This window comes from Dromaius novaehollandiae, chromosome 2 (assembly GCF_036370855.1).
Source record: "Dromaius novaehollandiae isolate bDroNov1 chromosome 2, bDroNov1.hap1, whole genome shotgun sequence".
Classification (NCBI taxonomy): Eukaryota; Metazoa; Chordata; class Aves; order Casuariiformes; family Dromaiidae; genus Dromaius; species Dromaius novaehollandiae.
In genome coordinates, this window is record NC_088099.1 from 106,561,170 (window position 1) to 106,705,348 (window position 144,179).

The window sequence follows — 144,179 nt, forward strand, 5'->3', positions numbered from 1 at the left end:
GTGCAGATCATTAATCACACATAGCTTACATTTTATGATTCGTGTATCCTTCATTACCAACTTTCCTCTTGCTCGCTCCCCCCCCCCCGCCCCTTTTCTTTATTCCAAGGGTTTTGCTAAAAAGCGCTGGAAATGGCAGAGTTTAAAGACTTCTCTCCCCCCCCCCCCCCCCGCTTTTTTTTTTTCTTCTTTCTGCAAACGGAGCTGCAGTAGCTTCTGTCGCAAGTGCAAGCAGGCGCGGGAGGGGAGCAGGCGGAGCCCGGCCGGGCGGCGGCGGGGGGGTCGGGGCGCCCCGGGCCGCCACCCCGCTGCTAGGGCCCGCAGCCCTCCAGGGCGTCGAGATAACAGCGACCCTCCCTCCCCAAAAGTCCTCCGAGTCAATTCTACGTCATCGCACATTACTAGACAAAGAAAGAAGGGGGGGGGGGGGGGGAAGGCCTCCACACCCTTGATGTCTAGTACCAAGCTTTAGCAGATTAAATTAGGGTTTCCAGCCATAGACCAAACATATTCCAATCGCCTATGGCACACATATTTGGCGTGATTAAACTGAGCTTCGCAAACACACAGGAAAATAAGAATTTAACTTTAAAGACATAGAAGCTTTTTCTTTCTTTCTTTTTTTTTCAGCCATATGGCAGATTGATTTGTTCGGAGGTCTTTCAACTTCCCCAGTGTGGCTGTTGAACAGTATTACTCTTTGATCTTGATTGAGGGCTTTAATGTTGTTGTTTCTGCGCATTTCAATACATCCATAAATATTTTACCAGTGGAATTTGCAAAAAAAAAGAGAGAGAAAAGTTTCCAATAGACATGCATCTGGGGCAACTCCAGCGCGTACCTCTCGCAGCGAAGGTAAGTGGGAGCGGGGGGCAGCGAGCGGCCGGAGCGCAACTTGGCGTGGCCCCGCGGCCCTGCGCGCGTGTGCGCGGCCGCCCCGGCGCTGCCGCCTCGCGTGGGGCTGCTCCGGGGGGCGGCGCGGTGGGAGCCGCCCCCCCCGCCCCCCCGCGCCGCAGGCCAACTTCGTGCCGCCGAGACAATAGTGGGCAGCGCGCGCTCCGCACCGGCCAGACCATTGCGGCCGCCGGGGGACGCGCGGCGGCCGCGGCGGCGCGGGCGGGGCGCGGGGCGCGGCGCGGGCGGGGGCGGGCGCGGGCGCGGGGCGCGGCGGGGCCGCGGGCCGCCCCCGGCCGCGCCAGTGGAGCCGCTCGGCGGATCATGTGCAGCACGCTGCCGATCGCATGCGGCGCATGGTTTCACCTTCAGGTTGCTGGTTGCCTCGGCGCGTCCCTCCCCAAACGGTGCCGGCGGCGGCGGCGGAGGTGAGGCCGGGGGGGTCGGCCCCGTGGGGCGGGGGCCGCGCGGCGCCCGTGGGAAAAACTTCGCGGTGGCGAGTCTCGGGCGACCTGCCCCCGGTCATCGGAGCGGCCCCAAAATGGTAACTTTGCGCTGCTTCGCGCGGAGGAGAGCGTTTTTACTGCAGTGGCGGTGCTGTTGGGGGGATTTATGGGCTCTGCGAGTCTTTTGGCTTTGTACACTTCGTCAAAGGCGAGAGGGGGGGACACGCTGTATTAATCCATTAAGAAACAAAGAGCAAATTGGCTTACTTTAAAGTAAAATGCTTTGGCTAATGAAGGTGGGTGATGGGTCTTCAAGCCTTCGAGCCCCGAGTAGCCACTTAAATTATTAAGTGGGTTTTTTTTCTCTGATAGTATTGATTGAGCGTGTGCATGAAATGACTGGTGCCTAGTATGTGTATGTGTTTTCCCCTTGTTTTTTAGTTACTCTCCTATCAGTTGCAGGCACATAACTGAATGATCCACATTAAAGAAGTACACTTTATTAAAGGAAGTTGGGGGTGGGTGGCTAGAGAAAACAGTTCTTTTTGTATAGACAGTGAGAAGGGCTTGAAGGACAATGTCTCGGTAGCAGTTATTTCCAGGAGAGGAAAATAGCCCATTTGATGCGGGTGGGGTGGGGAGAGAGGGAGGGAGTTTAATGTATATGTTAAAAAAGAAGGGAGGGGGGCTAAGGGAGGGGGGAGAGAGAGAGAAAAGAAGAATAGAAATAATGCAGTTCCAGACATTTTGTGCTATAAAAGCTTTCCTCCTCCTCCTCGTCTTTCCTCCCTCCCCCCGCTACTATCTTCAGTGATAATTAGCATACCGTCTAGTTGCGATCGTAATGTGAATAAAGTACTTGGACAAGTTGAGGAAAGTTTGTACGGGTATAAGCGAACAAGGTGGGGTATTAAAGTAGGCAGTACGTGTGTGGAGGCTTGTGGAGAATGACAGTCAGCCGTTGTTTTTGCTCTAAAACCAGCTAACCTCTGCAATTAACTACTGTAGACAAACCCTGTATTTTAAGCTCAAAAGTGTTGGTTAGGAGTCAGCACCATTTATTACGAGCGTTAATAAGCTCCCAGCAGTAGACAAGTATCTTCTGGGGAATGTGCATTGTGTGCCCATAGCTTATTCATTACGTTACGTGTGTAGATAAGGAGGATTTGGGCACTAGACGTGCAAATATAGATTTACTGAGACTACTTTCTAAACATTAATTCTGGTCTTTATTTAATCCAGATGTACGATTCCCCTCCCCCCCAACCCACATTTGCTGCCTTATTGTTGGTTTACATTTTCTGAAAAGGCGACTGGTGTAACCTGTGGAATTTGAAATGCAAATAAAAGCCTGTGGGAGTTGAGGCAGAACAAATCAGCATTTATAAAGTGGAAAAGATTTAATGTCTTTGAAACCGTTGCGAGATTTTTTTTATAAGAACCGAATCGTGACGTCAAGTCGTTTGGGAAATATTTTTTTTTTTAATGTCTGAAACGCGGGTATGTGAAGTGCTTACAGGAAAAACAGATTACAAGATTAACATCTGTTAACATGATCGTTTATCTCCAGCCAAAAATAGGTCAGTCCTTTCTTAAGGAAACACGATTGCTGGGCGCATGATTAAATAATGAAATTAGGCTGATGAGTTCATACATTAGATGCTGCCGCCGTGCGTTATTGTCTGACCCGGGACAAAAATAAGTAATTCGGGGACCGTCGGAGATCAGCGTAAGGTCAAAGTCCCTTTTTTGGGGAGAGGCGCAACTCTCCCGCCTCCCCCTCCGCTTCTCTTCCTCCTCCTCCCCCCCGCGAGGTGCTCCCCATCTCCTCCCCCTGCGGCTCGCCCCGCGGCCCGGCCGCGCTTCCCCGTCGGGGAGGCCACCTCCTTCCGTGCGAAGTTTCCGCGGCGGGGCGCGGTGCGGCGGCACGGGTGGAGGCGGAGGGACGGCGCGGGGGGGGCACACGGGACGGGACACGGCGCGGGGCCCCCGCCCCGCGGGGGCGGCCCTAGCCACCGGCGCCCGCCCCGTCGGGGCGGCCCCCGCCCGCCCCCCTGCGCGGGGGGGCGCGCGGCCACCGCGTGTGAAGCCGGTTCGTGTGTGTGTGCGCGGGGGGGGCACGCCGAAACCCCCGCGCTATGCGCATCCTCTGTCCGGCGCTGCTGCGTGCCGCCCTTCGCGGTTTCGCTGTAAATGGCTTTCTTTCTCTTTTTTCTTTTTCTTTTTTTTTGAAGTGACTGCAAAAGTGCCCTTCTGAAAATCGCCTTGGGCTACCGATTTTGAGGTGGATTGATTCATTTCAGTGCATCTCCAAAATTCTGGGGCCTCCTAGGATAGGAGCAGGGGGCAAGCCGATGGCACGTCCGACTTTTGTCTGCTCGCCACTTAAAATGTAGTTGGGCGCAAATCCTCCCTTTTAAACCTCCGCACCTGCTGGAATAGAAGTGCTGCTGACCAACGGGCTCTGAATCCTGTGAATAATGGTCATTTTTGAACTGCACAATGGGCACATTGACTGGAGGAGCGCCCGTCATGAACGTTTTGTGCTCAGCTTGACCACCACCCGCCTTCGCTCCGATGGGATGCCCCAACCCGGCCTGCCCCGCGGCGGGGCCTGGGCTGCAGCCGAGCGCTTCCTCACGGTGTGGGCACCTGGGCGCTTCGCAGGTCGCTGCTGCCCGTGTTTATTTTGGAGAGCGGCTGTGTGCCACAGAGGCCGGGCAGCTACATGGCACCTTTTTTTCTTCTGTGACAACTGCCTGTTTTGCTTTGGGCTGGCTTCTCTGTAGTCTCGGAGAGGTCCCAGAAGTCTACTCAGTGAAGATCCTCGGTGCTTTGGCACGATGCCATGGACTTTATTTCATGCTTGTTGCACTAAATGAGTTAACAGCGAAAGGGTTTTTCATTAACTCGGCTTGGCAACCATATATTTGGTTGCCGCCCCGCTCCCCCCCAAAGAAGAGCATGATTTTAAGCAGAAACTCAACAGCAAAAACATGGGTTGCTTTTGGGGGTCCACTTTTCCTAGCTCTCCTGTCGGGTTTCCTTTGTGCCCCCCCTCCTGCTGTGGGGCAGGGGGTAATAGAAGAGAGCTTTATTGGGGCGGGGGAGCGGCACCGAGGAGCCCCATGTCGCCCACAGGGGACCAAGGTGGGATGCTGGCCCTGAGGGCGGGCAGCGACCTGCAGGTGCTTTCCTGCCCCCGAGGGGAGGCGGGACGGGTGGGGTGTGTTGTGGTGTGTAGTATGTGTTGTGTGTGTGCGTGCGGGGCCGGGGCTTGCACCTGGGCCGGCCCCGAGGGAGGGAGGAGTTTGGCAGCCGCCGCACAGGCCGGGGCGGCGATCCGCGGCCGCGCAGCGCCGCTCCGCGGGGCCCCTCCCGCCCCCCCCCGCACCGCGGCTCGTGGCCGCCGGTGGTGACGGCCGGGCGTGGCGGAGCCCGAAATAGCTGCATTTAAAGCGCTTTAGGGGCAGCACCGGGGCTGGGCCGGCCGCTGCGGGGGGCGGAGGTGCTGGCCCAGCAGACGGGCGCCGCAGAAGTTGCGCTGTTATAGCGAGGTAAGGCGGGCGTAAGGCTGCTTGGGTTAGCGGCGGGGAAAAGTAGTGTCTTCTGTGAGCATTGTTGCTTTGTTTTCTGTCAACATGTCCTTCAGCGGTGTCAAAACAAAACCTGAAATAAGCTATCCTGCTATGCCGGTGCGTGCGTACCTGAGCGTGCTTCGCCAGGCGCTGGGGAGAGATGGGCAGCGGTGGTTTTCTGAGCTTTTCCCCCGGTGAAACGGGAAGGCGAAGTTGTGTGGGAGCACCTGTGGTGTAATTAGTGTTGCGGTTCAAGGAGACATCTTCAGTTTCACAAGAGTAACTGCCATAGCCATCTTGAATAAGCTGCGTATAATAAAGCGATTTGCGTGGAGAGCTGCTCTGCTGTGTGTTACTGTCATCGCGTGCACCTTTACTGATTGGGGAGGTCAGGTATCTTTCGGTTATCTCTAATGATTCTTTCCTGGTGTTAATTTTCAAGACTTTAGTTCCTACAGTTCCCAGTGATGTAGAAGTGATATCTGGTTAGCTGAGAAGTGCTACCTGGCCTGTGTGAATAATAGGGCATTATAACCCCTTCTCTAAACTATTAGTTTAATATGCAAAGATAATGCTTACAAAAAAAGGAAAAGAGAAAATTAAGTATCGTTAGGAATAACATCATCTTAAAACAATGAGTGATGTAATGGAAGGATATCCAACGCATATAGAGAGGGGAGTGGTATTTGTTAGCATGGCTTCTGTCTAAGCTTAGTGTGACCTTCCAAAATGCTGTACACGATAAAATATGCATCAAGAGCTGCATGCAGTCCCTTTATAAATATGGACGACTGTTTCTCAGTACATCATAGAAAAGAAAATAGTTTACATCACTAACATGAAAGCTACCTATTGTTGTGTGCAAGTGAGCTCAGTAACACCGCAGCTGGCTGGAATGGAGCAGTAGCAGCGACATTTATCTTTTATAGATTAAAGTTTTCCTGTGACGGTGACTAATGTCTTTGCTTTAAAAATTAGGTTCATCATATGTTTTTATAGATGGCCATAGTATCGTGCTGTCACCAAGATTTAATAATACCAATTATCAGTACAAAAGTACTCGCTGAAGAGGTGAAAATGATTGTGCCATCATTCCAAATCTCTGCCTATTTAGCTGCCTTTAAGTGCAGTCATCCTTCCTTTTAGCAAAGAAAGGTATTTATGTGTTAACATTTTACAGATCTGCCTCAAAAGCAGGGAAGTTTGCTTCAGTTGACTGCAAAATGGGAACCTTTCAACATGTTCCTTAATGTGGGAGCTTGCATAGCTAATACCATGGGGGACAGCGTGGAAGAGTGTAACTAGCTGAATGGTGTAGTTGCTAACTCTTGTAAACTGCGGGTAGTCTATTTATTTGGATTTTTTGTGAAGGTCTCGACTTGGTGACTTCAGCTGAGTTAACTGGTGTATAGCCACCAGTGATCTCGACTGGTGAGTTTTAGACTGAGATCCCTTCTACTGACGGAGGGGTCTATATTTAGCATGCTTATAAAAGGTCTAATCCCAAACCAGGCAGTAATAACTTTGAAAGACCTCACTTCTGTAAAGACTTAAATTCATGCTTGGCCAAGTACTTCCAGGACTTTTTGGGAACACACGCAGTATGTAAAATGGGCAACTGCATAAGCCTTTGTGAGACCAGTGGCAAAGTTTGTAGATGCCTACTCTTAACAGGAAAACTGTGTTTGACCGTGTTGTTTCTTAAAGTCTTCAACATAGAAAGCTGAAATACAAAGTGATTACATTTTGCAGGAAGGAACTAGTCCGAGCTTGCAAATTTTGCTTGTGAAATATGCCAGTTTAAGTTTTTGAGACACAAGTATGAATTTGTAGATGTGTACCTTCTAGGCCTGAATAGACATTAGATTTCTGCACAGAAACAAAACTTAAGGAAATGAACTACTGTTTTTCATAATTGTGCAGTGCTCCTCAGTTGGGTAAAAGGGTATACAGCCTTCCCATAGATCAACTTGTTGCTTGTGAACACCATGTTGTCCCCTAATAAACAGGCTCGTTGTTCCCATTGACTTTCCCAGGAGGTACATGAGGGTATCTCAGGGTGGAATTACGGCCTCTGTATCTGAATAGCAGAGACTGAAATCCTTAAGAATATTGATAGTTTAGCAGCTAAAGCTTACTTCAGTGTTATTCTTTGTTTTTTTTTCTGAAGCCATAAACTTCATCCAGATAATTAATCACTGCATGGCAAAAACAGCAGAAAGCCACGTTTATTTGATTAGATATCTGCAATATAAATATTTGAACCTTAGAGCAACATTGCGTTTTCAAAGCAGACATCTTACATGCTGCAAATGTTTATATAATTCAGTGCTAGGATAAAGCTGTTATGACTCAATCACTTAAGGCAAAATTCTGTTTTTTCAGTTACCCACTGTAACTGCACAGTAACTCAGTGGGCATCATCAATACAGTATTTGGGAGTTACAATGACATAACAAAGAGTAACATTTTTTGTTTGTAATTCTGACATTAAAAGTAAGTGACAGTTCCTTTCCTTTTCCAGCAAAAGTGATTTTAGTAAATTCTATGTTAGCAAGTCTGCATTAAAACACGCTAGTGGATTATGGTCCAGGTAGTTAACATTGCCATTGCTTTCATTAGGATGATGACTTCAGTGCAAATGTTTACTTTCATTACCTGTTAGTCAGCAAATGTTCCCTCTCCTGATCTGCTGAACCTGCTTTGCTATTTGAAGCCACTGAGCTTTTTTTGTGGTGACAATTACTCAACACTGATTATTCATTTTTTGATATTGTTTACTTCTTAGTTATCTGCAGAGCCCCATCAACATTGTTACACATTTCATGTTAGCAGTTTCTCTTTACATTCCAGAAGCTGTATTACGGCAACACTTCATATGCAAACAGACTCGGGGTATTAGGCATATGTTTGGAGATTAAATCAGTGCGTGGATGGACAATACGCATATCTCTTAAGTTGCTGCCAAACTATTTATTGCCTAATAAGTTCTAGCAGGTATTTTATAGCAGTAGCGCTTAACTGCTATAAGATAATTAGTTTGTTTACTGCCTCTCAGTTGTGAGCTAACATCTTGAATACTGTGTGTTGCACAGGGATACTGGGAAAGTAGCTATTTACATGATGATAAAGTCACATGTTTAGGTTTGTTACTGAAGTCAATGTTGCAAACTGTTTAAAATCCTACAGCATGAATGAACAGAGACTTTAACTGTGGACTCAAAATTACTTACATTCTTATGACTATTTAAAATCCATTTTTTGCTAACCTTTTATTAAAATAAGTGCTTATTGAAAAGACTCGTGTCAGCAGAGTATCATATAGTTAACACTTGTTCAACAAAATCCATGTTTTATTATGGACTGGTATAGAAACCATAGGCAAGATGTTGCTGTTGTACAAGCAGCATAAAGCCAAGGTAACTTCAGTAGAGTTGCTCTGAATTTACAGGGCTGTATGTGGGGTGGAATTTAGCGCATGGCACTTAGCTCCTAATTAAAGCTTATAGTATTACATGAGTAATCAGGCACTCCAAAAAAGTTTCTTCTTTGTTCTTTCCATTTTCTTGCCATCTTGCTGTATGGTGTTGGACCTTGTCTACCCATGTTATGACTGTTGTATTTATGTCTCAAAAGAAATGTTTTCCAGCAGTATACTCCAAATTGCAAAGTAGGATAATTTTGTGGCTCCCCAAATTTTTAAGGACAGTTTCTAAAATGATCTAGCTTTTAATCTTTGTTTCAAAGTAAAATAGAAACTACAAAGCATATGTAATTACAATTTGTAGCTATTTTTAGAATCCTGACATGTTTAGTTTATAGTATAATGATAAAAACAAATACTCTGCAGAGAGGGACAGTCAGTTTCCAAACCAACAACATTTGCTCCAGCTATTCTGAATTTATGTCATGTATGTTTGCTTTGGTTCGTTCGTTCTTTTTTTTTTTTTTTTTTTTTTTTTGGTTGGGAGTCTAATGAAACTGTGTTTCATGACATTACTAGAGGGGGTGCAGAAAAAACGAGACCTCTGCGTCAGGCAGTTCCGGCTGCAATGTTTGCTGCAAATCAGATCATATGTCAGCGAGTTTTAATGTCCTCCAAACACACATATGCTTTTCTTCTTAAATGGGTAAACGAAGGGAAGAACAGTGAGTTGGCTTGTTGTTTTTACACTGTATGGAAATGCTCATGTTTCCTTGCTGCACTGATAAAGCTGCCTTAGTAGTAATTTTATTCTTCGCTTCTTTAGAAGATGGTGAGCACTGAAGTGGTGTTAGTTTTCAGGAAATACTGAGAGGGAGACTGATGGAAACTGAGGTGTTCACGAGTGTTTTGGTCCCTATTGCTGCTTAGCTTTAAAATAATCACACTTACTTCTTGAAAACAGGCTTGCGAAAGAAATTTTTATGTTCTTTGTTTTTAAAAAGGGTAACGTGTGTTCGCTCACCATGTGGTAGCATTTAACCCCTATTGTATGAACTGACAACGAGTCACATTTAAGCTCTGATTTATTTAGTGTTTCAAAATGTACTTTTTCAGACATCTAGTACAATAAATGATGCATTTAAGGTTGTGCAATGTTACCGTGTCTTTAGCTGTTTTGCCTCATTGTTACAGAGATACCAGGTTCATGAGTAAGCAATTTTTTTCCCTTCTCAAATAGTTTCCTTAAGAAATAGGTCAGCTCCGAATGTTGAAATGATTTTGTGGGAAGAGTTATGAACAACAGCCAGGGACACGAAAAGTCATAAAGAGTTGCGGGACGAGGTGTTACGATCTCTGCTGGCTGAAACTGGAGCTGCTCCTTTGATGGTTGAGGATGTGCTTGGAGAGACTTTTTTTTCTTTTTTCACTTCCCAGTGTTGTCACAGGCTCTGCATATTTTAATTGGTGTATTCTGGCTTCCCTTGAAGTAGACTGTGAGGCATGTGTATTGGTGAGCTGGTACTAGTATTAGCAGCCACAAGTATGATAAAACCATGAATCAGGTCGCCCAAGGATTGACTTCTTTTATTTTCCCTTAGGTTTTTGAGCCCTTAGGACTTGTATTTTTAGGCTTTTTTCCCCACTTTGCAATGGTAAGTATGCATATTTGGGATTTCTTGGTTTCGGGAGATGGAGCTTTAATCAGAAGTCCCGAGATCTGCAGTACGTTGGAAGAGTTAGCTCCATACAGTGCATTGTGTGAGAAGTTCCAGCAGTCGGTGGCAGTCCTTGGTGAGATACCAGTTGCTCACCATCTGTCTCGTATCAGCCTGTCTTTTTACTTTGGAACAGCAAAATATTCCAGCAAAGCTATTCAGATGTTAAGTGTCTGTAACTGTGCTTCTTAAAAACTGCTTAGCTCCTAATTTCAGTGTGATATTTGAATACTGATTTGTAACAATTGGAAAAGGCAAATGTTATGATTTATAGAAGTCGAAAGGAACAGTAGACACCACCCTTCCAACATTAAATACATTTTTTCCTCCAGTGTGTAGCTGCTTAGCTGAAATCAAAGGTCTGCCCTCCAGATTGTTACGCTGTCACATTGATATATCCTTGAATAAACTACCAGTCTTATGTGCTTTCACATCAGCTCCTTTGCAGTGTTCTGTATATAACTGAACCTGTAGTTGATTAACAGAATACTTTCTTGACAATGTATTTAATGGCTGTATGAATGCTTATTTTAAGACCATTTTAGAGAATTGTGTTCATCAATTCTGAGAAAAGCTATAAGAAAACTATAAATAAATACTTTAATTAGATTTGGTCTGTCTACCTTCCTTCACCACTCTCCAATGAATTTTACCTCTGTAATGAAAGCTATGATATTCAATGCATAATTTATATTAATAGTGATACTTTGAGAATGTTATAATGCCAGTTTGAGAAAACTTTAAAATTATTGTTGATAACCCTGGTCCTCTTAAATTCAAACTGATCTTAGTAGAGAGAATCATGGCTGTAAGTGGTATGATGAAATAATTTACTACCTCTTTTTGTGGCAAGCATATTGGAGAGTTCATGTTATCATGAATGGTACATACCAGGTGTCATATGACTTGCCAGACACGCGGCTTCACTTCTGAATGACTTCTTCCAATTAGAAAGTAATGGCTTTAAAGGGATTGACCGAGTAATTGGAGTCTCTCACTTCTCCGTGCCAGGAAGTATATATTTGCAAATGTTATTTATTTAGCTAGTTTTTTTTTTTTTTAAATGAGTTGCAAATTTGCAGGTAAATCTTGGGTAAATTTAGAGGAAAAAATACTATGTGGAAGTTATGGGATTAATGGTTTAGCAGTAGGGATTAAAAATAGTCTCAGCAAATTACCCTGTTGATACAGAAGCCAGAATCTGTTAATGGGGTTACAAGCAGATTGGTTTATCAGTCATTTATTTTCTGGGTTGATTAGGGATCATAGGTTGCCTTATATTTGTACCATGAAAGTAAGTAGTGCAAAAGGCTAGGATTGCTAATATTTCACAGTTTGAAGTTTCACATACCTAAAAGAAAGGTATCTGTAGCTCAAGCATCCAGAGCTCAAAACTGTCTTCTAGGCAAACCTCTTCTCCCAGATTTTAATGTTGTGAAGTGGATGTCTAAGGGGCCAGGGCATTGTAAAGGCATGGCATGGCTTGGCTTGTAAATGGTCTGAAAAATGGAGCAAAGGCGATAGCGCAATCCATAAAATTCATGCAGGCCACCTAAGTGCTTATTTAAATGCCTGTTGCTGAATTGTTTGCTCTTGTGTCTCTTACTGTTTCAGTGAAGACCTTAGTGCATTTTTTTTAATCACAGTAATATAGGTGATGTGGGAGGGAGAGGCATGATTGTGGGAGGTTTAAGAAAGTTGTGGCTGCTTGGTGGTGACCACTGCCCTTCTTTATCGCGGTGTAGAAGGGGGATTAGTCCCCTGATACGAGAGACACGTTCCGCGGAGGCCCCCTTAGGCGAAGCGGGGGCTGCAGTATGTGATAGACGGATGGCTTTTGTGTGTCGTATTTAATCTGCAAATGAACTCTCTTCGTATGTTCCCCCATGTAACAAAATCTTTTAATTGCCGTCTATGTATTGCAGGTCACGTGTTTGTCTCTAAGTAAGTTGGGCATAGCCTCGCAAACCCGAGCTTTCCCTCCACGTTTTCCTAGAAGATGAGAGCCGTGAAGGAGTCCTTTAGACATTTTTCTTATCTGCTGCTATCTAACACAGGAGACGCCGTTGCTTTCACATCCTTTGCTACCTTGTGCTGGTGTACAGCTTGAGATAACCTACTGATATTTATTGGCTTTTCTATACTTTCCAAGTGAAATGCAATGAAATGGTAGATGAGGAAGATTTCTGTAACTTTTTAGCTAGATCTAGAGCAGTGGGAAAAGATGGGTGGAGAGCCTCGTAACTATTTTCACTTGCTTGGCTCTGATGGAAAATGAGGAGGAGACCAAGAAGTGTAAGAAGGGAAGTGCTGACCCAGTTTGAAAGGGGAATGGAAGATACTAGTTAAATGGGTAGTCCACAGGGCACTGGCCGGTCTGGTAGTCTGAGAAAAGGGTAAAGAAATGGGCTCCTTGAGATGTAAGAAATTAAGCTAATTCCTTACCCTTTTAAAGCCTATCTCCTTTCTCCCTTTGCAAAAAGCTTGTGAAAGCCTCCTGCGGGCTCTGAGACTGGTGTCCTGGGGTCAAGGCTTGCATCACCAGAGGGCAGAGAAAGATAAATGGTTATCCTCTTAACACTGCTCTTTTGGGTACAGCGTGCGAGTTTTGCAGTTCCCGGGGATGGAAGACGAAGCAGAGCATAATGAATGGCGGTAAAAGATGAGCTGCTTTGAGCAGGCTGGGGCAATGGTAGGAAGATGAAGTTCATCTAGTTTGGTTCGAGTCCGCTCTTTCTCAGGGCATTAATGTAGATGTACTTTCCCTTAAACTAAACTCTGTTTAACTTTTAAGAATAAAGGATGAAATGGTCAGAAGTGTGAGTCTGATAGCTAAGAGGATGCTAGACATGAAGCAGATTGTTGTTGTTCTTACAAATTGGTTTTATTCTGCTTTGCTGAGTGTATTTTGCTCTTTGGAGAATACAGCCGTATGTAGAATGCTGAAATCTCATTTTCACATTCTAATATCCAAAATGAAATTTCCAGGTGTGTCACAATAATTATACTTTCCCTGTAATCTTTAAAAAGGAAAATATTTGTATAGGTTTTGGGTGTATATGGATGTGGGAAAAAATATAAACAATTTTAAAGAGGAGCCATAAAAATACTCTTTAAACAGTCACCCTTGCTTTGCTTTCATGCCTTTAGAGTCTGATGTATTTTAACTGATATAACTTGAAGTTTTCTCCTGTAGGCTTACAGCCACTCTGAGAACTTTGCTGATGAATAGATCACCTTTTGTGTAACTGCACCCACAAGGCTACCCCTTGCGTTTGGGGTAGCGGAGCGGTGCCAAGAGTAGTTAGTTGACTCGTAAAGTCCTCTCAGCTGTTTTACAACTGGCATCAGCGTCGGTCTCCATAGAGGCAGTGAAGAGCTGCTGTGGGTAGCAGCCAGTGTGAAAGCTAGAGAAGAGGAAAACGCAGAAAATGAGCAGGCTATGAGGAGCTGAACACTACTTTAAAGGGAAGCAGGATGTAAAAAGACCACCCAGAGATAATGGGGAAAAAATATGTGTTTGAGGAGGATTCATGGATGTCCAGAAAGACTCCTGTAGCACAGAGAACAGGTTTCCTCTGTACCTAGAGACACTTGGTTTCTGTAGGTGGGTGTCTTTGGTGGTTCTTTTCATCTGAAGTCACCATGACAGGAATCTGTCTAAGGTAGTAGAAGTTGTGTTGCTCTTTTTATGGTGGTGTTTTTTCTTCATGAGCAGCAAGGCCAAGGTGGCAGCTGTGGAGCCCTTCAGTCTCTGTGCACAGTGTAGAGTTACAGGATTTCACTGCTGGGGATGGCTTAAAATGGTCTAACTAACATCTTCATTTTTATTTCCCATGGTGCAGTCCTTCCTCGTTCTCTTGTCCATCCCTGCAGCAGCACAAGAAGGACTTGGAGAATGTTAAGAGCTGTGTAGGAGCGGGATGGGGAGATATCTGGTGTTTGTATAGTGCCTAGCGCTGCATAAGACTGTTCCATCAGCAAGGGTCCTGTGAAAAATTTCAGTACAAAAAATGGTAGGGGGAGTAAGAAGAGGAGATATGAAGCAGGAGGAGAAGGGGTGGGCTGAGCATATGTTTATGCCTGTGTGAAATAATGCAAAGGCTTTTTGTGTAGTTACTTTAAGGACCTTAACACTTGGATCCCACTACACAAATCATGCAGTTTATCATAGATCCTTTTCCTGCCTCTCTGTCCTCCATATCTGCTTTACTATGTGATCACTGTTTCCTGGCCGCTGTGCGCTTCTGAACATGATACAGTGTCAACAGTTAAAACCTGAATGTGGCGGAGACTTGACGTGACTGGGTAGATGTGGCATGTTTAACATATGAGTTTTTGGAGGAGGAGTATGAAGTGGAGCAGGTTTGCATTAAGGAAGGAAGTGGGAATGATCACAGTGTTGCAAGGGCACTATGAGAAGAATGGAGCTGTGCTGAAAACCCGGGGTGTTGGCAGAGGAGGGTCAGAGGATGGCACGTGGTCTGGTAACAGTCACCTAAGGCAGATTAATTTTTAGCACTGGCAACAAACTTCCTTAGAAAAGGGAACAAATTCTTATGAATGGATAGAGTTTGTTAGAACTATCTAGATTTGTGGAAGATGTGTATCACCAAACCCAGACATTCAGAAAAAAAAAAAAATATATATATATAATGAGGAAGTGTCTTGTTCACACCTGTCTTTGCTGTGAATACTCATGCATCTGTCCTGAAAGTGCATTGTTTGCACATGGCTTTTACCATCACTACCTTAACTCTGATCAAAACTACAAAAGATTGGAAGAAGAAACTACTGCATGTCCTCGTTACATCTCCTTAACAGTGCTTCAAACATTAAGCTGTTACTTTCTTTTAAAAGATGACAAACCGTTGTTCCTGGCAAGTTCTTTGTAAAACTAATCAGTTTGTTTTAGTAACAGTCATCTTATAAACCAAACCACAACCTGAAGATCAGGTAAAGGTGCGTGGGAGCACACCAGGCATCTGCTTTTATTTGACACAAACTCAGCGGTTTAGACTTGCAAAAGACTATAATTATATAGTCTTGATAAATCATAACTGTTGTCATATGGTGGCACCCAGTAGCAACAATTATCTAGTTCTGTTGTTCTGGGTGGTGTGCAAACACCCAGAACCAGTCCTGGCCTTGATTGTATCTTCTGTCTGTGCATATGGTTATATGGATTAATTAATGGGTCATTAAAATTCTTCAAAGCATATCTGCCGTCAAGCTAAATGCTAATAAATGTCTGTTAATTATCATAACCCTCTTTGCAATAACAAGTTATCACAATTACATTTACTGCATGCTTTACGGGAGAAGAGGGAAGCCAACTTCAGCATTTGATCCTCAGCTGGCATTTGACTGTGTAGCTACAACACTTGGCAGAAAGTTGGCAACAGCCTTTCTGGTACCGAGTGCTCTGTGTGTGTGCTTGCACTGTGGAAATGCTTTCTGCTCTCCCAGGGGCTGGTCTGAGTCTGTGCGGGGAGCATGGGCTCCATCCAGGCTGTCGGTGGCTCCTGGGATGCAGCGTCATGTGGGGTGCTGCTCTGCGCTTCCTCTGCGGGAGCTCAGGTGCTTGTCTAATGCTAGCACATCTGTGTTGTCCAGGGAATTAACCTACTAATTACCTGGAAAAATCAAGGCAGTTCATGTGTAGGCTGTCCCTCAGGCATCTTTCACAGAGAGGGTGTAAAGTCTGACAGTGAAAAGTCACGGGAGAGACAGGAGCAACTGGGAAGAAGGTTTGCCTTGTGGGGCAGCATGGAGGTATTTGTATGAGTGTGGTGCTCGCTAGGTGGTAAGGCATTACCCATGCAGTTTTCCTTCAGTGCAAAGATGTTCTGCCTTTTCAAATGCCAATGAGGACTTTTTGGTTTTCATAATGTATTAGTAAGAGCTGTATGGTGTAGTTAATATGCACAGATGCAAAACTCACTTTTATGTGTTTTCTGAGCAATGCAGGTGTCAGTAAAGTAGTGCCATATCCTGTGGACACTTAAATGTTTTTGTAATTTCTACTATGCGCTGGTCAGAATATGATAGAAGTTGCATTGCTTTAGGAACTTGTATCATTTTGAATGCAGAGACTAATTCTTGCTCAATTACTTTGAATTTTATTGGTGTTTCTCCACTGAGTTCAGTCACGTTAATTTAAATTTGCATCGGCGTATGCGAGGCCAGAGGTTAGCATTCAGTGTGCTAAATATGCACTGTGGCGTATGAAGTGTAGCAAGATGGAAAGAAAACCAGCTAACTGAAGGAGAGATGTTAATGAAATATATCCTGTGCCTCTGCATACTTTGTTTCAACCCTTGCACTCCCAGAGTCAAGTTTAGTCCTGGTATAGGTAGGACTCCCTCCAGGTCACAGAATGGGGTCATTTATCTCACTTTCTGAGATTACATTTCTCTGTAATCTGTACTGCCATGTAGGTTGGTGATGAATTCATTGCTTTTACATCGTGGTACAACTCTTGTGCATGTACACGCACACACTCTCCTACAAAATGTAATCTTCAAAGCCCTCACCGAATAATCCTTACTGACATTGGTGAGCACTTACCACTCACCTGAGGAGTCTTGCTGACTTCAGAGACACTTTCTCTGGAGTTCACCAGTGTTAGCAGTGGTGGCCCAGTGTGGCCCCGTAGGGTGGTACCACTGCTCAGTAATCAAATGCTTGGTATTCCCTGCACACAAAAGAAAGTGTATGTATTGCCAGGCCATGACTTGAAAATGTCAAATTGCTCTTTTCACTTCTGTTACTGATGTTGGCAATCTGTTTAAAACTGAACAAGCAAGCATATTGCCTATAACATCGCAGGTAAAAATGTCTGTTTGGTGGTGTGTAATCACTTTGAATGCTTTATATGACAGTGCACTGTAATGCATTTTTTGTCCCCTTGCTTCCTTTATGGATCAAATTCTCCTTGATAATATGCTGTCGCCACCCACTAATGTGGAGATTTCAGGGGTGCAAGTCTGGTCAAGTTGCTCCACTCTGTATGCAGGACAAATAAGCACAAATTCTGTGAATATATTTTATTTAAAATACAAGTAAGTTGTTAAGAGAAAAATGGTATGTGTCTTGAAATTCATGTTTAGGTACCAGGGAAATCAAGACAATGTTGTCCTTGTGACATCTTCAGGCAGATGCAGAGATTCTGTGTATTTTTCTAGTAGCTTGAATATGACAGAAGCATGCCTTGTTAGATATCGTTAAAGGAATGGACTTGCTCGATGGAATAGCAGTAAGCATACAATACAGTTAATGCCAAAGGCAAGAATGCAATTTAATAGTGACTTAAGAACCCTGCAGTTGTTCAGTATTTCTGCTTCTCCTGCCTCGATAAAGAAGAAAAGATTTTCCCTTTTTTACTGCCTCCAGTTTTGCAGGACTAACCTGTTTGTAGTCCTCTATAGTGCTGAGGTTATATATTAGCAAACTTCATAATAGTAATCTGTGCAAATCTGTGTTCATTTTTTGTAATGTAAGCATGGTAGTATACGCCTCTACACATGAGAAAAATGTCACATTTATTGGATACGTGGTGCTGGCAAGAGCCAGAGTGTACCCTAAGGCATCTTTACATTGCCAGTTGGGATCTGAGCTTTTACACAAGTAAATTTTACTGTCCAGGTTAAAAGCCAAATTTGTTGAACCAAATTAATCTCTGGTTCATTTCCAGTGTTGGCAGAGTTTAACCAGGGACAAATGTAGCTGTTTTGTTAAACTTTAAAGGATGTTATTGATTTGATATTTTTAAACTAATATTAAAGTGAGCTTGAAATTCAATAGGTTTTCAAGTTTTTGTATGGGATTGCCATGCTCCCATTGTTAAAATGGATCCAACTTTTTTTTTTTTTCAAATGAACACGCTTGCCATGAGTACAAAGCTTGTAATTTAATGCTTGTCCTTAATCTCGCGAGCTGATCCATATAGGCAGATGCCAGTGGCCACTTGGAAACCTATTGTACTGACTGCAAAATTTGCTCATGTGGGTCAGTCTGTACAATCAGGAGTTTAGTTTCAGAGGCAATGAACAATTCACTATTTCCTGATTTTAGAGTTCAAATATTTGCTTTGTTTATTCAAGAGAGGAAACTGCTTCTCTTTTGGGTGTTTACAACTGATGAAAAAACAAGTAATTTACATTAAATAGCAGGAGAAACAGCTTCTGTGTTTGCTGCACAGAACTGCTGTATTTCTGGATCAGCATAATCCATCCATTAGTTTATGTATTCAGAGTCCTCCTGGAAGTGTCGCAAATCCACAGTGTCCCTGAGTGATAGATTTAGTACTTGAAGCTCAGATTTCGTTTTCGTATCTATAAAGTGCCCGACTTCTTACAGCTCCCTACTGGCTGTATTTTTCAAGAAGCTCAGGAGCTCAGTATTATTCCCAATGTCAGCTGTAATTTATGCTCAGTCGGAAGAGCAGCCCAAATGATAGCATTGCGCTTTATCCAAAGGGACACTGTCAACTTCAACATGGCACCGGCCTGAATGTTTTTTGCCTGTCCAACTTAAAAGCATAGTTACGTATACAACGCGATAGCAATGTACAGGCAGCTGCACATCTAGGGGCCCAGCTCTTAACCAACATTTCCACCTGGAAACCTGCAGGCTAGCAAAGAGCGTCTGCAGTGACTACCCAACCAGGAACTTAAGTAGCGGCAGTGGGGGCTTTTGTTGTGAATTTTTCTCAAAAGCAGTGAGGAAAAGGTGAAAGAAGGTTTAGGAAAGATAAAATGCTGATTTGGGTAGATGAAACAATGATTTAAATAAACATGCCACTAACCTTAGGTGCGATCTCTCTCGGTTACCCCAGGTGCCCCAGCAGGGTGGCACAAGCGGTGAAGCACGGAAGCGCTGGTTGCAGTCAGGCTGGCCGGAGCTCTCTTCCTTGGTTGCCTTGCCCCCACCCCTACACAGATGTCTTTCAGCCAGATATTTCCCTCCTGCTTTTCTTGTAGGAAGCATTTTTTTGACACTTCTTGCTTGTGTGCGCTTTCAGGGGATTGGTGGTGTCACTGCAGAAATGACTCTTGTTCCCTGGTGTGCGGTAGGAAGACTCAGAGGGAAACAAGTCAGTGAGAATTATTTATTAAAAATTAACTAACTCTTCTTCCTAAAAACATATCAGAGAATGATGTGTCACTGTTAGTTTTAAATACAGGACAAATGTAGTTTAGAAAGTTTGAGGCGAAGGAACTCATATTAGCAAGTTTGAAAGGTTTAGACTAGTCCAAAATGGTGTTTTAACATTTTCAAAACAGTGTTCACTGCAGTGCCCAGTACACCCAAGCCTCCCTACTTTTTCGTAGACTGGCAGTGTCACATATTTGCATGGTCTCAGTGGAAACATAAAAACACTAAGCTCATAAGCAAGATGGATGGGTTCACTAGATCACATTTTCAATATCTAGAGGCACATATGAACATGGAAGCTTTCCCATTGCACGAAAGAAAAGCTTTCTGGTGTTGAAAGCAAAGTTCAGACTCCAAGGTCATCTTCAGAGAGTAATAAATACACCCTCTTGCTCAGCCAAAAGTAGTGTGTATGTGGTGGTGGCATTTTTTTTTCCAGTATCCAGTTGAGCACAGAAAAGGCACCCTACCATGACTGTTGGTGACAGATCTCCATAACAGAAATCTTGGTCCTGGTCTGTTCCTCAGCCTGATGTACACTTTTTTTAAGGAAAGGGTTGCACGGGTTGCTGTGAAGTGGTGTAGTTGATACTAGGAGAGTTCTTTTCTAGTCCCTGTGTTTTGTTTCTTTTGTGGTTGTGACACTGATACCTGTGAAGACAAGGTCTGCCGAGAGGTTTTGTTAGCGCGCTAGATGTCCTGTATGACTTTGTAAGGGCAAGGAAGAAAGGATTTAGTTAGGATGTAGCAGCTGGCAAGCATGCTCTTAAATGTGGTATGGGCAAGGCTATATAATTACCAAGGTACAGCTGGATTTACTTGTCCTATGCTTAGTTACTCTTTCTGTGGTTTCTGACACTGTGAGCCTAGTGGCACTAACAGGTGAGGGGTCCTGTAGTAGTTACTAGTATATCATGGCAAAGGCATGTTTGAGTTAATTCATAGAGTTTGTTATCTTAGTGATGTAATAATCTGGAGAGGTATTACAGTTATTATAGAAACAGCAACAAAAAGTTTGCATACTGCTTCAGATTAACAAGATCTGTCTATTAAGGCAGGGGATTAAAATTTAAACATTCTGTATTTATACAGAATCCCTTATACTGGTAAAGATCCCTTATACTGATGTGTGTAGTTTATACAAACTTTAGGGTTGTTTTCCTTAATTAGTTAAAAAAAAAAACTATTAGCAGCCACCTGAGAATTTGGTTTTATTTTTTTAAACATATAAGATCACATTATTTTTTCCTCTGTGTATAGGATGTAACCATTGCAGTGGTACCAACTGAAATGAAAGCATCATTTGGTTTATGCTGACTCCACTGCCTGGAAGATATTTGAAGTGATTCAAAATAGTGTATTTCTGTGCAGCTTGTCATTAAATTGTGCTTGTTGCTCAAGTGTCTAATGCTGTAGTTTGCATTCCTCATCCATCCTTCCAAGCCCTGTGGGTCAGGCTTCCTGAGAGCAACCGAATGCATTATGAAATACCCGCTTCCCCCACGTTGTCTTGTCTCAGCTCATCACGGCAGTGATGGGCGTCCCGTGGAAGGCAGTGTCGTGGTAGAGAAGCAGCGAAGACCACGGTGGCGTGAAGCTCCTTGAACACAGTAGCACCCAGAAAGCAGGGCAGGTGATACAGCTGCAGCTCAGTTCAGCTAGAAGTGTTGAGACATTTTTGTTTGAGTTGGGGAATGCTTTGAAGTCTTCTGGTGGAAAGACTGCCTCCTCTCCCCTGGTCTTCGCTTTCAGGTGGGTAGGTTTTGCTACCTACACTTTACAAGAAGTGTAGGTTTAGCTACCACTTTACAAGAAGAAAATACTTCCTGTGGAAAACAGAAATTGTATTTAGAAACCTGTGTCTTGGTTTCTCCATTCTGAATCTTTGTTTTCTTTCAGAAGGACAGGCTTGATGTAACTGTTTTGTTCTGCTCATGAAGTTTAAAAGAGATTAAAATACTTAACTAATTATGTTGGCAAGCAGAGACAATCTTAGAAAGTTGGGAGGTGGCAAAGGAGAAGGTACAAGTATCTTCAGGTAACCCAGCTACAATAGTAGTACAGTGACGTTTAGGATCTTTTAACGTTTTTCCTTCAAAACTTTGGCAGAAATTTCAGTTCAGCTGTTGAATGACATGACTGTTGCCCCAGTTGCAATGTCTGAATCACTGTGGGAAAACCCCTGAATTATCTGTTTGTTGACACCATCTTACTGCTCTCAGGTACTGACATACATGTTTTTTCCAGTTTTGTCCTAAATGTGCGCAGCTGCCTTGTCTTACCGTCTTAGCAAGTGGAGCTGAGTTAAAGCCAGGCTTTTTTCTGCGCTTCTGACCCAGGGCGTGCTTCCTTGATTAATGCTGGTGTTTCCTGTCCTCAACAGAGAGAAATAAATCTCTTAATGTCCAACACTGCCATTTTAATCTTCAGTTAGAATTTTCTGCAACCCCCTACCTACCTTAGGCTTGCAAAAATTGCTATCTCAGTGGCTTTTATCAGGTTTTCTTCTTTTGTTTCTGTTCTTTAGCATGAGGTATTTGAAACTTGTTGCTGTTTGCATTTTTTAACTTGAAATTTCAGTCACTGAATGAAACTTCTGTTGTTCGTATAATTTGTAAGGAAAGTAATAACAGCATCATGTTTCTGAGTATTCTTGTTATGCCTGCTAGGAAACTTTAAGGAAATACATAGAGTTGTCATGAATCTTAAGAAACAGAGTCTGGTTCTTGGAAAGAGAGGCTTGGATAGCTGATGAAATCACAGCCTTTGGGTACTGTGGAGAAGTGAATCGAAGTCATTATGACATTATGGAAGAGAGAGCTTGATCTGCCAAATTGTCAACTTTTGATGGACACGGTATCTAGTGACATGTTGTTACGTGAAAGCCAGCCAGCTTCTCTTTCTGTCAGCACGGTGTTTATACTGCCAACTGATTGCTATGCATTCAAACTATTGCGAATGGAAAAGCTGCTGATCAATACGATAAACAGGCAATTTGTGTTTGGTGATTATCAAGCTTGTATTGATCTGTCTTTCAGTTATAGGTGTGTTACATTGGGAAATAAGTGATTGAAAGGGCTGTAGTATTGATAAGAGATAATTCTTCCAAATTAAAACACAAATGTTTAATACTTAATAGCTTGCAAGATACAAACAGTTTTCTGTTAACTTTCCAGTCTTTGTTTCATTTGGGAGCTGACTCAGTAACACCCTAAAATTGAGGAGAAGAAAATCAATATGAGTATCAGGGAGTGGGTTTTTTTGTTTGGTGTGATTTTTTTGTTTGTTTAACACAGCCCAAAATGAAGAGCCCAAAGAAGTGATTTTATAACACTGCTATGAGTATATGCCTCCAAAACCGAGTCTAGACACAGGTTCTGAAGGTGGAGATACAGCAAAAATAAAGAAAACACTTGAAAGGACAAACACTGACATTATGCAAGATAGCAGATGAGAAATGATTCAATAATGGTTACAAGCATTCATACAAGGAAAAAAAACCACATTTCCACTTAATAGTATTGATTCTACATTTGAAAAATGAACTGCAGCTTATTGCATCCAAACTGTAGAGAACACCCTCTACAGATACAGGGAAAAGTATGATGTGGAGGGTTTCGATATGTGCAACAAGACAACAAAGTATAGGAAGGATTAAAGGACTTCTTACGTCAAGTCATTCTTTATTTAATGCTTGTTGAGAAGGCACTGACATCTCATAGTGTTGGTTGAATATATGTGGAGGGTTAAGAATATTTCTGCCATTGCATTCACTGTATGAGTATTGTCTGTTAAAAAGAAGATCAAAGCTCCAGATGCCTGTTGGCATCCTTTCATATGATTCTCTGAAAAGGAGTGTGTTTTTTCTTTTACTGCGTCATAACTTCTAGTTTTGTGTGTGATAGTTTACCTTCTCTGGAACAATGCACAAATTACTTAAACAAAAGCTGTAAAATCTGGATGGCCTAAGTGCAGATTCCTACATTTACAGTCCTGTGCCCTGGTATTAAGTATTCCCATATTCAGAAGAGCTGAGTACTTAGAAATCCCATTGCAGGCAACGGAACTGCAGTAATAAGCACTTTGAAAACCAAGCTCTCCTCATTAGGCACTTAAATATGATGGTTTATAGAGATACCTGAGACTTGAAAAGTGTTCATCTAAATTAGTAACCTAGTTAATGTCTCCAAAGCCAATTAACAATTAGAAAAATATTTGCCCATCAATTTAAAAAATTCCTCTTTAAAGAATTTTAAATATTGTGGGTTTTTGCTTAGAGCAGATGAGTAAAATTTGATACAGTGTTTTAACGTGCTGCCTTTTGAAAGAAATTGTGAAGTTGCATACTGAAATCTCTGATTTCACTTTTTGTTAAACTCATGTGACGTGATTCCATGAACATTTAATACATGCATATGAGTAGCTTCGAAAATATGAGCAGCCCCACTGGACTTAATCGGATTATTTTTATGTGTGAAGTTACTCAGTTGCATAAGTGTTTGCAGAATTGAGGCTCATATAAAGTTTCAGTTAATGACTGAAGTTTCTTTTTGTTCACTTCTTAATAACTTATTTTAAAATATCTGGAAGGCCTATGTTTACAGCCCAGCCCAGCTTCTGCATTCAGTTTCAAAAAGGAAAATCGTTTTAGGTCATCTTTTGTTTCTGTAGAAGGAAAAACAGTAATGTGGAAATAGAATGGATTTTGGCTTTATACATGTTTCATCCTTGGTACAATGGATACATTCATAAATGTTTAGTAAGATTATTTTGTTAGTTTTCTCTCATTGTGAAAAATGCTGTTTTCCTGAAAAATAGCAACACAAAAGCCTTAATTTAGAGTTATAGTTATGAAATGCTGACTTTACCATCCAGAGCAGTTTAATTGTTTTATGTGGAATGAGGAGACAGATCAGGCTTTCTCTCATGCAGAGCACTTTAGTACACTATAATTTATGTGCATCACTTATTTTTATTCAGGCGGTACACAATAAAACATGTGGAAATGTTTTGACTACATCTTTTTGGAAAATGCATTCATAAAATAGCAGTTTTAAATGCATCCCATAATACTGCCATTCAGTATGGACAAACTGTGGATCTCAGAAAATTATAGATTTCCTCAGACAATCTAAAATATTTAATTGTTATTAAATTTTAAACAGGATGAACTATGCATCCATTTAAATAGCCTTTCTGGGTAATACCTGGAAGTTTAACGGTTTCGGACACTTTTTGGCTTGCTCTGCAGACAAAATGGGGCATTTTCTAAGTAGCAATTAAAGCTTACTGAATACGGATTCGTTACACTGTGAGAGGTAGACAGAAACATATTTTCTTCAAAAACTCACTCTGCAGTATCTTTCTCCCTCTCTCTTCCTGCCTCCCCCCCCTCCTGCCCCCCCCCAAGAGATTTTTCCTGTCTAGGTGTGCATTGTTGTTTGCTTATCGCTACACTATCTGGTTACTCTTTATACAAAAAAAAATCAAATGAGATGACATGTAAGAGCACAGCCAAAGTTTTCGGAGGAATCTTTAAAATTAGGTGCCTAACTCTCTTTGGCTACTTTGAAATTTTCAATTTACACTTCACTCTGTCTATCTGAATACCTATTTTGTGCCTGTGTGTATAAATACATAAAATTTACTGTATTATAAAACTGATTTAATATCTCTGTAGCATTATAGGTAGGCAGCTGAGGAAGGGCTGCTTTAGATTCAAGTTAAAGTTAAATTTTGTTTTACTAACGCTTTGCGTTTTAACTTACATTCAAAACTAATATTACGCATAACAGTTTATGATGTTGGAATAGCGTCTGAATAAAAAGGTCAGATTGGCTCACAAATTACATAGGAAGCAAGAGAGGTGCCCTCATGTGGCTGGGAATAAGAGTGAGCTGACTTCTCAAAGACATCTGCTCCATGGATCTCCCTTGGCAAGGTGTTATCAAGGTAAAACATTACAACTCAGGGTAATTTATGAAGTGGTTAGGACATGTGCTTCATGGCATAAGAGGGCAAATAAAAGCATCAAGTTAGGAAAACACCTTCTTAAGGAAAGAAGCTGTTGCCTACCTTTGAGTTATTTTGCATCTTCTAAACTTAGGGCCATTCGTCTGGTCTCTTGTCGCTGTTCTTATGTTTAAGTGATACGCTGCTTTTAGACATCTTTTTTTTTCCTATGAACCACTGCTCTAGCTTTTTTCCTATGAACCACTGCTCTAGCTGCTCAGATTTTAAGACCACATGATTGTGCATACTCCGTTATCTTAGTACCCAGTATAAACAGTGTACATCAAAAAATAGCTTTTAATTCAAATCAAGTTTGTTTAAAAATATTAGTGCAGCAGCTACACTCTAGCTCAGCTGGTGTAAAGCCAGGGGGTGCTTGCGACACCACTGAAACTGTGTGGAGGTATATGACAGTCGCTGCTGGTGACCCGGCAGCATTTGCACTTGATTAATTTCAGTCTTACAAATTAGGAACAAACACTGTAGTATTAGGAAAGCAACAAAACTTTGCTCTGCAACTTATATCTCATATGCTTCATAGAAGAAGAGCTTTATTAAATCAGCAAGTGCTTCCAGATCTTCTCCAGAAAGACCGAATCCAAGTTTTTTTCCTCAGTGATGAAACATGAGAACATTAGAAGTAGGCAGATTTGCTGCGTTTTGCTTCTCCATTCACAGAAAAGCTGAATTCAGTACTAGCAAGCCAGTTTCCCCTTTCAATTGCTTGATTTGTTAAAATGGGTGTTTGTTGCTCAGAACTGGAACTCAGATGAGGCAAACCCAACTATTTCCCTCTGACCTTGACATCTGTTTGCTTTTCTTGGCCAGCTGAAAAGATGTTAGAACGAATTTGATGGTAAGACACTAATAGAATAATTAAAACCTTGTACATGAACGTGTACTTTATCAGTTGTTGGCTGCGTTTCTTTAGGTAAGTGATTCAATAAAAATAATTATAACACTCCCGAGAAATCTTCCTGCGGGTGCTAGAATTGATGGGTAAAGAACTGTGATTTTGTGTGTGTTTGTATTTGATCATTGTGGAGAATCTCTCCGGAAAGATCTTATTGTGCCGAATGAATGAGACCAACTTTTGGCTTCTGTCTTTGTTCTCTCTTGTTTGGTAACGTACTTTAAATGAGAAGTGCCTTCAATGCCTGGCAGCTGCATTTCTTCCTTTAGGGCTTTCACCAGTGGAGAACAGTAATAACAATGTGGAGATAACTTAATTATAAAATGCATAGATGTTGTTTCACTTATTTGAGCAATAGGCTGGAGACATGGGAATATGAATCAGTGAAGCCATAAACATTCTTTTAATAAAGAAGCATTTACAAATGAAATGGCTTTTAATTTCAGTATTTCTGCACTGTGCTAAAGATACCTTGTGGTTTTTATGCCTTCGAGTTTAGTGTGCTTATATCACAAAAGGATATTGTACTGGCTTAAATATTTTTGGTTTGCAAATACCTTATAAGGAAATGTAAGGTGATACAAACTGTTCTTTCAGTTGTGCCTTCAATTAAGTTAATGTATACAGAAGCATAGCTCATTTTAGGCTTGTAAATAATACTAATTTAATAAAATGAATATGAGATATGAGTTTTCTCTCAAGAAGTCACAGACTGCAGTAAAAACTGAGCTGGTATATAAATTGATTCTTCTGCAATACAGATAGTTTTAGCATAGTATCACATAGCCTAGTAACAGTTTGGTATTGACATAACTCACTGCCTTAATTAGCTGCTAACACATAGGTGTGGCAGTAAAGCGCATAAAACTTACAAACAGTTCTCAGAATTTGCATGTGTTGTTTTCATTTGCAGTGTTAATACGGATGACAAACATTATTAATTTATGATAATTAAAGTGCAGATCTATAATTTTATGTCATCTCTACAGTTTGTTTTACTTTAGATTCCAGGAAACATTATAAATTCTGAAAAAGCTGTAAAGAGAGGTTACTGAAAACAATTGGAGATTTAAATTAGAAAGTCTTTAAAATATTTACTGGTTATGTTACTCAGATATTTACATATATTTCATGATTTCTAAGTATGTTATTTTGAAGACTTGTATAGATACTCAGGAGAAATACTTTAAAATTTCTATTCAAATAGATGTTGACACTAGATGGGTCCTATTCTTTTTAATGATTTCAAGTTATTCAGTTAAATTAGACCTTGTTGCACTGATACGAATCTGGTCATTACTCCTTTGTGGCAGGATTTCCCTTACAGTTTGCCTTCATTAACAGCTACCAAGTGACTCCTAGAAAATAATTAAAATTTCTTGGTGTTTGTAATATGATGGCTGTATTGTTGCCGGAAAGTGAAATCAAATTGCTTATGTTAGCCACAGCATCTCTACGGATGAATCTCGCTATATCAAACTGAGAAACTGTTGGCCTTAGAGTGAAAGCTCTGAAGACATGTGCATGTGTGTGTAAATACACTAATTAATCTCCTGTGTTTCTTCATAGTAGTACACTATTCACTTCAGAAATTTAATGGTGTTTGGGTATTGAAGCCATTTATAACTTCAGATAACTTTAAGTTCTGTTGCTTAAGCAAGCCAAGTTCTTGTGATTAAATAGGTACATTTTTTCACTTGTTATCCCTCTCTCCCCTTGCAGCTATAAGGCATTTTGCTTTAATTTGAAACTGAGGTTCATTTGATGGAAGCACAACTGCTGTGTTTCCAAGTTCATCCTCTGGGTTTGCAATAACGAAGCAGTGTCCCCTGCAAGCCTTGTGATAGCAAGCTGCCATACAGAAAGAGCCCACGTAGCATTGCAGTAGGAAGACACGCGTATGTTGTTTTAGAGCTGTTCTGGGTAACCACTACTATTTAACTTCCTCAGTTTGAAAGTTGTATTTGTCAGCTTTTCTGCACGCTGTTGACCTCTCATATATGTTCATATAAAGGAACAGCATCAAGCCAACTTTATCTCAACTAGGTGTGTTCGCGTGGCTTTGCCAAAGATGCCCCCTGCGTGCTTGGTAGCTGTGGTGCTTGCTGTTTTGCAGCTCGCTGTTAAAGATAAGGCTTGCTTGAAATTCTCCGGTCACACGTAATAACAACTCCCTGCCCTTAAACCAGAAGCGACTGTGCTACAAGAGCTGACACAGAGACCCACAACCTTGTCTTCTACAGCAGCAGATAGCTTAAGATTTGGTATTAACAGTCATGATCAGAGAAGAGTGTCTGAACCGGGCCGGGCTGGAGGTTCACGCTCTCTTGCGTCCTCTTTCCGACAGCGCTCAGTAGTGGATGCTCAGGGAAGAGCATGAGAGACAAGACAAGCGCTGCGTGGTAACTCCTCTTGGGATGCTCTCCCACCTTTGGCCAGTTTGCAGCGAAGGGGTCGGCTGAGGGGTTCGCGGTGGCTTCCCGAGTTAGAGGTTATGGCTGCATCTTTGGTTTCTTAGCCCTGGATGGACTTTTCTTTCATTTATTTGTCCACTTGCTGTTGAGCTTTGTTTGAATCAACTAGGTCGTGTTGAAGCCCTAAGCAAATAGAGCATTTTCTTGCAATTTTGGGCGCCTTGTTTTCCAGCTGATCTGCAGAAAGCAGACTCAGTCTGGGTTTAGAAAAGAAGCCTTGCATTTTCATGGTGCAAAACAGAAACAATTCTCAATATGTAAGGAAAATAAAATGGCTGCCTCATACTTAAAAATGAAGGGCTGACATCTCCTTTCTCATGCTGGTTTAAATGTGTAGTGGCTCCATTGAAATCAGTGCAGTAAATCTGGATTCACACCCATGTGACTCACATTAGAATTTGACTCATAGTTTGTAACAAAAAAAGTTTTGAGTGTGCCTAAATCGCCAGCTTACAGGAGCTTTCTCCTCTAGCCCTGCAATGAGAGATCCTCATGGAATAAAAGAGCTATATAAAACAATCATAAATGGGTTCCCGAAGAATAGTAATAGTTCCCTCATGCAGGAAGTATTGTGTTGTGCTAAGGTCACCTCTTGTATCAGCCCCTGCATAGAGAATTTTCCAGGCACGTTTCTATGAGAAAATGGGTGCAGGTGGGAAATTGCTGCTTCTTCAGCTGCAGACCTGTAGTAACCTTGCTGTCGCCAGCAGCCGTTGGGGAGCTAGAGGAGCTGCTGAACTGCCCAGATACCACTTCAGGGGCCAGACTGGCCTCTGGCGGCCCAGGCATCCAGGAAGCACAAAGGTAGGAGCATAAAATTGCCCCTCATTAGTCCTTCTGGTTTGTAGTCTCCAGCATATGGGGAAACCTCATTTCATGAATCTGAAGTTGGTAATTTGCTAGAGATGGTGATACAGATCCTTGTCCAGGCCTTTATTTTCTGCCGTTGTTGGTGAGTCGCAGTGGGTTGGCCTGCTGACTTCTCTTTTACAGGATGCCAGGTAATTTGGGTCAAAACAACCCTAGTCTTTCCTCTTACTGGTTTTGGTAGCAGTACTGGTTAGCAGATACTGCAGCTGCCTTTAGCTGCTGTTTCCAAGATGGGCCAATTTTGCAAGTGCCAGACCGACTGAGACACGGTGGGCTTGTCTGCTCCATCATCACTGTACTGAGCACTTAACAGAGTAGAAGAGGCAATTGTCTTAGTCTTAGGGTATTATCACTATCTGTTCTAATTTTATCCAGGGCTGTAGTTTACTAGAAACATTCTGGCAGAAGATCAAGGTATTTTTAGCACCATTCAAGACTTGGCCACATTTGTGCCACATTTGCACCACACGGCACCTGGAAGATATGACAAAAGGGCCCGTGTCCTTCAGGAGAGGTAGCTGGGGCCTGGGAGGGTATCCTGGGGCATTTAAAATAGCACTATGATTGGGTTGATCTTGATTATACAAGCTCATCAAGTGAAGATGCTTCTAACATTTTATTTTATCGTTAGCTTTCTTAATTCTGTTAAATCTAGTTGAAACCATTAAGGAGAGTATTTACAAACCCAGATCTCTAATGTTCAGTACCTAAATCAAGCTTTTTACAAACAAAAAAAAGTAGTTTGATTTTTTTTTTGGCGTTTTTCTTTTTTGAACACATGTAAATCACACAAAGTAAGTGGAGGGAATATATGTTCTGTACTTCTGACATCCACCTAATGCATGTGTGGAGGGATTATTCTGTTCCCCTGCATTAGACACTAACAGGCAAGCTGCCTTAGCCTTCTGAGAAAGCTGTGTTACAGGTGGAGTGGAGGAGTAAAGGAATACCACATCTACTCACTTAAGTTACGGTGTTTCCGCTTACGATTTTATCAAAGAAGATAAGGATTGTTTCTCTAGATCTCCCTTTCCCCCCACCTCTTCTGTTTTTGCAGTCTAGTGATTGCAAAACAAAAGGTAAGTGCCTAGGCTTTGTGGTTGTTGGAAGAAGCATGAGACCCTACTGAGTGCCCTGTAAAAGCTCAAAGGCAAATAAAAGAATCCACAACTATGTTATGTTTAAAAAACTCTCCTGAGCCTTTAGCTATCTCATGCTTGAGTGCTTGACTCATGAGTTTTAGTGTTCTGAGTCCTCAGTACTATAATCATCATCTTTATTATGCTTTGTGTGCAGATTTTAAACATACCTGCTGTTGGATGGTGTTTTCAAGTGACATCCTGAACTTACTAATCAATTGAATTAAACACATGTGGGAAGTTCATGAGGTGCTAGAAAGTCTATCAGTAGAAAAGCATGATGGAATGAGGAATAATAGTTAGCATTTCATAGTGAAGCTGTATTTTAAGAGTGTGACATTGAATGGAATTATTCTGCTTGATTATAAGCCCAATACAATACATGTTTCCATGGAAAAAAAAGCTTCTAATGACTAGAAAATAAATGATTATAGATACAGTACTGTATTTGTGAACCCAGACACAGTAATAATAATCTCATGTATGCTCTTCTTCAAGAATGTGTTTTTTACCACCAGTCTAGTTTTGAGACTGATTTTTATATGGCAGAGTTTTTGTAGCAAGGAAATCTTCTTTTCGGTCTGTAAGCAATGACTTTGATGAAAGTACCCGTTACTTAAGGAAGTAAATATAGACGTGCTTATCTAAACCTGCTTTAGAAAAAAAACCCAGATCCTCTAAAGTATTAGCAAATATTGTAGCTGACTGTTGTAAACTTGCCAAAATTAGATTACACCTGCCAAAAAATGTGTTTTTAGGCAGGCATTTTCAGTTAGTTTTGCTTGATACTACTGAAGTAGAAATTTCTTCATTTCAGCATAGCTTGCACCTTTTTATTTATATGCTCTATGCTTAGCACTGTCAGTAAAGTAGTCATGGAGTGCTAAGGATAATATATAGTTATAAATAGTTTATTTTGATAGTAAGAAGCGTCAAGTAACTGATGCAAGCAGTCATTTAGATACAGAGCAAGTATATAATACTATGCTATTAGGTCATGATTATTTAGAACCCTCCAAGGTGTACAAGTGTATTGAAAAGGAATAGGTTAGTCATAAATGGGTGGCACACAGAAAAGTGAAAGCTGTAAGATGCGTAGTAAAAAATACAAGAATGGTCCTTACATACGCGGCTAAGACAAACTGCGTTTGTGTGTTAGGAATAGAATCCCAAAACATCCCATAATGAATCAGTCATGCAGTAATCCATGCTTATTTGTTGTGTAACAGGTTTAAGGATTTAGCTGTGTGGCTTGAATTCTACTCTCAGAATTAGAGAGTCACAGTTATATTGTGCTTCTGCGGTGGAAAATCTACTTGCTTAAGTGATGCCCTAAAGAGCAAAGAAGTATTTGTATTTGCAGAAATGTACAATGTGTGATACAAAGCAACATGCACATGCTGGAGTAAAGTTAGTTTGGAAGGCCTTTAATTCAAAGCTATATTCCCAGGGATAGAATGAGACTAATCCCTGTAAAAAGAGTACAACAGTTATGTGAGACTCACCACTAGAAATCTTATACTTTAATTTCATGTTCTGCATAGTCATCTTTTTCCCAGTTGCTTGTGAATTGAAAGAAGTGGAGAGAAATTTGTATCTTTTGGTGGCATGGTGGCACTTGTTGTTATTCTTGCTTGATTATTATTAATATCCTGTAAATGGGTAAAACTGTCTAGAAACATGTGTTTCAGAAAAATGGCGACCGATGTTTCAGAAAGGCAGTGGCATGGGAGGTTTCAGCTCCTAGAGGAAGCTGGTTAGAGTGAGCACCACTTGTTTCACTTCAGTTAGGGTTCCTTAGGAGATCCAGAGAAAAGCTGTGAAGTTTGTCTGAGACAACCATGTGAGCATGGAGGAAAGAACTGAGATTAGTGATATTTGATTAGTGCTTTGTTCATTCCTTTACTATCTAATGATCCTTTTGGTTCAATAAGAGATGAATTCTGTGTAGGCAAAAGAGGGGATTAGTTTACTTTTGGGGGCTACTGGAAAAGAGTCTTTGTTTTTTCAACTTCAGGCTTTCCTATTGATGAAAAGAGGAACTTTGACTCTTTGAGAAGTTGAAGCTTGACTTTATAATGATAATTTGCCCATAGAAATTATTCGAAGTCAGAACATTTGGCACTGTATAAAAGGTTTCAGGTTCCTGCCTTGAGGAATGTATATCCCAATTAAAGCATAGCAATATGTGATAGATTTCATTTTGGAAGATAATTTTTAATTGTTTATGGCAGAAAAATTATGGGGATGAATATAATAAAATAATGAAAAATGGTTCTAAATGCATCATTAAAATGCAAGGACATAAATGGGAAAAACTATGCAAAAGATGTATGAGGGAGAGTGAATCACTGACTGCACAAAGAGAATACGATGGAATTGTAGAAGTCCTTGAAGGAGAAGAATGACACTTGAACCTAACATGCAAGACATTTGACCTGGATGTTGGCATCCTTTGATTTTTGGGAGAGCATGATGCTGTTAGCAGTGGGGTTTTTGAATAGACCAGAGGGGAACAAGTTATGAGCTTGGCTGCCGGAGATGATGCTGTAGTAACTGAAGACAGAAATTCCTAATGAATGAGCAAGTCTTTGAGGGAAGGGGGCAGAATGGGCTAGAAGAATTGCAGAGGCCGTAGGGATTCAGAAGCAGAAGATGGAACAATTTGGTGGTGAACTGGGGACATGACAACGCAGTATGGTGCTGAGCAGTAATAGTGGAAGAACAAAGAAGAGATGCCTAATTAGTTTTTCATACTGATTCTGAAATGGCTGGCAGCGCATTAGATGTGGAGTAGTACTTACAGAGAGGGGTTTCTAAAGGGAAGAAAGGAGGAGAAGAGGAAGAAAGCTGTGTGCAGGGAGGCCCTGACTCCAGAAGCACTTAAGCGTGTGTGGAAATGGCTTTGTGAATGGGAAGCTGGTGAGCAGGGATCGAAGCCATGCAGGCAAGGGAGAGCCCAAATGGCAGAATTAGTCATGAAGGGCCCAAACAGGTTTGAGAGGGAGAAGGAGGTGAAAGTGCTTGTGGAAGAAGCAGAAGAGTTTAGGGGAACTGACAAAGCAGAATTGCAAAAGCAGATGGTGAAGAGTGAGCAGAAAGGAAGGGATAAGCTGGGAAAAGTGGCCTTTGCATGATATCAGTGGGATAGGAACGGCTCTGGGAAAGCAGCTGAGTGCTGGGGATGCAGAAAGGATTTCACAGCCAGGCCAGGTAAGCGGTGTGCACGGATAACGCGAGCTGGGAGGCGATGTGGATGACGAAGGTGGGGTGGAGCACGTAGGTAAGTGGAATTAAGGTCAGTGCCAAAGAAGTCTTGTGTGTGCGAGTGAGATGGAAAAGGTTATATACCACAATGGACGATTAAGTGAAGCATATATAGTAATAATATTATCTTGAATTCTTCTATTGCAAAGAGCAGTTGAGAACAGAGAGTGTTTGTTGTATATATGCTACATAGCCACATTTCTTTGAAAGGATAATTAAAGTCTAACTATGATATTTAGTGATGCAAACAAATTTATGTTCTTTGTGCGTCTTAGGGTGTGTGCAATTCATATTTATTTTACCAGTTAATAGATCTGTCTTGGAAGTTGTAGTTGTAGTATATGGAAAAATAAACAAACCAGCAACAACCTATGCAGTAGACGTTTTTTTTACTTTCAGGCTTGCTTCCTTTCAGTGATAATTTCAGGATTGTTTTTGTTTTGTTTGGTTGGATTTTTTTTTTTTTCTGACAGTTGCTTGGTATTTGTCACTGAGGCTGTGCAAGAGTTCCTAAGTGTGAGTGGGGGGTGGGTTTTGTTCCTTTGCTTTTTCCTGATCTTAGTGCAGTGCTCTACCTTCTTGTTCCCATTGCTGTAGCAAAAGCCAGAAAGGCCAAAAATGAGCTCAGGGATGGTTTGGGGATTGGACATCCTACTGAGGCCTTTTTCTTTCATTTGGCTGGAGTAGAGGATGTGACACAGAATTATTACTGCAGTTGGGTAAGTCTCTGGCTTTCTTTGGATATCTGGGGAAATGACATGTACACAGTACATAAGAGATTGGCGCAATAGATTCAAAGTCTTTGATTGCATAGTAAGGAAGGGGAAGTACCTATGCCTATTTACATAAGGGAAGTGGAGTTGTTCTAAAAAAGGTTGTCGAGGTTTATCATGTGATGTCTGTGATGTCTCAACCTGCAAAAATTTGAAGCGTGCCTTCCCTTGTGCCATAACAACAGCAGAGTTAATAGAGTGGTAACATGTGCCTCTGCTGATGGAGGCCCTCTTTGTCTCTCTGAGAGATACGTTGCAGTGGTGCTCCCCATAGGCAGTTCAGCACTTCATACCAGAGTAAGGCAGACCAACTGACAGCTGAAAGATTCGGTTTTAAGTTCAGTTTCTCTTCTCTTGGCTGGGAGCTTTGAAATCCGGAGAGTCATCTTGTGCTTTGTATTCATTTCATATATATGGCCATTGCTTTCTTCTCTTTTGTGTTTAAAAAAAAAAAAAGGGAGGGGGCGGGGGGAGAGAGGGAGAAGGGGTAAGTCAGCTTATGCTTTATGGTACCGTTGCTTTTGTTAGGCTATAACCTGTTTGCTTTCCTTTGCTGACAGTGACAGACCAGTGCAAGGTTCAGTATACTTCACAGCTGGATTTATCACATACACGATGGAAGTAGCTTTTAGTGATGAGAACTATAGAAAACTCTCAAATGAATTAATTGAGTAATGAAACAACATCAGGCATCTTCTGGTCTTCAAAACTGCTGGTGAATTTACAAACTTGTGATCCCTCATTTAAACTACTAAAGATCATCTGTCTTATTACCATGTATAAGACAAACTCCTCATCACAAGTTTTGCCTGTGGATTAAGTGATCTTTGAGGGTACTCTGTATTATTAGCAATAAAGAGGTCAAATCAAAAAGTTTCTGAGGCACTGGATATCTACAGCTTTGCATTCAGCACTGCGCTCTCCTAGTCTGGGACTCGTGTCATGTAGCCAAAGCTGTGTGCGGTTCAGAGTGCTGTGAGTCCTAGTTTGCAGTTGATGTAAACTTCAGCTTGCAGGGTTTCGGGCCTCTCTGAAGTGCGCAGAAACTAGCTGTGTTCTGCTGTGGGCATAGTCTGGATGCTTGACATTCAGAAATGTTGCAGAGAATGGAAAAACTGTGATTGAAAGTCGTAATTACCTGCTTAAGTTCTTAAACGTTTAAGAAATCTTCTTAAAATAGACGTAGTCCATTCCGTTTTGTGCTTTGCAAAAGCTTACCGTAAAATACTTGCGGGAAAAAAAGAACCAACCAACCAACCAAAACAAGAGCAACAACAAAACTGAAAGTGAGTTTTTGGTGGTGTGTGATTTGTGAGCAGATTTTGTGTTGCTTTTCTGTGCTAAATAGTGCTGCCTCAGAAGGTAATGTTTAACAGGATGTTTTCATGGCTTACTGCATCTAATCATGTCTCCTTGTATTCCAGGGCACAGTTCTTGTCTCTGCCTCTCCCTCTTTTTCTTCTTTCTTTCTTTCTTCTTTATTTTTTTAATGGGATCTTTTAAAAATGGAACTTTGAAAAGAGACAGTGAAGTTAGCCCCACAATTCTTTTGTGATACTGTGTAGAGAAATTAAGCAAACAGCTTGCCAGTTGCTGGTGTTACTTCAGAAATTGTTTTTATTACGCTAAGGCTTTAATAGTTAATCAAACAGTACTGCTGTAATTCCAAATCTGTTAACAGGTTAGCGCTTGGCAACACTTATAAGGTAATGAATTTACTATAGCAATTTGAGTAGTAGGATGTATTAAGAGAAACCAGCTTATTACTTTGAATTTCTTAATTCTCCACACAACTTATTTCATAGCAGCATACCCTAGGAATAATCTGTCTTCTGTTGACCTGCTGTACACATGACTGTAGCTAGTACATTTGCTTTGTATTAAACGCATAGCTACTTGCATTCAAGATCTACTGCAGGTAAGTTAATACAGTGCTGTATATATGTACTAAGGCGTTGGAGTTCGTTCCTCATTGCTGTAATGATTGGTTGTGACAGGGAGGAATTTGGGCAGTTAATGACAATGTTGCTTCATGTAACTTAAGCTGGGGTGGGAAAGCAGCAATTCAAAATGCTCATTTTAATTATGCACATGTTTTTCGCCCATTCAAATCTTGATTGACAGAGCACAAAAGCATTCCAGTTTTAGCTAATGGTATAACTTCTCAGTTGATACAGACTGATATCATGGCACTACATGCACTTACAGCAGCTGAGGATGTGGTTTGTGTGTAGTGTGCATTGATAAAGGTAGATGAGAGAGGGATCAAGAAAGTGCGTGTGTGTGCGTGCACGCATGTGTACTGAGCTGCAGCATTTTATGCCAGCTGAGGATCCAATTTCTGTTTTTCTGTAGTTAATGTGAAAATCATAACAGTAAATATTCTTTTGTCGTGACACTGCACATAAAAACTTTTTTTTTAATTTAAAGGTAAAAGTTGAACAGAGCATAACGGAGCATATTGGCAGGAAAGTATCCTGCCTGTGCAGTTTAAAATCAGCCTCCGTGCTGCAGATTCAAAATGGCCATGTTACAAGTCCCTGTAAATTGGTTTGCAGTGGAAACCCTAACAAGATCATTAACTATAAAAGCACTCTTGGATGCTGGGAAAATACTGTGCTATACATATATATATGCATCTCCATAGACATGCATGAATGGACACCATCAATGCCATCGATTTGAATAAGGAAGTAATATACAGTATTGTTGGGACTTTGCTTGTTTTTGGAAATGAGTTATTTTTATTTTGATACTATCAGAATTGTGGACATCTCTTCCACTTTTGATTTTTAGTGCTTGAAAATATTAAGACAGTAAAGTAATTCACTTGTGGGGGTGTGGCAAAACAGAAAAACACACTACTGTTAAAGTGAAGTAGAATGGAGTCTTTTTTTCTGAAGGATTTTTTTGAATCTAGAATGATGTTTATATTCAGAATTAGCAATGGTATTTACAGCATGTCAAAATAAGTGCTTTTGACTTTGCAACATATATCATTAATGACCCTAGGAAAAAAAAAATCACATCTGCACTAGTTCAGTTCTTGGCTTTTCTAGGGCTGATCAATAATCACATTGTGTATTCCTCTCCTCCCTGCCCCCCGTGAGGTCAACTTTAACTACCAGTCTTTATATTTCAGAAAAAGGACATAGACTGCATTATGCATTAATAATATTGGTCTTGGTGTTTCTTTTGGATCTAATTTACTGCAATCCCATCAAAAATCAGAAACACTTTTTCTTAAATACTTTGTTGTTTTTCAGGAGACCCTTTTCCCTCTTCTGCTTTAGGGTGCTGTATTGAGAGTTTGAGACAGGAATTTGACTGTGGATGCTGAACTTTTGCTATGGTTTTGCTATATAAATGGATCCTCTATTGTATTGTAGAATGTGAAAGTAACAATGGGAGAAGACAATTTCAGGGCTTCTTGTCTGGATGATAGCCCAGCTGCTGCAGTGAAGTCCAGTTAGGGTTGACCAGTCACATTTGGACAGTTACTTCTAATTAAAAGTTCTTATTTATGTTACATTAGAAAATAGTTTGACAAAACCTTAGATATTTGAATGAAGTTCATTTTCTCCTCCTTGCCTTGCAAGATTGTTGCTTTTTTATTTTGTCCTGCAGCCAGAATAAGTAGTCTTGAAAGAATCTTGCCTTTAAAATAAGCTTTTTATTTTGGACTATAATATAGCGGTCTCTAGTAACTGCCTTAAAATAAAGGGTTATTGTGGGTAGTTCTGTCAGTGTTACATATCACCACTAGCTTAAATCTTGTGATGGTGGCATTTTGTGACTTCTGTGTTGTTTTTTTTCTATGAAAGTACTACTGATACTGGTTCCCTTTTGTTCATTTCTTCATATTAGAGTGGAAATGTAGTTTGTTCATAATGGATTATTGATTGGTCTGAGAACAGCAGAAGCCCCAAGGCCTTGTCATCAATGGTACTTACTTTCCCAATAGTGAATGCATCACTTCATGCAGTCATTCGCGACCCAAGTCTGTAGAATATAAGCCTGTAATTGTTAATCTAGTACAGAACAGTTTTTAGGGAGAGGAACTCTTCATTGTCATTATGGGATTTTCCCCCTCAATTTGTTCAAAGAATAGTCCCTTTGTTTCGGCAGCGAGATAAAGCTTGTCCTGGATGTTAATGATTTATTTTAATTCGTTGCTTATAATACTACAGTGTAACTAATAAAGTACATTTCTTTGTCTCCCAGAACACAAACATGCACAGTATACTAAAACACAAAATATGTACTGAGTGGGTGACAGCTTCGTGTTTCTCAACATACCCTGTAGCAGTGCAAAAGAATATTCCCCCCCCCCCCCCCCAACTTCTTCTTTAGGAAGCACAGAAAACTGGGTTATGGACGTTTCTATTGTTCTGCTGACTTTCTGTTTTGAGAGATACCACCTCACTGCAGATACCTACCTCAAGCTTTTCCAGCCTTAGTGTTCTTATCTTTATTCCTATATATTCTTTCCCCTGCGAAGGGTGTGGTGGTGGTTCAGAAAGGCCTGACTTTGCTTTCACAGCCCTTGCTGTCTGTCTGAAGCCTGCTGCAAAATGTCATTAGATCCTGGAGGGAGAAAGACACAAAAAACATATGATGTAGTCAGAGGAGCTCAAAATAATATTTCAGTGTTCAGACTGCAAACTTTTCAAAGGGGAACAGCTTCCTCAGCTGCAGGGGAAAGCTGGTTTAAAGTTTTTTGGTTTCTTTTTTCTTTTTTTTTTTAGTATTGCAAAATTCTGCTTAAGGATTTTTGAAAACATAAGCTGAAGTGAACTTACACTAACAGAAATTGTTTATTTTTCCAGGAGCTCCTCCCCTCCCCCCCCCCATCCCCTGTCAATTTTTGGCATGCTTAAACAAACTTCAGGCGCTCTGTTGTTAAGATTGCCACTTTTACTAATTGAATACATATGAAAATTAGACAGTCGGCTTTTTGTAACGGGTTCTGCGTTTTTTGGATAGCTTTTTACTGGATTAGTTTAGGTTATGCACAGAAAATCAATTCAGAGCCATGCTGCCTTTACCTAATGCAAGTTTAGTCCGTAGGCCACAGAATGCCAGGATTTCCTATGGATTCAAGGATGGGCTTAGTATTTAAAGGTGTGCTCTGCCAGCTGCCCTCTGTCGTGGGCTAAAGGATGTTATCTGCTCAAAATGGTAAAGGGTCAACAGAGTGGTGATGCTGTCCATAGGTGGCATTTCAGTAAGGCTGGTGCCTAAGTGAGGACCTCAGAGGGGACCAAGTCATTATTCATAGTGAGGGACAGATGACTCATGTAGGGTCCAGCTGTTCAGAAAAAGCCGTGTCCTGCCACAAAGTCGGCAGGAGGCTGCACAGGTACGAGGCTCCTGTGTGTGCAGAAGGCATGGAGGAGGAGAAGGGTCTCTGTAACTCTGTGAGCCTGAAGGATGGAAAGACAGTTGTAAAATCTTCTTCCACCTCTTTCACCCACTATTTTTCTGCTCTTAGCTCTCCTAGTGCTTGACTGACTAGGCATGTCTGTTCGGCTGAGTGATCTGAGCCTTTCCAGGTCTGGAAAGATCTGGTCTCCCAGTTGCCATTCTTTGCAAGATACAGCTTTCTCACATTCACCTACATGTTAATGTGCTCTGTCCTATCACTTCTTCATCTAGCAAGAATTTCAGTAAGATTTTTCCACAAGATCAGGCCTCACAGGGTGTTTTTTTGTTTTTTTTTTGTTTTTTTTTTTAGGTCAGTGTTGCTTTTGGCAGAGGAACATGATGGAGTGATTGCAGTGTACGTTCAGGCCTCTTGGAGATTAAAAGTGTTATTTCTACAGTGCATTTATCTTTCAGATGGGACTTGAAATACTAGCACCCAAATTGAAAGTTGTTTATTTTAAAATATATGCTGTGCTATTCAAAAAGCTCTGGGTAGCTTCCCAAATTTTATATTTTTGTTTATTGCCTAATGAAGCATTTTCCCTTCTCGCCTGTAAAGCCCGAACAATATGATTTTTAAAGTCAGGTTTAGTTCAAGCCAAACAAACCCAAAGAATTTCTAGTTTTCTGTATGTTGTAAAAGAAGTAATTTTCTGCTTATAACTTCCATGTTTCAGTTGCACAAAATGTTGGTACCTGAGTATAAGGCAAGAATGAATTTGGAATTTCTTTCCCACTGTTGCATTCTGTTCTTCAAATTTCTCTTTTCTTTTTTATTTTTGGTGCTTTTTCACTAATTCTTTTCTGAGTGGCGCAAAAGGGCCTTCAGAAGCTCTGGCTGGCCGGCTGCGGGGAGTCCTCGCAGCGTATGTGGTCCTCTCAAGGAATGTGCAAGTGACAGAGTAGAATGACATGCATTTTTCGGAGTGCTGTTGTGGTGTATTTAAAGTGTTGCTCCCCTATACTTTTACCTGTGCTTCACCTGAAGGATACGGGAGCATCTCGCAACAGTCGGGGGGATGCGGGGGCTGCCTGGTGATAGCCAAGGTGGCTTTCGCCCAACGTATTGTCTCTCAAGCCAACAACCCCTTTCAAGTTTGTTTTAAAACCAAAGCCAGTTAGTTTTGAGGCCTAAGTGTTTGAAGTGGAGTTGATGCTAACAAACGCTTGGTCTAAGCATGGGAGAAAGCTTGTTTTCCCTCCTGGAGATGAATAAAACAGGCTCTCTGTTGCTGCGCTGGTCAAGGGAAAGGCACCACTTGAGTGAGGCAGTGGGTGCAGGAACGAGTGAGGCAGCGGGTGCAGGAACAAGTTTTACAACAAAAACGCTTGGCTGTGTGAAGGCATTTCTCCCCTCTTGGTGTTTCTCTCCCATCTGGCTTTTTGTAGCCAACCTGAGCATAAAAGGTGATGGTGCTAAGCACCGTACAGGGGCTCAGAGGCCCTCTGAGAACCGGCATCTGTGCTGCCTGCCCTGCCCAGAGTGGCGTAACCACTGGGCGAAGTGAGCTGCATCTCCCCTGCCAGCGATCGGCACTCAAACCGCCAGCCCCGGCCCAAACAAAGCCGGACCAAGCTGCTGCCCTCAATTCATGCTCCCCTGACACCCCCGTAGTGGTTTCATTCCCTGTGTGCTGAAAGAATGGTATTCCAAAATACTTTAAAATGCAAAATTATTTCAGAATAAATATATTTTTGTTATTGCAGCCATCCAGAAAGAAACAAAGACAGTTTTTGGAAAGTTTTACTCACTCGCTGCGAAAGGCTGATTGGTGCTGTTTGGAGTTACCAGTTGACACCTTCCATCTCTTCTGTGGTTTTTGGTGTTGGAATATATGTTTAATCACTAATAGGGCAGTGGAGATTTAACTAAAATTTCATTTTCTATTAACAGGGTTCTTTTTAAGTGTTCTTTTCCTCCTTTCTATGTTCAGTCTTTTGAATTGAAATATTTTTCGAAGTTGTCATTTTTATTTTGAATTTGCTGCTTTTTTTTTTTCCCCTGATGATCAGGAGCTTTGTTTTTCTGTAAAGAGCCCCTCTAAGAGAATTATTTTTAAGTGGCACTCAAATGATGTGAGGAGAGAGTTTTAAGCCATTCATGTATGTTCGTGTCAATTTACCGAAGCCTAAAGCGAACGTCCACACAGTATGTAAAGAAAACTGAGATTTGGTAAACACTTCTTCCCTGGGAATTTCTGCCTGTGGGGGAATCGGTCTTGAAACTTTGTAAGTTTTAAAAGTGTCTGAATAATTCAGAATCTAGGAATATTTTGTTCCAACTTTTTGTTATAATAGGCTAAGCTAGAATAATAAAGTGGAAGCAATGTTCTGATGATATTTTGGTGAAGATGATGCATTCCATGAAGTATTTCAGACTGATCAAATCATTGTGTGATCTTTTCTCCCCCCCCCCCCCCGACAGGCTAATAGGTTAGTTCCAAACTTAATCGTAATATAAAACTGCTTCATTTAAGAAATGAAATTGCACTCGTAACACCTCTCTCTCAGATATTCGTTCTCTGAGGGAAAAGGTAGATTGGGTAGATACTGCTGATAGCGCTTAACATGCCAAACAGATACAAGAGGAGCAGAAAATCAAAGCCAGAAATGAATTGTTTATAGAAAATAAAAGGGACAGATTAATTTAAGCGTAATAAAGTTATTACATAGTATGTAACTGAGGTGAGCATTGTAACAATTTTACCTTGCTTTCTGTACTGCTGGTGTGGTTAGACTGTATTCATTCATTTATATATTAGGAAGAATCAGAAGTGAATCCAATGAGAAGCCTTAAGATACGCAACTGTAGATCTGTAGCTCTTTGTTTTTTGAGATCTGAAGTGACAGGTGTGTAAATATATATTCTTTTGCTATTGTTCTTTATATGTTTAGCTAAATCTTAAGAACTCGATGTTTTAACTTGTAGTAATAGTTTGGTTCTGTTTATTAGCAAATACGATATTCTTTGATCTTCATCATGTGGTGTTTGTAGTACTTACTGAGGGTACAAAACGGAGAAGATTTCTGTTTTATAGTTGTGGTAACTGAAAAAGAAACAAAAGAATGTATCAAAGTCTAACCATTCATTTTGGGCATATTCCGGGCTGGTGTATTGCATCTTGCATTGCTGAAACACACAGTTGCCCTTGCGTTTAATTATGGTTGTTATCATACATGTTGCCATACAAAAGTTTTTAAACTTTTATTAATCCGTTTTGTTAATCAAAGCTGCTTCTTGTTTTGTTTGTTTGTTTTTGGTTAAGGTTCTGTTTCATTGAGGCAGGTACTCCTGTGGTTTCCTGTATGTTTTGTTGACATAATTCACCCACTTTTAAGATCAGTAGATAGCTAAGCACAGTATTAGCTTGCTTTGTTAAACTGGGACTAAATCTTCCATTTAGAATTTTTTTTCTTCATTGTCCATCAGGAAATCGATTGTAGTTACATTGAATACTCTGTCAGACACTGGATTCTTGTTTTCTCTGCAATCAAAGTGTACTCAGTCTCCGCGCCTGTTCTGTGCATGCCACATCAAGCGCAGCAGAACTGTCTGAGTCGCAAAGTAATGCATTTGCCAGCAGGAATACGATATTTGCTAAAGTCTCTAGCAAAGCCTTTTAACTTTGGCAAGTGAATATTTTACATGAAATTACACATGATGGTAAAGCCACAGATTTAAAATGTAATAACCCCCTCAAGAAATGTTTTCTTCATTTAAGGTGTATTTTTAGCCATTTCTGTTTGGATTTAAAATGAAAAGATATTTTTAAAGTTTGCTTTTTTAATTTTTTTTTGAGAAAATATGATGTCAATGGATGGAAATAAATTCTTTTTTCTTGGTTGATCTTTTTTGGATTTTATTTTTTTTATCAGCAATACTTTGAGTGTTTGCCATTGAAGTCGAGAATATGAGAAAGTCAAAAGAGAAGCTGCTGCTTTTTTGTTGAAGTAAATCAATATAATATGCCTTCGAATGTGGGGCTAGCGGCAGAAACTGTTGAAGTAAAAATATTAATAGGTTTAATTATATTTAAGAATCTACTTACACAGTTTTTGTATGTTTGTGTGATCTTTGTTTTTATTTCAGGTGATCTATGCCACCTGCTTACAGAACATACAGAAATAAATTGGCCCTTCAGACTCTTCCAAGCAGTTGGAAGGAGAAACGTTACCTGGAGAATGAAGAAATAAAACTCTACTCTGCGTGACTGTATGATTGAAGACACAATCCAGCCCTCTTCAGCAGTTGGGCTTGGTTGTATCCTCCTGCCCCGTTCACCTGATGTTGCAGTAATACAGATGGATTGTAATAAAGAGGCGGAAATGGAATTACGAAGATCCTCCAGCCCAAGCAAGCTGAGCAAGAGCGACATGGATGCTGACAAGACCATGTGCCACAGCTGCTGCATCTGTGGTAAAAGTTTCCCTTTTCAGAGCTCCTTGTCTCAGCACATGAGGAAGCACACGGGCGAGAAGCCCTACAAATGCCCTTACTGTGATCACAGAGCTTCCCAGAAGGGCAACCTGAAGATACACATTCGCAGTCACAGAACAGGCACTTTAAGTGAGGGACACGAGGTGGAGATGGGAGAGGTGCAGCTCGGGGAGGTGGGAATTGCGGAGGGCCTCGGTGGGTGTACCAGCCCCACTAAAAGTACCTCTGCCTGCAATAAGATCCTGAATGGTACCGCCCGGGTAGATAACAGCAAGATCTTGCTGAGAAGCAGCAAGAAGGAGGTCACGGAGGTGGCGCCTGCTGATGAAGATGGCAAGCTAACTTCTCACCAGTGCACCTTCTGCAAAAACAAATTTGAAAGAAAGAAGGACCTTGAGCAGCACCTGCATCAGGTCCACAAATCCTTCAAGTGTAGGTTGTGTAGCTACATGACCTTGAGGGAGGAGACACTGTTAAACCACATAGAGAAGGACCATATAACAGCTCAGGTCCCGAAGGGGGAGGCTTATACAGAGAACTGCAAGAGTGAATTGAGTGCAGGCGAATTTCCTTGTGAAGTCTGTGGTCAGGCCTTTAGTCAAACCTGGTTTCTGAAAGCTCACATGAAAAAGCATAGGGGATCATTTGATCATGGGTGCCACATTTGTGGCAGAAGATTCAAAGAACCCTGGTTCCTCAAAAACCACATGAAGTCGCATGGCCCAAAGACTGGGAGCAAAAACAAACCAAAAAATGATTTAGAGCTCATAGCCACTATTAATGATGTGATACAGGAGGAAACAATTGTGACTGGCCTTTCTCTGTATGAAGTTTGCACCAAGTGTGGAAATCTGTTTACAAATATGGAAAGCCTAAAAGCACATAATGCTGTCCACTACAGAGCTCAACGGAGCAGCACCGGGGAAAAAGCTGAGGGCTTAACTGATGGGAGCCTAAACCCCTCTGTAACAAAGCAGTTTTTCTTACAGTGTCTGAATCTAAGACCATCTGTAGGGATAGATAGAGTTACAAGAGGACAGCCTGGAAAAAGAGTAGCCGAGCTGGATCCAGTCAGTAGCTACCAAGCTTGGCAGCTGGCCACCAAAGGAAAAGTTGCAGAGCCATCTGAGTATGTTAAATATGTGGGATGGGACGAGGCTCTGGCGGATGCGGATGTGACTTATGACAAGGATAAAAGAGAGTATATTCTTGTCAACCAGGAGAAGCGCAAGCGAGATCAGGATTCCCCTAGCTCTTCCAGCAACCCCAAGAAGAAGAGCTGTGTCAGTGGGCGCCTGGAGAGGAACAGCAGCACGCAGCCAGGGGATAGCTGCCTCCTCGCGCAGAGCGACCTGGACTACCGGCCCTCCTCGCGGCAGAGCCGACGGGCGTCCCAGAACAAGTCCACCGAGTGCTTTGAGTGTGGTAAGATCTTCCGCACTTACCACCAAATGGTGCTGCACTCCCGGGTGCACCGCAAGGAGCGGAGGAGCTGCAGCGAGAGCGGGACGGCCACGCAACCCGACCGCTACGGCTCCAGCAGTGAGGAGGGGGACTCAGGCTCCGTCAGTGGGCCCAGCACGCCCAGCTCTGCGTCCGCCCCGGAGGACTCGGCGACCTCCGGCCTGGGTGAGGAGGGGGCCGAGGAGAGCTCGGAGGAGGGAGGAGCTGAGACCTCATTAGGTAAGGTCCTTCCCACCGTTGCTCTTCTCTCTTTTCCCCTCTGCTACCTTTCCCTGGGATCTGCTCACCTGCGCGCCTCCTGGCACACCAGGAGCGATGCAAGTGAGGGACAAGCAAAAGGATGTTGGAGGCTTAAATGCAGCGTGGATCAGGCCTTCTGCCTGATTGACGCTGCTTATTTTCTCAGCTTGTTGATTCTGCATTTCTGGTGCAAGTAATAAAAGTGAGCTCGCAGCAAGTCTTCATGAGGTGCAGGTAAATTTGTGTTTCAGTGAAGGACACCTGAGAAGTATCCTAGTTACCCATAGCAACACCGTTACCTCTGCTGGTAGCTTCAGTACAGTAGTATCTTTCCTGGACATCTCGGGGCCTATTTTACACAGATTTATAGACACCCAATGCAACATTCTGCCTTTAGCATTCAGGTGTAGTAAGAGCACAGCTTTTGTGGTGTAGCCCCAAAGTACATAAACTTGTTAATCACCAGTATGAGAGGCATTTCTCTTCTCTCTTTCTCTGCTTTGCTTCCCGAACTTGTGTTTATAACTTCAAACTCTGTAATTAATCTCTCTGGATTAAAGCAGTCCTTTGAGTCCAACACTACTAAATGGAACAAATTATTCCCCAAATAGCAGCAAAGTAAATATTTAAAAGAACACTATTAAGCACTTTTTTTATCATTTTTTATTTTTGTTGTTCACCATTCTTTGTTTATAATACCCTCTTAGAAATGTGAGATTAACCATTCTTTCCTTAATAACCTTGTGCTTTGTTTTGCTTTGTTTTTTTTCTTCTGTTTGGCAAACTCTGATTTCTTCCTGTTTTCAATTCTTTCTTTGTGGAGAACAGTTATCTGCAGAATTGAGCTCGGTTTCAAGACCTTCGCTGATGAAGTAATCAGCTGTAATCATTCTGAAAGAGGGTGGGTTTATTTATTTAGTAGGTTCTTTTAGGATTTAGTTAATGTTGTGCTTTCTCCGCTGGCTGCAGATCCTGCAGCAGCAAAGCAACATTTTCCAGGATTGTGTATTAATAGTTGCATATTTTTCAGAGGAATAGAAGTGGTGAAGCCATTTTTTTTCTTTTTTCTTTTTCTTTTTTTTTTCTTTCTTTTTTTTTTTTTTTGTCATTGAGCAGCTTTCATAAAATTCTCATGGTTTTAGGAAGGCTGAAGTTTGGGCTGGCACTGCGTGGCAATATAACTTTCTAAATGTAAGACTTAGGGGGAAGAGAGATCCAAAGGATTGAAACTGTAAAAAGTGAAACCCATCTGTTTGTCCCTAAAGCTTACAAGAATGGCCTTAAACTTGATTTTCTACAATTTGGATCAAGGCCCAAATGGACAAATTGGGTGCACACTAGAATTGAAACTTAAATTAAACCAAGAACTCCACTTTTTTAATGCTTTCTCACCCTTTCCATAAACTACAACTCCAAAAAGTCCTAGGGACAAGCTGACTGACTGAAATATTCTTGCCTTGATTACTTGCCTATTTAATAGGCTTGAAACTGGGCTTTCCCATCTAGTGTTGTATTTAGGAAATTAAAAGAAGAGTGCACTTACTGTGTGTGAAAATCCATCAGCTGCTGCCTGAAACACCTCTCCATACAGTTTCGATACAACATGCAGTTGCAAAACGGCAGCTTTGTCCGGATGTAAATGGTGCTGCCATGTTTTACTGGTGTAATGCGCAATGGAAACCGTGGCGATGGAAAACCACCTCTCTAGGGACAGGCTGAAAACACTGAAACCCTTTTCCCAGGATGTTCGAATAGTAAAGCCGTTCTTCTGCGCTTTTGGTATGAAACACTTTGTTTTTGACAGGAGGAACTACCTTATCTCTTTCCCTGTCCCAGATCTTCCCTCAATTCAAGCTCTGAGCCCTTGTGCCACCAGTGAAAGGTGAGAGTTTAAGTCGCACAGCAGTTTCTCTCACACCATAATTAAAATGACTGGCTTAACTCCTGCTACTAGCCAACACCAGGAAACTTGGGTTTCCTTGGTGCCAAACTGGTTCTTATCTGCTTTACTGAGCAGTGAAGAAGCAGCAAACTGATTGGCCTCGGTAGAGGTGCATCTTGGAAAATGGGTACATTTGCATTGGTTGGCCAGGAGGGCGGGTACTGCATTCATATTCACTAAATTCACGGCTGAAGAGCTAGTTAATTAGAGGGGTTGCGGCTTGGTTAATAAGGACCTTTTTAATCTTATGACCGACGGCAATGTTATTCTTTGTTCTCATACAGTTTATTTAAATAAAATCAATATATCAATGAGGTGGACATTTTTTACAAGTGGCAGAGATTTCTAATTCAAAAGAAGGTGGCAAAGAATACAGGAATGTTCATAGGCCAAGATCAGTGAATTCATTTTCTCAATTTTCTCTTTTTTGTGTGTAAATTTCCTGCGACTGCCCATGTGTTGTTTTCTAGGGGCCTGGGTCCTTCTGTCCAGCAAGCTCTAGGATTAGCTTTTCTGCAAATTGCCCTTTTTAACTCAGGAGGCTTTCTTTTTTCTTCCTCTATGAACAAAAGCTTAAGGTCTATAGAATATAGGCCAAATTCTACCCTCATGTACACTCTTGTTAAAATCAGATGTTTCAGTATGGCCTTTGAGTGCATTTTGTCCTAGAAGTGCTGTGGTTTGCTCCCCTCTGCTGTGGCTTTTTTTAGCTGTTCTTGCTGGTGAGCCTTTTCCGTCAAGAGGTGTGCTCCAGCCGTACAGACGGCAGCCGCCTTCGATGGATGCAGGCGAACGGTATTCTCGGTCGTTTTCCTGATCTTCCTGCTATGGTATTATTTTTACTTAGACTGTGGTTAAGAAAATCTTGTGCTACTCCTAAGATTATTTTAAATAGTGTAGATTTTTTCACTTTCATACCTTCCTCCTCACCCCCCTCAACTTTGACATGTTACTGGGTTATCCTGGGTCAGAAAAGGGGCTTCATACTGCCAAGTATTGAATGATCTGCTCATGATTCACCTGAAAGTACTTCTTTGTGCATTTAATTCTTAAAAAATCTGAGTTGTCCTGCTGACATGCAGGCTAGTCTGTGGTTTGCTTGGGGTCTTGCAGAAGAGAAGCTGGGGGTGCCTCTCCTGGTCACGGGGACCAACAGATGTGCCTGAGCAGGAGGCGGCTGGGGAAGAGCAGTGGAACTTACTGGGAGAGGAGCAAGAAACACACTTCACATGCGAAATGGGATTGAGAGCCTCCAGGGTGGGCTGTTCTGCCCTTAACACACACGTAATTTGCCTCTGCTCCATGTCAAGTGACAGAATGATTTCTCAGGCACGGGGTTACTGTTTGCAAACCCAGATTATCAGATGCCAGTGGGGAGCTAGCTGGTTACAAAATGCTTTTCATCTTGTTTGAAGGAGGAGAAAAATTGAGTATTTTTCCAATGTTACTTTCCACATAGGCAGAATATCATGTGATACCTGTCATACAAAGATATCATATGTATAATGTACATATGCTTTGTATGATGGCCACGTGGGAAACGATGGTCCAGAACACATTCTGTGTATTAAAAGCAGCCGCATGGATAGCCTGAGGTTTTCCTGCCCAGGATGAAGTCTTCCTTTTTATTTGCCATTCAAGCCACTAGCAACTTGTGCCTGAATTTCCACTGGGGTTGCATCTGAAGCTGTTCGAACCACCTGCAAGTTAGTTATTCAGTACTTCCCCAAATTAAGGCTTTTCTATGAATTTCATTTTTTAACTAAAAAAACCCAGAGTTACGATTGACAGAGTAGAATGGGATTATACATACATCAATAAAAGTGGAAGGGAAAATACTCTTTCTGTTTTTATCTTTCAGCTTCTCTACTAAAATATGTTATTTTGTAGGTCAAAGAAATAATGATGTCGGTGTGCATGTACACACATGTGCATGCAGTGGGTAATATTTAATATGGGCACCGTCATTTAATCCCACCATGAAGAGTACTAAAGATGTGGGGTACCACAAAGCAGAGTTGCTGCTCTCCACATCACAATTTCCTTCAAAACAAAATAGAAGAGTTTACTCCCCGATTTGCTCTTCCTATAGCTAGATCCTGATCTGCGGACAATGGAGGTTGTGTTTGTCTTTTGATTTTCTTTTTTGATTTTTTTCCCCACCATTGTGTATCATTTTGAGCATACCTTTCCCATTAAAAAAGGTGTTTTCACCGTGTATTTAGCAATTAGGGTGTTACAGTCTGTCACATTAAAGCACTATGAACTATTTCAGTCCTGAAATCAAGAAGAAAGTATAAATTTTAATGACGTGACCTCCTGCTTTTAGTAGGTGGGAAGATGAGGAAAAGAAGTACAAACAGTTTTAATACCATTTGGTGCTCGGCAAATGCGTAGTAAAAGACGGGTCTTTGATATCCCAGTCTAGATCTTGGGAAAGTAAGAGAATCATAAAATTATTTCTTGTTGCATGTAAATACCAGATTGGGGAGGAAGAAAATAATAAAAGTAAATCTAGAATTAAAAAAAAAATTGTTATTCATGGAATAAAGGAGAAGAATGTGGCTTCTTCTAGCCTGACCTTATCGAGGGAGGAAGCAAGTAAAAGGTGTGTGTTACACATTAAAGGGAAGGCTGCTTTCAGTGAGAATCAGCTCCATTTTCTTTTCTTTTTTTCTGCCTCTTCTCTCCCTTTTCTTTTATTTATTTTTTGTCCTCTGTCAAACTCCTCCAGATTTTTGAAATACTTAAAGAGTGGGTGATTCATTCTCACTCAACACATGCTGTTTTTATTATGCTGGCTAATACAGCAAACGACTGATTGAGAAGGAAAACCACTGTGCTAGGTCCTGTACAAACACAGTTGTGGGCTTGAAAAGACAGACAAACTGATGGAAAGCGCAGAATACCAAACCCAAGTGAACGGCACAATGCCTAGCCACATTTTGCTTGTGTCAGGCATTCCTGATGGTAAGGTGGGACCTAGTCGAGAGGAGATCAGCTCCATAAAAGGACCAGACAAGAGATGGGACTAAGGTGCAGCGATGAAAGAAAAGAGATTGAGGAAGGGCGGAGAAGATCTGGAGGGTCAGTTCTGGAGTTAGGAGACCTTGGTGAAGGGAGCTGCACTGTACAAAAAGATGGAGGTGTCGAAGGAGAGGGAAGACTGAAAAGAAAAGTGGGACGGCACTGAGGTTCGACCCCCCCCTCCCCCCCAAGGCTGTCCCGGGGTGTTGGGGTGTCTCACGCTGAAGTCGTAGCGGCTCGCAGCACTGTGTTGGCGGGGTGGGTGACCCCCAGGGTGGTTTCCCCTTGCAAAACGGAAGATCGGGAATGGTCACACAACGCGGCCCCACCACGTGTTACCACAGACATGCGAAAAATTCAGAACTCTCAGCTCCTTCCTGGATCTTGATTAAAAAAATTAAGATGGGCAGTGCCTAGTTTTTTGGGCTTTTTATTTCTATTTGTTTCATTTTAAAAACTCTCAGGAATTTGTGGTTAGGCACTGTTTGATTTATTGTCATTATTAGGCAGCTTTCTTTTCTCCTTCAGTTCACTATTAATTGCTTATGGGTTGTACAAACTGGGAGATGTAACATATCGTTCATCCCAGAGGCATTATAAAAACATTCTATGTGTAAATTGAAATGTTTGAGCAGAAACATAATGACATTACTGAAATCTCATGAAATACTTCAGATTAGGAGAGATTTATGAGGAATAAAGTTGGACTTTGGTTTGCTCAGATATAAAGTACAACAATTCCAGGAGCTGAGACTTTACCAAGAAGTGCCTAGTATCACAAGGCATTTGAGTTAAGAAAAGAAAAAAAGAAGTTGCCAGAGTTGCTTTAATTTTGCTGTAAAATGTAATTTGGGGAGAAGAGGAACAGTAAGAATAAAACAGATAAGCAAAAGAAAATAGAAAAATAAAAATGTATAGCAACTCTAGAGCGAGACCAAGAAAGAGAGAGTTCTAGTAAATATTTCCAGTTGCAAAAGTATAAGTGCATGAAATAGTATAGCTGGCAGTATCCTATACCAGATTTTCCATTGTTCTGCTTATATGCAAAAATGTTCCTCTGTGTATAAAGGAAATCCTGTCCCCTATTTAGAAAACAAAAATTTTCACTGTATAAAATAATTATTCTGAAGATATTTCTCATGCTGGACTCTCACTAACTGTAAACCAATATATCACTGAAGGCAATGCTGTTAGGACATTTTACACCAAATGAGGATCTGGTTCTGTATGTACAGTCTTAAGTATGTTTAAGTTATTTAGCATGTTTATTTTGCAGAATAAATGTATAACAAAATGGAGGATGTCTCTGTGCTGGGCAGTTGACAACTAATGCCCTAGGCTTCCAAAAAGTGAAACAGTTATAAGGAAGAACAGTGTCAGTGATTTGTGGTAGATCCTTGCCTATGAATATTAGAAAAACTAATACTATGATTACATACTTCACCAGTTAATTCTGACATTGCCAAAGAGTGGTTGCTGGAATATAAAACCCTCTCAACTTTATAGCCCAAGCTAATTGTTTTGGTTGTTAATGCCAGCGGGATTAATGCCAGGACTTTCAAATACAGCAAGCTGATGATTCAAGTCATAAGGAAGTTGGGCAGAGGCAAGGATGCCGGGCTTGCGGAAGTGGGATCCATGAGGCACTGTTTGGCATCTTGCAAAGTTCAGACCGTCAGTGAAGACAAATTCAGCGCATCATGACTAGATCAATTACAGCTTGAATATGTCTGAAACTATCATACAGGAATTTTGCCTTTGTATCTACCTTATTATCATGCACGTAGTCCAATTCTGAGGCACATGTGCTCCTGATCTGAAGTTTCTTTGCAAAGTACTGCTGTTTGAAGCATCATTTTTGCTCAGTACAGGCCTGTGTGTGTGTCTTCACAGCAATACTTTATACCTCTCTCTTCCCCTTGGGGCTGTGGTCCACTCCTCAGGGCTGCAGTGGAAGTCTCTTGCATGTGAGCACCTGCCTGTGGTGCTGCCACCAGCAGTTGCTCTTCCGCTTACCTTCTTTAACCGCAGGTCAGTGTGAATGGGGAGAAGGACTGAGGGAACAGAACAAAACAGAGATTATGTTCATCATCCCAAGGAAATGGATGACTGGTAGCCAGAAGCACTGAAGTGTGTGTCAAGGAGAGAGAAGAGCCATGGGTCATCTAGGGATGTGGTTATAAACCTTTCTTGGCACATGTACCACACACCTAGCAAGTTGTTTGGCCCTTCTTTATTTCAGGCTCATGGTGGGAGCCGTGCTCGAAGCAGCTTGTGCAAGGAGTGATTGATTGGAACAGGGCAGCTATGCTTTGAGATAATGCAATCAGTACTCTTTAATGTTATACATTACCATGGTTATACATTACCATGACATCATACTAAGGAACATTTAATGATTGCCCTGTAGGCATCTCAGGTGATTTCCACAGTGTTCCTGATTACCTTGCTCCTTGTTACTAGGTCCCATTTCACTCAGTCTAGTGTAATGTGGGTGGCCAGCACAGTAATTCCAGTTCCTGTCGTAACGAGGCAGGGTGATAGGGAGCAGATAACACCAAGTCAGCTCAAGTCAGAGCTGAGGCTTGCTGCCTGGGCTTTAGATACTTCAATAGATAGGCGACTTCTCATGTCAGAAGTTAAGTCTTTATTGCTGCTGACAGAGAACTTCTTCTGCAGCATTTTGAAGTTATTAATCCAGCTGTTGCACTGGTTGTATTCCTTGCATATGTTTTGGTGGAGGTCCTGTTGTTTAAGTACTGTAGCATTTCTTGTGAGATGCTTTGATACAGCATGTCAAAGATGCTTTCACTGTGAGTGTTTAGTGTTATTTGTTCCTTTTTTGCAGGTTACCACAGAGGATAGCAAGTAACACAACTAGACCGAGTTTAGTTTGTTTAGCCACTGTACTGTGGCTGTAGGTATGTGATACGAGAGACCAAAGCATGGCAGTGTTTTTCAAGCAGTAATTCCATGCACAGCTTGGAGGAAATTTTGCTCTAACATGCTAAGGAAGAGTTAGATTTATTCATCCTTTATTTTTCTTGTTAGAAAACAAGGAGGCAAGTGCTGTTTCTTAAAGTTAGGCGATAATAGGAGAAACTTTGCCCTGAAGCTTATGTACGAAAGCAAGACGAGCTCTTCATGCTTCTTCAGCAGCTTTTGGAAATGTTATTGTCACATTACCTGCTTGTCAGGATTGCTTGTGTCTACGTTTAGTCCTTTCTCAGTTGCCAATATCCATTCCATGCTTACTGAACACTAACATTTTAGAAAAATATGTTTGAAGGTATGGAAAGCTATTTGCCATCTTTGTTTTAGTTTGTGTATTCAGAAATACTTCCCTTTAAATCAGTTGCACAGTAGGTCCAGTTTTAATAGCAGACTTTCAGCTGCTCTTGCAAGTATTATAGCTATCTGCATATGCGGACATGCACTTTTGCATCCAGCTGCAGAGTAACTTAATCAACTTCTTCACAAGGCTCACATCCTGACATCTAGCCTTGCTGCCTTGTAAAAGCCGGTATGGCAATTTTGGCATTTCTTAGTACTGAATGTTTCTGTTACATGCTGTAGTACATGAAATATTACTCTGTGACATTTATAGTCATAAAATCACATGGTGCAGTGTTTTTATTTTCTTGCAGTTTCTGGTTAGCAAGCAAGAACTCCCTTCCCCCCAACTGGTAAAACCAGCTTCGGACAATGAAAATTATAATGATAGTGTTTTTAATCTGATTTCCAAATATTTCTGTAGCAGTGCAGCTGTGTTTAGTGGGATTCTACTGATCTGTAAATGACTGCTAACAAGGGATTTGTTAGATGTCTTTGATGTTAGGTCTTTTTGCTGCTCTTAACATTATGGTTCACAGTTTGCCCCTGATCTATTCTGAATTGTGGGTCAGGTTTTCTTTGTTAATGCGTTAGATTTGATGGTAGATGCTGTGTGCCTCTCTGTGGATGTAGTGGACTCCATTTGGGGCAGATTGAAACCCCGTGGGATCCCTGGGCTGCACAAGATGTAGAAATAATGCAGAGTTCGGCCTGGTATTGGTAGATAACCATTTGTTTTCTGCAGCTTCATTTTACAAATACAGGTTTTACTAGGTCATTTTTCTTCACTTTATTACTTTTCTTTTTTCTTTACCAGTAGTCTGATTCAAACACTGAATTGCTTTAACTTAAATGGACATCCACTAAGCTGAGACAGCCTGCTGGGCATGATTGTGGTATCAGTCATACCAAGGAAAGACAAGAGCAACTTAATTGCCTTCAGGATGAGAACATCAATAACTTTTTTTTATTCTCAGTTTTCTCTTGACTGTCTACAAGATTTATCAGCAGCAAATCTGGATTTTTTTGGGGGGTGAAAAGTATATAGCGAATTTTTATGGATACTTTGGAGGAAAACTTTCAGGTTTTCATTATGTTGATTATTTTCAATATTTACGTCCTAGAACTACTTTCTAGTCCTTCAGTGAGACTTTTGTATCTTTACTGCACTGGGTGTGTGACTGTTGCTACTGTGCCATATTTTGTGAGAGGTATCTATATCTATGTCACTATTTTCAGTGCCTGGAATGGATTTGTAGAAGTGTAGGAAACTTATTTTCACAATGGGTTTGTTTTTCTTGCTTATAGACAGCATGGGTTTGAAATGGCAAATTGTTGAATACTTTGGCCCTGATCCAGCAAAACTCATAACTCCTAGCTTGATTTTAAGCATATGAGTAGTTGGTTGGGAATCATTGTTAAGTGCTTTGTTGAACTACTTGGCACCTAATGGCTTGACGTTAGAGAAAATTAGACAAATCTTTCCTTTCTGTAATCAATGCCAGTGTAAATTATATATCCTGAATTGTACTGTAGCATTCGAAGTTTGAATAGGACAAGACATAAGGAAGGAGTAAGTCTTAGAATTGTCTTTTATGGATGCTCTGTTCATGGATTCAGTTGCAGTTTAGCGATAAAAATGACAAAAATCCAATGCTTTATTCCCTTAAAATGTAGAATCTCCGTTGAGGAAGTATGCACGTGAGCGAGAGAAGCACTTTCTCAGTTGATGCTTATTGCAATTGTATATAGGTACATATTTAACATGGATATAAAGCATGATATATGTCTTCCTTATCAAGGTCATCTTTCCTGTGCAGTACGTGTGGGGGAAGATTTGCCCTCATGCTTCTAGAACTTTGCTTTCCAGGTTGGTGATCTTGAACCTCAAATAATATTTGATTCTGTATGTTACTTCAAGTAAGAGAAAAATAAATAGCCATTAAAATGATTTTGTTGTCAAATCACAGTTGTAATTTTAGCCTGTTTTGGAGCCATAAGGTAGAGGTAGTTACAGTAGCCTAGTGAAACTCCATGTGAGATCTTTCTTTTTTTCTTTTTTTTTTTCTGAAAGGATACGAAAAGTTTTTTTTAAGACTACCTTTGGATTTAGTTTGTTACATAAGACACTCCCAGGCCTTGTGTTTCTTTGAGATAACAAATTCATCAGGCAGTTGAAGGCATCAGCTATACCTAACAATACTTCAGAGGTGTGCGTTATCTCAGAATAGCATATGTCTTGTGATGTCCTATTGCTTAAATAGCATTTGAGGCAAGCTGCTGTCAGCAAAAATTAAATATTTTTTGGGAAAAAAACAACCCAGAAGTTTTTTCATCCATAGGGGAAATATGGGCTCTTTCAGAAATGTGAACTTTGAGTCTAAACAGAAATCTTTTTCCATTTCGTGAAATATTTTTCCGTGTGTTTTAACAGTAGAAGATGGTATGCCACTTTCATGATGGTGAAAGACTGAGTGCAATGTATTTTAAGAATCAGGACCATAATAGGATGTAAAAGGCTTCATCTCTTCCCATCCCCACTGTACCCCAAGAGCAGATGCTGCGTTCGGGCTGTACTTTTTGCATGTTTTGCTAAGCGTGTAGCATCAGTGAGCCAAAGGTGTGTTAAGCCTTCTGTGATAGAACCTTTATTCAGTAGGTAGTAAAGCCTTTTTTTACTAGATAATTAAGCAAATAGATCTTTCTTGTTCCTTAAAAGAGAATTCAGGAAGTACAGCTTACACTGCACATGGAACACATTAATCCTAAAAACCTTCAAACACTTCACAGAAGTTTCTTGTTCTTACACGTGCCTGCATCCACACGCACACTGATTTTGCAGTACTAATGAAACCTAGAGAAGCCATAAAAAAGCTGTCAAACACTGTTTGTGAAGTTGTAACAGGAAAAATGTAAATTTTACTTGGATTATTCCAAGACAACAAAATGGGTGTAGACCTGAAAGAGTTGCTATGCATGTATGTGAAGGTCATTTATTTGATACTGTAATGTTAAATATGTTTGGAAAGGAAGCCTCACTGCTGTTATTGGTATGGGAAATATGGACTTTAATTTTTTTCAATAATTTATACATACATAAATATTAGTTATAATTCAAACATAATAATTTATTTTGCAGATGAGGTTGTTAGTTTTTTTTGTCCAGTGTTATCAGCATGCAAGTTCCTAATAGTAATGGAAATGAGGTGTTATTAATGCTTAATGAAATTTTTAAGCGCTAGTAAAATTTTCTGCTAGACTGACCTTTCTAGGTCAGTTATATTAGAGCAAGGATTTAAAAAAAACCCTCTTTTAGGTTACATTCAGTAAGTTGCAATATTTAGTTCACTCAACCGATGCATCAGTGGAAAGTACTCTTCATGCATTATTTGCTCAAAGTCCAGTTTTGCAACTTTGATCCCTTGAGAAAACAAAAGGAAAGAAATATGATACTTGGGGAGGTGAGGGCTGGAATGGGCCAAAAATGTGACATAATTAAAAACTCCATCAGATTGAAAAAGATTTGAGAAAAGCAAGGGAAAAATTCAAAGAGTGTGTGTGTGTGCGCGCCTGTATGTATATGTATATATCATGTATATATTAATATATATGAATGGGAAAGAGCTGACATGTTACTACTGCTCAGGATGCATCCACATGTTATAAACAGTTTATTCTGGAAGCTCATTAATTCTTCCAAATAGACCTCACATGTCGACATTCCTCCAGGGATCCCTATTGTATCAGATAACAGAAGGTATGCAAAAGCACAAGGCAGAAATGTGGTCTTCAGAATAATTGGTCTGTGTAGGAATTTGTTTCCTAACATGAATGTGTTTGGTCTGATTCACAATATCACAAGTATTACTCAACATATACATTGTAAGATAAGCAGTCTAAACTTCTTTTGTTGACAGTTCGCTTCTAAAATATGAGCAATATGCAACTGTAATTTTATCTCAAGAGCGTTACCCCTGCACGTAGCGCTTCCGTTGATGTTACTGGGAGCTGGGTGTCCCGGGAGCTGTGTTGCAGGACAGCGCTTTAAAGGCAGCGCTGTTTGACCTTGCGGTGGGCTACAGCAGACCTGGCCTCTGTTCGTGGCAGGGAATTTCTGTTTTTATGAAGGCTGGGACTTGGTGCAGCCTGTTGCCATGATTGCACAGTAAAGGTAGTTGTGAACCGTAAAAGAAACGTTTTGGCATTTCTAAAAAGAAATGGAGGGGGAATCTGTCTTGAAGGGTTTGGTCTGAATTTAGGCTGGATAATAAAACGGAGCAACAGGAATGTGGGAGACATTGTGGGAAGCGCCAGGCTGTGCTGTATAGAGCAGCTTTGCACACCATTTTGCAGGCTGAATGTTTATTTTTCACCCTCTTAGAGAAAATGAAATGGTTACCATCTCAGCCATTCTGGTCAGCTATTAACCATAGGTGGTTAATGTATTAATCGCAGGACGTGTGAGCCTTGAGGAGAGCATTGAAAAAAAGATGAATTAATGGCATAAGGAAGTAAGCTGGAGGTAAGCGTTTTACGTTTGCATAAGTGATGTCACGGCATTAAGTTACTAATGGGAGAAGCACCAGAAGGACAGCCGAGGCCTGGACCAGCATGTGCCAAGGGGATTGGCACCGTGGGGGAATTAGTCTGTGAAGACACAGTTGGAAGGAAAAAATTGAGTGTTGCTTAAAGGAAGCAAATGAGTAAATGCAGACTGGACACAGAAGGAAAGTAGAGCAGCAAGGAAAGAGGAGCTGCAAGAGAAGCATAATCCTGTTTATGTTGGGGTGGGGGAGGTTTGTCAGTGCGGCTGCCAAAACCCTGCCTGAACAATCCTGGGGCTCACAGCAGCGCAGGGAGGCCGAGCAGGTGGAAAAAAAACAAGTAAATGTTTCTCAAAGATAGTGAGAATAGAGGAAACTAAGAGAGAAAGGAGAAGTGATAACAGCAGAGTATATAAATGAGGGATTCCGTTCTGATACTTCCTGTTTCTTACTGTTTTATATCGTAAATAATCAGGATGGCTATATTCCCGTTGCACCTTTCCATGCGAGTTCGTGAGTGTCTTGAGGTAATCATTACATTTGGAAAAATCCTTTTAAAGAAAACATTTGCAGTTCTTCCACATCTATTTCATTTTCCTGGTGTGTGGGGAAAGGAAATAAGTATTTTCTATCAGAAGTGTCATTGAATGGGAAGATTCAAAGTGATAAAGTAATGGACTTTGAAAACATGACTGTTAAGTGTGGCTGGACCTCTTGGCCTAAACGTAGCATGACATTTCAAAGGCATTGCTGAAGTCAGATACATAACTTGCCCCAGATGTTAGATTCAGTGGAGCAATCACACATGCTGTTTTGAACAAAGTTGCCAGTACCCCAGTAATAAGTATTTTGTAAGTGACGCCGTGATTCCAGTTACCTTTCTTTGCCTGTATTTTTACACAGTGAAATACACGCAGTGCTTGCCATCAGTGCTGATTACACCAATTTTGAAATCTTACATACTGGCAGTGTTTTCTTGTTACAGATACTTTCAAGTATTTGTTGCATTCTTTTCCCCTCACTCAGTAAACAACTTGACAGGCTGAAGATCAGATTCATGATGAGTTTTGCTTATACAGAGTATTTTAATCTCTGCATTTCCTTTCTTAACCGAATAAAATTTCAGGGGCATTTATATAGTAACAGAACTTGCATTAAGTCCTGCAGTTTGTTCTTTACCCTTAAGCTAAAGTCCTTTTTTTGCGGCATCACAGCGTTGACCCTGGAATCAATTATTGCCCGTAACAACCAGAAGATGATGAGGCTTGCTCTGCCGCGTTGTGTTCCAGTCGTCTTGGTGCGCAGAAGTCTCTTCTGCTACATGGGGCAGCGTGAAATCTGTTTGAGAGCTTCGTAGCACTGTCTGGCCAAAAACAATAAAAGCAATGCAAGAGAAAATAGGATTCTTTGCCATTCTCCTGTTTTCAAATCCTAAAAGCACAGCTGGGAAGGCTATATAATTCTTCCCGTATTCAGTGCGTCAGGATGTTCTCCATTAGTTTTGAAGTCTGTCTCCTCACTGGAAGTGAGTGCATGTGCAAATGTCATACAGATGTTGTATGAAAGCTTAATTATGCCTTGCTTTACTTTAAGCTGTGGTACTGTTTTGTTTTGCCTTCCCCTCCCCCAAAAGGCTTTTCCTGAGAATAGAAGGGAAACCATTTTCCCATTATTTCCTTACTTTAGGGGTTAATTGTATGCTGCACTGTAACTGTACCTTGGCGAAAGCTGGAAGCAAAAAGAAGACTCTGAACAAAAAGGGGAGGTTTTTAGGATAGCTTAGATTTTCTGCTCTTAAGAATTAGAAGTTCTTCCTGATTTTAGCCAAAAACAGAAATTCCACCCTGAAGATGTATTTCATATGTGCACTTTGCTTCTGAAAAAGCTTAAATCTCTTGGCTGTTTCCTCAGAATTGGTTGCTGTTAGCTGACAGCCAGTGCAGTTAAATTGTCACAGGTGCAACTGTAAGCAGCTACTAGGAACTAAAGAAACATGGGTAATCCCACTTAGGAAATCCCCTAGTAGCTTGGAGTTCACATGAAGTTGAAGACAAAAAATATATTTAGCAGCAGCTAGAAAAAGGGGGAAAATCTTAGCTCATGAATCAAAATTAAAGGGCTGATGTCTGCTCTGATTTCTGCCATTGCATGTATTCCTGCAGCACTTCTGATAAAGTCTTTTCTTCTGTATCTGAATCAGAGAAATCACTTGATTACGCTGATAAAACTAATATTTAGTTTACTAGTATTAATCCTGTTCTGCTTCTGTGGTGTCAGATATGCCTTCAGATTTGATAAACATGTTTGTTTTTCATTTTGCTGCACACAGTTCTGTTTGTACCTTTATGCCCCAATTACTCTTCATGTTTTCACGATCACCAATATTATCTTTCTCCTCCAAATTTTTAAATACCTCCCCCCTTCCCCTCCGAAAAGAGAAACAAAAGAAGCCATTCTTTCAAAATATCTGAGACCTGGCTTGTTTGTATTTTGAAGATGAGAAATAACAAGAATAGTATCATAATTTTTATAAACAAATGCAACATTGAATCTCTCCAGCCACCTCAGTGATGAGGTAATGAGATTGTAAAAAATGAGCTTCTAAGCTAACATGGCTTGTAACTTTTATGTTTGTGAAAGAAGATGAATTGAGCAGATTGGAGACAATATTGCCTTTTTATGCTTGCGGAGCTTCAGGTCCCTTCTTGGAGGAATTGTCAGCTTTTATTGGGGGAGAGGGGAAGGGGAGAGATTAAAAAAAAATCAAAATTGAATTACCTTATTTCAGATGCCATTTAAAAGAAAAAATAGGACCTTCTTCTTGTCCATCAGCTCCGTGAGTTAAAAATAGCATTTTTTTTCCTTTCCTTTGTTCTTTTTCAGGAAACAGCTTGTGTTTTCACAGAGCTATCTGTATATTTTTTTCTTTTACGAAGTCAAATGACAATGTCATGGCATCATTAGGTGGAATGCTTGGTGAAGCCCCTAAAGGAAGAGTTAAATATCCCTTTAAATAATGGTCAAAACAGGGACTTAAGGAGTAGATAATGGTGTATCTGAGAACCAGGAAAGTGTTTATGACCCAAATCTTCCAGCAGGATTTCCCAATGCGCGTTGCTATTTTTCAAACCTACAGCTGTGTCTAATTATCTAAAGCTGATGTACAATGCAAATAATTAATGCTATGTGTCTGAAGAGCCAGGTAACAGGGCAGCTGACCATGTATCTGAACAAATAACCCAAAGCATATTCAGTGCGTACGTACAAATGCATGCAGAGAGTATTCTGATGTTGGCAAACCTTTGAAAGCCAGGCTGTGTGGGCCAGTAGCATCCACTGCACCCTGTGGATAAGGGAACGTGGGTGTCTAGGGAGAAAGCAGCAGAGAAAAAGCTGTCCAGTTGCGAGTATAACAAAGTTCAGTGATATCTCAGAGAAAGCATTTCTAAGTACACTTTCAAGCCTTAAATAATCAGCAAATGGTTGCCACAAAATCAGAGGCATTGTGACTTACTAAAATTTCTGAACAGCTGATGCGGTGACCCGGTATTCTTTGTTATTTATGGAAATATGTTACTTGCCAGCTTGTGAAAATGGCTGCCTGCATGTATATGTAGTATTTTTGAATTGCTCATAAGCCAGCAGCTGCATTTTTACTAAAAGCTTAGTAAAAATAAAAAAGATGGGAAAGACAGCATCTCTTTAGTAATACCTGCATGTGAAATTCTTTAAATGCTTTAAACATTTGAAACATTTGTGAGAAACAAAAAGGCTGGAAAAGCTTTCCCAAATAAATGACTGTCTTCAAAGCTTCTTTCCATATAAGGCTCATATTTCAGATCTAAGCCTAACTAAAAAGAACAGAAATATATGATCATTACATATTATTAAATGACTGCTGTCTGATTGTGCAGCAACTTCATATTTAGGCGTAGGCTTTCTTTAAAGTGCAATTAGTTTTTTCTTACATTATGAAATGCATTTGAGCTTTAGATCTTGTGTTTTGCTCAGATGTTGTATGGCAAAGCTTCTTAATTAATTTACTAAATGTTGCTGCTTGTATTTGCCTATCCACATCAAATATTATTGGTCTTTTGACTTTGTAAGCAGCTGAGGAATTATTTGGAAGCTACAGAGTTATATCAATGATAAATTCTCTTTGCATAACCAAATCCGTTTCTTTCTCTCTGTTTCTTGCTCTCTCCCCACCCCTCCGTTGTAGCAAGGACTCAGCCAGTTCAGCTATAAATTTCTTAATGAAAACTGCTCAGCCTCTTCAACTGTCCTGTCACCAAAATGACCAAGACGTTTCAAAGCAGTTTTATCCACTCTCTTTGATGTCTTTATGCATAACCATCAGGAGCGGGATAACTGAGAATCTGCCCCATCAGAAGTAACCACTGTCTGCATGCGTGTGAGGTGTTTACAATCACTGTGAGCCTGACCACTGTACACAAGTAGCTGTGAAAGAGCTTGATGTGAGAAATGTATTTTAAAGTGAAGATGGGAACAGAATTGGTCGTCGCTATTTACATGAAGCATGAGAGATGAGGTGCTGCTGCTTTGTTAAGGCAGGATGTTAATTAGTTTCTAGTCAAAAAGTGGCTCCGTAGAGCTGGTGGAAAGGATGACTGGGTGGTTGTAAGAAGTCAAGTATGAAACACTATTACAGATCTTAAAGTCTGAAAGACCAAAGTATGCAGGCTCTAAAACTTGGTCAAAATAAACAAAAATTCTCTCCTGGCAGGAGAAAGTGGAGATTTGAATCAGGGTGTTTAGGCCTAGCTTCTTAGTGGACTTGACTGGGGAGAGGTTTGCTTTTGTCAAGAATATGAGTTTGTCAAAATGTCTTTAGCATGTTTTGCTTGTCAGACGTGAGCCTAAGAATTTTGCTGTCTGCAGAACGTGGAATGTTGATTTCCCAAAACCCAGCCTGCTTCTTTGACACTCCTCGCACTTGCAATGTACTCCGGCCTTCCTCCTGTGCAAAGGGAGAGCCTTGAGGCTGACATCTAGACAGGGCCCTGTGTTTCAGCAAAGGGAATTAAAAACAGGCGCTGCTGTCCCTGAACTTGCAGAGGAATCTTTGCTTTCTACTGCCTGCCATCCATAGTTTATGGAAAAATGTTAGATTTCTGTTGTGTTTGGGATGTATGAAGATAAGGAAGGTGTTTCAGGTGTTGCTCTTGAAAGGACATAGCTACACTGTGGCTTGTTCAAATGCTGCTGACAAGCTGCTGCTGTAAGAAGCAAGAAGCAGAGCTACTGTTTTTAGGCAATCCCATTCAACTCAGAAGTGCACTGAAGGACTTTCTGACATTATAAACCATACAAAGAAGGCTCAATGAGTATGCCCTTCTTAAATCTAAGATGAAATTACAACCTGTTTTATGCCCTGCAGTTTATACTTTTACATAAAATTCAGGATAGTGATTTTTTAGTTCAGTCATGGTGAACTGTAAATGTTTTGCTCTGTCTCATAAGGTGGTAGTTGGTGGGACTACCAGTATTTAGTAGATTCCTGTTTGGCATATTACCCTTACTGCCATTTTCAAAGATGTGCTGCCACATGCTACGGTTAGAATTAATACCAGCAGTAGGATAAGTTACTTGGATAGCAGTTTTACTCAGAATGAGTACAGTGTAGACAGATATATTTTACAAGTTTTAGTTCCTTGGGCATCCAGTGTAACTTGTAAATACAGCTCTTTCTTTTTATTAAATATTTTTAAAAAATATAACATCATAGCCTTTCCCCATTATGGTAAGACTCTTTATTCTTTGATTGTAGGTCAAAGGCACTTTATCAAGAAGAGACATACTAGATGCTTAATGCAAAATGTGTAATGAGAGTGTGAGACATGACTTTCAACCTTCAACTCGAACAACTAAGCTTTTAAGAGATTTATGACTGAAACCTCAAGTTTAGATTTAACTGGTATATTTTATCCTTGCAAGTAAATTGTGCACAATAAGTAGAGATGTTTTGCTGCATTATGAAGGGTGGTGCTTTTCATCTCAGAAAAAATAATCTTGTTTTAAGATAATCTTTATTCCCTCATCCCTGCTTGCATCATTAAAAATATTTCCCTACAGTACCCCTCCATCCTTCATCTAGAGTGCTCTTTGCTGTTGGTGAACAGCAGGTTTAGAGATTTGAATAATAGGCTAGGACTCAAATGGATAACCTCTATCAATTATTCATGACAGATCTAGAGTAGCCAATGTACAACACTGGCAATGTTCGTACCTTTCTCCTGTAGTATGAACTGTAAGCGATACAATGACTGATAGACTACAGATGACCTTACGGTCATTTTTAATAATTCCTCTTGCTGAGTTTTATAACCTTTTTCATTACTTTATGCTGTGGAGCCACTGGGTTTTCAAAAGCTCCTGCTGTCCAGAGCTGGGAGAAGCTCTGAATTTACTGCTGATTATCTGTTCTTGTTCTTTAGACCGGCTCTCCTCCCTTTGAGGTCAATACTTGTTTTGTCAGTGACTTCAGTGGATCATAGCATGCTTCTTTTTTTACATATTTAGAATAACATTAGGTAATTGAAATAACATACGGTTGGGGGATTCTGTACTGTGGCTGATGGGTTAGCCATGGGCAGTTCTCATCAACAAAAGCAGGGAAAAGAAGGGGTGCTTTCTCTTTGCTCATGTGCTGTTTCTGTTTCTGTCAAGTTTGAGGTGTTTAAATTAGTTTTCTACCTATATGCATAAGGGCGTTTCACTGTATAATCGTACATTACATTTGCTGTGCTGTGAAAAGCTTCAGATGCAAATTTAGCATTACAGAATAAGTTGAAGATTTAAGATCATTTAAATCTGTTTACTCAGTGTCCCACTGGAGGAGTGTTTTCTATTGTCCAAACTTTGGAAATGCTCTTTAATTTTGCATTGATTTTACTTATGGAGTGCAGAGCTTAAGCATGGTTATTCGGATTTTTTGCTAATTTCTTTGAGAACGTGGTGTAGGTACAGATCTACAGAGGCCTCTTTCTGCGTTTGAATGTGCAGCTTACCAAGAGTTCACACACAGGCCATATTTAGAATTTAAGAACAAAATTCAGACAGATTTAGGAGAAATAAAAGACGAGACCCCCGTTGGAGGACGGAAGAGGGATGGGGGGAAGTCCTAAGCCATGACAACAACCTAAAGAAACCCACAACTGGAAGATGAGCAAGCAACATCATCTTCACAGGAAACCTAGTTGAACTCTGTGTTACAGACTTTGCCTGCAGTACTGTCTGTGTTAGGTTTTACAGAGATGTGACCCCCCTGACCAATATAGGTCTGATGGAAATAACCCTTGTGCAGATGTAACTGTATCAGCAAAGTGTCATTTTAACTTGAGTTTGGGTAGAGGAAGGAGGTTTTCACTGTAATAGCACAAGCAGCAGCCTTGCCAGGATATCTGTCCCCATACTGACAGTCCTGTGGGTGTACGATTTTGGCTACGGGCACTGGCGTAGCATTGGGAATCTTGACTTGAGGATCCCAGCAGGGATGCTGCGGCTGCTCTGTGAGGCAGGACGACTTCTGGGAGGGATCCCGGGGATGATGGTGGCTTCTAGGGTAGTAACAGCTGCTCTGCTGTTGTGGGTGAGGGTGCTGTTGGACTTGGCATTTGCACAAGCACAGGACAAAAGGCATTTGGAAACCCTGCCACAAGTGCTTACAAGGTTGCTGCAGTCAGATGCATTAAACCAGGAAATCTCTTCCCTCAGCTTGTGCCTTCATTCCAGGGAAATAGCTGTAGCATATTTTTGCTGTACACAGTGCAGGCATTCAGGAGACTAAACCTAACCAAGCAATGCTGCCAACACACCTGAATCCTGATCTGGCTGCATTTCCTTTCATGGGAGCCCTGAAGCGCCAGCCGCATCTCTGCAGTGAACTTGTCTTCATGCTCAGCACTGTTTTTATTCATGGTGTGTCTTTAGTGTGTATTAAATTACGGCTGTTCTCCACTCACCAGTCCACCTTAACAAAGCGTTACTGGCTGACATATTTTGTTGATCAGTGTGATTCCAACTCTGCAATAATATGTAGACTAACCAGATGGAGACTTGTATTCTCATGATTATAAAATTAACCAGAATCATTGATAATTATGAGAGTGATGACGGAGACCCAGGCGCTGTCAGAGCGATGTGCTTTGAGGCATGCTTAAATCTGTTAGTAAAACATTCTATGTTTGTGCATGCTCAGTACACAATTCAAAACCATTGCAGAGCGTGTATGCTTCACTCTCAGCTGTGAAGGTAGATAATGTATAAGGACTAATTGGTACTGAATTTGAGTCAGCAAATGAGGGACAGGTCCTGCTCCATTCAGAGTCAAATCCAAGAATTTTATTTACCAGTCCTGGTGTCTCTGTGTGGTTTTTTTATGTTATGTGTTTTCATGTTTTTGTTTTTGTTTTGTTTTTTAATAACTGAAAATGGGATTTTATAACCTTCTGAATAAAAGTCTTTGAATTAGAACCTAATACGGGAACTTTCAGGGAATCAGTGAGGAATTTCTAAGAAACAACTGGAAATAGTGATTAAGAATGCAGTGCCATCTCTATTTTTATTACTGTCACAGGCCCCACTGATGTATTTTGGAACCCTGTTCATTTACATCAGTGACTAAAGGACCTATTTAAATGGATGAACTTCATGAATTAATAAGTGCAGTTTAAAAAAAAAAGCATTACAATAGGTACTTTGTTCTTAGATGCTGAGAATAAGAGTTTGGTTTGATATTTCATAACATAGTACTGGCTGCTGTTTAGTGTATTTCATAATATCCCCTGGTAACATGAGATCGCACTACAGATTCCTGCTATTAAATGGTTATTCAGAAGTGTTGCGTTACCAGCAATTTTTGCTTGTGTGTGAATTATTAGGTGTTTGAATTAGCAAAATGTGGATTAGCAAAGTTTTGCTTTGCTAGTAGTATAGCAAACACTTAAGCCATTTGGTAGTCAGATACAGTCGTTCTGTGTTTGACCTTATCAAAATAATGCTTGCTTGTGCCTCTGTAATTAAACATCTGTCAGGATTTTCATAATGCCCTATGGGGCTTTTGGGGGGGAGGGGAAGGGGAAAAGGGTTAGGCCCCCTGCTCTTAAGGAATAAGTGGTGTGTGTGTAATGGCAAAATGTGTTTTGGCCATTTTTGCACAAGGGCGAATTTAGGAGATTAGCAGCTTTCTTCTCCTTTTTGGCTGATGTAAATCAGCAGTGAATTTATTGAGACATCCGATGCGAAACTGGTGTGAGAACAGAACTTCGGGCCTCATGTGGCAGCTTGAGCAGATGGGTGCTTCTTACTATTTCTTAAAAACTGAAGTGACAGGGAGATTAGGGTTTAAAAATCACAGCTTCTGCTGCATGCATTAATTAAACAGTTCAGTGTAATAATTTTATCTTATTGTTCTAAATCTTACAATCAATTATTTGAAATTTTTAAAAGTACCCAGCCCTTCTCTGGGAGCCACGGCTGTTTGTTTAGTTAAATTCCTCCTGATTAAAGCTCCCTTAATAGTTGTTGACATCATATACCAAGACCAGGTCTCTTTTCACTGTGCTATGCTGATAATGGCGTCACTGGGAGATTCCTGAATTATAAGTTCCAGTCCAAGTTATAGTGCTTCAGGGATGCTTCACTGCTCAGCACAGTCCAATGCACCTCAAAGTACCACTGGAGCACTTGGGGCAGTGGCTCATACATTTCTATTCCTGACTTGTTTTGCTCACAGGAGAAGCAAAGTAGCAATTTCAGTTATTTCTTAAAAGGTCCAAAATATCATCATATTTTTTTAAGATGAGAAGAAGTCAGAATCCAATCCCTTCAGTGATCTAGCAGAGCCAGCATTTTTCTTTTCACATTCTTGCTTTTTTTTTTTTTCATCTGCAAGACCCCATCCTTTACAACTTCTTCTTCTGCAATATATAAAACTTCTATTTTCTAAAGCTGAAAATTGCATGCATCAGGGCTGTGCTGATTTAGGGACCTAAGATAGGAGAGCTGGGCCTTCTCTGGGGTTGTAAGTTGATGGACTCTGATGAGATCACTGAAAGAAAAAGGCCCTTATCTTAAATGCAATGTAATTTTTATTTTAAAATGCCAGTCCATGGATACTGTGGATTTAGCATCATTTTTGCTTCTTCCAACAAAAGTTTAAATTCTCTGGAAGAACTGATGTTCCATGAGATGAACTTCTCTTGAGGCATTAACTAATTAAGAAGGTCAAGCTTTATGTGTTCTTCCAAACCGTGTGTCCTGAGGCTACAGTGTAGCGTCAGGGCTCTTCTTTGGCAATGCTTCATAGACACGTAAGTTAAGACCTGCCACAGTCTGCCAAGCTGGTGATCCGATGATGGAGTTCAGCAAGAAGGAGAAGAGCTGTCAGCCTCACAGCTCTTGTCTTTTCCCTGTAAACTGATGATTAGGAGATGGGGTAGCGATGGCGACCATTTCCAGCAAATGGCAGAGAGCCTGTTCTTCTACCGGCTCAGTGACCATGCAAAGAAAGCTGGTTTATCCTTCCCTTCTCTGACCAGAGTCACCTGGTAAACATGAATTTTGGTTCTTGGCTATGCACATACTGTCATTATCTGGGAAGGTGATTTAGCACTGAATAATAAAATCATAATAAACATAAGCAGTCCCCTTTTATGGCCAGTCTGGGAAGTCCCACTCCCAGCAACAGGGCGTAGCACCTCACAGGAGCCCAGTTGTTGTTCTTTGCCTTATTAAGCTCCACAGCTCCTTGTAACAAGCTATTAAGTTGTTACAGCAGGCAGATCTATCTTTAGACTGTATTGACCCATTGTCACTCACGGTCTTCATGTCTTAGAGTACAGAACACACCAAATAAGGGATTTCTTAGATCCTCTTAGGTGGAGGAAATAGCTTGGTAAAAGAGGTAGGCTGGCACCCACCTTCAACAGAGCGATAACTGTAACAGGGGCTGTTGATAGCATGTTTCTGGGGTTTGGGGAATGGAAGACATCCTCAAAGGCTGTTTCAAAGAGAGGGAGACTTCTTTAGTGGCAGCCCTCTGTTTTGAGGGCACTTGCAGAGAGTCTGCAGGATGCAGAGAACTAAATCAGCAAGAATTTTGGATTGAGAAGACTGGCAGAGGAATAGAGACACTTTACAACCCCTCTTGGTCCCTTTCAACTTGAATTGTAAAATCTGTCAGCCTAGAGTTTGGAAGCAGCTTTAACTGAGCTTTTGCTGATATATTAAATTTCTCTTACTTAATTTTAAAATTAAGACTAGAAAATTTTTATGAAAAATACTTAATGAGTCTAAGATCCAAATACACATATTTTGAAAGTACTGTTTGTAATAGAATGATATTATAATGTTTAAATCACTATTTTCCACAGAAAATTATTCATTTCTGGTGATTCAGTAATGTTGTTACACAAAATATTGCTTTGTTTTTTGTGGGTTTTTTTTTTTCCAGCCTAGTAACAAGATGACTAAGATAGTAACCTGGATAATTAGGTTACACAGAAACAATTTATTTTAAAAATTTGGTTTTATATTCTTAACATTATAGCTTAAGTTTGGTACCAATAATAGTTAATCAATTTCAAAATAAATAGTGTATGCATAAAAAATTCAGCAATATTTTTAAGGCACTGCACACTGTAAAATACAGGAGAACAATATTGCAGTAATTTAATGTGTTTTTAGGTAAACAGAATAAAGAGAAGGTTTTTTTAGAAGAGCTGCACTTTAGACTTATTTAAAAGCAGGGGTTTTTATTTTACTGCAATGTTAAAATTACTGTATAGTCTTAAATGTTTTAAGTTGTTTCTATTGAGAAGACTTCCAGGGTAAAACTTTACTTCACTTTGAAGTCCAACACTAAGCTTCAAGAAAACATCTATTACAATGCCTAACCTAAAATGTAGCCATATGAAATTCCTAGTAGTTTAATTGAAGTCTGAATTTTATGTTTAGGTTGAGGGAGGATAATTTTTTTTTAGGGAAGAATTACTGCCTAGAGGAAGTTTTTCTACTTTGTACAAGTACATGCAAATATAAAGCATCAAAAGTATAAAGAAGTTCAGAAAAATTGACGTGTGTTGAGAAATGAAGGGGGAAAAGCAAAGAGAATGTAAAGTATTGTTTGTTTATTTTAAAATTTACATTTATTTTTATAATGACTGGGAATTTTTTTGCTCTGCCTATTTACCTAGGGCTTTATGACAACTGGTTAATTTGAGTCTGAAGAGAGAGAATGACCAGTGTGCAAACTCTGATCCCAATATATAGCTGTAGTGAATGAAGAAGACTGGATTTGATAAGGAGCTGTAATTAGTATGGCAGTCCATGCTTCATTACAAGCTCAAACATCAGCAGGGCATCAATTCAAGCTTCCCGTCCTGGCCAGGGCAGGTGGTCAAGGAACTACAGTGTAACTTAAGCTAGAGACTTTCTATACTATTGCTAAGCTATAACTGGAGACAAGGAGAATTGAGTCAGATTGAGGTCAAAACTTTTAAGTTAGCTTGAGCTAAGAGACACTCTTTACTTCTGAAGAGCAGTATTCCTAGTCCAGAGAATAGACAAGTTTCATGTCAGAGAGATTGAATGACTTTCTTATAGTCATTTATGGGATTGAAGTAGGTGGTAAAAACAGAAATTTTAACTTGGAATTTCTTTCACTGTCTTTAACCTCAAAACCATCATTTCTCTGTCATACATACATTTTTCTTGTGAAGCAGAGAACGCACCAAGATGAAATCTGGAGACAAATTATTGGTGTAGCAAGAAGGATGTATTCTCAAGATACTGGAAAGGTTTGGGGGAACAACTCCCAACAGGCATCCTTAAGTTTTTGACGAAGGCGAAGCTGTGATTTGGAAACGGGTTGCTGACAGTAGCTAGCTCTTCCACAGGGGTTCTGTAGCATTGGATAATGCCGAAAGGCAGATGGGAAGATTCGAGCGGGAGAGGCCAAGAAGAACATCAGGATAAAGTTCTCTCTTGGGAACTCAGCAGAGATTCAAAGGCTGACTCAGCTGACACAGGCTGCTGAATTCTGCACAGCTGCTTTGGAAGGTGGGTTTCACAGCTATGTTCTGAAACACTGCCTCGAAATATACAGTAGGGTGAGCTAGAAACCATACTAAGGATTTTCTTAGGATGGAAAATATGCTTGCAAAACCCAGACAAGATGAAAAGATGTACCTCATGGTGCAGAAATTCTTAATTCTGGACGAAAGAAAACTTTAAAGGCTCTTTAAAAAAAATAGTAGAAAATTATAGACAGTGAGTTTGGGAAAGCCAGCTTTTCATAAACAAATATACAAAATTAAGACCTGCCTTTGTAAAGTCCCTGGTAAGTTCTGGCTCATTTGTGTTCTAATTTTTGCAAGAAACTTTCATTCTGAAATAATGAAATAATGAATCAAACTTTATAATGAATCATACTTAAAGCTTTATACTAGGCAATTTATCAGAACTTAGCTTGGGTGGCTCTTTCTGTTAAATTATCATAAAACACCTTTAAACTGCATGTGCTGACTTTGCTACTTTTTTCCTCTTAATTCCTGAATGGAAAATTGGAGCTCTTAGGAAAGAGTCATTTGTTTTTTGTCACTCTTCAATAGGTTGAAATGGAAAATAAGTGTCAATAAAAGTACCAGGTAATTTTGGGTGCCTACCAACAGGTATCTTATTCTGAGTTTTCAGAATATATTGGCATATACTTGTCTTCTGAAAGCCATGCTGTATTAATTAAAGTGTATGAAGCAGGATACCTGAAAATAGGAGAATCCCAAATCCTTAAATGCATTAACAAACCTAGGCTGTTGAATCGGGGACTTGTCCCTCTAAAATCTTTGGAATTTTTTGCATTTATACTATTCTTTGTCTTTTTTTTAGGCTTGAAGTTGAATTCAGAACATGTGTCTTTTTTTTTCCTTGCTACATTTGGTCATATCTAGAATTTTATTTTTTCTCATGACCTCTGCAGATATTTTAAATTTAAGTAATGTGTTACTGCAGCATCTTACCTGGTCCTTGTCTAACCATGAAACAACATTCCAGAGACTAGCTTGAAACTGATACAGTTGCAAATGTTGGATACCATCTTCATATGTATTTGTTTTCTTATACACATTACTGTTCATTATTTCTTTTACTTTCCTGTTAGTTGCATGTAAGTGAAGTTTCTCCCACTCTTATGGCACTTGCCTTTTTTTTTTTCTGTAATAATGTTCTCCCAATTAGCACTCTGCAGGCAAAGACTTTAAATCTGTGAGGTCTTTATATTTCCTTCTCCCACATTTGTGTATTTTCCCTTAGTGTCTGTTCTGCAAAAGTTCAAGTGATACTTTCATGCAGAGATGCATGTGAGCTAAGTGATTACCATACATCAAGAATGACTCTATGAAAGGAGAGATACAGATTAGCATTACCTCATTCCACTGCTGACTGCACAAACTACAGCCTATTTTGATTGAGCTCTTTCTAAATAGCAGGAGAAATGGGCAAAACTTAAAACCTCTGTATTGGCATTTTTTCCCCTAAAATGGATGCTTTTCTACCATCTGTGAACATGTTTTTTCCTATGAAGTAACTAATGTCCCTGTTAGCCTTTTAGGGGCTATTTATTTCAAAGGAGTTTTGCTTAAAAAAAAAAAAAGAAAAGAAAAGTCTAATGGAGTACGTCATGTAGAAAAAAACAGCAAAATTCTGTACTTCCTTTCTACATTTTTCTCTAATTACACCCCAGATACAGCCTCATTTGCAAGAAGATTTGGGGTTTTTTTCTTTCTCCTTACTTTTTTGGTAGTTGTAAACACTTTAGCCTAGGCTGAGTTGGTCATCTTTGATAAGCACGTCCTCAATCTTGCAGTAATGTAAAGGAAGCGTGTCTTCCGTTTGTTGAGAGAATGCAGACTTTCTCTGCAGCGCTGACAAATGGCCTACATTTTGTGATTAAACAAATGATGTCCCCATTATACGGATACATAACAATATATAAAGACAGCAGGAGGACTCTGTTCAGAGACTTCTCCAAAGTGGAGGACAGTTTTCCTAAATTTGCAGTTGGTAAAAGGTGTAATACGAAGTTGTGTGGGCTGCTTGTTACCCTTTCTCAACCCAGCTGGTAGTTCTCCTATTTCAGCATTGCAAAGTACTTTAATCTCTCTCTTTCTGAAGTATAATGGTAAGCGCTCACAAGTATTTTGGTAATTCTATCAGCACAATCCATTTAATCAGCTCAAATTCAGTACAAGAACTGTACTATACCCCTAGCAGGTGGTGAAACATGGACGAATCTCATTAAGAAATGTCTCCGTATCTTGAAAGGATTGCATCATGTACTGCAGCGCTCGCCTGCCCTGTTTCACAGCTCGGGCGCGTTCCCTGGGCCCAGCCGAGCCGCCGGTGCTGGTGGCACCTTGTCGGCGGTGCAGGGGCCGCAGGGAAGAGCTGTCGGTGTCAGGGTGGATCTCAATCTGTGCAGCATCTGGCGTTGGCAGCGCTGAGCGGCTGGAGGCCAGAGTAGGAATCACGGACCTGCCGTCGCCTGTTTCAGTGTTTGTTTGCTTTCTTCTTTCTCTTGCTGTTTCATACCCTTGCGTAGCAGGAGGTGCCCCCTTTCTGCATAGCTGGTGGCAGTGTTGCCACAGCAGGGACTGATGGTGGGTGACAGGCCTGGCCTGGCCCCTGCGCCGTGTTGGTGCCTGCGGCAGCACGGCGAGCACCCCACAGCCTTGCCCCGTGGGCCCGGAGGGTGGTCAGCCTCCTGGGAAATGATGACCTGGAAGATCCAAAAAAGGAAAAAAAAACCACAAAAAAACTTTGCCACTTTACTAAGTGGGAAAGCCAGCCAAGTTTCTGTAGGCCCGAAAGCTCGGAGCAGAGGGAGAGATGCCGATGACGGCCTGTAGCTTTTTCTCGAGCGCGTTCACTGGGGTGTTTGCCCTAAATCCCTGCCACCCAACCCCGTGGCTGGCGATACCCCAGAGCTGGGCAGCGCAGCCGTGCGAGGCAGGCGGTTAGTCGGGAGTCATGGCGGAGGGGGGAACGCTGGCCCCGGGCTTCCCGTGCAGGAACACGGTGTTCCTGCCGTGTCCCCAGCCCTGGGTACGGGGATGGGGGGCTGCGGAGAGTCACCCTGTGTTGGTCCGAAAGAGGTGTGTGAAAATGGGCTGAAAGCCACAGGCACCCTCCGCCGTGTAACCCGGCGCTGCTCATCGGCGGCGCTGCTCATCGGCGGCGCTGCTCATCGGCGGCGCTGCTCATCGGCGGCGCTGCTCATCGGCGGCGCCGCGGCGACACCTGGCGGCGGGCCGAGCTGCCTGCAGGCCTCCGCGTGTGTGTGTGTCTCTCATTCATGGCCTCTTCGATTTTCTGTTAGAAAATACACATGGAGAGTACGAATGGGTCGATGATGGGCCGAGTCAGGGAGGCCCCTCTCTCCCGCTACAAAAAACAAACGAACAAACAAACAAAAAAACCTGCAAAATAAGACTTGGAATGGAAAACTGCTGTAATTTCCTTTTTTTTTTCCCCCATGGAGAGATCTTGATGCACAGTAGTTAGCTTGACCTTAAAACTGAGATACATTGACAAGAAGTTAAGGAAGTATAGTTAAGTGCGTGTTAGGCGGTTATCTTGTAAGGGAAGTGTGTGGAGTTTAATGCAAACACCTGCAGAGCTGTGAGGAAGGTGGATTTAGGAAACACAAGTCGTCCAGTTTACCTAGTACTAAACTTTCGCCACGCTTGCCAAATTTGAAAAGCAAAGCTGTATTTTTTTTTGGTATAAAACTATACATATAAGGGATTGATATTGGAATGCAGAAAAATAACAACATATTTAATGACGATGAAAATACTAGATTTTTCTTATAGTCAGTATGCTATCAAATTCTGCTGTAACTGCACTATTTAGGATACAGGGACTATGTATGTGACAGGAAAGGTAAAATGTGCTGCACATGATGGTAAATTCAGTGTGTAAGATTTTAACTTAAATGTTAGCTTTGTATAAATAAAGTGCTCCAAGCTTAAGTACACCAGTGTTACAGTGCTTTAAAATATGTTACTTAATCTAAGAAAATAGGTAACTCTTGTTAATTAACTGCATAATCTGTCTCATAATTGCTCTGAGTCACTTTGGTGTCTCTTTTTTTTCTTTTGATTAAAGAAGAAAAACTATTAAATAGGTTTGATGCAATGTTGAAAATAATTCTGTCTGTGAGGAGAATTTTCAAAACACTTTATTATTCCTGACATTGGCCCTATCTGTATCATTGCTGGGATAGTTATGGTAATACTTCTTTGTCTGGTGGTTGTTGGAGAGGAAAAAAGCTGTGTGCTGGCTTACCTCTTTCTCTTTGGAGAAATCTTTGCAAACTTCTTTTTTCTGCTATTTGAGAATCTGAATTAGCCAGATTCATTTCTTAGGCCCATTCTTCCTGAGGCAAATTTTATTTTGGTTGACTGGAAGCAGTCCAAGGAGTCAAATATGAAGGGTGCATGTGTGTCTTGTCTTCTGTAGCAGGAGAATATGGATAAATGGCAAGTTAACAACGTATGTGACCTGAGGAGGAGGTCTTTCTTCTTTTTTGATAAGCTTTCTTTTTTCTTCTTTGAATTTCATGTATGTAACAGCAGCTTCTGCAGCTGTTGCTCACCTCTGGCTGTGGGGCTGACAAGTGGCTTGGTTACCTCAGTTCCCCTCTTCCTTCCCCATTAGGTTACTTGGCCCTGCTGGAGTTACTGGTCACAGCAGCCATGTGCTGCTGGGAAAGCAGAAGGCGTTCCTAAGTTTCCAAAATCAGTTCCCTGTAAGACCTGAGCAGTCGGGAATAACTCCCTCTCCTCCTTAAGGGTGTCGGTACTGCTCCTGGAGGTCCCACTTTGGCAAAAAATATATCAGGCCACAGCCTTTGCCCAAGAAACGTTCCAGGTTTTTTTCTCTTGTTTTCAGTGGGACGTTTCGTCATCCCTCCGCTTCCCCCCGCTCTTGAAAAGGTGTTTTGCACGGAAGTGGTAGGCATCTCTCTGTTGAAGGACACCTCGTTTAGAAAGCTGATCATCAAAACATTAAAATCTACTATTGTTAGACCTGTGGCAAGCGCAGGGGATTTTTTGTGCTTCTGCCTGCGGGCTTGCTCTCAATATTGAGGTGAAAGTCAGCAGTGAGGTTAGCTAGGCCTCCCATTCAAAATGGTGTTTGCAAGTCTGTCACGGATGCACATGCAGAAGCTCTTTTTATCAAATGAAGTGTAAAAGTTGTCGTTAGACATACTTTCCTGATCTGTGCTAAGGTACGTGACAGAACAAGGGGTGGGGAAAGGAAAAACATCTAAAGTACTTTCCAGCCCTTCTAGACATGTGGGGGTTTTTTAATCCTCTTGAAAAGGAGAAATTCCAAATTAAGCCAGCCTGTGGCAGTGTTTTTCAGCATTTCTTTTGCTTTGCCTGCATTTATAGCTTAAGCCTTGGTACTAATTCAAAAAGTTGGGAAGTTTCCTTGGTGCTGTATGCAATAGGTAATTTAAATATGTAATATTTTATAATTTTAACACAATTCTTTATCTGTTAAAAAGATGAGTTTGTGATATAAATAATTATGACTCACAGCTGTAGAATTAATATTTTGTTGTGTATAAAGCTTATTTTAAACATGGTGTTGCTATTGCCTTTTTTCAAATTGATTTGATTTCTCTGCCCCCTCCCCGTAAGCTCAACAATGATTCTATTATTTGAAAGATTCAATAAAACACATTTACAGCTGGTTCTTCTTCTTTCAACCCACCTTTGAGACATCCACTTGTCTTCTGACCTTTTTGATCTACATTATGCACCATGGGATGATTCTCATCTGACTTCCTTCTCTAAATGAAGAGTTCCTCTTTCAAATGGGAAGCCAACATAGCAGAGTTGAATAGTTTCTGGAATTTCTTACATCTTTTAAGTTGCATCTTAAAAATCTTTCTGTTACTCATTTTCCAGATTATTAAGAATTTTAAAGTAAAAATTTAAGTACACCAAGAACTTTGGTGTTCTCATAAGCTCTAGATTCACCTCTCGGTGCAAAAGAAAAAGAAAAGAAAAACTAAAATTCCAAATTTCTTTAAATGCGCAGTTCATCCACAAATACCTCCTTTTTCTGCTTTCTGTTCGTGGTGGTAGGTTGCAGGATTCTTTGTCTATTAGCTCTTGAAGGGGATTATGGAAGTTGCCAGTAAATGACTGATGTCTTTAGTGATCTCCGTGGTCTCCATAAGGCTGTCACAGAGTTGTTTCATGCCAGGTCTGAAAGGCCCTTTACTTAGCTGGAAATGCCTCCCACAGTCATTGTTATCATTTCCTCTGTTCTTACACAAAAGAGCAAGTGAGGATACTGGAAAGAAAAGAAAAGGCATTACTACTTACCTAGCAATTAACCAACCTATGAATATTGCTGTCATAGGAGGTCAATTGGAATAAACACCAAACCATTGCTGGTATATAAGAAGCTGAATGGAGGGGAACTGGGACTGATAGATGGGACATTGACCCTTCCTCTGGAGGCCTTTGGTTCAAAGTTGGAGGTTTTGTGGCACGTGTACAATGTGCTTGGTGGTTTGAACCCAGTTCTTTGTGACGGCTGTTGCCATCACCGCAGTCAGCACATAATTGGTGGCCTTGGCGGAGTGGCCAGAGGTTGACCTTGTGGCTGCAGCCACATCCTCTCTGATAATGCTACCTCCCTTACTGTTTAACTTCAGTCCATCTAAAAAGAACTGTTAAAATCAACTTTTGATCCATCCAGTAGCTGAGTTTCCTAACTTTTCTGTGGCTCACTTGAGACAGCTAGGCTCAGCGCCTTGTCTGTCCCGTCCTGTGCTTTCCACCACGGCTGGAGCTTCTGGCACATGCCTCGGAAAGCCTGGCTTCTGCAGTGGGCACAGATGCCTGCGGTAGAGCTGCTCACAGCTTGTGGGTCTGAGAGAGTTTCTTCACGTGAGCTCTAGACTTCAGCAGTCATGTGCTTACACCCCACCTAACAGTCGTAACAGTGATAGTTATAATTATGATCCAGCAATCTCACCCCTCACCTACTGCATCCAGCTGCACTTTATGATATTTCAGTCTGTCCAGGGTACATCTTAGATCTGATCTGACTTCCTTTCCTATTCTAGCCCTATTTTTTCATTCTCTTTCCAAAGATCTCTTTCTTCTCAAAGCCTGACAAAATGATTAGCATAAGAAAACAGCTTTTTCTACTGAAATATTATAAATAGTTTTAAAATTATAATCTAAGTTAAAACCTTTTAGTGATGTGCCACTGTATTTTGAGATAACTGACACGCAGAATGGAGATCTTTGGCTACCTTTAAGTGGTGAACTTAAGTACCAGCCATGGTAGCGTGGCCCTCAGTAGGAGAAACAAGATAAACCAGCTCATGCAGAGCTTGCTCTTTATTTCCGAAGCTGTGCTACCTCTGTTACCACATTGGACTCACTGGCTATAGCATAGGTATCTTTGCAGAACACTAGCCTGCAGCAAAGCCATACCCTGTTTTTAGCCTGTGAGCAACTCTAGTAAAGCGCTTTAAGATGTATTGCAATATGCTATCCACACTTAACAAATGGTAGAAATGAAATATTGAACGAGGAATGTTAAGCTATATGTCGTCATTGCCAGTCCACAGTCCTGGCCTAGAAGGCCTTTTCCCTTAATACATTTTAAGGAAGAAGAACAGGTGATGGTCAAGAAGACGCTCTGGAGCAGACATTGTGGCGTGTCTGACTGTTGGAACAAAAGACAAAATCTCCAAGAAGATTTACAACTGTTTGGTTCTGTGTTTGGAGTGACTGTACTAGGCAGGCTGCCACTTGCTTAAAACAAACAAACAAACAAAAAAACCCTGAGTCATAATTTTCCATCCACTCTGCAAGTATTTTTCATGCATCAAAACCCAGTGGACTTCTCTTTCTATGCCTGAATAAAAAAAAAAAAAATCCAACCCTCTCAAATTTAATTATGCATCCTGCTGTGTTAATGATCTTATACCCTTTCTTTTTCCTCCTTCTACCTGCACCAAAGTTAACAAGCAGGGCCACACACAGCTACGGAGTGTACTGGAAGTATGAGGCTTAGGTTTTAGACCAGTTCATACAGTATTGCTATTAACTCTGGAGTTACAACAAAACTGTGTTAGAGGCAAATTGATATCATGTGGCCTAATCACTTCCTAATTTTGCAGAACATGCCAGGGGTTTTATATCTCATTATTCTTTAAGTATATTATGATCAGCAACGTTTAAGGCAATGCCAAATTGTACGGTTTTAATTTTGGCAAGCAGTCTCTGCAAGTGTTTTTGTATGAGTCCTGTATATGTATTTGCATCTCTGTCTGTGTTTTACCCATAGTTCGCTTCACGTAAGAGTGGACAGCTCACTTTGATTGCACAGCACCTTGCTTTGCCCAGCTGTAACTGGAGCTCCCCTCCGCCAGCTGGGAGAGTGGGATGCACTTGCTGCTCACAGGGCAAAGAAGGTGCCTGCTGGTAAATGCACATTATTTCACTGGGCTTTTCTCTACTGCTGGGCAGAGATTAACCCTCACTCACCTCTGTGTGAAAGGATTGAAATGTCATCACTGGCTCTGCCATTGTCCAGAAATCCTAAGCACCATGTATAGAGTGATTTATTAAAAGACCTACTGACGAGGTAGGGAGAGACACTGCAAACATTGAAGATGTAGTGCCTGTGGCACGCTGCCAACAGCGGCCATTTTACCCACACATGCATTTTTCACTTTGTTATGTGCTCAGCTGTGGGCGCTCTCTCTTCCTCACCCTCAAATGATATACCTTGCTGAGTCTAACAGCATTTGGGCTTCAGTGCAGAGCTTGCCACACTTGCGGAGCACCTGTGTGAAGCTGAGGGTGATAAAGAGACTATTATGCAAGAAGAGAATGGAGCAATTTGCACACAGAGCTGCTCTTGAATCAGTTGGCCTTTGAAAGGCTTGTAGCATCAGTATCCTAGAGAGCTAAGCCAAACAGTCTTCCAGGAAAAAGAGCATGCAAGTAGCTGGAAAGAAAAAGTTCACCATAGACATCATGCTAGTTTTTCATCATGCCTCCCAGTGCCTAACAACATGCACTTCAGCCTCACAGATTTTGGACCTGCTACCCTTCCCCGCCTAATTCCCTGATTACTTTGTTGGTGCATGTTCTCTGGTTGTGCTTGAAATTCTAATAAACCTGCTAATTTCTGTGTCTCTAGCTGTGTGGATGGAGGATGGTTTCAGGCCCCTTTAAAAAAAAATGTGATCCTTGAAGTGTGACATAACTCTAAAGCATTTTTGCTGTGCAAAGGAATTTGTAGTTTTACTGAGCTAGGGAATACCTTGTAGAAGGGGTCTTTTGTGTGCTGTACCATAACCGTTCTCAGCTTTGGATTTCACTCATCTTAAAAGGTTCAGTTTCAAATTCAATCAACTAAAATTTTTGTGTTTTGTTCTGATCCGTTCAGCGACCTTTCAGATTCTTTCGAAAATGTGAGCCTAATGCAGTCAGTCTCATAATCATCATAATCTACAATAATTAAAACAAAATCAACAGAGGCAGCCCAGAACTGAACAAACTTGATTGAATTAGTCTGATGGTTGCCTATTCAGGATTGTGCTGCCCCGATTGTAAGGGCTCAGCGGGTTTTGTTTTCACAAGCAGCAGGTGTCCTGCCAGACAATGTGAGAGAGATTAGTCAGATGGAGAATGGAGGATGTTATGAGTGGCGACTCGGGCTGGCATTTTCCTCATTCATCTTGTGGAATGTTTCACAGTTCTGGGGGGAGAATGAAGTGAGCAGTAAAATGGGCCGTTTAAGCTATTTGCACACTTGGGGTACAGTTACTGCAGAACCTGGCTGGCGCAATTTTTAAAGTGTTCGGCAGCTGGAATAAAAAGGAGCTTGTGGGTGAAGTTAGAAGCTGCAGAGTGTAAAATGAATAAAATAAAACAAAGGGGCCTTTGGAAAAAATCCGTAAGGTGCCATTCCGGGAACAGAGGGGAAGAGGGAAGCCTGAAAACAAGCATGCAAGAAAAACAACTGAAAAATAACAAGGTCATGACAAAAGTAGAGTTAAGGGATCCAAGCATTAGTCATTTAGTCATCCTGGCAACTGTGTTAATAATGTTTGGGAAGAAAAGAGTGGAAAGAAAAAAACTAATTTTTTTACTGAAAGATTCCTAAAAGACTTAAAATTGCCTTGGTCAGAAAACAATTTCCCCTCCCTGGACCCACTCCCAAGAAAAGGTGATACGAAACTACTACTTCTCTCTGTACTTGTGAGATCATGGTTTTTCTTAGTCAGCATACTTTCCCAAGAAATATTTGGTTAAAAATTGACAGTCACCATCATGTATACTTGCCCTGAAGTTGTCAGCCATGAGATTAAAAAGTAAATGAGACATCATTTTAGGAACTCCAGGTTCCTAAGATTAAGTATGTAAGAGGAGAATGGAGACCACAAACACAGCCAAAAACAAAAGGCAGCTATTTGTGGTAAGTACGTTAAAAATAATATGCCTGTATTAAGAAAAATCAAACATTTCCTTTGCCTTCTGGATTCATTCACTAAGGATGAAAGTATACTGTTATTATAAATATTGTACAGCTAATAGCTTGGAAGTAGAAAGGTAACTCCTTAGTATCTAGTCAAAATGAAAAATATCATGGAAAATTAACATGGAAAAGCATTGTGGCGTAAAACAGAAACTTCTGCTTCATGACTGGGGAACGCAGGAGCTTTTGGAGCATCTGGGACTTGTTTTCTGTGTGCTCCTGGGCTTTGACTCAGGACTACATTACTGCATTTTTCCCTTTAATATAACTGCTTTAAAATCACTGCGGGGGGTCAGGTAAGTTGACTGATAAAACATGTGTTAGTCAACATCTGACTCTCAAGAGCTTTTTTCAGGTTACGCACTGTTAAAAACCGCAAGCTTCAGCCAGAAACAGTCGCCATCATTCTAAAATTAGTTCAAGAGGAAGTGGGGATATTAGTTGATCATGTACTTTCTACCTTTCAGTATTACCCTCTCATCTGCGAGCGTGCCCCATCCTGCAGTCCCTCGGTCTAATTCCCGTCCATCAGCACTTGTCAGTTATCTGGGAGCTGGTGTAGCTGCAGCTAAGTACGTCTAAGAACATATAAAGCAAGACAAGGTTTGCAGGGAGGAGCTGGATCTCTTACTAAAACAGTATAGCTTGTTTGTTCCCAGTTACCTTGTTGTGGCAAATAGCCTTATACTGTAAGAAAACTGGAGGGGATATGTAGGAGTTGTCTCTCACCTTGCTCCTGCTCTCCCACTATGGGAGTTGTGCTGCGTGAAACACTGAGGGTAGAAAGCAGAGGAGGTGGGGTGAAAAAAGCAGATCCTTAGCGGCTAGGGGGGCCAGCTAGTGTGAGACAAATCATCCTTTGCAGCAGAGATAACAGATCTCTTTGAGCAGCCTGACCTCCATCCAGAGGATGAACCCACTGCTAAGCAGGATCTCAAACTCACCAGTGAACTGTCCAGCAGTCCTTTCCTTAGCTAACCACGTAGGGAATTAGTGTGAAAAGAAGGCTCTTTTTGGCTTATATCTAGAATGAAATTCTGGTATGTGGATGTTAGTTTATGAGGAGTTTTGGTTTGCTGTGGGGGTAGAGCAAAGGGGAAGAGTAGGTCATGCTTTCTGTCTCCCCCTGAAAAAGAGTGATTTTTCTCATACGTATTTAGTGTTTTGTCCATACAGGTTTTAAATTCCAAGTGGTGTTCCATCTCTTCCCTTGACATTTATTCTGCAAGCCACAAATATACATAATTGGGAAGTTTTCCCTGCTCATCGCGAGTTTTCCTATGTGCAATTATATCTGATTGTTCTGATATACTCCAGTGCTCCAGATGACATAATTCTCTCTTTTGGAACCTGGCACTCCTCAGAAGTCTGCAGGCGGTTGGCCTATCACCCTGCCGTCCTCAGTGAGCGATGTTACAGGCATTTAACTCTTCATCTTTATTTTCTAGTCAGTTGCTTTACTCTTCTGTCGCAGTTCTTTGAACTGCTTCCAACTTGTCAGTATTTGCAGATCTGCACAGATATTCTGGGTGTTTGGAGGATTTTTATTGGACCTTCCTTTCACATGATAAAATAGCCTCAATTTTGTGTGGTAGACCTGCTTTCTACCTATTTCCCCTGCCATATCGCGTGTTGTACTTAGTTCAGGCTCTATACTTTGCCCTTGACAATCATATATGTACAATGGTTAATATACATAATAACGTGACCACTATGGCTATCATGTAAGCATCTTCTTCAGAGGGGTAGTTTTGTCTTCATAATGATGTGTGCTTTTATTTGTGAAAGTTAGCTGAAGAGGCTCACTGAATACACTCATATTTAAGTTGGTGTCTACTGTAACATCTGTTATTTTCAACATTGCTGCTTCCCAGATTTTGCCCTCCCACTGCATGGGCTTTTTGGATCCTTTCCCTTTACTTGTCTTAGACTGCTTTTTCCAGAATGAGTCTCATTTGATTATTTTCAGACTGCATTTCTATTCTCTCCAAGTCCCTGTGCATTTATTTCTGTGTCCCCATTATTTTTCCAGCTCTTGCAAATGTGATACGTCCTGGAGATTTAAGTTAGCATGCTGTCTAAGGCCCTTCTGGATCACTAAAGAAAATATCAAGTGAAATAGGACCTCATATAGATCTTTGTAATGTTGCACCTTCTTCTAATGTTAGCCTTTGCTTTTATTCTAAAAGAATTTATTTTCAGCCACTTTTCAAATCAAGCCACAGCATTCATATCAAAGTGCAAATCATTGTCAAATGTTTACTAAAAATCAATCACATCACATCTGCTCTTTTACCTTCACCAGTTTTGTAATGATAGCCAAAAAAAGGGCCCAATTTCTAGCCAGTTCTGCTCTTCTGAATAGAAAGCATGGTTGCATTGTCCTCGGTCTTCTAGTCTGGTTTACTTTATAGGAAGCCTCGTGAATTAAAACAGCTGTGCAACCCGTTCTGAATTTTGGGTTAGTGGTGGACAGAGCTGGGGAGGAAACAACTGGAGTTTATGCATATGAGAGGGGGAAAGAGGGGGAAAGGGAATTAATTTTTATCTGCTTGTGTAAGATGCGTAAGTGATGGCAATTATGTGTGTTTCTGAAGAACCAGTCAAATCCGTAAATGTTCTTACACTTCTAGACCTGGACTTCCCATGAAGTTCAGTGTTTTATACTGCCCTGCTTTGCCCTGCTTTGGGATGCCATCAGTATTTGAAGCTCAGTCCAAACTGAAGGTGTGAGATGAGGTCAGCAGCTGCCCCCTACCTGTGTGCCTTCCTGAATTCCTCCAGTTTAATTGCTGACTGGTTATCAGTGACACACAAAAAACTGTAACCCTTCTGTGATGTGGTAAGAGTGAGATAGGTGCTTTTAAGTACAGCGGGTAGCACGGCTGTTTTGGATAAGAAACAAAGGAATTAAGATAGAAATGGGAAGATGAAAGGGACTGAAGGAAAAGTGAGAGAATGCTTAGCCAAGAACTCTTTCAATGGGGAGTGTGAGTTATAGTCCCTGGAGATCATGCAAAAGGCATCCCATTCATGGCTTTTTGCTTTGACCTGGCCATAATAAAATCTCAAAAGTTTCTGGTGACAGTAATGCCTGCATTGCACTAGTTGAAGCAATATTTTATACCAGTGATTTAAATGGATCGTTAGTACCCCTTTTCAGCTGGGGTAAGCGGCTGGGAGCAAGTAGAAATAAATTTAAACTATTTTTCTAAAAAGGCTCTGACTATATTATCAGATCACGTACTGTCTCCTCTTGCTTTTGCCTTCATCGCAGCCCACCCTGGGCTGCCCAGTACACTGCAGCATTTTGGTCTGGTTGTTGGTATCTGGGGCGTCGAGTACCTGGTGAGAAGTAGGCTAGGGCTAGGGAAAAGCTTTGGCTTGGTGTGCTTAGTACTGGCAAAAAAGTGTGCTCAGGCCTGGAGGTGAAAAGTGTATCTATCCAGATCCTGTATGGGCTTTTTTGCTAGGAGTGGAGCTTGAACAATTAATATAAATACTTCTGCTGAGGCTCCTGATCTGAGCTTTTAGAGTCATTTCTAGTGTGTTAACTACTGTGCGTGTGAGACGGCAGAGGAGATGAATCTGATAAGACACTGCTAAGAGATGTTAGAAGCTGCATTTTGTAATAACCTTACAATTTTTCATATATTGAACTTAAAATATGACTTCTGCATTGTGGCAATTACAGGCTGTGTCCACATTTACCTCATAACTGCCTACATGTATTTTCCCTATTCTGTGCTACATTTTCCACCTGGAAAATGCCCTTTTCTTTGACAGCTGCACTTAACCAAAATGGCTAAAAGAACCATTGCCGTCTGCAGGTTTGCAGTTCCAGTCCAAAGCCTTGTACATGCAGTTGTCAAAAGCATACAGAGCAACAGTCTGTCTGTCCTCCTCCTCTCCTGAGTCCAAACCTAAACTGATTACGTTGCTGCCTCCTCATCAGCTCAGTTCAGTCATCTTTGCCACAATGGCACGGTATGTAGGTTCTGACAAAGTCGCAATGCATCTAGAAGTATCGGACTTGCACAAAGCTGCCTGGGAATCGCTGACTGCTCTCAGTGTGCTCATTCATCATAACTGTGCAGTCCAGCCTCGTCGCCAGCGTTTCCCGGCTCCGTAGGCCCTGAGAACAAGGCTCGCCCTGCTTTCAGACCTCCCCTTTTTTGTGCATTGTGCTCCATTTAGCCCGTAGATTGGTTCAGTCTCCATTGAACGCTGCCACGATTGAATGATTTGTTTTTGCTTTACTTTATTATTTACTACGGTGATCAAAGGACCCACTCCTTGTGATCGTAAAGAGAAGCCTTGAAATCTTATTTAAGAGCACAAATATTTTGGGCTTTGACAGATGTGCTTTGAAAATAACACAGATGTGCAGTGTCAGATTTCACTACTGCATGCAGTGTCTTTGTTTCAAACTGTAAATTTAACTAGTAGTGCCGAGCATGTGCTTTCCCAAGGCCTTGCCCCCTGCAGCACGAGAAAGATGTTAGTCTTTTTTTTTAACCCTGACGTTATCCCTTTAGAGACTTTGAAACGAAAATGATCTGAGCAGAGTGAGCGTTCAGCCCTCCAAGACTGCAAATCTATGGGTTATTTTTAACCTAATTACCTCGAATTAAACAAAAGCTTAGGAATTTTTTGCTTGAATTGAAAGTGAGGTTAAATAGACTTTATTTGCAGTGAAACTTCAGCTGAAGACATACTTCTTCCATTGTGCAGTTTAGAGCAATGCCTATGGCACTGCCTTCTATTAAAGAGCAGTACTTGATTTTCTGAAGCACTGGCTTTTATGAGTTGATGCAAGAGGATATGCAGCTACAGAGCAGTTCACTCCTTTCCCATTCTGCAGATGTGGTGATCACTTTGGACTGGTGACATTTTCGATGGAACATAGTCTCCTTACACTTGCCTGGCAGTGGCTCATTAACTGCATGTTAATTGAAACTGAAAGTTTGTCAGATGATTCAATTCAGTTACATGTTAAATGGATTCAGTGAAGTAAGCATTACTGCTGTGATGAAAATCTCAGTGGAATTGATTTGTGAACTGATTTGGAGGGATTCAACGACTTTATCAGCAGCTCTGAGAGATCGGTGTTGTGAGAGCTGGCGGAGGTTAGCTGTGTGCTGAGCAAAACAAATCAAACTGTTCTGTTTCCCCCAAACTGCTTTAATTACTGCCCAGTATGCTGCCTTTCTAGGATGTGTGTTAGATAAAATTACTCAGGAGAGCTGAGAAGAGAAGAAGAAAATGGAAAGATTTGAAAATCTGGTTTGAATTCTGTGAGGTAAATAGTCAAAAATATTGAATTCCCTGTCTCTCAGTGGACTGAGCAGTCATAAACTTTACCTAAGTTTGACTCAAACGTATGTTAAAATAAAAATGTATCTGCTTTAAACTAACAGACAGAAAATTCAAAATTTACGTTCCCCATAACTCATCTTTTATATTGGGCCACTACAAAAGTCTCTGTTAAGTGAGCAATTTATTCTGTATGCTGTATCTGCTTATATGCTTGGTTTCAGTGTGGAGCCAGTTTTTATTGCTGAGTTATAAACCCTTTGAAAATAGGGGCTTGTAATGGAAACGCTGACAGACCTTTAACTAGGTCAGTCTTATCTGGCTCCATTATCTTTGCTTTTGTTAAAGCATTAAATGGCTGCATATTTGTTTATTTTTTTTGCACTCTCAGATTTTAACATGAGTATATTACTGAATTGTTCTTTCTTTAAAATGTCACAAGCATGCAGCATTAGGGAGTTTATCCAGACTTCACAGTGATCTTTAAAAGTAAATTGAACTGTTGTGTCTTCTGTGATTTTCTTGCTTATACTGTACATTTAGTTTGTAGTATGTCATTATGATACTAATACTGGAGTTTGCTTTTTCTCCTTGTATTTTATTTCAGCCTTGAATTTTGCTTTGTGTTTTGTGCTCCTGTCTACATAAAATGATAATGATGTTTTTTGTTTATCCCATTCAGATGAAAAGCCATACCATTGCAATTTTTCTGAAGAGGAGACACATATGGCAACATCTCAGGTGGATGGACTTCCAAAGCTGGGAAGCCACAATGCCAGAGAAAATGATGCCAATGAGTCTAAACCAGAGATACCAGCATTAGTGTCTGCACTGGGGAATGTTACCAAGGAGCCCTTTTCGAAATACCACAATCTGAAAGATCCTGCAGATGTAAAGATGCCAGCATTTCACCGCAGCCAAGGGCTTCCTTGCTCCAGTCACATTGCTAACTTTGCTTCAGGTGTGGGCCAGACATCTTCAAATATGGCCATGGGCTTGAAAACATCACTTGAAATGCACGCTGGTCGCTCTAAAGAAAATTTGCCGGACTTGTGCAGAGAGCATCCTCTGACAGAAAAAGGTGCTGAAGCTCAAGAGGTAGCTCCACTCGATTTGAGTGAAAAATCAACAAGAGATAATTCATGCAATAAGAATTTGAATACATCCTTGCAGGCTGCTTTAATTATCTACCCATGTCCTTTCTGCAGTCACAAGACCTACTACCCAGAAGTCCTGTGGATGCATAAAAGAATTTTGCACAAAGTCAGCTGTAACTCCATGGTTCCCCCTTGGGTTCAACAGAATGGATTCAAGAGTATTAAAAACAACTTGGTTTTTCTGGCAAGGAGTGGACGTACTGGCCCCCCTCCTGTTCTCGGTGGTAAAGAGTGCCAGCCTTTGCCTGTTGCCAGATTTACGCGCACTCAAGTGCCAGGTGCTTTGCCAGGATCCAAAAGCGGCTCCCTTCCTGGTGGGATGACTGCTAAGTCTGGGAGTATGCATCAGTCCAAGGACAGTCATGCATTTGGCCACTGTGGTCCCCGCATATCAGGTTTTGATGGGTATAGGCAGCCCAAATTAAACCATTCCCAGGAGCAATACAGCATAGCAGCACAACAGCCTCCTCTAAAAAATAAGTATGAAGCAAATTCCAAACTTATGCAAATGGGAGCCTTTGGCAGAAATGTAACGCCTACTCAGACAGTCATATCCAGGCCTAGCGCACAGCCTACCAACAGTAAGCAAGTGGAAAAGTATGTGGTTCCCCAAGGAAGTACCAGTTTTGCCCCCTCAGGTAAGCACTGTGCAGCCGATTCCATGAAGGCCAAATTCAGCCCACCACCACAGTATCATCCTCTGTGCAAAAATGAGCAGTACACGAAACATGAAGAGCCATCGGTGCCTCAGAGGGAGTCTCACATAAAGGCTGGGAATGAGCTGAGGACATTGGCAAACTGCACAGCCATGGCACGAGCAAGTCCACTAATGCAGCCCCAGCCTAGTGCAGCAGGAGTTTCTCCAGCTCTACACGCCAGCAAACAGGATCTGGGATCAGATGGGCATGAAAAGCGTTTGGACATTTTAAATATCTTTAAAACATATATTCCAAAGGACCTTGCTTCATTGTACCAAACCTGCAGTGCCAACAGCCCTGTCCTGGATCATGCAGGTATGATTTTGCAAGCCCTTCCATAGCTGTGGATCTGGCTTGCTTGTTTCTTTTTTTGTTTTGAGCTGTCATACATTGTTTTACCCCCTCGTCCTCCCTTCTCTCCTTTTAACTGTTGGGATTATAAGTTGCTTGTTTTATCATTGCTGGATAGGCTTGAATAGATTTGTTTATGTATCTCTAACCTTGCAGCATCCCCTCTCATGCACGGTGACATTTCTATCACAGGTCAAATGTATTTTGTTCCACCTGGCGTATTGCTGCTCCTTTGTCCCTCCGCTTCAAGCAGGCTAGAGTTACACAGATGTTCTGTCACACTAAGATCCCCGGGATACGCTGGTGCTGGCACTCATCATCATCCTTTTGCTTCAGGCGAAATAAACATCCTCTGGGGCTTAACCGTGATGTTATTTTGGAGGATTTGTTTAATTTCCTCCGCAAACAAGTTTTCCAACAACAGAGAGAGATAATCACTTGTCAGCGTCCTTTGTCTTTCTTGACAAAAGTCTTAAGATCTTCCTTGTCCATATCAAAGACTACTGTAGTATTTTTCAAATGATTCTTTTGATCTGTTTGTATGTTTGTAATTAAAAAGAGGCAAAGCCAAATATGTGTCTGCTAATTCACATAAGCAGGAAAGGCAGTCGTTCAAATAGCTGGTTTAAAGTTCAGGAACTAAAAGGGTACCGCAGCTCTCCTTCTGTCTCTTGCCAGTCAACTGCCACATTAAAAAAAAGAAAGAAAGAAGGAAACTGACGCATTTGTGTTTGAAACCGTGCTTTTTTGACTGTCTGCCAGAATGAGTTTGTGTTGGTCAAAACTGCAAATCAGTGATCTATTACTCTTGAGATGGGTGGGGGCAGAGAAAGGGAACCATAGTCCCAGCTCACACCATTTGTAAACCGTACCTTTTTTTATATACATCTTCTCTAAGAAGAAGCTGTGCAAGAAATTAGTTCCGCATATAAAGAGCACTCATTTCAGACATTTCTTCCTACAGCTATCTAGTATCCTTCTCAGGCATAATGCTCTTTGCCTATTTTGTCAAAGGAATGTGTGAAATGGAGCTTGTGACTGTATTTTGTAAGTGGGATGAGAGTCAGGACATTTGGAAGTTGATAGTCTAAGGACAGTTGTGACTGAATTCCCAGCAGGTGTAAAGGTTTGCAAGTTGACCACTCTGGCAGCTGTGTGGCAAGGAAAGACCCATAATGTTCAGTCAGGTCTTTGCTGAAGGCATTTTGGAGAAGACAGGAAGGCAGAATCTATCTGGAGTCATCCATGAGGAGCACCTTTCAGGCACTATGTCATCAGTTTTCCTCAACCAGTTAAAAAGTATTGCTATATAAGAGCTGATTGTTATTTATTATTATTAAAGGGATCATTTTGCAGGTATTAGAGGTTATGTGGTTATTGTAATTATCATGGAGCTGCTAGTTTTTGTTACAGAAGCAGAGCAGAAAGGCCTTTTCTGTTTCTAAAAGACGTCAGTATTTCTGTGTTCTGTGTCTGTTAGTCCACAGCCGATTTTCCTTTTGCCATCACTGCACCCAGGGACATTCTCTAAAATTTCTCCCTGCCTTTTTCCTGCTCTAAATACCAGTTAATTGTTCCTCCGTCAACTTTGGGTACTTTAATGTGGGTGAACTCTCCCTGATGTTATTTAATACTGCATCACGTCAGTCTGCTCAGAGCAATCTTATTGATCGGGTGAGCTCCCAGCTGTGTTAACAGGGATGGAGAAAAACAGTAGAAGCTGACTGCAGTGAATACAGGTATCAGAAAACACATGAGGAATGTAAGGGCAAAGTAAAGTAAGCACAAGGTTTTCAAGGAATTCTGTTTACCTGCTTATTAAAAGAGGGATCTTACTGTCAAATAGTTTTTTGGGGGGAGTGATTTCCAAAGACACCACTTGAACGGGAATTTATTTAGTGCCCATCTTTGCTTTGAAATCTCTTCTTTCATTCAGAGTGCTTTACGGCCATCACGTTTTCAGAGTTTGAAACCTTTTGTTTATGCAACTTGTCCTCATGTTATATACATCTTCCAGGTTGTTGATGGCTTTTCAAACCAATTGGCATGATGGCTGTTTTTCATAATACTAAAATAAAAAGCTGCTGCAGGCAAAGGATCAGGGTCCTGCCCCCCCCAAATACAGGAGGCTAACAGAGCCTTGTCTGAAATAACGCATGGTCCTCGACTGCGGCCTCCGAGTCTTTGTCAGTATGCATCATACAAATAAGTCTTCATGTGACGATATGAATATGGTAATCATGACATGAAAAACAAAACCAGAAATCCCAGAGAAGGCTTGGGTACACGCTTAGTCACATGTTTTTTCCCCACTGAATGTTCCTGATTGACTTTACTTGAGTGTTCAGTTTACTACCTCATGCTGGATCATGCTAGAATATTTTAGCGTGTGGTAATGCAGGGTTGTGACCTTTGATTTCAACTTTCTTCATATTGGCTGGGTTTCTTTATGGGGCCCTTGTACATCTGCGTTTTTTTTAAGAGGGTTAGTGTCCTTGGAAATGAGAGTTGTAAGTGCTGTTGCAATCCAGTGGCAAACACAAAGGTTTCTGTGCTGAGGCTAGGTTTGTTTCACACTGTTCCCAAACACTTCCAGAGAAAATCTTTTTGTTATATTTAATAGCGGTTATTTATTTTATTTATGTTCAGGTTCTTTACATGAATTGTGGCATTAGGAAAGGATGGGCGATGGCAGCAGATGCACTCTTTCCCTGGGGCTCCTTTGAGACCAGCTCTGAGTATTGATTTCATAGGAGTTCCCATTCAGATAGTCACGTTGCTGTTCATTTACCTTAATTTGCCACCACCTGTAGTCATGCACCCTCTTTTGTTCCCCTGTAGTATATCCTGAGTGACTCACAGGGTATTTATTACCTTGCAACAATGATGTCCATAGAGCAAAGCCCTGAAGTATCAAAAGCCTTTTGGTGCTTCTTAGGAAATACAACAATGCCAAACCTACCTGGAAGCAATCCATTTTTTCCACCTGTTTTCTAAATAACTGCCACAGAGTAGGTGCTGGGGGGTGTGAGATGAAAGTGCTCACCCATTCTCCTCTTTTGCATTTGTGTAGGACAGGTTAGCTTGGGAGGATATTCTAAACCCTCCCTGTTAAGAATACAATATGGACTAGGCAAATCAGTATTTATCTTTAAACCCTTAACAGCCATCAGTTGGTTGGTTAACCTCTTGCCCCAGTTTCATAGGGGACTGAGATTTAAAAGTTTCAGAGGAGCAGTGTTTCGTGAATTATTGAAATAAAAAATGTAGAGAGGACTGTGAATTGCAGCTCTCGCTGTATCTGGTAGCAGAAAAGCAAGTTCCTATCGCAGAATTTTCACAAAAAGGGGTTGGAGAAAAGTATTTTTGCCTTTTACAGGCAGAGATTTGGGGTATAGAGAGATTAAATGTCTTTCCAGAGGTCACACGCAGCCATCTGGGGAGCCCAAGTCTCCCAGGTCCCGCGGGAGCTGCTGGGCTGACAGATGCCCTGCCTTCCCCTGCAGGGCTCGGCTGTCGGCGCAGTGGCACCAGAGCCTGGTTCTGGTCCCTTAACGCGCTTTGTTTCGCTTCGGTTTCGAGCTTGCAGCTGTAGTTGTTCTGGCTAGTTGTTCTGGTTTTGTTATTAGCAAAAATGCTGATAATATGCCAGAAAAGCTGCTTTAATCTGTAGTACCTTCCAGGGCAAATCCTTCTCATTATATTTCTGTGAAGCTGTCATTGAAATTGATGTGATTTTTTTTTTTTTTTTTTTTTTTTTTTTTTTTGGTGAGTATATGGGAGCTGGGTTTGGCCCTAAATCATGGATCTTGTGGTAATCGACTGCTAGAAGCAGATTGTTGGAAACGAGTCTGCTCAGCTGCATTATATAGACTGTACTGCCATCTGCAGGAGGTGCTATTATAAAAGGAGATAACAGAAATAGGATTTTTGAGTGTTTTTTTTTCTTTTTTTTTTTGCAACCAGACATTTATGTATAATGTACGTTGTGGTAAAAATCAGCACAAGACAGCGATGCTGTACAAGCAGGGTAAATGGCAGGCCGTCAGCTTTTCCATTCATTCCCAGGTACAGCAATCTGCAGTTTGGATGAGCCCTCTGGCATCCTGCGGTTGGTTTGCAGTTGTTACTCTTTTGCCACTTTGTTGTTCACAGTTTTACTCTCCTGGAAGGCGGGGTGTATGGGGGAGCTGAAACTTCGCTCCCACTGACAAGCCCCTGAGAATTTCTTTAAAAGCTAAAGTTTTCCAATGGCAAATAAAAACATCAAGTCTTTCCTTCTGAGGAGAGTGTTTTACCAAAATAGAAAAAGATGATGCTCAAGCATTTTTTTAAAAAAGCCTAATAAAAGTCAAATGTGTCTTTTTTGATCAGCAGTAAAAAGACAAAGACCAGCCCTTTAAGTCAGATACTGTAAACTGACCTTTGGAGAAAAAGGAGAGGTTTGAGTGGTTTTCCACAAATGCTAATGGCCTAGAAAAGATGTTTACCGAGGGCTGGTAGAAGGCTGCTGTGCTGCTACTAGCTCAAAATGTCCGGAATGACACTTTCATTCACAGATGTCTTTCGCCTGTGCCTCAGAGGTCCGAGGTCAAAGCAGCACCGGCAGGCAGGTAGGCAGGGGCTAAAGGTTTGATCAGTCTGTGATGGCTCCACTCACTCTGCGTTTGTCTCTAAGGTATTGCCGCCTGGGGGGGACAGTTGGGCTCTGGTCCTACTCACTTCCTATTATCCATGTGACTTGTCTCCGCCACGCTGGAGTCACTTTGATTTGCCTGATGTACTGCTTGACAAAGCTGGGTGATGGCTGAAAAGTGGATCCAGCTGCTCTGAGAAGCGCACACCTGACATGCCAGTCCTGGTGTGGGCACATCATGGGGAGCATTTTTTAATTCAATGTAATTTATGCATTCTTGCAGTCCTGTGTGCGCCTGGCCTGTCAGCCAGTGCCTAGATGAAGGCTGACAGTTGTCATCCAGGGCCTGAAGGTAGCCTCACATAATGACACATTAGACATACTAATGATGTTTTCTTCTGGCATAATGTTTTCTTCTCAACTTTCCTCTCTCCCCCTGCCCCCCCTTTCCCTCCCTCCTCCCCTCCCTCCTTATCAACTACAGGGATGCTTAGGACACAAACAAGCCAAGGAGACTGTGTCTGCAGAGAATGTGGAAAATGCTTTAACCAGCCCAGTCACCTCAGGACTCATCAGAGGTCCCACACAGGTAGCTTTCCACACTTGTTCTTGCTCTCTCTCTTTCCTGCTTTCCTTCTTTCCGATCCAGCTAACGTAATTCCTGGCATTTTGTTTACATCCCATGTTAACCTAAGTAATTTCAGTACCTAAATCTCATGCGCAAGTTCTTTATTTTTTGTGACTATTGCTGTTGTTCCCCACATATTACTTACCTGATTTCCCCTCTGCCCTGAACTCTCTAAAATTGCAATGCATTTAAGATGTCTGTTTGCAAATGTTTTATTTTAATTAGAGAGTAAGCTACTCAGAAATGAATATGCTAATGAATTCTGTTGCCACCAGCACAAATTGAAATCAAAGTACCCCTTTCAGCACAACATAAGGCTTTGTTTTGCCTCAGCGTTGCTGTTGACAGAAATGTTTTTGTAGGAAACTAGATTTTCCTCAGACCGGTCAGTTACAGAGATCTGAGCCCCCTACCAGCCATTTTTAACCTGGAGTGGTCCATTGTTGAGAGTGTAGGAAGATAAAGCTACCGGTGTCAAGATACCTCCTGAGCATTACATGCGACAGTGAGACTAGCGGGTTCTTTCTGAGAAGTGTGAATGATGCATACATAAGCCAGTCTGATGCAAAATGACAGAGGCCAAATGGTAAGTAATGCAAGAAGAGGGTCTCTTTACACATACACTGATAATTAATGTTGTCAGTGATTGCTTTCTTCAGCACCGAAGTCTGAATTAAAAAGGGCAGTGGCCCTAGGCTGCCATTAGCACACTCTCTTACAGTAAGTGTTACGGTAAATTGGTATTTTCCAGCCACAGGCTAGTAGCTGGTGTCTTTTTTTGAACGTGGTTAATCTGTAATGGTCTCAAATAATGTACACACACTAACCAAGCTTGAATGTTCATCTGTTAACAAGCCCCCTTGTTCCCACAGTGGTATTTGAGTCTAATGGACTCCGAGGTACTGAAGTTCACACCACCTCCGCAGATGCCCCAAAACAAGTATGTTTTACAATTAATTGAGTGTTTGGTTTTTAATGTGGTAGCTGGGAAAAAGTTTCACGGTGATACTCATCAGTAAAGCACTGACTATTTTATAACAAATGTATAAATAACAACAGTGTTGCTTGATTTTTAGCTCGTAAAATTTTTAAGCATTTTATGAAAGTCTTATATAGAGAGACAGTTAATTGTAGATCAAGTAACTACTGTTTAGATGAAGATGTTACTGTGTTACTGGGAAGTGGGTGAGATAGGTAACTGCACATTATATTTAATAGTGAGATAGCATTTTAAGAATTTCTAGAAATAATTTGCTTTTACAACTCATCCCTTATCTGCTGCACCAATACAATTAACGCTTGGTCTGTGTTTTTCTGAAGAGTATTCCTATCATAATATCCTGTTGCTTGTCTTGAAAGGCTCATATCTTTCAGTTCTGCGGACTCTGTGTGGTGGTGTGCTTTCCTGTTTCTAGTATACAGCGCTTCCTGTCTTGACAAACACTTCTCAGCCCTCTGAATTATACATGACAAAACTGTTACGTAGAAAACCATTAAACTGAATTTATTTTGTATCTCTAATGTCTTTGGAGACCAGTGTCATAACATAGACCTTCCCACTCCATCTTCAAACTTGGCAAGGGGGTTTCAGGCCATCCTTCTCGTAGGCAGTTTTCTTTTGTTTTGGCGTGCTTCAAGTATTACTTGCTTTTCCGCCTTCCATCCACATTTTTTATTAGCTTTTTACTACCACAATTTTGCTGTCCTCCTATGTCTTACTAAACAAGTGCAGATGATTTTGGCTATGCCTAGCAAATGCAGCTCAGTGCTAGTCCCAAGCCTGAGATCTGGGAGTCGTTCCTACTTGCTCCATAAGCATCTTCACGAGATGCCACTGCATCACTCAGTTCACGTGCTCCATCTTTCATAGAGGCTCCAAGTGGCATCCCTGTTATACTTTCCTATTTCCCCTGGACATTCTGAGGTTACTGTGGAGATCCAGCCTTCATCACAGGGATATCCGATGTTGCCATCAAGACGTAGGAGTGGCCTACAACTCTCCTTGTGAAGTTTTCACATCTGGTGCTAGTTATTTATCATGAATTAAAGCTGTGAGTGCGACTGGTCCTAACTGTCTGGGTGACGTAAGTTTGAGGTTTAGCCCATTTTCCAGTTTTTAAAGAATCACAAAACCCAATATCAATAGATGTTTTTGTTAGCAATAGCAAGAGTGAAGTGAAGCCTCAAATGATCATGAACCCTGAATCTTTCCAAGGACGCTTTTCAGACTAGAGTGTGGTGGGATGCACTGCTGTTGCCTAGACTGTGGCCGAGTTTCCTTCTGTAGCGCTGTCAGCGTGTCACCTTTAATGACAATGAATTTACATGAGAAACTCCAGAAAAATAGTGTCAGTGGTTTTCCTCGTTCTTCAAATAGGACAGTACCTCCTACCAGAAACACAAACTTAAGGTCCAGCCTGTAAATTTATTTTCATAACTGGATTCCCACACACGTGATTTTTTTAGAAAGTTCCTTCTACCTCCATTATTCCCGTCCCTCAGTTATTTATTGAGCTTGTGCCTTGATGGAAAAAATAATCTCTGTAAAATTAATAAGATTTTCCACATGTAGTAGAGCTTTGAATGGAATCAGTATTTCCTGACCTTTACCACTGAAATGCAACTTCTGTTTTACAAAAGTGACACAGCACTTCGGTTGCCGGGGGCTGTTCATTTGCTTTGGTTTTGTGGGGCACTAACAGCAAAGTTATGCTACAATTGGAGAAATGGAGAGTGAGGCTGCAATTGGCCCCATCAAAAAGTGCTCTCTTTATGGGGCTTATCTAATAAGATGGTGTCAAGACATCCTTCTTGGTAAAAGCATATGGCAGGGTGAAACACTGTGCAGCTCTGTGAACTAGCTCAAAAGGAGTCTTTGGTTCTCATCAATTTAGTAACAGAGATTTAGTAAAACTAAACACCCTTAAAATGCTTGTATTGTTGGGTCTCTTTCATCTCTTCATGTTTGTAGTTTATCCCATATGTAAGTGTTATCAGTGATTCTGAAGGCACTGTTTTGGCTTTTGGGCCTTTTTCCCTCTAAAAGACAATGTAAGGTCAAAATTGGAAAAACATTTCCAGAGAATTTTGAAATGGCCATATCTGTCCGAAGAGAGATGTGACAACTCAGCTGGAGTCTTTTTATAATTCAGGTTATATTACTGCACAATAAATTTACTCATAATCTTGTCTTTGTAAACTACTGCCACGCCAGAATTTATTGACTAACGTCTTCCACAGCAAATGTCGTTTGCTGTTGCAGTCTCAGCCCATGTCAGTCTGTCTTCAAAGAATTTGATTAAATTACGACATCTCTCAATACAGCAGAATACTGGATAGAGGTTAGGTTCACGAATTGCTTCATCTCTTGGCAATCAGTATTTCTTGCACAGAAGTTGCAGTATGATCACTTCTCCAGGAGATAGTTTCCTTCCTTTTGTCTTGTTGGTTCTTTAATTTCAGCCGTTGTCTCAGTTTGTCAGTGTCTATGTCAATTAAAATTATTCAGTTGCATGCTGTTTTTCTTGTTCTCCTGGCAAACAGGCTTTACACTCCCCCAGAAGGCTCTGCATAGTCCCTGCCTTTTACAAAGGGAATTCTTTCATTCCTACCTGCAACTGTAGGGGCCTTCAGAAGCACAGAAACTAGCTCACACCAAGAACAGTGCCTGCAGCATTCTGGTAACATAACTATTTCCCAGTTAAAACATTGTCACTCTGTGTCTTCATTTCATTTCTTAATTGGGGACAGATCTATTCATGAGAGTTTACAGTGTAAAGTCAGTTCTCGTAACGAAAGTGCCATGCACACGCTCCCAGCAAGAAACAATAGCTACCACATTTGCTAGCTTTAGAATGAAGGTTTTTTTACATTGAGTGAATGTGATTTGCTTTGCATAATATTTCCTCCTTACAGGTAAAGTATCTTCCCCGAGTAGCCTGTTAAAGAGTAAAAATATTAACATTAGTGTATCACAGTTCACCCATTTCCTTCAGCAGTCAAGAGAAGATCCCCTCCAAAGATTTCTCTTATAAAACGTTAGATAAGGCTTTTAAAATTCCCCAACATAGTAGCTTACAACAGTGCTACATTATACAGCTGTTTTGTCACAGAGTAATTTAAATCCAACATGTTAAAAATAAGGTCTACAATCAGGCTTTTTCAAAAACGAGTAAGCTAAATCTATATTTAGATATCTAAATAGGAAGCCTAATTTAGGGCAATGAACTGCCAGCAGGAGTTGCAGGTGTTCAGCAGCACTGAAAATTAGGCCACATACAGGGGTGTGTAAAGAAGACTATACACACCCAATTTTGATAGTATTAGCAGTGGACTAAAGTATTTCATATTTTATCATCCTCACCAATGAAATGTAAACAAAAATAGGAAATAACATGGTTATCTGCTTTGTAATAGTATTTTCTGCTTTCCCCTTACTTCCACCTGAACATTCTTTAAAAAGAAAGACTTTTTCCATCAAATAAATTTCCTTTAAACTCTAGAATATTTCCTAGTCTAACTCTGAAGGACAAAAATGCTCATTACATAGCCCAAGTCAATACAATCTGTGCAAAGTCATGCAGATTCTCTTGAAATGCTGCCATATTAAATGTATTGAATATTCTGAATATTTTTATAAATGCTAAATATCCCAATATATCCATAATTAAGCTTGCTTATCCACAATGAATATGTATCTTAATTTGGAATACACCAAGTAGCATCAAAGACCTGATTTAGTAAGCATGAATTCTGGAAGCACACTTGAATTGCATATGCAGTATAAGGCAAACGCTGGCTCCTTTTTGGAAGGGTCCCTGTGACTGCATGAATCTCAAATCCACTGCGACTCTCAGAGCAAAATTCTCCTAAAGCATTGGATCATTTCAGAGGACTTACCTGCTTCTGCAACATTGCAGCCAGAGACCCAATTCCCAAGTGCATCCAGTAGCTCAGGAATCAGTCCTGTAGTCTGCTTGTACAAAATGGTAACAGCAGTGGTAGCAATTTCTAGTACATATGCCTTTTGTTACATTTTTAGAAGCACATACAAACTTGGCCTGCTTTAGGAACACAGTTTAACCTCTGTCCCTGCTGTGTTGAACAATATGTTCTAAAAATTATAGAGGACAAGTGATTGGGTTTTCAAAAGGCCGTGATTTACTGGTTAGCACCAGTGAAGACTTCTCATCTTTTTAGGATTATATATATGTAAAGTGTATTTACAGTGCTGGAATCAAAGACATTGAGTTCTCTGTTCAGATATGCTTTTTGTGCAAATGAAACAAGCAGAAAAACAAAAAACTCCAACCTTTCCCCCTTCAGAAAAAAACACCCTTTTACTTGCAAAAAAGCACTTAGAAGCTAGAGCCCAGGAGAAAAATAGCTATTGATATCCTGCGTATCTCTGGCTGAAGTTCTCCTCGTTCCAGAATGCAGGGGCACTCTTTTTAAGTGAAAAAACAGTAAATAGTGCAGTTCTGGAAACTCATGCACTGAAAAGAGACAGCAGAAATAGTTCATTATGAATGAGAGTTGCATACAATCTTAATTAAGGAAGCAGAACCATAAGCCCTCATTCTCTCCAGAATAACTGTTTAAAAGTATTTTTTGTGAAGTTCAGTGCTGAGATAACATAAATGTAAATGGTCAGAATTTGGGGAATACACAGACTGGAAAGAACCAGCAGGAAAACACTACTGTATAGATTGCGAACAGGCTTGGGGGACAGCTGAGGACATCCGTTACCTCTAATGTTCATATAGTCCATCTGCAGTACAGCTCTGCTTGTCCCCTAGCTGGGGGGAGATGGGAAGGAGGAAAAGGAGGGGAAAAACAGATAAAAAGTTATTTAAACCATTGGTTTCTGGTTGTTTGGGGATTTTTTTTGGTTTTGTTTTTTTGCTTTTCAAATTTTAACACTGTCAGTTAGAAGTCCTATTAAAAACATTTGTTCATATGAAATGTCTTGCCCCAGTTCCTTGCAGAGTTTCTTTTAAAGATCATGATTAATAGTTCAGTCCTCATTATTGCAAATGTTATTTTTAAATAGTTATTCTGAGAACAAGAATTCCATTAATCAAAATAATAGATAATGAACAAATAAATGGCAACCTAATTTGTCTCGTTCATACATATGGAGATTATAATGCAAACAATCAAGGAATCATGGAGGCTGCTGTACTGGAATCTGAGCAATATGTATGTACTATGTGTCCGCTGGTTTTCGAGCATTATGGACAGGACTAGCAGCTGCAGCTCTTGTCCCAGCGTTTTCACCTTGCCTATAAACCGCGAAGGTATCCACACTCCAAACTGATTACTGCTGTTTATTTAAATGTCACACGATAATCTGTTTCCAGTATATTAAAATGCACATAAGCTGAATTTTCCTTTTTCCAGTTAAGTGGTGAAAGGCCCTAGAATTCTGTGTGGAAACAGTTTTGGCATGGAAGCTATAGGTTTTATTTACTAGAAAAGCCCTGCTTTTTTCCTCTGAAATTCTTAAAGTGGAGAAAACCTACGTTTCAAAATGGTAAATGTTCACTTCAGGAAAAATGCAGTACAGGCGTATATCAGGTGGTCCAAACATCAGCTAGCACACCAACGTATTCTTAAACCAGATGTTTAACAATAGGTTTTAATTTTACGCCGGAAAACACAGCTTTGGTTCCATTTTGAATGGAGAAAACAATGGGGGGGGCCAGCGCAAAGGCAAGGGAGGGAGCAATGGTGTCGGTGTTGGCTCGCCCAAGTTTCGGGCACGTTTAATGGTGCGCCAGTGGCCCGTGCCACAGTGGGGGGGACGCCCACCCTGGGGCCCTTTTCTCCTTTCCTCCCTGAAGAAAGTGGGGTGAGGCGGCTGCCCTCCCGTGGCCTGGCGAACCGCTGCTGCGCTTGCCAGCGCCCGCAGAGCCGGTGCAGTAGGAGATGTTTCAATGACGAATGTCTCCTCATGGAACTGTGGCTCTGTCTCTTAGGCGTGATGCAGCTGTGCAAAAATGTAAAGCATCTTTCTGAGTTTACTGCAGGAAATTCAGCATCCAACTAAGGAAGTTTTATCACATCTCTCATTCAGTTACTGTTTCCTACATTTCAAATATACTGCGGTCTGTACAGAAGCTTTTTTTTTCTTTAATTTTGTTGCAAATCTTTCCGACTTAAACCAAACTTTGACTGGTAAATGTCATGAATCTTGGGCCAGGTTTAATTAGGAATTTTCTAAATCTATTAACAAAAGAGATGCACTTAATACATTATGTCAACCAGAGCTGGGCTTTCTTTAGCTATTTCTAGGGCTGCCATAGGCACAGCTTGAAACTTGCTTGGATTTTACATGGGTGCCATATTTTATGTTGCATTAATTTAAAATGGTCTGTTTCACTTCATCAAGACTTTAGCTTAAGGATAATGCATTTATGTAAGATTAATCTTGCCATGTTGTTTTAGGATCAGGATTGTAAACTGCATTGTTCCGACAGTGATGTTCTAAATGTCATTTTAAAGCTTTTCCTCGGAGCTGCAGGCTCCCAATTATTCATGATTTTATCTTTAATTTCACTTGATTTTTAGAATATCCCTTCTATTTTTTCAACACAGTAATTATTCTTGGAAATTGGCTAAAAAAAAAATAAAAGGAAGATGACAAGAGGGGGGAAAAAACCCGCTTCTTAGCTCTTGACAGACCTGTGCAAGAATTGAGGTTTTTCTTCTTTCAGCTGCCTCTGTGACCTCAAAGTTCAGTCTTTTTAAGACTATGATCTAGTTATGAATCCTTTTTGGCTAACACAAAATTCTGCTTTTTGGAGGCCTTCCTCCCTTTCCTTGGGAGGCCTCCCTCCCTGCCTCCCTCCCTCCATGTTCGTAACCTTTGCAGAATTGCTCCTTCACACACGATTACTTGCTGTTCTAGTCCGTCCAACAGTTTATAGGAGTCTGACACACTTTGCTCTCAGTGGAGATTATTTGAAAAAAAATAACCACAACTCTTCATGATGTGCTAGGCTAAAATTAATGTGTGCAATGCGGAAAAAAGGTAACTAATGCCAAAAAGAGGCTCGAGGGTGCCGGGCTCTTCTGCGCGGGAGCAGAGGTGCAAGGGTAAACGGGAGGGGAAACGAGGCAAAAATGAGCTTTCCTGTTTGTCGTCTTTCTTTCGCAGGGGAGAGACCATTCCAGCGTGGACGTTGTCCGTACGGTGCCTCTGAGGAAGGGGACCTAGGGCCCCTGGTGGAGTGGGGGTGGCAGGGGGCCCCGCCAGGGGGTGCCCGTGCCCCCCGCGCAGCTGCCCTGGAGCTGCCGCTGCAGTGTGTCCCCACGAGCCGGCGCGTCACCCGAGCCACTCCGTGAGATCGCAGACAGCGCTCCGTGCTCTGCTTGGAGGGGGATGCCTCTGCACTGTTAATCATTTTAAAATAAATGAAGATGCTACACAAGATATATATAAATTGACGTACTAATCAGTCCCATGGTTCCTTATTTCCTTTATAATAAACAGTGGAGTTGGCAAGCACTGTGGCAGCACAAGGCATCTATATTAATCAACAGAAGTTTGAGACACTGGAAAAATTAAACTTTATGTGATTTGGACAGCATGAAGAAGTTAAGCACTGTAACAAAAACCTCCCTGATGCTCTCAATGACTATTTGATACATTTGAAAAACAGCGGTGAATTCGAGGGCTGGAGAAGTATTAATTAATGAAACTGCCACTGCCTGTCACGCTGAAAAGCAAATTAAAAAAAAAAGAGAGAGAGGAAGAAGGGGGGTGTATGGGGAAGAGGTGGCATTCAGTGCTGAGAAAGCAATGCTTGATGAAGGATTAAAGGGACTAAAGAGAAAGACCGTCATTCTGCAATGGTTTGTTTCATTACAGTTTGGGGACCACTTGCATTTCTAGTGCTCTTGTTCTTGACTGCGCACCATTAACAGTATGTGAATATGGAAATTGAAACACTTCCACAGCAAAGAAGCTTCTATTCTGCTTTGGAAAAGACAAGCTAGTTGAACACTAAGGAAAACAGGCTTCTGTGTTTTACTCTCAGGACCTTTTTTGTAACAGGGCTACTTTCTTCGACCTGATCACAAAGGAAGTCTTCACGTTTAAAAAAAAAAAAAATTGCTCAGCTGTTTAAAGCCACTGATCTGTATGTTTATAATAAAAAGGGACTTGCTGAACAAGTTCAGGCAGACCTTGGCTCTTAAGGTACCCACGAGCTCCTGCATTTTGTTTGGCAGGACAGCTACTGATCCTTTCTGGGCCTGGCGACGTTTTTGAAAAGACGAGTAACTTCTTTTGTGGTGGCAGGTTAATGTTTCTATAATGTGTCATGTCTTGTACTTGGTGATCACTGATGGTGTTTGGGAAAAAAAAAAAAGCTTTATATACCTCTTCTACAGTAACTCTCTAACTGCAAGTTTTCAAGGTGGGGTTGTGGCACATAATAGGTTGTTAAACCATGCAGTGTAAGCAATTAAAAATGTATTCCACAGATATAAATATTTTCTTTTCTTATTGCTGTGACACTATGTGTGATGGTAATATTTCTGAGAGTTTCAGATTTTGCACATATAATTTTATGCATTATCAAAAGTTACTGCTGCCTTGAAAGAAAATGTTCTGTGAAAATTTTTGCAAAAGCTTTACTAGTTTTTTTTAATTGTAACATTTTGTAAAGGCAGGAAATGGATTAAAAAAAACCCTAGCATGGTAAATATATTTTTCAAAAAAGCAATAATTTTACATGTACAGAAATGATGCTAACCTTTAATACAGGTGAGAGCAACAGTTTACTTAATACAGTAATGGAATAGTGCTGTTTTTGTAGAAATGGGCTTCTGACACAAAGATTTGTTTAAAAAAAAACAAGCGTGATCTTTCTGTTCTAACAGTTGCGGGTGGGGGGGGTTAAAAAATTCTAGTCAGTAATTGATTCAGGATAGTACTTGTTACTTGTTCTAAATTACTTGACAATTTTTGTTACTTTGCAACACTTGCAACAATGCAAATTAACTTACTTATGTTTTTTTTTTTACTAGTTTTTCCTTACACTATTACACCAGATGTATACCAGAATTCTCTGTAAATCCTGGTGTAGTTAGGAATGTCTGTGCAAATACTTATAAGTGACTGTAATTAACTGTTTTGTGAAGTTATTTTGAGGGAGGTCACAGAGACACATTCCATTGTACACCAAAAAAAAAGGAGAAAAAAAGAAATATTTTGCTGTGTTGCTTATGATTGATCATCATTTTGGGTTTGCACTAGCTTTTTCTTTTTTGTTTTGTTTTGTTTTGTTTTTGTTTTGTTGCTTTTCTGAGTCATATTTTCCATGAGTGAAAGTAATGGCAACAGTTCAGGAATGCACAAAAGCTAGTTGCTTAGCCTATTTGTTTGTGTTTTAGTTATTAAAAACTCTTCTGTACCCAAAATGGCATGAAAGTGTAGTGTACATTTGTAGTTTCTCTCTTTTTTTTTTTGTTTTCTTTTTTTTTGCAAGCTGTTATAGAAAATCTTAGTTAATATTTAGAGCCAAAAGCTTCTTTTTGGAGCTTTTCTTCCAGAATATCTGACAGAGAAGCTAGTGCTGTCACTGCCATTGCCAGGGTACTAATCAGCAAAGTTTACAATCATAATTTAGCTACATGAAGAACAACAGTAAGGGAAATCAGTTTAAATAATTATATGCTGTGTATAGCACAGAAATGAGATTTTCAGTTAATTAAACAAGAAATAAGAGTGGGAGGGGGAAAGCCAACCTTAAAGACCAGCTGTTTTCAGAAATGAATCCCGTGATTTCTTTTTTCTTCTTTCTCATTGTATTGTATTGATTTGCTATTTTAGGTAGGCCATAGTATTTAAAATGCGTTGTGTTCCTTATTTATTTAGTCAATGGGCTTTGATTGGCTCTTTTAAACAACGTGATCATTTTTTGGCATGACGCACTCCTGTAAAGCCCTTTTATGACTGTTACAGGGACTTTCTACTACCTCTACCAATCTACTGTCTCTTCTTCTTAACAGGTTTTTATGGTGTTGCAAGTCTAATGTAACTTAGACAATAAAGGGTTTGATTATCTATGCTGCACATTTTCAGTGTATCTGCCATCTCTCTCTCTCTCTCTCTCTCTCTCTCTCTCTCTCTCTTCTTCTGTTTTTGTCCTTTATATTATAGCTAAAAAGCAGGTGAAAGAAGGACTTTCTTTGCCATGATATTTTTGTTTCCTGAGTGTTCTGCACTGATCAAAAACCAGACTTGGAGAAACATTTTCTCCGTGGAGATAATCAGCTACCATATTGTCATAACTCTGTTTGCGTTCTTGAAATTCTTTCTGTCAAATATGTTATGAATAAACTGTTGCATACTGCAAAATGGCAAGCAAATTAGAAAGCCAAAGCAGTTTTTAGTTTTGTATTTGAAAACCACTTAGTGAAAAGCCTTAGCATAAATTGCCGCCCCCATCTTAGGGTAGACACTGCTTACATGAAAACAGCTAGTTAAGGAAATTATCCTTTGGAAGATAGCATCTTGTATTTGTGCAAAAAAAAAAAAGTGTTCTGCTATTAACTAACTGTCAGTTAAAATCTGTCCCTTGAGCAATTTTCAGGCTTTGACATGCGCATTTTGTGGCAGTCTTCATAAACTTGTTGCCTTCCTCTCGTACTTTGTGTGCATTTTGGAGTGCACACGTAAATTCTTCATGCACGATGCTTCAGAATATAATTGACATTTTGAGCCATTTTATGAAGTCACATCCTTCTACTGGGGAGTGCCTTCTCCTTTTTGCTCATTTTCATGCTTAAAGGGCTCACAACCAGGCCCGTGTTTTGTTTCATTTTGTTTTTTTTTCCTTGCTTTATTCCTATGTTGAGCTACTTAAAGTATATTTCAGCAGCTCCAACACAACTGTTGGAGTTCATTGACACACTTAGGAATTTCTCCTGAAGTGATTTTCTTGTCAAACCATAGTGAGAAAGCCTGGAATAAAGTCTGAAGCAAGAGGCTGGCTGGTTTCCTGCTATGTAAAATGTATTGGGTTAAAAGCAGGAAAGGTGTCATTTTATGTCAAATCAAACCTGCTCCCTGGTATTTCTTAAGCAAGCAGTTTTATGCAAAGCGCTGAGTTGTAGAGTCCTCTTCTGCTTGTGCTCTCACCATTCTCTTTTGCTGGGTCTGACATCCCATATTTCAGTGCTGTCCAATATTCTGAGGCAAAACTTGCGCTGAGAACTCGTAGGTGAGGAGTACCTCATCAGCCCCAAAATTTGGAGAGCAACTAAAATGAAATTGAATATGTTTATATATATATACATAAAAATAATCCTTCCCGTTTGGTTTTTCATTAATTATAAAATGATTATGTCTGCAGCCATAAAACAAAAGGAGACAGTTGAAGAGGAATGGGTAAAAAAACATGGATGTAGTGCCTTATTACCTGCTTTCAGTGGGGCTGAATGTATGCTGGCATGCTGCAGGAGCAATATAACTGTGTTGATGTCCTTGGCTGTCTCAAGGTGGAATGTATCTTTTATTGTAATTTTTATTATAAATTTATTTATTTCTTCAGCTTAATTAATACTACTTTTGGAGATCTTTTCCTCCCCCTCGCCCCCCACCAGCTCTTCTTTCCTTCATGAGCCTGATGGACGAAGAGGCAAGGAGTAGATGAAAAAAGAATACATGTGCTGTTAGGGTACTAGGAAAAAGTATTATTTCCAAATTGATCTCCTGTTTGCTGCTATTAATCAAAATGAGGGATATTTTTGCTGTTGAGAATGATAGTAAAGGATGTTGTGTAGGAAGAAACAGCAGTAGGAAGAAACAGCGGGCAGAGACAGGGAGTGCTTTGGATGTAGCTTGGGGCAAGGGATGAAGAGCATTTACATGACCCCAGCTGTACAGGTTTGAATAACGAGGTGGATGTTGCTGACAGGGCCATAGGAAAGAGATAGGGAGAAAGCATGTGAAAGGGTGGAATCTGACCCTCTCAAATTCACCCAGACAGAAAGCAGCATCTGAAAATGGCCAAGATTAAGGGCAAGGAGAAACCAAGAGTGGAGAGAGGTTTGTAAGTGAATCACCAGAAGTCCTCTCTACATGGAAAAGCTGCCAAGGAGGGCAACATCAACGGGTCAAAAGGATGCAGAGATGGAATAGAAACTGAAACCTAACTGGAAGAAAGTTGTCTGTTGCAAAAGGGCTTTGGTCCTGATGAAAGGGAAAAGGGATGAAAAGGCAACTTTTGGGTAGATAGATTGGAAACTTCAGAAAATCAGTTTAAACTTTGTGAGTCGTTCTGCCAAAAGTGTTCTGTTGTGGTGTGAGGCTGAGTGATATCGTGACAGAAGAGAGGGAATGCTGCTGTGGATCTGTGTTCTCTTGATTGTGGGTGACCCATGGTTAGGACTATAATTATGAGTGGCTGAGGCTGGACTGAAGGGTCTCTCCAGTACCCAAGGGGTTTTCAAAAGCATATTGCTCTTTTTAAGAAATGAGCATACTAAACTAGCCCAAAGCAGGAAAAGGAGGGAAAAAAAAAAGCCAGGAAGGCATAGTGTTTTAAGCAGATGCTGAACTGCAGCAATCCTTTGAGGATGCTAGAGGGTGCATTCAGATAGCATTCTCTAATAGAGTGTATTTTAAGATGCCTCATAGTACATTGGATAAAAGAGCTGGGAATGCTCCAAGCTGTGAAGAAAAAATATCTGATATTAAAAAGGTTTCATCAACTTGGATGTCTGCTTTGTGAAATCCTTTCTATGTGAAACTTAGGTTGTGAAACATCTAAGATTGGTATGGACGGCTTGATTTGTTTGTTCTGTGTCATCAGTGTTATCTACAAAGGTGAGTTACTTGTCATGAGTTTAGAAAATGTTGAGGTATCCATGTTCCTTTTCTGTAAGTGAAAATCTCTGTGTGCCATATTTCATCATCATGAACCCAAGTACTACAGAAATCTTGGAAGATTTTTCTAGGCAAAGAAAAATGATTTATCTTCTAAATATTCTTTGTTCTAGTGTGATATAAAAGGAAAGGAAGGGCCTCCAGTTCATTTTAGCCCCAGAATTCAACTTACTTTTCTGGGAAGCAGAAAAGTTGTGGCTTGCCTGGGACAAATAACAAGCCTCTCCTGGTGTCTGAGACCTGTGGATTACCACAGAGCTGCAGAGCGGTGCTCTGAAAGACAAACTTCTGTTAGGGATCTTCTTCAGTGAAGGTAGGTTGCAAGCTGAATCGTTTCCTGCTTTTACCATGAGCTGTTATGAAAGCAGTGCCGATGTTGTGGGGACAGGATGTCTGTTCTTCCAGACGGCAGGCAGCAGCGGGAAGTCATTTTAGTCCACTCACCTGTGGAGGACGATATCGGTAGGACTGTTAAATGGTAACTGGTTTGTTGGCTATTGCTTTCCCCAACTTTTCTTTTCCATGTGTTCCTATCCTTTGCCTGCAGAGGTTGCCAGCCTCAGAGCACAGCCACAGACGCCTGCTTGGCGCAGCTGAGGAAGTGAAACCTCTCGTGAAGTGGTGGGAACAGCAGCTGGGAACAGTTTCTGTTGGCAAGAGTTCCTGAGAGCCCCGTCCCCTCTGCCAGAGGTTTCCTCTCCCTTAGCTGTGTCAAATGGCAAATCAGTTGTTGTGTGGCTATATTCCAAATAGGTGCAAAAAGCCTATTGTGGATGTGGGAATTACTTTTTTTAAATTTTTTTCTTTTTTTTTTCAAATATCATGATGATAGATAACTTACGTGGACTGTGTTATTCCAGAGCCAGTCTGAAGAAAGCCTGGTGCAGATGCAGTACTAAGCGAACTTTACAGATGTAGGAACTGCAGGTCTATGGACAGCTTTAGCTGCTCCTGAAAATGGAGAATTTGTGGAAATTTGCTAATTAAGTGGAAATCTGCTCAGGGCCTGGCACTCCAGTTGCTCGCAATGCCTGCCTTGAAAGGGCAGAGGTATTTAAGGGGCTGCTGCGGGTGGGATCTGGTGGGGTCTGGCTGTGTTGCCCACTGGCAGGGCAATCTTCTTCCTGGCTGGTGATGTACTTCCATAGCCCTCTTCCACATGTGTCTGGCCCAGTTGCACTTGCCTTCCTGGCTTTCAGCCACAGTGAACAGCTGAGTGCTGCCTCCAGGTGTCCTGCAAGCCACGTCCACCAAGATAGAGCCACAAAGAACCTTGCCGTCTAGGATGGGCTTCCCCTCCCATTTTTGGGTTTTTGTGTTTTGCAGCAGCCATGCAATGAGAGCAGCCCGGGAAGCCCCAAAGCCTGGAGCTCCTTAGCTGGGACGATCTGCCAGGCTTCCCTGAGGCCCCATGTGATGGGTTTGCCATGAGCGACTGAGGTGCTGTGATTTCTGGAAAGGCTCAGTGCAAGTTTGTGTTCACTGTGTGCAGGTAAGGGCTTCCTAGCATTTGGCCAGAGGTCCTTTAGGGCCATGAGTAGTACTCAAGAAGCCTATGGGAACTTTCTGAGATAGGTTGACCAAAGCATTAGGGTTAAATCCAAACAGACCCAAGGGGAATTCCAGTGAATTCACCATTTGTTATTGCTGAAAATAATCTGATGGATGATTTTATAGATCAGTGTCTTTGCTCAGAGTTGTACATGATGTTTGACAAAGCAATTTACCACAGTGTTCAGGGTAGCAGGAAGGATGTGAGCAAGTGTCAAAAAAGACATAGGCTTTTCTCTTGCTACTGGAGAGGCTGATGATTTACTTCACAGCACACTATTTATGGACTACTCCATTTCCTACATTGCCCCTGGAAGTTTTAGTGCTTTCAGGGTAAAAAACATCTAAGGAATTCCCTACAAAGTCACTTAAGTCATTTTTATTTTGTCTCCTCCAACAGCACAAGATGTGAGAAATTGCATGGCTTTTAAAGGTGAGGCAGGTAGAAGTGGTGTAGTCCAAGTGGCAGCAGTGTAGCGGTCGCAAACTACTACTTTTTCTGAGCATGAAATTATTTGGTAACTGAGTTCTTTCTTCTTTCTTCTGTTAAATAAATGGTGACTTCAAAATGAGACACAGCTGGAGACTATTAAACCCTCTTGAATTTTGCTTCTGGAGTTGTATTTTCTGAGTGAGTGTTTTGCAGAAAATGAGTCGTTATTGCAACTTTGAGAGTCTTTAGGAAAAAAAAAAAAGCAAGCTCAGAAGTTTAGAGAAATATTTTGATTATAGCCAGAATCACACTGCTTCAGGAATTTGAACTTGTGAGAAATAGGTGGGCCCTTAGGTGGCATGGGAAGAAGCACAAAGGCTGTAAACCTAGCTATATGTTGTCCTAGTTATATGTTGACATGGTCATATTGTTAGTGGAGCTAGTTTGGTGAACAGCAAGTGATTCCAGGGAATATAGGTTCCTTTTAGGGACTCCTCAGATCATTTCTCACACTGCTTTTAGCAAAATACTTTTCTTTGTAAGACTGCAGTTTCCATTATCACTTTCAGGTAGATGTCTGTCTGTGCAAGGCACTGCATAGTAAGAGACACCTTTCCTGATGCAAATACTGCATATAGGGTGCTCTGCAGAAGTGACCCTGAGCTGAGCTGGAGGGCAAATTCCCTATCTGCCCACCTTGCTTACTTGCTTGCATGCCCTGGCTGTAAGGCAAACTAGCTGCTTCTCTGAGAAGTGAAGTGTCATGCGCAGGGGACATGCACGGTGCTCTACAGGCATTTTACCTGCCATGTCCGTGGGCCCTGGCACTCTTGGCTTCAGTCAGTCTGCCCTTACTGCAACCAAGATATCGAACAAATAATTCTGGCTGGGTCACGGACATCGCTTGTCATGAGGGCAGGTGGGATCTGTAGGCAGTCTGGCTTCTTAGACTAAGTGCAGGCTGCTTACACAGAAAATTTGGATGTGAGAGATCAGGATTTCACAGCTCAGGTGAATGTAGGCTTAGACCTTAGGCAGGACGGCTCTTACGGGGGTCTTTCGCCCAACAATGTCTTGCACAGCACAGTGCCCTGAGACGCAGACATTAGAGATCATGTAAAGGAGGTGCTGACAACCTTTCCTTGGGCCTGTGCAAAGGAGGAGTAGCTGCTTGCTGCCCTGCAGCTCTCTCTGAAGAAAGGCGTTACATCCCTTTCATGCTTCCAGCAGACGCTCTAACAGGAGGATGCTGGAGACATGAGAACATATCTAAGGGTCTTAACCTGCCCAGATAATGATGTGGAGAGTTTGCTACTTAACTGTTTCTATAGAGCCTTTAACTGTTGCTTTTTAAGAATTCTGCCTATCTGTGAGTCCATATCCTTTTTGTGCAATTGGGAAGAGGGAAGTCGTTTCTGAGAAGAGAATAAAAGGCTTCACAGTTCTCACTGTCCTTCTCGAACATGGAAAAAGGGCAAATTCTGTTGTCTTTCCCACTTGGGTGTTTTCAAAACAACCCTGTTAAAATCATTGGGATTTTTATGTAGTTACATGGCTGACTGCGAGGATAAATTTGACCTCCAGTAAGCGATACACTGAAACTCAATATATGCCTATTTACATAGTCATTTTGTGAAAGGAAGGAATTACAACAAGGATTGCAGAATGATCACAAAATGATCCTACTGTCTACATACATCTGAGGAAACTGTGACACCAGCTCTAAAGCGGAGCTCTGTTTAAATGAAGAGATTAGCTTGAGGCTGATGTCATACATTGGCTCATAATGTTTTAAGTGAAGCTTGTTCCTTTGGCAAGAAACTCTTCTTTTTCTGTTTTTTTTTTTAGCTTGAAATAAAGCAGTCTCAGAAGATGGAGGTAAACAGGTGTAGTTGTCCCAGTGAATTGGCTATGAAGAAGCAATGAAAATGATACTTAATATACTTTACAAGATTTGGCTTTAGTATGGAAATGATATCAGTTGAAGTGAAAGCAATACTATCTACGTGGGAAACTGTCATGGAAATATTCTTTCTTTCTGCCACTTTTTGTCAATAAAGAGGCTTGAATTATGCATTAGCAAGGCTATATAGTTATGGAAGATAATACAGCAAGGTTATAAACCAGGAACAAAAGAAAAGGAAACTCTAGGTTCAGCTTAGTAATATATCACTTGACACATATATAAATGGTTATAATGCTCAGCGCATTATAAAGACAATCGTCATATATTTAAATGAGACCAGGGCATTGCTTCAATTTTTCTTCAAATACTAATTTTGGGGTTGTAATTCATTTTTCTTGAAAAGCCTTGCAATTAGAGTTATTGGAATATTCTAGAAAATGACTGTTATGTAGATGTACTTGAGGACGTAGGATTTTACATAGATATCAATTCATATTCACATAAATGGCCATGTGTGAGTAGTCATCTCTTGAAATTAGAGATATCTTTGGATTGAGATGACCAAAGCAGTACTAATTTTACACACCAGCTATTTGGAAGAGGAAATCATGAACAAAGAATTATTCACAGAATTTTTTTTACTTTGTTAATTTTTTAATAATGTGTTTTGCTCCCTAAATTGAAAAAAAGAAAGAGAAACAAAATTAATCAGTTAATTGATTTGTCCTCTGCTGGTATTTATGAAATCACAGGTTTCTGCAAACCCTTTGTCCTGAGTTACATTCAGCCGCTATTACTGAGCTGGATGCTAGTATTTCTCTTGACTTGGATGCTAATCCATGGGGCCTACCCCATCCCTGCAGATGCAGGGTACTAATGTGCAGCTATGAGAACAACAGAGAAGCTCTCACTTAAGGATTACCTCAGCAGTCCCCCAAAGCCCCAGGCTTATTCATTATGTTGCTGCATGTATATGTATGAGGTATACCGTTCCCAGGTTAGTTTTGTTTGGAGCTAGAGCGCTTTCCTCCCCATAGAGAGGATTCAGCCGAACGGAGCAGGAGGCTCTGCGCTGGGATGGGGAGCGCTGCTGAGGCTCCAGCACATTGAGTCTCACGGTGAGTAATGGGCTGGTTGAGCTGGTGTTTCCTCCATGGTCTCAATGAGAGCTATGGATGAACAGCTGCCCAGACGACTCAGTCAGCTTTGCTGGCACCTGCTCCGTGGCCCCTCTGGCACGGCGCTGCATTGGGTTGGGGAAGGTCCCAGCTCTTCTGCTGGTGTCCATCTCCCACGTGGACCAGGTTTTCTTTGCCATACATGCAAAGTGAGGAAGCTGCAGAAAATCTACTGCAACATTTCCTTTCTCCTCCTTGCTCAGCTTCAGAAGAAGTTTGCAGACCGTCTCCCATAGATTGTTCTGGAGCTGTGGCCACAGCAACAGTTGTTGTGGTGCCCACTGACTCCAGTCATGGACATGGGCCATGTTTTACTCCTAGAAGTGTTTCTACTTCTGAGTTTGTCATTCTTTTCATGCAGTGTAATTAAAAAAAAAAAAAAAGTTTTTTTTTTATGCTCTTGCTAAAAATGTAGTTAAAATTTAATTTTTTTAATGGGATTTTTGGCAGAGATCAAGTATAGAAAAGTTAAACAAAACAGATTTTTAAAGAGAATTATGGGCCTTGAAAACAAGTTCTTCTGGTGATTGAAGCTGTTTACTAAATCAGTGAGAGATATCTTATGTGCATTTACAGTTCTCTAAGCTGTATCATTAAACAAGTATAAGTTAACTAACCTTCAGTCCACTGTTGATTGTTTTTAATCACAGCTGAGGAGCTGTTTAAGAAAACTCTTGGGAAAAGCAAACCATTTCTTGAAGAGGGAAATAGGGAGTCCAAGGTAAGCATTTACCAGTTGCCAAGAATCTTTAGATCTATTTAATGCCCATTATTTGGTGAATAAACCACCTGGCATTGCTTAGAAAAACATCAATATAATTCCTTTCCAAGACAGACGTAATTGTATAGTAGTGTTTGGCCATTATTTTCTTCCACACCCAAACTGAAACTGGGAGCACATGCCATATAGTTTCATTCTCTTTTAAATTTAAAAGCAATGTCCTTAAAAAAAGGGAAATGGTACTATATTTAGCTATTCATGGTAGCTGTCTTGCTCAAGAAAGGTGCCAGCTGAACCCTTACAAAAGAAGTAAAAATGCTCGCACTTGCCCTAATATTATTGTCCTTTGTAATGAATGGTTATGATGAAGAAAACCTACTGGACAGGCAAGGCTTTGCTTTTGTCCTTGTGATTACTTCTAGGGTTCATACCTGAGGGCTCTGTAGTCTTGAACTAGTTGCTCTTCCTGCTTTTGGTTACACAGTCGAAGATTATTGTATACAGTCATGAAGAATGTGGCAGCCATTGGTTAGAAATCTTCTGAAATGTGTTCAGTGGGAGCTGAAGTATTCTTTGTAATGTTGCAGTGATGAACGTACAATGCCTTGATTTTATTTAGTTGAGGGGCTGTTGCATTTTGCACTAGGAATGAGGGCTTTTTAAATTTAGGTTTCATTTCTGTGTCCATGATGCATGGCTAGCAACTAAGCCTGACAGTCATGGATGCATACATCACTTCAAGCAATTTCCACCTGGAAGAAACAAAGTTTTAGGACCATCTAAAAGAAGAGGTAAATGGATCCTTATGTGTTACTCTTCATATAGCCAGTACCAGTAAAGAGTTTAGAAAGGTTTTGCACTCAAACTGATGTTCTGCAGGTGTGAAGGCCATGATTTTTTCTAGCTGTTTTTTCCTCTGCATGTCCATATCTCCTTCTTACCAAGGTGTAGCTTCCACCAGTTGATTTTTAGTGAATTTCTGGCTTCATGCAGGCTCCGGGAGAACTGCGAAAGGATGACCTGTGGGAGACCAATGGCTTTTTCTCTTTATAGCTAGCTTTCATGCTGTTTAACATCCTTGGGAGCTTGAAGTGAATGTGGAATAGAAAGGATGAGAAAACACAACCTGTGCACCTCTAAAGGTGAAAGCTTTGGAGCTAGTGACCATGCATGAAAGCCTGGTGGTAACTTTCTTCCTACACAATAAAAATTATGCCAGAAATTTCTTGTGACTTTTAGAATTTTCAAGCTCTTTGAAAAAATAAATAGAAGTAATGTTTGCTCCATAAAACTTCAAACCTCTTAAAAATAGAACAGTGAAGATAAAAGCAGTTTCTGGGTAGAAAGTAATCCGTAACTTGGACTGTTTGAAACCTGTTTCAGATCTCCTGCAGGCCAAGGAAGAAAGCTGCTGCTGCTTTCCATAAAAGTAGAAGCCTGTCCTTGCTCTTCATTTTCAGTACTTATCATTTTTACTGCATTCATAATTTTATATTTTGCTTTTGGAAGACACAGGGACAGAATGATACTCCCTTTCCCCTGATCTCACTGTGATTATCTAGGATAAATCTCCCTTTATAATCTTATCGCTGGGCAATTCAGTTATTTTAAATGTGAGCCTTCTTGCCCACTAATCAGTTCATCTTCAGGTTTTTAAAAGCGCTATTTCATAATTCTGCACATTTGGATTCCTTCTGACTGTCCAGCCCAGTTCTGTCTTCACTTATCCCCTTTTCTCTCCTTTTAGACAAGGCAGGCTCTTTCTCTTGCTCATAGCCTTTGCATTCCTTCCAAGTTGATGCACATAGTCATTTGTAATCAAGGCTGTAAATTGTATTTAAAGCTGTGCTCCACTATCCATGGATATTTGAATCATAAATGAGAGTATTGTCCTGCCTGTACTCTCACTTATTCTTTCAGCCGTAATAGATCCTTTCATTTGTGCTCAATTAGCTTTTCCACTCTTGCATTCAGACCCTGAAAGTTTCCACTCTTTTCTTCAGGTCTTGAATGCTGATGGTGTGGCCACATTTGCCTCTACCCCATAATTTGTTTAGCTCTTTTGTGCAGCAGATTTCACTGAATATGGTTTGTTTGTTTTGACAAGTCCAAACACTATGACTGTATTGTGCTACAACCGTGTCATAATATAAAAATGTTCCCTTTAATTATTGCTGGGGTACTCAGCCCTGGAAGAGGCCTCTTAGGTGTTTGGGTTTTTCTGTTTAAATATATTGCCAGGCTGAAACATAACCAGAGTTTTTCTAGAAGAAAACCTCATCTGTTAGGTGGATGTTTTTTTTTTGATTTTGATAGAGAAGTGAGCCAAGTCACAGCAATCATATGTCAGGAGCAGTCATTTTTAGAACAGCACCCTACAGTGTTTAAGTACACAGAGTACTCTTCCTTGCGCTGCAGTGCCGGTGCACTGAGCGGGTAGCGTGCGATCCAGCACGAGGCCATCCCGAGCCCTTGCCGGGGGCTCCTGCCTGCTCTGCTGTCCTGTTTTGCAGGTCAGTAAAATGACTCCATGAGGGCTGCACGACGTCAGTGCGGTAAACCTTCGTAGTGCTCATTGCTGTTCCTTGTTAGGTATTATAAGTCTGCTGGGACTTCAGCCTCATGCAAAATATACGGCTCCTAATATTTATAACAATTTGTTCCATTGCTCTTGCATCTTTTTTGTATTTGCTGGCATCTCTGAAGGTGGAATTAAAAAGAATCCTTCTAGCTAGGGTTTCCTTTTTTCCTGCAGCTTTCCACCCCTATTTTTTGTTTCCTTTTTGTCTTTGTTTTATGAGAAGAGAAAAAGCAAAACTCACAGAATATTAGCCAGCTTGATTTCCTTGCTTTGGATGACAAAATGTCCACATACTTTTTCAGTATGATCAGATAGGTTTTATTTCTCTCTTCAGTCTATTAATGTGGGTTGTTTTTTGGAATTGCTATTCATTTCTTTTATGAAAGTATTTTTAAGGGCCTTTCACTTTGAACAAAACTGTCTTCTTTTAAATAAATGTTTCTGTTCTGTACTGAGCCCTGCCATAATGTTGCAGGCAGGGCAATAGATGCTTTTGAAAATAATGTCTCAGAAATTAATTTGAAGCTAAAACTTGATCATGACCTTTCTTTCCAGGATTGCCCATGGATGGAGGAAGAATCTATTTTAACTTCCTCGAACTGTTCTCAATGAAGTTTGCCCTTAACATTTGCTAAGATTTCTGGTGGGCTTAAATGGCACACAACAGATGAACTAATCCCTAGTTTAATTCTCTTGCTATTGATAGGCATGACAGAAGCCAATATTCTCCCCAAGTTTCCCTAAATTTTACTGTAATGTTTTCCTATCCTAAGATTCTATAGAATTAAAAAAACAAATAACAGGCTGACAGGCTAAAATGAAGGGTGTTTCACTTTTTGTATGTAAGTGAACAAAACCCAGGGAGTGGGAGGAAGATGGTTGAGGTGCTAGGATATCATCAGGGATGCGAATCTGAAAGCAAGCTCGAAAAAAATATCAGTTAGTAAGAACTTTGCTGAACTGCATTTGGAGGAGAGGATCTCAGTAGAACTCTATCCCTAAATCTCACCAGCAAGAGATGACAAATTTAAGGAATAAATTGTCATGCTTGGAGCACTACATCACCAGCTCCAGAGCTCGTTGGACAGGACTGTTACACTTCCTGGAGCAGCCAACTCTAAGATTAACCCTTTCATGAACATCAAACATAGCTAGATTATCTTTTCATATTTAGGGATATCCAAGGTATAAACCCTTATCTTATGTTTTCGTTACAGTTAGAATGGGTCTGAAAATCCATTCAGACCTCATGGCCCTGTTCATTTGTGAGGTCTAAAATCCACAATCTCTAGAGTTCCCCAAAGAGACTTATATAAATAACAAATCTGTGGCACTGCTATTGAAAGCCCTTGCTATTCTTTATATATGTGTAAAACACTCAGTCACCAGCCTTTTCTTCAAACACCTTTCTTATTGTGGGACCCTGCTCATCAAGAAATCAAATTTGAAATCCTATCAATTTGTCCTGAAATGAGGGTCAACATGTGCCTCTGCTGATATGGATTTTTCCACATAAACTGACCTTGTGCAACATTTCTACTTATAATCAGTAGAGAGAGCCAGACGTGTACAAGTCTCAGTGGCCTCACTTTATTATATGCACTTAAGGATAGACTGTTAAGGAGGAACATTGCTTGGATGACAGTTAATAGTGATCTGGCAGACAAAGCACAATGGCATTGCTTAGTTTGTATCCCAATTTGCAGATTTCCAAGGCTGCAAATCCTGTGCTATCCTCCTCCTTTGTACATCCATACACTGCACTTATAATTATATCACATCTTTCAGAGTTAATGCCATTTGTATACTTCATACCATCTAATACTGCAACAGATGATTCTTTTTCCTTGGGTTTTGTTTTGAGTTTGGGCATTATCTGAGTTTTAGATTCCTGCCTACAGAATATAATTCCAAGTTCTCAACCCAGAAGGCAAAAAGTCATCATCCTTTATTAAGATAAGTGTGTGCCAACATTAGAAGCAATGTGATGTCATACTACACACCCGTGAGGTAGCTTGCTCTAAGCACTGATTCAGGTTTCTAGGCTTTCTTGTTCATTTGTATTCCAGGTTCCAACAGTTTAAGGATGGACTGAGAGGAAGGTAGGTGGAGGGCAGGAAAGAACACGAGAAGAAAATGTTACACAAATCAACAAGCACCGTCATCGGCAGCATGCCAGAAATGCATCAGTGGGCTCGGATGTGGAGAAGTCAGAGCCTGGCTGGTGGCAGAGAAGAGAGGGCCTCTCTTCTGGGAGGTGGTCTGCAACCAGAAAATGTGTGAGGAAAGAGAAAGCCATCCATAAAGCACACTCGTGGCAGTTCCCTTTTGATATATATCCTTTAGGCATATATCGAACTGGAACTGCCCAGCAGCAAAGCAGAAGTTGCAGGGATATAAAAACATCCCCCATTTTGTCATTTTCAAATTAAAACTGCCAGTATGTTGTAAACTCTTACCGCCCGTTACCCCCATGTGCCTAGGTATTGTGGCAAAAGCTGTGCATTACAGTTCTCACTGACCAGACCCCTCTACGATATCTCAAAGCAGGGAGGAGACTTAAGGATGGATTATCTTACTTCTCTGAGAGGATGTCAGACTCTTACCATTATTTTATCATAGTGTTTTGGTATTTAATATACAAGGATTTGACAAAGCACTACAGTATAATCTTCTAACAATACCCATTTTGCCCCATAAAATAATAATATCCAGTCTTAAAATGTTAAATATGTCACTATTAGGGTAGAGTATCATAAAATTCAGTTTATAATATTAAAACTCAAAACTGACACAAAGTTATCAATCACATTCCTTGGTAATATTCAACTTTCTTCATTTTTCTTTAATTTTGCATTTTAGTACAGCAAATTGAGATTAAAGCAGCAGCTTCCAGTTCAAGGTCTCTTGGCGGTGGATGGCAGTAAAGTTACAAGCAAAGTGATAAGAAAACAAATCACACTGAAATCTAATATTTAATAACATTTCAGACAGATTACAGAGATTTAAGACCCTGGGCTGTAATTGGCATTGGATCAGGGCAGATATGCTAGTAATTACAGAGGGAATGCTTTCATTTCCTTTGAAATAAATGCAGATCATCAGTGGAAGATTTGAAATATACTGAATAGCTAGTATAAAATTGAGATTTCTTTTTGGAAGGATTTTTTTTTTATTTCTGTTTTGCTCCCAGAACCTCCCTATGAACTCTATTTTACCCAGTTTTCCTTTAACTGAGGACTGACTGGAAATTGTATATTCCTCCCATTCCCCACCACCTCTCCAATTGGTGCTAAAGTATTGCACATATTTCATCTGGACTTTTACATTTCTTGAACAAATATAGGGAAAACTTTCCCCCAAAGTGGAAAAAGCCCCCCAAATGGGCTTTAAACGCTCTGATATAGTTCTTTTTTTATTATTCTTTTTCTCTCTCTCTCTTTTGAATACCAGAATATAACAAACTTGCAGTTTTAGTCAGCTAATAAAGGACCGAATCTCCTTTGGAAAATTTGTTCAACTGGCAATGAACCGATGACCAGGTTACACAATAATGCAAAAAAAAAAAGTTACACTTGAGTTAGTAGGGCTTTCTTTGCACGTAATGTGCATATCAATTACTTAGTGATGCATTATACAGTATAATCTAATTCAGCATGTCAAACTTTTCAACTCAATTTATAAATTCAGCTGCATCAGCCTCTGCATCATTTACACCAAGTAATTTTTAGCTTCTCTAAATATCAGCTCCTATGGAAAAACTGGATAGATTTATTGTGTGTGTTATACTCTGGGACCTAGTTTGCTCAGTGAGCAAAATGAATGCATCGAGTTTCACACAGTAGAACTAGATAATTGTGTATTGTATTTTGTACGCTGAGCCTTTTTCTTTCTTTTTTCTCTCTCTCTTTTTTTTCTCCAATAGAGCTATCCGGTCTTGAATATGTCAGTGTGCCTTGAATGTGCAGTCACATTCTGAAGTATATCTTTGAACTCTTCAATGGTGCTTTGCATTTCTTTGAGAGCTTTATGGGAAGGAAATAGAGAAATGTGGACTAAAATGCTGTGTAGTTGTCTCATTATTTCTCTTCCATTAAAAAAAAAAAAGAGTTTTTGTTAGACAGGGACACCTCCGTTATATAGTATATTCAGCATCTACTGTGTGTGGCTCCATACTGATACTTGCAGACAGCATGGGGTATGGCGTACCAATTTAGAAGGCCAAGACAATAGTTCTGTATCTGCTCTGAACAAAGAAATTATCATGCCCAGCAAACAAATACTTTGACAAAAGGATAAATTGATTTTCAGTGTATAGCTCATTCCTGACCAACTTTTTTCTTTATTTTTTAAAATAATAAAAAACAAGGGAAAGATTAAGACTAATGGCTAATAATCAGAGTATAATAAAGTGTGACCAGAAGAATTAGAAGTTACCCTGCTGTTCTTCTTAAGCTGGCTGGACATATCTGTGGAAAGATGGCAGAAGAGGATCTGTAAATAAATGCTCCTCTTTAGGGCTAGATTCTGTCACCCTTCCTCAGGCAAAATAATGTCTTAGTATTTACGTGGTCTTGAGCAATAGGCAGTTGAGTGTGGGGAATTACAGTATCGCATTTGGTGAGTTTCAGACGGAAAAGCTTGTGCAGCAACACTCAATACACAATGCTTGGGCTACAGTCAGCTGCCTCAACACTGCAAGGATGCTAAGATGAGTATCAGCTAGATAGACATAAATTAAAGAAAGATAGTTAAGGAGAAATTTCACAAACAATTATTCTGGCATGTAAAAAGAGAAGCCAATAAAAGTTTGGTACAGAGAGACTGTACTAGTGAATTTTATGAGGTTACTTTTAATTAGATTTACAGTTTAGCAGATTTTATTTCTACATGTGTTAGGCATGAAGAGGAAGAGGACTTTCTGATGTAGTTTCTCTAGAACTGAGGCATTTTTTCCCCACATTTGGGATAATATCCCATTGCTCAGTGACTGTGTTTATCCTTTAAGTGGTGAGAAATGAGAGTTGACTAGCTCAGTTAATTCTCTGCTGTAACACTCATAAAGTGTAATGCATTAAACAAGTTTAATTTTAAAAATCTATTTTGCACATGCCCTTTTGCCAGAGACATTCCATAAGCAGGTATCTTTTTATACTACTTGAGGCACAGTGTCTGACAGAGATTACTGTATAACCTGAAGTAAAAGTATCGGTGTGAAATGCAAGAATGTATACATGGGATTTCATCTGGTGCACTCAGCCAAAAGAAATACTGAACTACTGCTAAATCATCCTAATGAGTTAAGTATTGTGTGTGGTTTTGTTATTTTAAGCAAATGTATTCATATTTGTTTCTGGAACTATAAAGGACCAGTCAAGCAAATGTTTCCATGGAGGGAAAAAAATATATGTTCATAAAACTTACACTGCCTTATTTTCTTGGTGGCAAAGTATTTAAAATAATTGTTCAATGAAAGACTAAATATTTTCTTGGAAAACTCATTTAATTCAAGAATTCGCCATATAGGGTGTCCACTCTACTGTATAAAATAATAAACTTCATTCTTTCTTTTTCTACTTTACCTTTAATACACAGCCACCTTTATAAAACCCGTATTTTACACATAACTAGGCATTTTCATCTGAAAACATAACTACAAGGAATTAGACTTACAGGCGTAAGGAGAACATTTGACTGGTTTCCAGTTTAAATTGGGGGGGGGGGGGGAGGGAGTGGAGACAGGGGGAAAGATGAAAAGGAAATGGTACATATCAACTTAGGCTCAGTTTTTGGTTGCCAAAACAGGAGCTTTCAGTAGGAACAAACAGCACTGCCTCAGTCTTTATGTTCTCCAATTTTCTGTTGGTATAGGGATTAGGTAACTACTGCAGTTCATACATGAATGTTTTCCCTCCCAGATGTGAAACATCTTCCAGACAGCTTGGCCTGGAGCTTTTGAAACATCTGCTGCTCTCTCTTCTCCTATCTTCACCTTCCTGTCATCCAGCCTGTGATGGGTACATTAACAGGGAAACAAAAGCGGGTGACTCCTGAGTATTGTCATTGTTTTGTTTTGAGTAGGAGCTGGATTTTCTGTTTGTTTGTTTTGCACTTGCTTTTGTGAATGGTGAAAGAAAAGGGCATAAACATAGCTCTGTGTGTGTGTTTGTTCAAATACAGTAGACATGGGTAGGAAACCAGTTAGGAAAGAAGCTCTGGTGGGTAACAGACCTTCAAAATGATTCGGGTTCCTGCTTTGGGGCTTCCAGCCAAGGAGCATTCAACACAACCTGGGGCAGCGAGGGCACACCAAAAATGACTATATTATACCTTTTGAGGGCTACCAAATCTTGGCTTGCTGAGAGGCAGTTCATTACTGGTATAATTTAAGACAGTTGCACATGCAACCTATTGAGAGCATCTGGGGAGCTGTTCCATCAGCCACATGTCACTGGAGTCCATCAAGCTGAGCCCATACCTTCTCTTTGTTTTGAAATGCCACCTGCTGTCTCAGCTCTCTGCTAATTGAGGACTGTCCTTCTGGAAAAACCTTCAGAAGATCATTTATGGCAATGTGTTAGACCCACAGGAACAGAGTGAGGGGGCCCTCCCTACTGTATGCTAGATCCTTTTCCTTAGCCTACAACACACAGTCTCAGTCTCAGCAGAACTGGTTTGCTCATACACATTATATTAATAGATCATCCTGGCTGGATTTGCTTTTTAAATTTTTTTTCCCCTAAAGCTTTAGAAGATATTTCACTGAGCTGTATCTACAGCTAAAAGGCCTTTAAGGAATTTTCAGACTCCAATACAGGAAGACCAACATCAGTGTAGGATTGTTTTCACTTTTCCTTGGAAAACAAATGTTTCTTTAGTATTGAAAAATCATAAAACGCCACCTTTCCCTTTACTTTTTTTTAAATAATCTTTTTCACCTTTTTAGATAAAGTAAATTCAGCTAATGTCTTATTGGTATAATTTTTCCAGCTGTAGGCAAAAAAAGACCTGCTTTGGCATAGATGTTACCACTCTGAAAGAACAGAGACCTAGAAACATGAAGAGCATGGTTTCAGTTTTATTATTACAGGCTAAGGCACACTGTGTCCATTACCAACAGCTGGAAGAGGAGAAAATGACTAAAAATGGCATTATTGTCTTTCTCATGAATGTTTAACTGGGAAAGTTCAGAGGGATGAAGACATTTGTGATAGAGACAGCTCAAGAGGGATTTTTTCAGTTTGTGTCACATAACAGTTTTGGGTTTTTTAATTTCTCTTAGGATAGCTCAGAGCTGAGCTGAACAGCTTGAGTCAAGTGGAAAAATCAGTGCATATGAAATGTTTATGATTCCCCACTCTGCTATACAACGTGTGTGTGTGTGTGTGTGTGTGTGTGTGTGTGTGTGTGTGTGTGTGTTGTATGCCTATGCCTACTAATTGCAAATACACTCATCTGAGAAATAATGCATTTGGTGCGTGCCACCTACTTTATTTCCATCGTGGGTCCCTATCTTGTAGGGAGGTCAGCAGAGGTCTGCACAGCTACTGCAACCTTCTCTTTACAGAGGGAAGGGCAAGGTCACAGCTGGGCACATAAGCACAGGCCGTTTAGGAGCTAGTGATTTTCTCTCCCCTCCCCAGCGCTGGCTGGTGAAGCACAGGCTCCACTGGGGCAGCTACAGCAGAGCCTGCTCTATGGAGAAACTTTACTCTCAGCTGCCTACTCAGTGAGGATATTTCAACATGTCTTTTCCAAGTAGACATGTACGCATGCAGCCCATGCTGTGGACTGACCAAAATCGCATGGCTACAGTTAGCTTGAGCTAATTGTCCCTGCAGGTACGTTAGCTGCCTCTCAGTGTGCTGATGCAGTCATGCGCGTGCTGGTCTGGTGGGAGGGCAAGTAAGCCACATGGGGCAGTTCAGATGATAGGCAGAAAATGCTTAGGTGCACCTGCAAAATATCATGGAAGCTGCGTCTCAAGTCGGCTCCAGTTTCCACACTTAAATGCCTTCTTTAGTGTTACTGTTTCAAGTGAAATCTAACCTTGATGTGGCAGGGACCTATTGCTTTATTTGACTATCAGGTGCTAAATGCATCTGCAGTATAGTATTTAATTTTAAAACAATAACAGTATTTGCAGTATTGCCATAATAGCTACAGATCCCCACTACTAATAAGGCCTTACTCTGTCACTCATTTTACAAATATGGAGTAAAAGACATTCCTTGTCTCTTAGACTGTAAAGTTTAAGGATAGAGAAATGTCTAAATGTGGAACACAAGCACATGGAAGCAAAGTAACTTGCCTGAAGTCTACCACCCAGTCAGTGAGAGCACCATGGATAAAAAGCATGTTTTCTGATCAGTGCTGTGCTCCCTTGATCATTTCCTTTTTAAATAAAAACCCTGATGTTTAAAATGCTGTTTATAATCATCGTTCCAAGAAAAGTCGATAAGGTCAATACACAACCACCTGAGACAGAACGGAGCTATATTTGAAGACTCTGTAGTGCATAAGCAGTGGAAACACAGACAGGGGTGGTGAATTTTGGAGAATGGTGGTGCAACAAGCTGAGTTAACCTGTGAAGTGGGAAAAATATCAGACCTTCTTATCTGAGCAAGTGTCAAGATGTGGGAGAATACTGAATGATATTTATCATTTTCAGTGTAAACACGAACATTATATCAAATGCTCTCCTGAATATTGTAGTTTTATATAACTAGGTATTGAGAAGAATAGTCAAAGGGATAGTTAAAAGTTAAAAGGATTTACTTGTAGAAGAGATCACGAATACCATATTTATATGAATAAAATGATTTTGAAATTAAATTCCTTTTTTTTTATATGGAGTTTCTAACAGTGCAACATTGGATTCAGTCTTCTTTTTCTGAAGTTTGTGGCATAACATATCCCAATTTCTATGTAAACAGACAGATTCCTTAGGTCTCACTTTAGCAAAATATTTTTGCTCCAGCTTAACTAAAGGTGGGCTAAAGAGTTGTTATCTCCAGCAGTCCAAGGTTAGTGTAAAAGCTTTGATGAATGAGGATTAACTGCTGAACAAGTGCAAGAAAATGATTTCCCTTCCAAATTGTTGAAGCTAGTCATCTCTTCTAGAACTGATCCATGTGGAATAGACTTTGCAGTGTCAGTCCAGTTCTCTTTGTTCATATCACCAAAAACACATCTGCTATGGAGTGCTGGTCCTTTGTCCATTTGAACTTTGATTAAATGTGTGTGCCACAAGCAGCCAGAAATTGTCGGACTCAGAGGTATCTGTATATTAGCCTCCTTTCTTATGCTGACGGACAACTATAGAAGTCAAGGGGTGTCTATATGCCATCTGTTTCCTTTCAACCAGCAATGTGAGAAAGAGTTTGCTTTGATTTCACTGCTTGGTTTCACTGCTTTGATCCCACTCCTTGTCTTCCACTGCTCCTTACTTTCTCTATTGCTTTTCTCTATCTACTTTTCACTATTAATCCATCCTTACTCTTAATATGTCCCCCAAGACTCCTATTCTGAGAGTGGTGAGCACTGTCCCATGCGTGAAACTTCTTTTGTAATCAGGGACTGCTTCTGAGATCTCATGACAGCACAGAAAACCTACTCATCTGTGTCCCTGCAGAGCAACCTTAACATCTACTGGTGCATGTTTTATGCATTGTTTACCTTGGAGATTCACGTGTGCATGGGACAGTGCTGGCTGTGGAGGAGACTGGCAGGGATCCTTGCTTGTGCATTTGAGGACCACCCTGTCTGGATTAGGTGTACCGTATATCATGTTCACCTGGCAGTGTCCTGCCTCCTATGACTTCTGAGTACAATGTTGGAGAATCTCAATCATTTCAGGCTTTCAAATCACAAATGGGAGAAATGGTAGACCCTTGATGCTATTTCCAGTCTGGAGATGTCCTGTGATTAATCACTCTCCACTTCAAATTCCAAACGGAAATGTCTGTAGCTTTGCTTCTTCGCTCATTGGCTCTGTGTCATACACTTTTCTGATCCTGCAGAGTGAAAAATTGCCCTCTGCCTTTCCTCCAGTCCTGCTGTTCACTTTGCTATGTAAAAGATAAAATAAGATGGGGTGTACATTATTCTACCTGGCTGAGTTTGATAACTCCTAAGGTTTATGAAGCCAAACCAATGAATATACCCACACTGGACCTGATGTTGCAGGAAAAGGACAGTTCCTAGGTAGATAGTACAGCCTTCTGCCTGTCACAGATGCAATTTTTGGTGGCTCTTACAATTGAAGAGGTCTTGCTCCTTTCTAGTAAGAAAGACAGAGTGTGGAGAGCTCAGCCAGATTCACTAACTCAGTCAAAGGTTTTCTTACTGGGTATGACCAAATCTGTTCCCTCATTACCAGCCCCTAATACCTTGAAATACTATTTTGAATTGAAAAAAATCAAGTTTACTGTCAGCTCAGATACGGTTCATATGCCTGCAATCTCTCCTCATTACTGCCAGTTTAGAGGTAAGATTGTGCCTTCCTACTCCCCTGGAGGGTTTGTTGGTTCAAAGCCATTGCAGCAAATTATCCAAACGGGGAGTCTCTCTGCCCTTTATAACTGAGTTTAATGTAAACTAGGAGACACATTTACTTGTTTTCTTCCTCAGACCTCTTGCCTCCAGGACTGCAGCCTCCAGATGAAACAATGCACAGCCTTGTTATCAAAAGTCAAATTTTATACTCAGAAGACCGTGCCATTCAGACATTCTCAGCCTCTTGCAGACAAGTCAAAGGCTACCCACAAAACTTAACAATTGGCTGTGTGTTAAGACACCTGGGAAATCTGCTGAGGTGAAGCCCTCTTTTTTGAGCCCAGATCAGTCTGTCAAAGCTCAGTCCTTGCAGGCAGCATCACTTAAGACTGTCTTCAGCTTTGATATTTGCAGGACATTAAGGAGTTCCACTTGCATCTAGCTTGTGAAACAGTGTGCCATAACTGAGACATCCAAGAATGATGCTAGATTTGGCAGGAAGGTGGTCGAAAGTGCTGCTTAAACAAAGGACTTTGAGATTGACCTCTAGATGTAAGGTAATGCTTGGAACCATTAAAAGTTAGACATAATTTACCAGGGGAGATGGAGGAGAAAAGAAATAGAAAAGAAAGACCATTTACCATTAACCACTGGTTTGTTGTGTCTGGCCTGCCTGTCTCTTGGCTTCTCAATTTCCTTTCTCCTCTTTTTCTCAGTTCAGTATGTCTCAATTGCAGTTGAGAGGAAATGGGGGCCAAAGGTGCCCACCAATTTGTATGCATGCCCATGTGTTGATTTAGGGTAAGGAGATAGAGCCTAAACATATCTTATGAAAACTTTAGGGCAAAAATGTCGCAAGCTTTATCTGGAGGGGACACCTAAAGTCAGAATGTGTGGGTGGAAAACACCTCTTTCAGGTATTCTGTTTGCTTTGTATTGGCGCTGAATTAACATTGACGTCTGAATTAACTGTCTCAGCTGGACCACGAACTAAATCATTTTATCATGTGGAATTTCATTTGTCTCAAATGTCGGGACATCCTGGAGGATGCATGTTCTCACTGCAAGCTCTGTGACTGTACAGAGGAGCCCAGAGCACCAGACCACCACTTTTGATATTGCTATTACAATTCACATTCAGGTAAGAAAGTCATAATCAAGCTGAATAAAACACAGATCTTCCCTCACTATCTATCACTGAGAACTTTAGCTGGGTCCTCTCAAATGCACAAATGACTGATTATGGTTGGACTCTGGGAGTGTTATTTCTCTTTAAAAATGTTTTCCGTGAAATACATGAGAATGTAGAAGATGAGCACCCCAAGTACTTGAATATCTAGGAAACCAACTTAGTTCTGTTTGACAAATCCTCCCTACCAAGCTAAATCAACCAATTAGTCATCCTAATGCTTGATAATGCTATTACTGTTAGAAGAACAATGTCATTTGGCTTTATTTTCAAATTCCAGCAACAAAAAAAAACATGTATTGATCCTGTATTGCAAATTAACAATGTTTCTGTGCTACCGAAGCTCAAAAAGTGCATGACTGGTTGCACCTTCCTAGCATCTGCTGATGCAACGACTCTGTGGTACCGTATTCCCACACCTTCCAGTAAAATTTCACGATACGGATCCCAGCAGAGACCATTAAAACAAACATGGTACAAGCATGGCTAGTTCTCTGAGAAAAATATAGCAGGCCTAAAGAAGTGCTAGCTGTTCATGTAAGCTGAACCTATTAATTGTACCAGAGTCCACCTCTTCTTTGCGCTCAATTATGAGTCCATTTTGAAAGGGCAGTTCGTCTTTAATGGGTTAACTGATGCCACGTTAATAGAGGAGCTATAACATGACAAACAAATATAGTTTAATGCACCCTGCTTTGAATGCAGAGTTCATATGTATTCCAGACAAAAGGCCAAACAAATTTACAACACTTCATGCATTTCTATAGCGGAACATTTTTTACTGAAGGATATGTAAATCCTGCACTAATCAGAGGTTCTGGAATTCCAAATGCCACTAAAGGTTATGACCTGAAGCCCTGCTAATAGATGACTGAGGGCGTAGACTAAGTAGTTCTGAATGACAGCAACCACAGGGTGTTTTGCATGAAAAGTAACCTCTAATAAATGACCTCTGCTTTTTTCCTTTCAAAGCTATGACAGTAATGAATATGAAAGGGGGAGCTTTGTACACACCAAGTGTTATTTACACCTAAACACTGCGAGAGTGCGGATGGTATGTGAGGGTTTCAGTTCAGCTGAAAAAAAAGAGGAAAGGGTGTTTTAACTGCCTTAGCAAACACTACTCCCGCTTCTGCTGACTTCATTAACAAACCCTTTCCTAAACAGGGCTACCACACAACAAGGTAGTGTTAGGAAAGGAAACATTTCCTCCTTCATTATATGTGTGTGTATAAATATCTACGTATGTGTATGTATGTATATATGTTTGCTGGATAGGTTACAGGCTTTATATGAAATCTCTTGGATTGCTGATAGAAGTATTTAAATTTCAGCTGTTTTGTGACCTTTAGTTAGGCAGAACACTGTGTCTTTGGTGGTATGAACAAAACAAGGATGTTTTTAATGGCAGAGAGTGTCTCCTAGTAGATGATATTTATACTTGGGCTTGTTGCAGGAAATCAGCTCTGAGATTTTTCTCAAACTCGAGCAGAACCAGAGCTCTAAAAAAAAGATCTTTCTTTGAATGATGATGACCAGTCTGTGAAATTTTTCATATCGTGGTGGAGATACTGGGGGAGAAATAGAGCAAATATGAGCAGATCATCTTGTCTGTGCTCCTACCAGCTCAGCACTGTTCCCAGCGGCATGCATTGCTTTGCCTCAGCCACTCTTGCTGTAAATGATTTGCAATGTGTCTTTCATTGCTTCTACTGGGCCACCTTCCCGTCCTGGTTTTAGTGCATAAGGGCAGAGCTGGATGGGGGAAAAGGGGCAGGCAGGAGTGTGCTGGCTCCTCTATGCTATTAGGGACTGAGCTGAGCAGGTGCCCTGACCTGGAGGAGGAATTGTGCAGGGACGCTGTCACTACAGAGGAAGCCAGTTGTATGGGAGACACCTAACTATGTGAACTACAGCTGTATCAGAGATGGCTGAGTTAGTGCACTGAGGCACAAGCTGTTTGTTTCAGACATGGGTGAGGATGTCCCAGACTAAGACCCAAAACACTACAGCCAGGTCAGGCAGTGTTGCATGTGCAGCCATTAGCCATCCGCCTCGCTGTGCCAGCATGACACTGGTGCTTCCAGCTGGGGAGCTTGTTTGCTTAAACCCCATCTCAGGCATTTCTTGCCAGTGCTTCCCAGCATGGTAAAGCCATACCAAGGGCCCAGCATCTTAATGATACTTAGGTGCCTACTTAATGCAGACACAACTCTAATTGCCATTGCCAAAAAGCTTGTGTACACCTGTACAGTGTCACCCCTACCACTACACACAGACTGCCCCAAGACATGCCATGTACATGCCATGTAGGGTGCTCTGACACTCTGCTTGCCTCTGAACCCCTTTAGCTTCCCTGTGTGAAGCCTATTTATTTGGGATTCGAGCATGTGAGCATGCAGTGTTTGGCCTAGTAAGAGATTTTTATCCATAGTCTAATGCACTTCATAGTCCAGGAATTTTTTGGCTGATGTTCAGCACTATTTTTTTTTCTTTGCTTCATATTATCCAATTATTTTTTCATGAGTTAATTTTTATACAGCTGCTCTATTTGTAGACAGTAGCTACGTTTGTTCAGGTATGGCTACCATTTTCTTAGGTGGCAATTTTGCCTGAGTAAGGAGGCCAAAACAGGGCTCTAAAATGCACTCCTCATAAAAAATTAAAGAGCTGTTCTTTATTTACATATTTACACAACACTCAATAATACATCGTGTAAAGCTTTCTCTGCCTTAAAACCAACTCTCCAGGGTGTACTCTATGCCTGGGGAAACTGGATGGCTCAGAGAAATGATAAAGAGATATCTGTTCATCCACCTATCTATCATTTTTTATGCCATGCTCATTACCATGGTCTCTGAGTCCCTATTACATGCATGGAGCCTTTCCCATTTCAGTACAGAGCTGGTCAGTAGAGACAGCAAAGCTGTCATTATTTTTTGAAGAGCATGAGACTGTGGAAGGGCCAGTTGCTTAGTTTGTTCTGGACATTTGACAATAGCCTGTTTGAAGAGAAGAAGATTCCCTTTTTTTAGCTGCCTGGGAAGTCTGGTTTGGCTTCTAGATGTAGTTCAAAGGGACTATGTGCAGAGAGTTAGCCTTAGGTATCAACATTGCTGCTTCCACATTCATTTCATGTCACCATGAGAGAGAGGCTACCTCTTTCCTCCCTCCTTGACAGCTGTTTACCAGGAGGGGGACTTTAACTCTGGAAAAGCATCAGAAGAACTGGCAACTTTAACTTGGGTAGACTGTCCAAGGGACTCTTCAAATCAACAGAAATAGCTGCATTTCTCTTTCTCATGTATATAACTGTTCGGCCACTTTCAGGCCATGTCACCACACATTTGTCTCATTCCTACCCTGAGGTCTACCTGTTTCTTTGCAGAATTCACTTACTGTCTTTTGACTTGTGCTTCAATTTCAAGCTCTTGAGGTTGGCAGTTTTTTATTAGGTTGAATTCAGAGCCAGGCACAGTGGGGGCCTGATCCTTGACAAGGACCTGTAGGCACTCAGCAGACAGATATTAGTTAACACTGATCATTACTAAGAATAAAGTACCATCACCACTGCAGAGCTCGCTCCAAGGCTGACTCTATTACAGCTGGTATTTCCAGTGATTGTAGCAGCACTATGAGCCATCTTGTTGCCCATTTGTTTTCATCTTTTTTCTGCTGTGTTAGTCCAGGATGTTTCAAATCCATCTTAGTTTGCCTACCAGCTCTGAGGGGCAGCTTCCAAGACGTACTGCAGTAGCCGGGAGACCCCCCCACCCACCCTCCCAGACAGGCTGTCACTGCAAAAAGCAGCATGGCCTGGAGGTAACGCTGTGGTGGGGGCTCCAGGCTTGGTAGGATGGACGAATACTTCAAACAAACAGCATCTTGTCCTTCCCCATTCTTGTGTCATGGAGTGGCACAGGGATGGATAACTTTGTTTCTCTTTTTATGGGTAAAGGGCAGAGAGCCTGCCCCAAATCACAAGTCGGAGAACAAGTGCAGAACCTAAACCCCTGACTTGCCACTTGTCTACCACAAGCATCCCTGTTGGCTCATCCCATCTCAGGCACGACATAGCCTACTCCTATCCAGAAGCAAAGAGCCAGCTTCATCAGTCAGCCAGCAGGAATGGTAGCTGGCATTCAGTTCATGAAATATATCCAAGACTAAAAGAGGAGGAAGACTGTATTTTTGAAATACATGTAGGGGAAAAAATTATAAATGGCAAATAAAGAGCTGAAACTTCATTCAGTCCAGACTTTGACAGGGCTCAGTGCATCATCCGTATCTAAAATTGGAAGGTTTTGATTCCAGCTTTCCTACTCTTCACCTACAGAAACCTGGCACCACTGCAGGCCAGCCGAGTAGAGCCAGGAGGGGTTTTATGGACAAAACTCAGAAAGGGCCCAGTAGTTGAACCAGAAATGCTTCACGGAAATGTTTCAAGACTGACAAGGACAGGTTCTGGTGGAAGTCTGCCCTTTTTTCCTGGTCAGCTGTTGGGACCCCTGGGATTCTAGGAACCACAGTTCTGGGACTTCTTTAAAACTGGAGTCCATTATAGCCTTGGATCTTATTTTAGGACAGAGCCACACTGATGCCTTAAGAAGAGATCATGTGATCTAGAGCAGTCCTTTGAACTAAATCTAGTATTTTGTTCCTTTTTATTCTTTCTTCCCTTTCTATGGTCATCTTATGCATTCAACAAAAATTAATTTTCTAATAATGTGCAATAGAAATACACTTGCTTTTTAAAGATTACAGACCAGATTTTCAGCTCTTTCCAACCAGCCTAACTCAACTGATACTTTTGATTTATGCCAGCCTGAGTAAGAAATTGGACCATTTAAACTTTAACTTCCTCTCCTAGGAACAATCCTTTTGTTCCTGTAATCTTCAGATGAAGAATGAAACTCTAAAATATCTGCTCAGCCTGGCCACAGCTTGACTGCAGGACCCTGACAGTAGCAGTCTTGTATGGTGTGGTAAAGAGGCAATTAAAAGTTTTACTATCCATTTTATCCTCTTCATTTTTACAATGAAGAGAGCTGTCATTGTTTTAGGATTATTTTACCTGTGTCTATTCATTCTGTTTCATTGTCTTTACAAGTCTCATTCCCATTTCATGCTACTTGGGCTCTGCCTTTTTTAACTCCTTGAGGCTGAGTGGGGAAGGAAGGACAGACTGGCCAACGAACTGTGCAGGGAGAGAGCATGAGAGCTTTAGTGCCAGTCTCCTCTGGCACCTAGGAGGAGTCAAAACATCACTCATTTCTTTTCCGTCTTTATGGTGCCTTTACTTCACACAGGTACATTGGACCACGATTTCCTCTCACATGCATGCACCTCTCCTGTGATGCTCACAGACTGAAATCAGTGCAAGAAACTGATACAAATGCCACCCTAGGATGTGAATATATTTGAAGATCATCTGTTTTTTTACACCGGCATTGTGGTAACAAGCACTTGCAATGATTCTTCACCACTGTTCCATGACAGTAACTTTCAAACTTTCTGTGACGCAGGTTACAGAGCTGTAGTATTTCTCTCATCTGTGGGCAAGTACAGTGAAGCAGAGATGTGTCTGTGCATGGTTACAAGGGGATTTAATAACATAGCTGGGTAACTTGTAGATTATTTGGTTACGTATGTAATCAAGCTGCCCAAATAACCCAAATAACCATCCCTCACTGATGGCTTGTGTATATTTTCATAATCCTAGAAATCCAGCCAAAGGTACAGTCAACATTTTGAGATGTAGGTGGGGAAAGCAGAAGTGAAGTGTTTTTTTATCTAGCATTCAGAGTTTGAGGAAAGGAAAGAAAAAAAGGGGTGGAAATGGAGATAATGGGACCAGAGAAGACAGGAGAAGGGAAGGCAAAAGAAAGAATGGGGTGGTTAAAGGAAAGGAGATCCTGAGAACATGGGAAAGACAGGGGAGTGAGGGGGGAACTGTGTTGGAGGAAGGAAGCCAAAGAACTTTTGGGAAGCAGGGGGAGGAAAGTGGTTAAAACAGAAAAAGAATGATTAATTATCTACTGTAACAAGTGAAAGGAGATGAAACGATGGAATGGAGTATGACTTAGGGAGTAAATAGATGCAAATTACTTCAGGTAGCAAAATACCAGCCTTGCTAGGGCATTCTTTCTGCATCCCCTTGCTACAGTTTTCCTTCTGACATTTCGTATCATTCTCCCTTTTGGCTCCTGTGTAGTATCTGTATGTAGCTGTAGCCATGGATTTATTCAGTATTAAAAATTCACCCAGAGCTAAATGAAATAAAGTCCTGTCCTATATGAGCATGTCTAGGACTAGGAATCAGTAGTTTACATGTTTCTATTGCTGTTCTCTGTCTATGACACCCAAAATGGCCTTGGAAAGGTGCCTGATAGATTTTGAAAAGATTTTTTAGACTCTTAGACATTCAAGTAGATAACACTTTAAAAGGCAGCTTTGGAGGTGTTTTAATCTGCTTTGGTAGTTTTGAAAATCTCGGTAAGTATATATTTGAACCTTTGGGTGCCTAAATTATTTTTAAGTTCTGCATTTTGTAGCCTTAAGTTTTTCATCAGAAAAAATATGGATAATCATGCTAGCACTTGTAGGCTTTTCTTTAATACAGACAAGAAAAGATCTTGAAACCCTCAGTCTGGGGAGAGAGAGAGGATGGTATGTTTTCCAGGTGTCATGTAAGTTCAGAAGCCTTGCAATTTAAATACATGGTTAAATACTGAAAATCTGTTCTGGGAATATTCATTCCAATTTATTAAAGAATTAAGGTCCAGCTGTGCTTACTTTCCACAATCATTTGCTTTTGGGACATTTTTTCATTTGCTTTTCCAGCAGTTTTTGCATTAGAAACATTGTTTTAAATGTCATAGTTGTCAAATCAATGAACTAAAGCAGTATCACATGGCTTAATTTAAACAAGTAATGCACTTGGAATTTTGGATTTGGAATAACAGGCTTCCTGATCTGTTAACTGTCCCTCAGCAGTCCGAAAGAGAGAAATTAGAGTAAGGTTAGGCTATGCCCTATCCCATGGGGCTGCCCAGAAGAATGAGGGGAGAAGGAGGGCATTTGCTTATGTGCTTAACCTGGAAGTACCTATAGACAGTTCAAGTTCAAATACCAGACAAAAATGTGCTGATATATAAAAATATAAATATGTGTGTGTGTATATATTTTTTAAAATTTTGACTTAGAAGGATTTACCCAAAGCCCGTACAAGTTCCAGTGGACTTTGCTTAGAGTTAATCAAGTTACCACCTTAGTTAATCATATTACCACCTATTGAATCAACAGCAGAATTGCTCATCTCTGGCTGATGTCAAGAGACATAAGGTGTTTTGCTTTAAGCTGACAGTCCAATACCGCTATAAAAAGGCCATTTATCTTACATACAGTTTCCCAATTTTGAATATTTCCTAATATCTCAAGGTGGACATCCACAAACTGAGGCACCCATAACCACTGTCTACATCTGCAGTCTATGCATCCAGAGTGGAACTATGGGTGAGGATCTTGGGGCACTCCTTCTTTCTCCAAATTCTTCCCCCAACCCAGTGGATTGCTCTTTCTTCTCCCCTCACTTAATCCTGTTCTTCACAAACCCCTTAGAGAACAATAGTTTTAAAAGAGTGCTTTGGATTAAGGTGATAATGAGGGAGACATTAAAAAGGTTAGAAAAAAGGTTTAGAAACTGTAAGATTTGGGTTCATTTTACTTATCTCTTGGCCTCTTAGGCTTCTGAGTTCAGAGTCTCAAGCTTCAGCTTACAGTCATTACGATTAGACATTTATATAAGAAAAACTGACTGACTCACAGATGTCATAGCAGAATTTTGCAAGGGGAATTTAAGAAAAGTTGGCAACATAGTATGAGTATTGATTAATTAGGAAATGTTTGTGAAAGAGACTTCTTTCACTAGGGAATATTTGCATGAAATATTTTACTGATTTTTTTTATAAACTGTAATAAGCATTTGCACTGCAGTCACAAACTTTGACTCACACTAGTCACAGCTCAGATTCATCCACCAAAGAGTGAAGTCTGTATCCCATGGCACAGAACAAATGAATAGGGCCAAGCTCTTCCCTAAGCCTTCATCATATCAAACTGCCGTATTATTACTTCACAAGATTTTCCAACTCTTGTATCCTGCTTGCCCTGCTGTAGTTACTTATTTATCACTGTCAGTCCCTTAGCAGGACCGGTGTATGTTCAGGTTAGCACAGCACTACTGAAGGAAGTCTACTTGGAACAGAAATTATGCGGTGTATTGAATTGTGTCATGACTTTGTTACGCTAACAAAGCTCTGTTGAACAGGGGCCAGAGAGTTCACCCATCCCAAAGAAAAACTGGTGAAACTACTGAAAAGTGATTTTGATACATGATATGGTGATAAGGCAGTCTTCTGATTTTTGTGGTAACAGACCACTGAAGTTTGGCCATCAACACAGGGAAAATACCATTCGTTTCTATCACATTTAAATTCTGGCTTAAATCTATACATTTAACAGTCAAAGCTGACTGTTCCTGTTTCTCTCTGCTTCTGCAGTTTCAATATGCCTTTGATTTATAAAAACATTTTTCCAAACTCTTCTTTTTTAAGCAAGCAGTGCAATTAAGGTTTGAAAAGTGGCTAATGCTCAATTACCTTTATTATATATATTTGCTGGCTTTGGAGAATGGATCACTTTACCAAAATGCGAACTATTATGACTATGTGTTTGTGCATTAGCCTGTCTGAAGGTAAAAGTCTTGAAAGGATTTTAGAGTTCCTAAATACGTGTCTATGGATTAGATCATAACACATCTGAAAGGATCATAATACGCCTATTATAAATTATTTAGTTTCAAAGAAACTATTATAGTTAGCAGGTAAATATGCACCAGTACCTTAGGGAATAAGATAAATTAACATATGAAATGTATATAACCTTGAAGGTCTGAGTAAAATTCAAAACACCAAGAAAAGAAGGCTGAAAATTTGGTCTGATACCATTTTTATGTTGCCCCATGTTCCCCTTACATGCCAAGGCTTCCAAAGTGCATGTGATTTAACTTGGTGCAATGTAAGTGCTGTCTTTAATTTGGGTTTATGATGGCATGTGTTAAAGACAAAATGTCAGCTAGGTTGGATTTTCAGCTATGAACACGTGGGTTATGGTTTTAAGTCAGGACTAACACTGTCACTCTAACAGAGAACTATTTCTTTCTGTTGACCTGCTTAATTACATGAAACCAAAAGGTCAGATGAGTGAGAACTGGTAAAAGTTTTCTCAGTCACAGAACTAGGGCTGTCTTTATATTCTGTTAAATTCTGGGCTGTATCTACTCACAAAGTGATTGCTGCAGTCAAGAATACTGCTTTTATTTGTGCCTCACAAGATATGGTGTATAACTTTTCCTTCCTGAGATGGCACAGTTGCTCAGGTTGTTGACACTTTTGGCATAATATAGTATTTGAATTTGTGAAAGAAGCTGGAATCAGCTTTAGGGAATCAATTAATTAATTAATTAATCAGGGTATTTAGCTGCATGTTGGTAGTTCTGTGGTCTGAACTGGCGTCCAGTGAGTTTCCATTTAGATACAGTATGCTGGCTTTAACCAATGCAAATCTAAATACTTGGGGGTCTTATTTATATGTAGATGTCAATGGTGTACATTCACGGTCAGAAGCAGAGGTGCCACAGCTGAGGTTCCTTCCACGGGAATGGAAGAAATCTCCTGACTTGCCAAGCTCCTGGAAGGGTCCTTGCTCTATAGCACTTTCCATACTCTGGTTTACTAACTCTGACTTCACTAGCTTCTTAAAATTCTCCTTTGCCCCTTTTAGTATTCAGCCTGCACCATGACTTAGATGTTTTGTAGGTAATTTTAAAAAATGTGTTGCATTTGTTTAATGTGTAATTTTTAAAGCTGAGAGATAGGCAGCTCTCTCACTTGATGGGCATCTGGAGATGTTTCTTTTCAATGTGGCTGAAACACCAAAAGCCATTTAGTGTTGAAGCTGCATTGGGTTAACTTTGGACATTATCAGTTGGCTGTTTTGAGGCAAAGATAGCGGTAGAGAGCAAATATCTCATGAAGAAGTTCCTCTACCACAAGTCTATCAAGAGAGAGCTCATTTCACCATTCAGACTGCACAGTGAGATTGTTTTAGGCCTAGAATAGAAACTCAGCCATGCTATGAGTGAGGCGGAAGAGAACAGTCACTGAAACGAAAGCGTTGCTCCGTCCCTCTGCAGGCACTGACTTACAGGCCATGGACTGATTCCTCTGAGACCTTTCCGGTGAGCTGGATATACCACTTTTGTAAGCCTGTATGCAGGAGAGTGTTCAGCGACCCTTCTTCCCACTCCAGGCATCAAAGCACCGAATAAAATGAAGGAGGTGAAGTACTGATACCACAGTAACATTGTGATTTTGTGTGCAATATCAAAACTACTGGGTGCTGATAATACCTCAATATCTGTAGCTCACCAGTCCCTCTCCAAAGAGCTGGGACAATTCTGTCTCTGTGAACTTTCTGCTTCAGCAGACAGGAGAAAAGGAGTGGGTAATATTACTGTCTTCTCCCAGTTGGCAGTGCTCCTCTTTCTGTCTAGGGGCATATCTAAGCAGACCCACCCAGCAGGGTCAGTGGGTTCAGGAAGGAAACAGAGAGAGGTCACAGCTCCACCCAGGCCACCAGCACCACCTCATCTTTCTTCTAGCAGAAGTGAGATCCTCCTGGAAGAATCTCATCCCTTGTGAGTATGCCTGTGTGAGTTACCAGAGTGCTGCAAAACACGGCACAGGACAGACCGCTGGACTCCTGATGGATGCACAGTGCAAAATCAATGGGCTCCTTTTGGGTGTTGACCATTCTCCTTTCATACCATGGCATAAACTGGGGGGATTTGCTGCTGTGTCTCAACAGAGCTGTTGCCAGTCAGGAAAGCAGTTTAACTTCAGTTAAAGGAATAATATAAGTTGTGATATTGACTTATATTATTATAATGTTGTATTATATTGCATTATATTATATTATGATCAACAGACGCAATGCAATGCACAGTATACGTAGCCTTAGATCAAAAAATTGGTGCATCTCCAGTGGCTGTTTGCAAAGTGCAGAGCTAGAGCTATGGCACAGGGCAGTGTGCACCAGTTTTCAGACATTACAGGCAAATGTGCATTTAACACATATACAACAAGAGTATTTTGACAGTCTCAACAAAGAAGTTGTGCTTAGTACAAACACTTCTGTTCCCATCTCGGGCATTCAAAATATCTTTGTGTTATGCTTGTTTTCTTTGTTATGCTAGAGGTAAGCTGATAACTACAGTTACCATTTTATGCTAAATTATATAGGCATAGGGTTGTACCATTAATCATTAATTTTTAAGACACATGATTATGAAGTATTGCAACATAAAAGCATGAAAAGAGTTATCTAAATCAAACCTATGAGGGAGGTTTGAGAATCTTCTTACTTGATTTGCATTACAGGAGGAGTGAACCAAATTTCAGGTGAAACTCAACTACCTCAATAGCAAAGGAGCTCCTTTTCTCAGGGTGATTGAAATAAAGCTGTAGTTGTGTTATTCCTGGCACCAAATAGTCCTGTCTTTAAATAGAGCAGCAAGGAAAAGAAAGGTGCAATGGTTCCTAGTAAGCTTAGGAATGCTTTTTTTTCTGTATATCTGTTGATTTAAGCTCTCGTTCAAGATATTTCCTTAGATTGAGGGACGAGCCAGGAAGAAACCCATGTTTCTTAAGAAGATGCTTTAATACTTGCTTTACACAGAAAAGATGAGATAGCTTCCCCCCTTACATACCTAGACATTGTATCTTAAGTCAAGAGTTCTGTTCTGAAAGGCCATACCTGTAAATACTCTGCATTATTTTTTTATTTTGTGACCTTGTTTCCAATTTTGTGATCATTCATCTGAACATATATTTTGTGGGAATGCAATCGACTTTGTTTCTGTCCTTAAATCTTGTCTAGCAACAGAGAGGTGATAGATCTGACGGATATCAGGTGCTTTGTTTGATCCGTTCATAGCAGTAGAAAATCTTCAGGTGTCCACTCCTTGAGATGAGGTTTAGATTGCCAGGAACAGGGTATGCTCTTTCCACCAAGCTGCTAAGGTCAGTTCAAGGGTTAATGGCAGCAGGTTATGAAATCTGTGTTAGTGTCTTTGAACACGAACACAGAGGTACAGCAAACACCACTGTAACTCTACTGACTTCAAAGAGTGCATTTGTTCTAATGCAAATACTACTTGATTTTCAGTGACCTTCCACCCTTATTCTTTGCAACTGGGTACCAAGGATATGTGTAGGAGGCCACAGTCTTCTCATTTAACATCCACTTGAGCATCTGCACCTAACAATCAAAGGTTTAAGGCAAAAAAAGTTAGATACATGGCTGGGATTCAGTTGCCTAAGCATACATTTCTAGTGCCGGTTTAGATGTTCTTGACTATTCCACCTGGCAACCAGCTACTGTGGAAAGATGGGGTCTTCTGCAGCTCGTGTGTCGTATCTTCTAGATCATACAGATTTCTTGGAAATCCTACTGCATCCAAAATGGTGCTACGAACCTATGTTTAGGAGCCTGAAGTGTTTCTATGGTGTTTAGCAGGGGGAAAGACTAACCTGAGACTCACCACTGTGCATGAAATGTTCATATACTTAAAATTTAACATCTCCTTAAGAGCATGAAGGAGAATGCATAGAGCATCCTTTTCTGTCTGCGAGAGCAGCTATGTTACATTTAAAAATTTTGGTTTTGTTTATTTAATGTCTTTGGAAAGAGCAGGTGGCAGTATTGGAACAGCTTCAAAAGCAGGAGGTCCATTAGTAGAGGTCCTGACTGCAGCCAGCCCTTTCCATTGCTGGGCCTTGTCTGTTGCCAGATCAAAGCATATGGGCTTTTGGTGGTGGGGGTGGCTGGCGGGAAGGAAGGGGAGGACTGTTTTTTCCTCACCACCTCTGCTCGCAGAGGTTTCTTGAAGGCTCAGTTCTGACAGCGATTACCATTGCTTTGGCCTTTCTGGTGCATGGGTGTGCTGTCAGAAGAAGCTTGGATTTTGCATTCTTGTGCCTGCTCCTGAAAGACCAAAACCATGAGTGAAGCCGCTCTATCTGAAAGACTTGGGGAAGCACCAAAACACAGAAATAATTGAGGACAGACTTTTAGAGGCCAAAACCACATGCACTGTAATTCCGTTGGCCGAATAAATGATTTCTCATCATCACCTACTCTGTCTAAATAAAACCATCTCCCCATGAGCATATCTGACCCAGAAACTGCACAGGCACAGAACAGAATGCACTGCATTATTCTCCTTCAGCTTTTTTAAACAGCTTATTTCAAAAATAGGTTTCTACAAGGAATTAGAAAGTGAGGAAGGCGAACTTCTTCCCCTCTTCCCGAATTCCCCTGCCGACAAAAGGGAAAATATGCGTTACTGCAAACCCTTCTCGCAGCTCTCCTGCCCTGCGCACAGCTACCAAAAACGGAGCGCAGCGGCAAACACACCACCCTCAGCTAAACCAAAAGTTATTTTAAGGCATATCCCTTTCTCCAACGTTAACAGATACCGCAGAGATTCAAGGAAAACAAGCAGCTCCCAGTTCCAGGGCTTTTGGAGGGCGCCACTGCCAGCGGCGGGGACGGCGCGCAGCAGCCTCGGCGTCCGGGGGCAGCGGCGGCCGCGCTCCCCGGGGCCTCCCGCGCCGGGGCCCCGCGGCGGCAGCACGGCGGCAGGGGCGCTGCTGTCCCCACTTCGGCCACAAGATGTCGCCCGCGCTGCTCGGGTGCGCACGGCGACGCTGGGGCGCCCGCGGCCCCTTCCCCCCTCTTCCCTCTTTGATTTTCACATGGCTCTGAAATAATGATAATGAATAATGAAGGCAAAAAAAAAAAAAAAAAAGCAGAAGAAGAAAAGAAAAACACACAACAACCTCCCCCTTTTATTCTATTTTTCATTCTGTTTCCCCCCCCCCCTTGCTCTCACTCTATTTAACCTTCTGCCGGAGCTTTGGGACTGGCTGTGTGCCCTCTGCAAGGTAAAACGGGGGATAAGGGGGGGTGAACCTGGCTTTGGTGCTCGCAGGACAGTCGCGAGGGTGAGAAGGCTCCTTATCTTGCAGGCTGGTTAATAAAGTTTATTCATAACCTTAATCTTAGTTTATTAACTTTAGGTATAACAAGTTGTGCAGTAATTGCGGTTGTTAAGGGAGCACTGGGCATTTTTTTCCTAGAGGGTATCAAATTCTGTGTTATTATTATATATGCACTAAATCTCCATTAAAAGGCTCTCTGTAAATGTTTCAAGGCTATGCCAGATAGAAGGGTACTTCATCTTGGTTTCCAAACGTGGTATTATCTATTTCAAACACCCTGCAATAACAGTCGCCTTATTTGTCTCTCTCCAAAAAATATGGTGGCATAAGAACGGCTTGGTTTTTTGGAAGAAAAAAACGGCATAAATTGAACTTCTGTGACTGTTACATCAGTCATTAGTAAACCTGAGCTGAAACGTGTACTCTATAGAGCCTGGCCACAGTCTTTCACAGTCTAGCAAAACAAGGAAACTACAGGATGGAAACTCACTGAGCCTAACTATTCTGCTTCCTATTATTTTTCTCCTTTCTGTATAAATCACACTCTTTTGAAGCTGCTGCTTTTCTTTCATACTCTCAAAAACCTCATCTTTTAACGTCTTTAAAGCTAATTGT

At 40.9% G+C, this 144,179-nt stretch overlaps 1 protein-coding gene and 1 long non-coding RNA gene across 6 annotated transcripts in view; both read left to right on the plus strand.

The window, feature by feature from the left end:
- The first annotated feature begins 460 nt into the window (after positions 1-460).
- Positions 461-106,564, plus strand: ZNF516 (zinc finger protein 516). Of its 5 annotated transcripts, none has more exons than XM_026100724.2 (6): positions 461-855; positions 44,185-46,215; positions 88,691-90,178; positions 95,335-95,439; positions 96,351-96,418; positions 103,640-106,564. In XM_026100724.2, exons 2-6 carry the CDS (start codon positions 44,310-44,312, stop codon positions 103,697-103,699), a joined length of 3,627 nt encoding a protein of 1,208 aa, XP_025956509.2. In that variant the 5' UTR covers positions 461-855; positions 44,185-44,309; the 3' UTR covers positions 103,700-106,564. The 5 variants fall into 5 exon arrangements, with proteins under 5 accessions (XP_025956509.2, XP_064363192.1, XP_025956506.2 ...); XM_064507122.1 differs by lacking the exon at positions 461-855 and adding an exon at positions 1,009-1,322; XM_026100721.2 differs by lacking the exon at positions 461-855 and adding an exon at positions 1,308-1,438.
- A 36,880-nt stretch (positions 106,565-143,444) lies between these two features.
- LOC112983545 (uncharacterized) overlaps positions 143,445-144,179 on the plus strand; it is an 8,725-nt gene continuing 7,990 nt past the window's right edge. Inside the window, exon 1 of the long non-coding RNA XR_003259254.2 lies at positions 143,445-143,507. This is a non-coding gene — a long non-coding RNA (uncharacterized LOC112983545). The remainder of the gene's footprint in view (positions 143,508-144,179) is intronic.

Excerpts from the sequence above, each read along its gene's own strand:
- ZNF516 (XM_026100724.2), top strand. The coding sequence starts at position 44,310 with ATGATTGAAGACACAATCCAGCCCTCTTCAGCAGTTGGGCTTGGTTGT. Across the intron at positions 95,440-96,350 it reads TCATCAGAGGTCCCACACAG|TGGTATTTGAGTCTAATGGA; the intron begins GTAGCTTTCCAC and ends TTGTTCCCACAG. Across the intron at positions 96,419-103,639 it reads CCGCAGATGCCCCAAAACAA|GGGAGAGACCATTCCAGCGT; the intron begins GTATGTTTTACA and ends TTTCTTTCGCAG.